At 42.7% G+C, this 139,376-nt stretch overlaps 3 protein-coding genes and 1 long non-coding RNA gene across 7 annotated transcripts; 1 reads left to right on the top strand and 3 right to left on the bottom strand.

The window, feature by feature from the left end:
• Window positions 1-275: 275 nt before the first annotated feature.
• On the bottom strand, window positions 276-49,122 carry LOC112254174 (interleukin-17 receptor D). 2 transcript variants are annotated; one of them, XM_024426468.2, is made up of 15 exons: window positions 48,850-49,122; window positions 20,232-20,321; window positions 16,189-16,255; window positions 15,279-15,404; window positions 8,453-8,571; window positions 8,125-8,245; window positions 7,862-7,906; window positions 7,477-7,628; window positions 6,387-6,452; window positions 6,183-6,237; window positions 5,858-5,968; window positions 4,913-5,097; window positions 4,318-4,477; window positions 3,204-4,070; window positions 276-2,438 (listed from the first exon to the last, which is right to left on the bottom strand). In XM_024426468.2, the coding sequence occupies exons 1-15, from the start codon at window positions 48,967-48,969 to the stop codon at window positions 2,311-2,313; spliced, it is 2,412 nt and encodes an 803-aa protein (XP_024282236.1). In that variant the 5' UTR covers window positions 48,970-49,122; the 3' UTR covers window positions 276-2,310. The 2 variants fall into 2 exon arrangements, with proteins under 2 accessions (XP_024282236.1, XP_024282237.1); XM_024426469.2 differs by lacking the exon at window positions 20,232-20,321.
• Window positions 15,366-20,284, top strand: LOC121846782. The gene is made up of 3 exons (XR_006083715.1): window positions 15,366-15,482; window positions 15,580-15,689; window positions 20,149-20,284. It is a non-coding gene; the product is annotated as an uncharacterized LOC121846782 (long non-coding RNA).
• A 22,522-nt stretch (window positions 49,123-71,644) lies between the features above and the next one.
• LOC112254176 (homeobox protein ANF-1-like) lies at window positions 71,645-77,062 on the bottom strand. The gene is made up of 4 exons (XM_024426472.2): window positions 74,893-77,062; window positions 74,615-74,799; window positions 74,186-74,287; window positions 71,645-72,116 (listed from the first exon to the last, which is right to left on the bottom strand). The coding sequence occupies exons 1-4, from the start codon at window positions 75,029-75,031 to the stop codon at window positions 72,009-72,011; spliced, it is 534 nt and encodes a 177-aa protein (XP_024282240.1). The 5' UTR covers window positions 75,032-77,062; the 3' UTR covers window positions 71,645-72,008.
• Window positions 77,063-77,948: 886 nt separating this feature from the next.
• LOC112254175 (DCC-interacting protein 13-alpha) lies at window positions 77,949-104,954 on the bottom strand. 3 transcript variants are annotated; one of them, XM_024426471.2, is made up of 22 exons: window positions 104,752-104,954; window positions 91,692-91,790; window positions 91,440-91,499; window positions 91,167-91,238; window positions 89,510-89,597; window positions 89,246-89,287; window positions 89,077-89,135; window positions 88,787-88,933; window positions 84,499-84,581; window positions 84,166-84,324; window positions 83,703-83,891; window positions 83,506-83,548; window positions 83,332-83,388; window positions 83,002-83,093; window positions 82,469-82,654; window positions 82,265-82,314; window positions 81,927-82,101; window positions 81,802-81,838; window positions 79,944-80,090; window positions 79,580-79,630; window positions 79,388-79,477; window positions 77,949-79,185 (listed from the first exon to the last, which is right to left on the bottom strand). In XM_024426471.2, exons 1-22 carry the CDS (start codon window positions 104,803-104,805, stop codon window positions 79,030-79,032), a joined length of 2,136 nt encoding a protein of 711 aa, XP_024282239.1. In that variant the 5' UTR covers window positions 104,806-104,954; the 3' UTR covers window positions 77,949-79,029. The 3 variants fall into 3 exon arrangements, with proteins under 3 accessions (XP_024282239.1, XP_024282238.1, XP_042180139.1); XM_024426470.2 differs by having other exon boundaries at window positions 82,265-82,317; XM_042324205.1 differs by lacking the exon at window positions 104,752-104,954 and adding an exon at window positions 101,876-102,208 and having other exon boundaries at window positions 82,265-82,317.
• Window positions 104,955-139,376: the final 34,422 nt, after the last annotated feature.

The following is a 139,376-nucleotide window of genomic DNA, read 5'->3' on the forward strand; positions in this document are numbered from 1 at the left end:
TAGGCACGGCACTCTTTAAGAGCTATTGAAGATTGAAACCCAAAATCATTTTTAAAATATTTGTTTTTAAGTTGTGTTTTGTTCTCCATGCAACCCCGATTCAGAATGTAACATTTTCATAGTCATTGGCATGCTTGTTTCAATTGCTGTTGACGAGAGAAAACCGAATATCCAATATTAAACTACTTTTACCGTGTGTGTGTGTGTGTGTGTGTGTGTGTGTGAGTGAGAGAGCGACCAAGGGGTCTTTTACAGTGAGATACAGTACAGCAGGGTTCCCCAACTGGTGGCCAGTGATTTTATTTGGACCCCCAAGTTCTGAGCAAAACATAATAAATAAAAACATGCTTGTTTTACAGATTTTTTTACAGAGATTTTAAATGTGGAAATCTGTTCAAGTATTCCCACACATAATAGAGACGTGATCGTATTCAAATGTAAGCAAGGTTTGCAGTCAAATGATCTGAAATTATGTTCCGGACCCCCGTATCAGAATCGAGTTGTGTAGAGTGTAACACACTACATTACTCAGCACCAAGTAGGCCTATAGGAAATGTAGTCATTGGTGTGATTTCTAATCCTCTCTCTACAGTAATTTTCTCTTTTGAATAGTAGAGTCTATTCACCATGGGATGGTAATCTACATAATCTTTTTTTAAATGTAGATTAATGGATAATAAACTTCCCATATTGCTACTGAACTTGAGCAGTGCTGACGGACTGCCATAACACCATAAAGTTTATAATAGGCAAACTAACGTGACTTAAATGTAGGGGTTGGTGGGAAGAAAATGTGGGGGTTCAAAAATATTTCTATCCCAACCAATTATTACACCACATTTGACAGTTACTAAAACATGCAATAGGTTACATTGTATTTTAACTACCAGTTTGTATCTTGACCTTGGACTTACGGCGCACTTGGCACGGTGCTACTGGTGAAATCAGTTGCCACTTCAAATGGGCATATCTCAAATATACATCTATGTTGCCATGTAAAGGGTGTAAATGATATTTCAGATTGTGTTCTTGCAATGACATGTTTAGTTACACACTTTGAGCAGGAAAATGGGTTGTGTCTCACCGAGCCATCCTTCTAAATCTCGTCTCCTTGACTTGGTTGTCCGAGGCTTCAATAATGAACAAATTACAATTTCATTTTTTGCTTATTTCCTACATTAGAGTACTATAAAACAGTACAAAGTGTATATATAAAACGTGGAGAAAAAAAAGGATCTAAAAACTATACAAAACTGGAATAAAACTGATTATTTCCAAAAACAAAGTGTTGTCAAAATGACTGGCAGTGGAAAACATTGTTAGAACATACACTGAAGTAGACCCACAAAGATGGGTTTACTTTTTTGCTCTGTAAGAGTTGAATAACAGTATATATCCCAAGTTCCAAATAAAGGCATTTAGTTTATAAAATGAGAATGCCCCTAAAATCAAACCCCTGTCCATTACTGTGAGATAACATTTTCATAACTGCTGGTTTGAAAAATATGATAAAAATGTGAGTACTCCCAACCTATCTGCTCTTTTACACAACAGTTGTCAAAACCTTTTCTATCAGTAAACCAAATTGGTGCGAGAATTACATTTTTTTTTAAACAAGTAAAAGTGCTTTTGACACTCAGTTCCAGCACCTTGTATCCTTGTGTTGGTGTACAATACTTAAAAAAGTTATTTCATATTTCATCATTGACAATAAATTAAAATAAAGTAACAAACAAATGCTCTTTCATTCAAAACATAATTGTCCCTGTATTTAACAAACTACATCGTTGAAGTCACTCATTTGTGTTCAAGCCCAGCACTAACACACCAGATTCGAGTAATCATGGATTTGATTATCAGTAGAGGAGTTGAAGCAGGTGTTTCTGCGCTGGAACAAAAAATGTGTCACCTCTTTGATGCACCAGAGGACCAAGGTTGAGAAACATTGACGTCGGCCATTTGATGAACTGGTAACCTGGTATGGAGTGAGTTTTAAAGGGCAGATCTGGTGTAGTCTGAATTCAACATATTTACACCACTAACAATTACAGGACAGCACTGCAAAACAACCATTGTTAAATAATGCATTGCCTTCACAGTCACACAACCGCTACTTAGAAGGTTCACAAAACAGTGACATCACCCTCGGCGTTCTAAAACGTGACATCATTCCTCCGTGTTTTATCAGCCCACAGAGATTCTGAAGCAGATGACATCACTAGAATCCATGGGCTTGGTCACTGGGCTTGATCCAATGATTCCTTATGAACAGGCCATGCATGTCCAGGTAATGTAATGTTGTTAAGTTCACTACAAGAGAGGAACAGGAAAGAGTCCCAGTCCTTCCGACTGCTCTAGATGGTGGTGGTGCTGCTCAGCTTTACAGATGGAGGGCACGGCGTAGTGCAGAGAGCTGACAGTAGGGGGCTCCTCATCACCTGGAGATGAAGAGATATTCAGCAAATATCAGAGGCACAACAAACACACACTGGACTTCACTAGTGAATAACGTTGGTGTTTAATATGAGGGTTTCAGCATAAAATATCCTTTACATTGTTTTTACACACTTCGATTATTTTACTATGTCAATATGTCTTTGTTTTAAATGTTTTGGTGCCAAACTGGTTGCAGTCAATAGTTGGAAGAGTTGCAGACTTAATTGAAAATGCCATTGTTGATTAGATGCCTTTTTAATTAGACCAATTTCTCTTGAACCATTTGGTCTATCTGCTAGAAACTCATGGACAAACATTTTTATTTATTTTTTTAGAAGTTATTCAAGTATAAATGACCAAAGTTACCATAGATTACCTGTTAATTACAGAAGATTCTGGTAATTTTGGTAAATTAACAGTAGTTTTGCAACCCTAAATGGCACTAATGGTGAAATAGAAACAACCAGTGGTGGAAATGAGTGAGGAGTGGATTAAGAAATATTTTTGATATGATGTCCGTATATGTCTGAAATGATGTCACTGACTCAATCATCTCCGAATCCGATGACTCATTCTTAAATCTGACTCATAGTTCATTATCAGTCCTATTGTACTTAAAATGTGAAAATGTCATACAGCAAAATTTTAGGCATAGGGCTTTAAATCTGAATCATTCTCAATTTGACTTACTTTGACCACTTTTATTATTTTGCAATAAAAATGTCAGAATTTTAGGCATTTTTAGACATAAAACATTTGTCTCTTACCCATTCCGGAAGAAGATGATTCGCTGTCGGCCAGGGAGGAGGAGTCAGCCTGGTCAGGTGACAGGCCCTCCATGAGGGGGATGGACAGCTCAGAAGAGGGCACTGACAAATCATAGATCCCAGAGTCCCGGGGCATTTCTGGGGGACTGGCTGACCCATCTCCAGCCTGGGGAGGTACAACAGAACTCAGAGACCTCAGAGTCAGAGGATCCAAACCAGACGAGGCCCCCGACGTGAACCCAGATTCCCCCTGAGAAAAGATGGAGCTGGAGAGGCTGTTCCCAGGCCCCCTGGGTCGGTCCAGGGAACAGTGGGCCAGGCTGAGGCTGGGAGGGAGAGACGTGAGCAGCACATTCCTCTTCAGAGTACCTTCGCTTTCTGATGGCAACTTAAATAAAACCTCGTTGAGCACCAGCCCAGAGTCAAACTTCTCCATGCGAGGCGACGATGATGACAATGACGCTCCGTCACGCGGTGCCAGAGGAGGGGGTTTCACCTGCCTCTCGAACCAATCAGGCTCCAATGAGATGTGCTGGTGCATGTTGCAGATGGCCACGTACAGAGACCGCCCTGACTTGCTCCGGAAGTAGTTCCTCTTGCTGATGTTGAGCGGCTGCGGCTCGCGTTCCAGTAAACTGAGCTGGCGGGAGTGGAGGCGGCCGAACATCTGAGGGAGCTGATCCATGAGCTTGAACTTGGGAGCCAGGCTCAGCATGGTCGGGACGTCGCCCTCGTGGGAGTAGTCGAAGTAGACGGCCATGAAGCGAGACAGGTCCTGGTCTTTCTGGCGCGCCTCACAGAGCTTCTCCGCAATCATGGCCACTGCGACAATGAAGAGCTCTGCTCCGTTTGCTGCAGCTGCTCCACCTACACCAAAAGAAACAATGGACATATAGTAAATCAGTGACTTTGAGTTTATCCTTGATAGTTTGTTCAAATGCATGTACTTGGCTGTATATGCATTTATTCGACTGAACATAACCAAAAGGACACCTGTTGTAACTTCCGTTGTTAATTCAGTAGATGTCTGACAATGTTTGACACTTTTGGTTTTCATTTGTCAAACAAATTAAATCAAACAATCATCCCTCCTCAAAAAAATATATCTAATCACCTCTGGCTGGTGATTTCCCCCTGCGGCTCTTCTCTATATAGTGCTTGAGGCCTTTGGAGCAGACAGTGATGATGTAGTGAGCCTCATCTATCTGCCGACTCAGCCAGGACATCTGGCCCTCCTTACAGATCTGCAGGTGCTCCCACAGGTCCAGAGTCACCTGAAAAAGAAAAAAAAATAGGAACTGGCGAATGGAATGGGGCGAGGTTAAACTATAATATCACCTGCAGGACTAACCACCACAGAGAGACAGTCAGATTCCAATGGTGTATCATCATCACTATTATAGATTAATAAACCATTTTTGAGTATTTACTGAGCTAAACTCATCTCATCGGGCTGGTGGAAGAGACTATTACTATTATAAAATATATGCTGCTACTACTAATTCTACTATGAAGTCACACACTTCATGGGATCAACCAGCAGGTGGCACAAAGCACACTCCTGATTTACATTTTCCAACCCCATCACATCCAATTCTCTGGCCTGAGCCAACCCTTGGAGCCAACCCTTGGAGCCAACCCTTGGAGCCATAACCTAGCTACAAAGTTGTGTGCTTGAAGGAACATTATTTGGGAAGTTTAGTTCCTACCTCACAGCCACAGAAGTCCTGGAGGAAGAAGGCGAAGCTCTGTACGACTGTGAGGTGTTTGGGGCAGTCCTTAGTGGAGTAGCAGACAAACACCTTAGTCCGGGGCCAGGGTCTGTCTGCATTCAGAGCTGTGGTGTGAGACGATGACTCAGCACTCTCCTCATCCAGATGGGAGTAGATATTCTCTGCACAGATCAAGTTACAACACAATATACAGTATTAATACAATATGAAGACAAAGGTGAAGGGAAATGCATTGGCCTATTCTACTAAACGCCTACTAATGTTTGTAAATGTTGGTTACGGATTTTTTTTAAAGGTAGATTCAGTAAACAGACCGAATGTAGACTGAGGGACTTTTTACAAACCTAAGTCATTGGTAAATCTAAGTGCTGGCGGTAAGTAGCATTATAGGTCCGGGGGTGTGTCAGATTGGTTTTTGTTGCGATTCTAACAGCCGGTATTATGAGCTGGGTTTGATGAATAAATTGTAGGTGTGACGAGGGCTTGGCCAATCAAGGCATTTCATGGCTTAATACTGCATGCATTTGTCTCTAGTTCTGTAGGATTTGACAGTATTTGCATTGTCATCAACTTCAATCGGCTGGGGGCACGGAGTATTGTCAGAATCCACGCCATAACCAACCGCGTTACCGCTAAGACCAGACTTAAGTTGGTCTTAAATATCCCCACCAGTGTATACTGAAATTGGCACTTTGGCGCATGTTTTTAAGGACACACCTCAAATATTGCCACCCTAACCCACCTCAGCGGAAGTGACTGGTAAGACAAGACAGGTAAATTACCAATCCTGGTGCTAGGGTTTGAAAATAGACAGCTTTAACAGGTCAAAAAATTGCATCTGACAATTGCACTGGCTTAATACCACCTGCAAAAAGAGCCCTGAGCGTGAAATGTTTCATTATTATGAATGACGAAAAGTACCTTGTTGTTTCTTCCGGCACATTACAGTGAAGAGTGTAGCGAAGGCAGACATGATGACTAGAGGGACAGTGATGGCCATGGCTCTGATAGGCCCTGCCCACGGGGAGTGGACTGAGACAGACGACAGAAAGACATTTAAATAACAAGCAAATACATTTCCAATGAACTATGAATGTGATTTTTACTCAGCAAAGTGAACATAAAACACCCAGAAGAGTTTGGCAATGCCCCAGTCATCTAGGCTTATGTAATGTAATGTGAGTTTAGTAAGAGGGTGTCAGTCTAGAGGCAATACTGTGATGTTAGCTAGTAGCAGGCAGCTCACCTTGGCTTACGTGGTACTGGGCCTGTCTTCTGGTAGTGTTGGTGTCATCTCTCAGCTGAAGGACAAATTACATATATGGAAGGAAATATGTGTGTCAGCTGAGATGGCTTCAGTGGGTTTCCATCAGGTCTGTGTCCACAATAGCACCTCATTATTTCCTGTAGTGCGCTACTTTTAACCAGCGCCGTGAGAATCATGCTTTACCTCAATCGCATAGGTTCCTGGTATCACATCTTGAAGAACGCATGTCGTTATGGGCAGATTAAACTCCTTTGCAAAAATAGAGTAGAACGGTGCATTATTGTCATGCCGTTTCTGTAGTGATACAATGTCCAGAGCTGAGGAGTCTCATGCATTTCTGACTGAGGGTTTGGAATACTGACATCATAATAGTTAATTTTTTTCACCTCTTAACCAATCATATGGTTGAGGACCTAATCAGGTCCTGTTACTTAAACACAGTATGTGAGAGAGAGGGGACCTGAATAAGAGCTACAGCTAGCTAGGGGGGAGCTTTGGCTTTTATCATTGTTCGAAAGACAGAATAAGTAGGGCAGGGCCGCTAGAAGACTTGACCGTAGGAGGAAGAGGGGAGATATGATTTCTCTCCACAGCTAAAACAACGCATCCTGGATACAAAGTGCTGTCTGTTCTGGCAACATGTGTGAGAGAGAAGAGACTCTTCTCTCCTCCAGCCCTGAATAATGAAGTTATGTTCTGCTGGGAATATCTTCAGTAACTCAGTGAGTGATCAAACTCGTCCTTTCAAATGTGATTTGCTTTTGCCAGCCAGATGGACAGGGTTTGCACCTTCACTTTTCAAAATGTTCAATTTCAACAGGTAAACCTAAACAAGCACAGGTCAAGTATTGAAATGATTTAAATAGTATTTAAAACCGTGGTCTACCTCAGAGTGATTCTGATTGTCACTGACTGACTGTGAAAGTAGGAGAGTCTATGGTGTGTCCCAGGAGGTTATAGGACGTCAGAGAGAGGCCCAGGCGGTAGGGGCCCGGTAGATAGAGGCCGAGGACAAGACACGTCAGCATACCATAACCGTACAACATCCATCCTCAATGTCTGGGAAAGACATTAGAAGCCGCTCAGGGTCCATATTACAAAAAGAATGTCTCAGAGTGGGAGTGCTTATCTCGGATTTTACCTTGACCGTATTAGATAATAATGAATGAGATATGGACTTTGGGGCAGATAGGCACTGGATAGATCGGCACTCTTAGCGAAGCCTCACCAGTAAAAACGACGTGGCCAACTCATAATGTAATCATGCTCTTACCGGTTTGCAGCGTTTAAGCCTGAATGGTCCCTCCTGTCGTAGTTTGTAGTACAGGTAGTAGATGGTGAAGCCGAAGGTGGAGGGGGCGTGGTCGAAGACAACATAGAGGTTGGAGCCCAGCTGGGAGATGTTGAGAGTCTTGGGCTTCCAGACTGGTCACAACCACCAGACAGAGACAGAGACAGAGAGAGATTAATCCATGTATAGGAGCATTATAGGAATTTCTGTTAGTTTCATCCATAATCAGTAGCGGACACGCAACTCAATTACAAAACAATTAGGATATAATATTACTATGTTACACAATATATTACATTTTAACACAATGCTGTTATGAGAGAAATTACAGTATTAGCAAACAGATATGGGAAACTTGATTACTTACATGGTTTGCAGACCAGGTTGTCTGGACCCAGTAGAACTTCACAGGCTGAAAACAAAGACAACAGGAGTCTTCGACAACCGTTATAATACTATTACTGTTAGCTACAACGTTATCAATAGGGCCAAGAGATTTCCTCCTGATCAGGTCAAGAAAAACTCCTGTCCTGGCTGTATTGACATTCCAAGTTGGTGGTCGTGACTTAGCGCTGAGCTCGAGATCTAGCCTACAAATAGGGCCTGCAGTTCGAGCTGTATTCCACTTACAGTTTGTGCGCAGGAAGGATGGGGGGAAGAAGCTGTCGTTCATGACGGTGGGGAAGGGAACAACACGGACCATGTAATCGGTCTCATAGGCCAGGCCAGGGAAGGGCTGTGAGCTCATCTTCTGTCAGGGAATAACAGCGCATACTTCTGGGTAAAAATCAGCCAGCACTCACAAATTAAGTATTGCTTCGATGTATTATCAGCAGTCAAAATGGATGCGTTTCGGTCATCAAGTCTTTGAACGGCTACGGCACCCAAACACATAACTTGGTAAGACTTGAGCTAAGCTCATTCGCAAACCTGTTTAGCAGAGTGCGGTGTGACTTACCACAGTCTTGTAGGAGAAGTTGAGCGGTCGTGGGTCTTTGAGGATCATGTGTTGACACCGTTTGCCCTCTGGGTTCTTATCCTCTAGGTATACTCTGAAGCCCTTCACATGCTCAATACCTGGACAGAACAACACACACACACACACAGACGTTCAATACCTGAATAGAAACATGCACATTCAAAATCGGTGACAAAAATGCACCCATGTCAGATGACAGCATTACACCACCACACCCGTGACACTATCCCCCCCACGTATCACATACAGGAGTTCCTCGATGAAAAGTTGAGTCATACAGCAGTATAGCGTGCGGTATGCTGTGGCACTTTATGTATTTACCGTTAATGCTTGTTCACACCACCAGAGGGTACAGTTGAGCGCATCTACCACACCATTTGACCGCTGCAATTAGATTATGTATTCCCTTTTCTCCTCCACGAAAAGAAAGCCGATCCTGGCCTTTAAGATTTACTTCTGATATTTCAGCTGAATATTATGGTGTTTCCCTAACATGAATGAATTTGTGTTTCTAGAACAAAATGCATTTTACAACGTGCCTATGTAGGCCTGCAGCTCACTGTACCTAAAAACATCTGTACATACAAGTCCATCAAAAATAGAAAATGGGCAGAATACTATATAAAATATTTGTATGGTCAAAGGCTGACAAAAGTCATTTCAATTTAAATGTGACTCATTCAATTCCCCGTTCCATTCTGGTGTCGATATGGCTATAGTCCCACTAACATTCCGTTATGTAATAAAAATTTCACGCGTGTGGTTTTCTGCCTTTATTACTTAAAAAAGTATTTCTGATATTTCAGCTTAATTCATATTATGGTGTTTCTATTCCAATAAAAGCACCAATGCATTTTAGACGGCCTATAGCTTACTAGGCGAGAACAGGGACAATAGTAACAGTGCATTCGGAAAGTATTCAGAACCCTTCACTTTTCCCACATTTGGTTACATTACAGCCTTATTCTAAAATTGATTAAATCGTTTAAAATTCTCAATCTACACACAATAACCCCATAATGAAAGTAAAAACAGGTTTTTAGAAATGTAGAAAAATGGAAATATCACATTTATATAAGTACTCAGACCCCTTCACTCAGTACTTTGTTGAAGCACATTTGGCAGCGATTACAGCCTCGAGTCTTCTTGGGTATGACGCTACAATCTTGGCACACCTGTATTTGGGCAGTTTCTCCCATTCTTCTCTGCAGATCCTCTGTCAGGTTGGATGGGGAGAGTCGTTACAGCTATTTTCAAGTGTCTCCAGAGATGCTCGATGGGTTCAAGTCCGGGCTCTGGCTGGGTGACTCAAGGACATTCAGAGACTAGTCCCGAAGCCACTTCTGCGTTGTCTTGGCTGTGTGCTAAGGGTCGTTGTGCTACTGGAAGATGAACCTTCGCCCCAGTCGGAGGTCCTGAGCAGAGTTTCATCAAGGATCTCTCTGTACGTTGGTCCATTCATCTTTTCCTCGGTCCTGACTAGTCTCTCAGTCCCTGTCACTGAAAAACATCCCCACAGCATGATAATGCCACCACCATGCTTCACCGTAGGGATAGTTCCAGGTTTCCTCCAGACGTGTCGCTTGGCATTTAAGCCAAAGAGTTCAATTTGGTTTTCTTCAGACCAGAGAATCTTGTTTCTCATGGTCTGAAAGTCCTTTAGGTAACTTTTGGCGAACTCCAAGCGGGCTGTCATGTGCCTTTTACTGAGGAGTGGCTTTCGTCTGCCCACTACCATAAAGGCCTGATTGGTGGAGTGCTGCAGAGATGGGAGTACCTTCCAGAAGGACAACTATCTCCACAGAGCAACTCTGGAGCCCTGTCAGATTGACCATTGGTCAATTGGTTCTTGGTCTCCTCTCTGACCAAGGACCTTCTCCCCTGAATGCGCAGTTTGGCCGGGCGGCCAGCTCTAGAAAGTCTTGGTGGTTCCAAACTTCTTCCATTTAAGAATGATGGAAGCCAGTGTTCTTTGGGACCTTCAACGCTGCAGAAACGTTTTGGTACCCTTTCCTAGATCTGTGCCTTGACACAATCTTGTCTCGGAGCTCTACAGACAATTCCTTCGACCTCATGGCTTGGTGGCTGCTCTGACATGCACTGTCAACTGTGGGACCTTATATAGTGCCTTTCCAAATCACGTCCAATCAATTGAATTTACCACAGGTGGACTCCAATCAAGTTGTAGAAATATCAAGGATGATCAATGGAAACAGGATGCACCTGAGCTCAATTGAGTCTCATAGCAAAGGGTCTGAATACAAATGTAAATAAGCTATTTCAGTTTTTTTTTAAAGCAATTTTAGAATAAGGCTGTAACGTAACATAATGTGGGAAAAGGGAAGGGGTCTGAAAACTGAATGCACTGTAGTTTCGTCTTCATCTTTCATGACTCAATAAGTAGATCTTACATGCAATTCTTTTTGACTGCCTACCAAGCATTGTGTAATTGGATTTAACCTTATAGCACCAAGTTAAAAAGGTAATTGCACAGAGAACTTCCATATTTTCCTTTTTTTTGTTATATCATAAATTGATTATTTTCAAAAAATCTGACATATTGAGTGCCAAAAGTATTGGGACAATTACATTTTTTGTTGTTGTTTTGGCTCAGTGTGCCAGCACTGACTTTGAAATGATTATGAGGTTAAACTGCAAACTGTCAGCTTTAATTTGAAGGTATTTTCATCGACATCGAGAGAACCATATAGAAATTTTTGTAAATAGTACCCCCAACAGTAGGGGACCAAAAGTATTGGGGAAAATGCACTTGTGTGTCTTAAAGTAGGAACACGTTTTGATTACGAGGGGTTATGATTTGTGTGATTCATTCCGTACCATCCATAATCATGGTAGCATCCATATTAATGTCAAAGTGTTGAGCAACATATATTCATATATACAAAAAAAGTGGCTCCAAAATGAGACAAAACATTATTTACCATTCAATTATTTTGGGCACAAAATAATCTGTGTGCAAGCTTGATGTAATTATGAATATGCGACCAAATACTAAACTTATGACTACTTTAACATACAGTTGAAGTCGGAAATTCACATACACATTAGCCAAATACATTTAAACTCAGTTTCACAATTCCTGACATTTAATCCTAGTAAAAATTCCCTGTATTAGGTCAGTTAGGATCACCACTTTATTTTAATGTGAAATGTCAGAATAGTAGAGAGAATGATTTATTTAATCTTTTATTTCTTTCATCACATTCCCAGTGGGTCAGAAGTCTACATACACTCAATTCGTACATGGTAGCATTGCCTTTAAATTGTTTAACTTGAGTCAAACGTTTCAGGTAGCCTTCCACAAGCTTCCCACAATTGTTGGGTTAATTTTGGCCCATTCCTCCTGACAGAGGAGGGGTGGCAGGGTAGCCTAGTGGTTAGAGTGTTGGACTAGTAACCGGAAGGTCTGCCCCTGAACAAAGCAGTTAACCCACTGTTCCTAGGCTGTCATTGAAAATAAGAATATTTTCTTAACTGACTTGCCTAGTTAAATAAAAAGGTAAAATATAAAAGAGCTCATGTAATGGAGTCAGAATTGTAGGCATCCTTGCTCGCACATGCTTTTTCAGTTCTGCCCACACATTTTCTATAGGATTGAGGTCAGGGCTTTGAGATGGCCACTCCAATACCTTGACTTTGTTGTCCTTAAGCCATTTTGCCACTACTTTGGAAGTATGCTTGGGGTCATTACCCATTTGCGACCAAAGCTTTAACTTCCTGACTGATGTCGCTTCAATATATCCACATAATTTTCCTCCCTCATGATGCCATCTATTTTGTGAAGTGCACCAGTCCTTCGTGCAGCAAAGCACCCCCACAACATGATGCTGCCACCACCTGTGGGTCACGGTTGGGATGGTGTTCTTTGGCTTGCAAGCCTCCCTCTTTTTCCTCCAACCATAAGGATGGTCATTATGACCAAACACTTCATTTTTTGTTTCATCAGACCAAAGGACATTTCTTCAAAAAGTACAATCTTTATCTCCATGGCCAGGTGCAAACCGTAGTCTGGCTTTTTTTAATGGCGGTTTTTGAGCAGTGGCTTCTTTCTTGCTGAGCGGCCTTTCAGGTTGTCGATATAGGACTCGTTTTACTGTGGATATAGATACTTTTGTACCGGTTTCCTCCAGCATCTTCATAAGGTCCTTTGCTGTTGTTCTGGGATTGATTTGCACTTTTCACACCAAAGCACATTAATCTCTATGAGGCAGAATACGTCTCCTTCCTGAGCAGTATGATGGCTGCGTGGTCCCATGGTGTTTATACTTGCGTACTATTGTTTGTACAGATGAACATGGTGCCTTCAGGCGTTTGGAAATTGCTCCCAAGGAGGAACCAGACTTGGAGGTCAACAAATGTTTTTTTCTAAGGTCTTGGCTGATTTCTTTTGATTTTCCCATGATGTCAAGCAAAGAGGCACTGAGTTTGAAGGTAGGCCTTGAAATACATCCACAGGTATACCTCCAATTCACTCAAATTATGTCAATTAGCCTATCAGAAGCTTCTAAAGCCATGACAATTTTCCAAGCTGTTTAAAGGCACCATCAAATTGGTGAATGTAAACTTCTGACCCACTGGAATTGTAATACAGTGAGTTATAAGTGAAATAATCTGTCTGTAAACAATTGTTGGAAAAATTACTTGAATCATGCACAAAGTACATGTCCTAACCGAGTTGTCAAAAATATAGTCATAACAAGAAATTTGTGGAGTGGTTGAAATAACGAGATTTAATGACTCCAACATAAGTGTATGTAAACTTCCGACTTCAACTCTGTCATATATATATATATATATATATATATATATATATATATACACCAATACTTTTGGTCCCCTAAAATGGAGGGACTATGTACAAAAAGTGCTGTAATTTCTAAACAGTACACCCGATATGAATGAAAATACCCTAAAATGAAAGCTGACAGGCTGCACTTCAGCCTCAGGCATTGTATCATTACAGAGCCAAAACAACAACAAAAAATGTTGTCACTGGCCCAATACTAGGAGCTCACTGTATCTCACATGTAAAGGACCATCTAAAAAGAGCAACTATGTGAATAACACATTTTTTAACCCAAAAATGTCAGATAAAACCCAAGGTCACAATATGTTACCGTTAGCAACTGTACTTTAACTTCTAGGGTAACTTCCATAAAGCACAAACAATATTAACTGGGGGCCAAAACAATGAATAAAAACATTGTGAAAACATGACCAAAGTACAAATTTTGTGAGGAAAATGTAAATCCTAATCATGAAGCGGATGTTGTTTGTGAAGTTAGTAGGAGTCCACACACATTAGCTAGTCACACACACACACTTGAGGTAAGGGCATAGTATCAAACATGTTTTTATGAGAGACCATAATTTGAGCTGGCAGGAGAAAGAGGCTGTGCCCTGGCAGAGGACCACACCTGGGTTCAAAGACCATTTTAAATCTTTCAAATACTGTGTGTTTGTTTTAGCCTTTCTGGAGTACCAGGTGGGCAGGATTTGCACTTTTAGGACTTCTCCATTTATTCATAGCAACAGGCAAGCTCAAGCAAGCACAGCTAAGCATTTGAAATGTATTTTTAATAGTATTTGAACCCAGGTATGCAGAGGACAAGAGAGAGGGTGTCTGCGTGCCAAGGAAGTATTCCCGTGCCCTTCAAAGTGTGCCAGCGCACCTCCCACGTTAATTACATTTCTTCCTTATCAGTCCGAGGCATCAGCAGAGGCAGAAAACACACATTCCCTGTGGCTTCTATTACCACTGTGGGGAGCGGAGGCTGTGTGTGTACGCTTAGAAGCTGAAAGAGCCTCCTCTTTGTGGTGGTGGTAACTCTACACTTCCTCTACTCCGTCCTTTACCTCTTCTACCGCCAAACAGATACCATCACCACGTCAGACACAGAGGAGAGAGAAAAAAACTGGAAGGAAAAAGCTGTCAGACAGGTTGGGCTGTCTTCTGGAGTGTTTTTTTCCCCCCCTAGCGTCGGTAGCTTCAGCTTTCTAACTACTTGATTCAAAGTAGGAAAGATCCCCCCTTCTTTTCCTACTTCTTTCTTTAACCCTCTACCTGAGCAGTGGTGCCCCTGTCCTAGGGATTAACCCCTGGAGAATAACAGGCTACATTGTCATGAGGATCAGCCATGGCTTCAGCAGTGCCTCAGTTGACAGAAGAAGAGGAAGCCTCCCTTTCAGTCTTGCTCTCTCTGTCACACACCCGCACATATAGCATGCCAACAGAGACACTTAAGACACACACACAGTGCTTGCGCGCTTGCACACACACACACACACACACACACACACACACACACACACACACACACAGTGCTTGCGCGCTTGCACACACACAAACATATCATATCAAAAACACAGCACAGCACGGGGCTTTGAAGATGAGCCTTTTCTTTACCCTCCTATTCTCTCCTGTTCTCGAACCTCTTACCTCTACAAATGACTCTCCATGGTCTGAGATACTGAAGATAAACATAAACGACTCCTGTGTGCAACCAGGTGTAGGAAGCACACGTGTCTTCCCGCACACATACAGAGGGCTTTAAAATGTTAGTGTCTCCCAGATGTAATATGATCTACCCAAAACAATCTTGGTGGAAACATTTCAAAGTAGGTCAACCACTAACTTCTGGATACAGATTTCCGCACACTATGAGTGACTGCTCAACTCTAACCTCAGACACTGGATTCGATTTTGCCCGTTGATCTCTAGTCTGTATAATGACTATTTTATCATATGGAAGAATTTAAAATGCGTAGGGCATATGGTTCATACCTAGAGGGCTGGTCATCCAGTGGACCACCACAGCAGCCTGGCTGTCACAGGAGAGGTGGCTGAATGTCATATTGTTCACCCCATGGATGGCATGCTTCCCCAATGGACTCCAGTTCACAGAGCAGTCTGGCGGAGGAGAACAGAGGAGGAGACGACAAGAAAGAGGATATCAGAGTTAGAGTATGCTAATGACGGAGAGGAGAGGTGTTTGATTTTTTTTAAAGTCAAAACAACCTTAGTCACAATTAAATTTGTTTACAGTGTTGAGTCCTAAAATTAGACTCCCTCTTCTACCACACAGAGAATCACCCCCAAATCACACCTTAAAGAGAAGAAAGAGGATGGATCACAGTGCGTGGTTAAGATGGGAAGCTCAGAACAGGGCTCCCCTGGATGAAGACTAATGGACAGGTGAGTGGGTGAGATTCTCTCTGAGCCAAGCCTGGGGACAAGAATGTGCAGCCATGTAAGGAGCTGTCCCCTCCTCTCCCATCTCTTTTGACTATGATCCCTATGTCCTCTCAGGTATAGGAAGAGGAGCAGTGGGCTGTGTCACACACACCCCCTGGCTCCGAGCTGCAGTCGATTGTGATGCTAAACCAGAGAGAAGCTGTTCACTCTGACAGTCATGGATAATAGCAGCTGACTGCTGGGGTGGTGGGGGGGGAAATCAGGATTTGTTACAGGAGAGAAAACGTTGACTTCGAGATATTAACTTCTTGTTGGTGGAGGGTCTGAGACAGAATTGGCAACTTAAGGTGGTAAAAGGTCAACTTTAGTATGGAATGGAAAGGGCAGGCAGTTTTCATGCAAGGCCATGTGAAATAGTGAACACATTGAGAGTGATAGAGCGAGAGAGAGAGAGAGAGAGAGAGAGAGAGAGAGAGAGAGAGAAAAAGAAAGGACTCACTGTCTGTTCGGAATGTGACTCCTCGCTTCCGACCATTCCCGTCAGAACTTGACTGGACCTGGAGCCCCTGCAAGAAAGAAAGATGGTGAAACCACAAGGACAACTGGCAGACAGTAATACACATCAATACAACCACCTCATGTTGCCGATGCTCAGACAGACAGGCTGCGGCCTCACAGGAATGCGAAGAAAATCAGCCTGAACAATAATCCATAGAATTACGTACTTAACATGAAATATTGGATCAGTACACAATAACCCAGCAGTTGGAATACTGTTGTATTGCCAGCCAAACTGAAAGTAAGAGGGGCAATTCCACGATAACAGAATTACGGCGAGGTCCCTAGATTTTTCACTTTAAAATGTACTCCAAAGAAAAACTTCAGGTCACTTGAGTGACCCCAGTTCTCTTAAATTATGAGTGAGTCATCTTACAGCGGGATTCACCAGAATCTCCTAAATAGCTTGAAGAACCAAAATCATACACGTCTGTCGGAGACAGGTCGAGTGTCGAATGAGGAAGCCCCTCCCTTCATACTAAAAGAGCTATTCGCCTGCCCTCTGATCATCGAGCAAACCAAACGTCCTCACACTCTTGTAAGTAGGGGAACGTGGTGAGATGTCTCCCTCATAATAATCAGAGAATCAGGGTTATGCAAGGAACCTTAAGTTCTCTTTCAATTTTGTGTTTCAACATCTCACGGTGGGATATATGGCCAACTCTCGGATCGCACACGAGCTCGAAGCCAGGTAGTTCCAGCGTATCAACCCTCAGAGGCTCGACATGGAGGACCGTAGGCTCCAACAAAAGGTGCAGTGATGTCTAGTCGGTAGAACCTCGAAAGTAACAGGGGATGCCCAACAAGACGGATCGCAAATACCCTGTAAGGAGATGACCTTGAACAGAGCCATACCCCTTGTGGAGTGAGCCCATAGGCCCTGCGGAGGCAGTAAGCCCTTGCCATTATAGGGCCAATATATTATCTTTCACAATGCAATGTGACAATTGTTGACGAGAAAGGGAGGTGCCGGGGCCAAAGAGTTGGACACACTTGTGCAAAGCTCTCATCCTATCCAAGTATATGCGCAATGAGCGTACTGGACATAGAAAAGGCGGCAGGGTGGAACGCCACAAGCGCCAAGGCGAGACGATTGTAATTGCTGCTAACCTTAGGCATAAAGGCGGGGTTGGGCAAATATGTAACCTTGGAAAAGCCCTGGGCAAACTGTAGGCACGAATGGTGAACTAACCGTGCTCATTCACTCACTTTGTGGATGTAAGGATGACCAGCAGAGCGTCTTAAAAATGGAGAGATGCTTCATCTCCACGCATTCCAGCAGCTCAAAAAAAAGCCAGCTGTGAAATAGCCTCAAGCACAATTGACAAATCCCATGACGGGACTAAATGCTTGGGAACTGAACGTAAGCAACATGCCCCAATCATGAAACAACATAACGGGGGAGGGGTGTCCCACCGTGTTCTTTCCAAAGCTTACAAGCTTACATGACAGGCCGAGATAGACCTTAACAGTGAAGAAAGCCTTCCCTCTGTCCTGCAGGAAGCATGCAACCTTGCATACAGAGCATTGGTAAGGAATGATCCCCTTTTCAGTCACACAACTTGTCAAAATGAATCACTTATTTCCGTACAATGAGCATGTAGGAGGGGCCTTAGCACTCTGGATAGTCTATGATCCCGAGAGGCAAGCCTCTCGCAACCAGATTTAACCTCTCAAGGGCCAGGCCCAAGGTTTCCAGGTGAGGTTGGATTTTTAAATTTTTTTAAATAAATAAATAGCTTTGTTCACTTGGGTCAGCAGAGCCCTCTAACAGAAGTTGCCAAGGCTCACCGTATAGCAGGAGAATCATCTCTGCTATCCAGAGCTTGCCTTGCCATCGATGGGCTACCAAGATGAGAGATGAGCCTTCTTCCCTCACTCTGGCCAGAGTGGGGAGTACGAGGCTGAGGAAAAGCGAAGTAAAATCCTCAGCCAAAGGTGTGCTAGAGCGTCCACCCCCAGTGGTGCATCTCCCGCTAGCGCAAAGAACAACGAGCAGTGCATGTTTTGTTGAGACGCAAAGAGAGCCGTTTCGCCACTTAGGGAAGGAGTCTCCAGTCCGCTTGATGGGGATTCCCTCCGGACAATAAGTCCGCTCCTATGTTCAGTATGCCCAAAACATGAGTCGCATGTAGAGACAGTAGGTGTGCTCTGCTCAGCAGAATAATCCTGATGGATAGTCTGTAAGCACAGGAAGTGAGTGCTACCCTGGCTGTTGATGTACTCCACTACAGTCCTATTGTCCATTCTGATCAAGACGTGATTTTTTTCATTGAAAGAAGCACCGTCAGCAATTCAAGGTCATTTATGTGAGCCACATGGAGAGGAGGCCCATACGCTGTTTTTTTGCATTTCCCTGATGACCTGCGCCCCAGCCCGTGAGTGACACATCTGTCGTCACCACTACCCCTAAGGGAATGCCAGGAACGAAGATAGAGGGACTTTTCCAGTGACTAAGAGTTGAAAGACATGTGGAAGTCACCCCTCTGGTGATTGAAAGTGATGCCTTATACACAAATGTTGGGCAAAACACCCAACGCTGGTGAATGATGGCTGACAAGAGGTAAGTTTGATAGTTTTCCAGTAGAGAAACTAGCTAACCAACTAGCTAGATAATCAACTATGGATTTCAATATTGAAATTGAAGTAGCTATTTGTTCTTCTGTTATTAAAACCAGGCTATTGATAAGGGCAAGCGAGGTTAATGTTAGCCATCTAGCCATGTGGTTTAACCAAAGCCAATGTGGTTTCGTTTTCTATACAACTCTGGTTTAACTAAGAGCATTGTACCTAAGTCGAGGAGCTTTAGTAGAGGAGGAGGATTTGCATGACTGGGTGGCAGAAGAGAGGTAGGTTGAGAACAGACAGGGAAGAGGTCAGTGACTGAGAAAGGGGAGCCAACAGACGTCAGGCTCGGAATCAAATGATAGCGGTTTACAATGTTGGCTAACCGCATACAATTTGAAGTTGTTCTCTGCTCAGCTGACAGAGACAAGTGTCCATTCTGTTCCAAGTAGGATACCTTGGCCTTCCTCTATACACAGCACTCTGGGGACTTCCTGTAGGTAACCAGGTCATCCACCAATCATCCCGTAACTTAATCATTAGTGATACTGGGTGTTCCTCCAATTTCTTTGATGCTGTATGAAGACATTGTGCACAGGATTTGTCACGTAGAGAGGATGACCAGCTTCTGTCTATTGGTTAGAAAGATGCTTCTATACTATATGGTGGGACATTGTGTCTGTAAAAATGTATCTTGTATAATAACCATCATATCGAAGTAAACTTGGGAGTCATGTGATGAAAAGTGTGGTCCTCCCATTTACGACTCTGGAAACCATGCAGTTCATTAGGCTACAGATGATTTATTTAAAGGTGAAAACAAATAAAAAATAAATTATTTCACTGGATGGTGAAAGTGCTCAGTATGAGTTTGATGCTCCTTTCGAATAAATGTCAAAAGGTCTTATTCTGCTGACATGATGATCGATGATTTGATGCCGTTTGACAAATACAAATATTATCCATAATAATCTCATAATAACCGACCCGCTGTGCCTACCCCGCACTGTAGGCCTTTCTGCAAGCTGTTGGCTCGAGGGCACGTGCCAACACCAGAGTAGGCACAGGCAACAGTTTGTAACAAAACTATCGTTCAAGTTGACAATGACAGCTTCTACCTCATTGCCCTGAGAGGACGCCAGGTTTGGACCATTGAATCGCCAAGTCTTCTTATGCCTTGCATAAACAACTTAGCACATACTGTATCGCTCAACCTTCCTCAAACTCCAGTGCCCGACATTTGTTTACCTTTTTACCTATGTCTAAGGATTTTAAAATTGAGAATTCAACTCCACACTAAACCTAATTCCATATCCTGTATTGTTGTGCACTATAGATGATGCCCCGCTGTAAGAACCTGGAGATATTCACTGGTTCTGAGGGAGGTGACATGGACATGAAACAGTGCCAGGGACACACCTTCCAGCACTTCCTCTGTCTGGACAGCAACCAGGGTGTGGTCAAGACATCTGCTGCAACTCCATCCTTAGTGTGCAGGCTCTGCTGCACCTGGGGGTAAAAAGGTATGGCAACACACTCCCAACAGTCATGTATGCTTAAACATACTTGTATGCTCATTTGTGTTTCTGGGGGCAAAATATATATATATATATATATATATTTTAAAAAATGTAATGTAAAGAGTTATTTTTTATATATATTTTTTAAAGGCAGTAGGGATGTTCTCTGTTGATAAATCTGTGAATTGGACCATTTTCAAGTCCTGCAAAGCATTCTAAATGTAACGAGTACTTTTTGGGTGTCAATGACAATCTATGGAGTAAAAAGTGCATTATTTTCTTAAGGAATGTAGTGCAGTAAAAGTAGTTAAAAATAAATAGTATTTCAAGGACAGCTTTTTTCCATCTACGTAACATTGCAAAAATCAGAAACTTTCTGTCCAAAAATGATGCAGAAAAATTAATCCATGCTTTTGTCACTTCTAGGTTAGACTACTGCAATGCTCTACTTTCCGGCTACCCGGATAAAGCACTAAATAAACTTCAGTTAGTACTAAATACGGCTGCTCGAATTCTGACTAGAACCAAAAAATTTGATCATATTACTCCAGTGCAAGCCTCTCTACACTGGCTTCCTGTCAAAGCAAGGGCTGATTTCAAGGTTTTACTGCTAACCTACAAAGCATTACATGGGCTTGCTCCTACCTATCTCTCTGATTTGGTCCTGCCGTACATACCTACACGTACGCTACGGTCACAAGACGCAGGCCTCCTAATTGTCCCTAGAATTTCTAAGCAAACAGCTGGAGGCAGGGCTTTCTCCTATAGAGCTCCATTTTTATGGAACGGTCTGCCTACCCATGTCAGAGACGCAAACTCGGTCTCAACCTTTAAGTCCTTACTGAAGACTTATCTCTTCAGTGGGTCATATGATTGAGTGTAGTCTGGCCCAGGAGTGGGAAGGTGAACGGAAAGGCTCTGGAGCAACGAACCGCCCTTGCTGTCTCTGCCTGGCCGGTTCCCCTCTTCCCACTGGGATTCTCTGCCTCTAACCCTATTACAGGGGCTGAGTCACTGGCTTACTGGGGCTCTCTCTTGCCGTCCCTGGAAGGGGTGCGTCACCTGAGTGGGTTGATTCACTGATGTGGTCATCCTGTCTGGGATGGCGCCCCCTTGGGTTGTGCCGTGGCGGAGATCTTTGTGGGCTATACTCAGCCTTGTCTCAGGATGGTAAGTTGGTGGTTGAAGATATCCCTCTAGTGGTGTGGGGGCTGTGCTTTGGCAAAGTGGGTGGGGTTATATCCTTCCTGTTTGGCCCTGTCTGGGGTGTCCTCGGATGGGGCCACAGTGTTTCCTGACCCCTCCTGTCTCAGCCTCCAGTATTTATGCTGCACTAGTTAATGTGTCGGGGGCTAGGGTCAGTTTGTTATATCTGGAGTACCTCTCCTGTCCTATTCGGTGTCCTGTGTGAATCTAAGTGTGCGTTCTCTAATTCTCTCTTTCTCTCTCTCTCTCTCTCTCGCTCTCTCTCGGAGGACCTGAGCCCTAGGACCATGCCCCAGGACTACCTGACATGATGACTCCTTGCTGTCCCCAGTCCACCTGGCCGTGCTGCTGCTCCAGTTTCAGCTGTTCTGCCTTATTATTATACGACCATGCTGGTCATTTATGAACATTTGAACATCTTGGCCATGTTCTGTTATAATCTCCACCCGGCACAGCCAGAAGAGGACTGGCCACCCCACATAGCCTGGTTCCTCTCTAGGTTTCTTCCTAGGTTTTGGCCTTTCTAGGGAGTTTTTCCTAGCCACCGTGCTTCTACACCTGCATTGCTTGCTGTTTGGGGTTTTAGGCTGGGTTTCTGTACAGCACTTTGAGATATCAGCTGATGTACAAAGGGCTATATAAATAAATTTGATTCGATTTGATTTTCCTAAATAAGTTAAATTCACTTCGTGTTTTGTTTCCTTGCCATGCTACTAAAGAGTCCTGACCCTACTGTATAGCTGACTGACAGTCTGGATAGCTGGCTGGCACTGGCAGTATATCAAAGATCTTATCGTTTTAGAAAAGGATGCCCTTATCGCTGAGACAGAATGCCACACAATTAACCCCAACTAGGGAAATAGATTTATACAAAGCCTGGGAAACAATAACAGACCATTCAGACTAGAGTTCGACTGATTAAATCGGAATGGCCGATTAATTAGGGCCGATTTCAAGTTTTCATAACAATCTGAATTTTTGGGCGGAGATTTGACGATAAAAATTTAAAAAAATTATATACACCTTTATTTAACTAGGCAAGTCAGTTAAATAACTGTTCAGGGGCAGAACGACATATTTTCACCTTCTCAGCTCGGGGGATCCAGTCTTGCAACCTTACAGTTAACTAGTCCAACGCAATAACGACCTGCCTCTCTCTCGTTGCACTCCACAAGGAGACTGCCTGTTACGCGAATGCAGTAAGCCAAGGTAAGTTGCTAGCTAGCATTAAACTTCTTATAAAAAACAATCATAATCACTAGTTAACTACACATGGTTTATGTTATTACTAGATATTATCTAGCGTGTCCTGCATTGCATATAATCTGACTGAGCATACAAGTATCTAAGTATCTGACTGAGCGGTGGTAGGCAGAAGCAGGCGCGTAAACATTCATTCAAACAGCACTTCCGTGCGTTTTGCCAGCAGCTCTTCGTTCAAGCCTATCAACTCCCGAGATGAGGCTAGTGTAACCAAAGTGAAATGGCTAGCTAGTTAGCGCGCGCTAATAGCGTTTCAAACGTCACTCACTCTGAGCCTTCTAGTAGTTGTTCCCCTTGCTCTGCATGGGTAACACTGCTTCGATGGTGACTGTTGTCGTTATGTTGCTGGTTCGAGCCCAGGGAGGAGCGAGGAGAGGGACGGAAGCTATACTGTTACACTGGCAATACTAAAGTGCCTATAAGAACATCCAATAGTCAAAGGTTAATGAAATACAAATGCTATAGCGGGAAATAGTCCTATAATAACTACAACCTAAAACTTCTTACCTGGGAATATTGAAGACACATGTTAAAAGGAACCACCAGCTTTCATATGTTCTCATGTTCTGAGCAAGGAACTGAAACGTTAGCTTTCTTACATAGCACATATTGCACTTGTACTTTCTTCTCCAACACTTTGTTTTTGCATTATTTAAACCAAATTGAACATGTTTCATTATTTCTTTGAGGCTAAATTGATTATTATATTAAGTTAAAAGTGTTCATGCAGTATTGTTGTAATTGTCATGATTACAAATAAATATATTTTTAATATATATATATATATTTTTTAAATAATTAAAAATAAAAAAAATTAAATAAAAAAAATCTGCAGATTAAATCGGTATCTGCTTTTTTGGTCATCCAATAATCGGTATCTGCTTTTTTGGTCCTCCAATAGTCGGTATCGGCGTTGAAAAATCAAAATCGGTCGACCTCTAATTCAGACCATAGTAAGCCTTGTTACTGTGAGGCCTATGGTAGTTAAATGGAATTAAGTAAATACATGTAACGGAGCAGAATTTGCATCAGTTCATTTATTTACTTATCAAATTTACAAAACCCTGAGTCCTACCTTCAGATCCCCATGTGGAACTTGAGTTTTTGCAAAAATGTTCCATTGACGTCAATGCATGATTTAAGCACGTCTTGAACTTGCCTGTTCCTCTCCTCCTCTCAGGATGTGTATGGAGGCCCCCAACTAGTTCAAACCTTTCTCCCACCAACATACACACGCTCCCAATCAACACACACATGGTAACATCAACATACACACAAACTCCCACCTCTCCCTGCCCCTACCCACAGATGTGGGCTCCCGAGTGGTGCAGCGATCTTATGCACTGCATCTCAGTGCAAGAGGTGTCACTACAGTCCCTGGTTCAAATCCAGGCTGTATCACATCCGGCCGTGATTGGGAGTCCCATAGAGCGGTGCACAATTGGCCCAGCATCGTCCGGTGTAGGCAGTCATTGTAAATAAGAATTTGTTCTCAACTGACTTGCCTAGTTAAATAAATTAAACATTTGTGTGTGTTTGGAGTGAAGCAGAAAGAGGGAGACCGGCTAGAGACTAGACCACCATGGCTGAACAGGAGAAGCCATTAACTGTAGTATCCACCTTCCACCACCATCCGTATCACTTCCATGTGTTCTTAACCCAACCATAACCTATTCATCAATAGATTTCCCAAAGGTCAGGAGAGGCTCCATCCTCTTAAACATGTTTTTCCACATTTCAACACTTCTTTCTCCCAGTCTCTCCATCCAACACTTTCAGCTAAAGACTGACCTCAGTCTTTTACGAGGAGCTGAAGATTACGATTTGAAGCAAATTATCCTGAATTATTCTAATCCAATATACTGTATATCCCAATAGAGAACTCAAGTACTGTGCGTGTCAGATACCGTGTGCGTTTTAACCCGTCACTTGTGGTCAGGATGTGCTAGAAAAGGGCCACTCTGCTGAGGAATTCTTCTGGAAGCGAGCTCTGCCTACTCTGGGCAGTAAGGTTGCTGACCAAGACACCTTCACCTGGAGAGGAAACTAGAGTTGTTGACCAATTTGAAGCCTTTATTTTTGTTATTTTCTGTTATTTTGTTAACGAAGTATGGGTAGTTCTGTTCCGACCAATCTGAAGTGCATTATGCGACAGTACATAAGCCATGTAAAACCCTCAGGCTTGCAGGGCATTTGTTGAAGCGTGACCCTTCCATCGTGATGAATTTAACAATTGAACAAGCCCAAATCAAACGAAAAGCTTCCTTCTTTTTTTTTTACGTGTGCGAACGAGCGTGTACACGCTGGAATTAGAATGCATGGTAGTAAATGAGAAAATAGACAGGCCGTGAGTGTTGATGAGTGTCAAATTTGAAAGTAAGTATATTCTCACGGCTATGCAACGCAGGAAAAAATACGAGGATAAATTGCCAGAAAATAGACTTTGTGTACTGTGACATCTGGAATTATGACATGTTTAGTTAAAGTGTCTATTTAGTGTTGATGATGATATTATTAATGCCAGTGCCAATAATATATATTTGAAGACAGTAACGTTATGCCTACCGGTGTTTAGTCGATCACAGGCATATAGCCTAGGCAGGCTATGGGCTGGGAAACTAAAGGAACTCCAATTTCAAGAGAGAATACTCTTAGTAGAAAGAACGAGACTAGCTAAATTCTTTATATACTGTTTTAGAGCAGACCGGTAGGGTGGCTCCTGTAGGACGTAAGGGGAGTCAAAAAGGAACACACAATAATTCACACGAACTACATAGCGAACATAACAAATACAACTGTTTATTATGGGTGCTGGTGAGAATTACATTGGCATACGCTACACAGTGTATGTGAATTGATGTTCTCTGCTCTCGCCTGCAAATTTTTACTTGGTTGACAGCGTATATATCTGTGTGATTTGGGCTTCACTCCTCTGAATTCAATCTTCAGAGCAAAGACCTGACATTTTATTGTGAGTCAAATGAATGTTGCTCATGGCTTTTTCAGTTTTAAAAGGCACATTTTCGGCGGTAGCTACAAGGCTAACTACTAACTAACAAAATGTTTACTACCACAGAGAGGAAGGCGGTAGCTCCCTAATTTCTCATTTAGCAGGGGAATGAAGTGGTGCCTTGGGGTTTTACTTATGGGCTCCTGGGCCTGCCGTCCTGGGGTTTAACACCCTGCTCTCAGCAGGAGGCTGGAGGTCACACACAAACAGATGCAGCAACACACATGACAAACACACAGTTGCATGCAATGAACCCTTGCCACCCGCCTCACCTGTATCCAATCAGCAGACTAACAGCCCCCTGAACACAGCATCACACCTGATACAGGCCGAGAGGTAGGTGTGTGTGTCTACGACACCCTCCCTCTCCCCTCTCTACATGTTGGCCATTTACAGCCCCCATATATAGGCCTTGGTTCCTGCGGCTAGATGATGTTGGTTTGGTCCTCCCTGCCTGCCTGCCTTCCTGGGGGATAGGGGGAGATGGGCACTCCCCAACCTCCTGTCAAATGTATGTCCATATTCGACATATTTCTCTCAAATTACAAAGATGAAGAATTCAAAAACAAACCCAATTTTGATAAACTCCCATATCTACTGGGTGAAATACCACAGTGTGCCATCACAGCAGCAAGATTTGTGACCTGTTACCACAAGAAAAAGGGCAACCAGTGAAGAACAAACACCATTGTAAATACAACCCATATTTACGTTTATTCCGGCGCCGACAGAGATGGCCGCCTCGCTTCGCATTCCTAGGAAACTGCCGTTTTTTTATTTTACGTGTTATTTCTTACATTGGTACCCCAGGTCATCTTAGGTTTCATTACATAAAGTCGAGAAGAACTACTGAACATAAGAGCAGCGTCAACTCACCATCAGTACGACCAAGAATATGACTTTCCCGGAGCGGATCCTGTGTTCTGCCTTTCACCCAGGACAACGGAATGGATCCCAGCCGGCGACCCAAAAAAACGACTTCGTAAAAGAGGGAAACGAAGCAGTCTTCTGGTCAGACTCCGGAGACGGGCACATCGTGCACCACTCCCTAGCATACTTCTCGCCAATGTCCAGTCTCTGGACAACAAGGTTAATGAAATCCGAGCAAGGGTAGCATTCCAGAGGGACATCAGAGACTAACGTTCTTTGCTTCACGGAAAAATGGCTCACTCGAGAGACGCTATCGGAGTCGGTGCAGCCAGCTGGTTTCTCCACACATCGTGCCGACAGAAACAAACATCTTTCTGGTAAAAAGAGGGGCGGGGCATATGCTTTATGGTTAACGAGACGTGGTGTGGTCACAACAACATACAGGAACGCAAGTCCTTCTGTTCACCTGATTTAGAATTCCCCAGAATCAAATGTCGACCGCATTATCTACCAAGGGAATTCTCTTCGATTATAATCACAGCCGTATATATTCCCCCCCAAGCAGACACATCGATGGCTCTGAACAAACTTTATTTGACTCTTTGCAAACTGGAATCCACATATCCTGAGGCTACATTCAATGCAGCTGGGGATTTTAACAAGGCTAATCTGAAAACAAGACTCCCTAAATTGTATCAGCATATCGATTGTGCAACCAGGGCTGGTAAAACCTTGGATTATTGCTATTCTAACTTCCGCGACGCATATAAGGCCCTCCCCCGCCCTCCTTTCGGAAAAGCTGACCACGACTCCATTTTGTTGCTCCCTGCCTACAGACAGAAGCTAAAACAAGAAGCTCCCGCGCTGAGGTCTGTTCAACGCTGGTCCGACCAATCTGATTCCACGCTCCAAGACTGCTTCCATCACGTGGACTGGGATGTGTTTCGTATTGCGTCAAACATTGACGAATACGCTAATTCGGTGAGCGAGTTCATTAGAACGTGCGTTGAAGATGTCGTTCCCATAACAACAATTAAAACATTCCCAAACCAGAAACTGTGGATTGATGGCAGCATTCGCGTGAAACTGAAAGCACGAACCACTGCTTTTAATCAGGGCAAGGTGACCGGAAACATGACCGAATACAAACAGTGTAGCTATTCCCTCCGCAAGGCAATCAAACAAGCTAAGCGTCAGTATAGAGACAAAGTAGAATCGCAATTCAACGGCTCAGACACAAGAGGTATGTGGCAGGGTCTACAGTCAATCACGGATTACAAAAAGAAAACCAGCCCAGTCACAGACCAGGATGTCTTGCTCCCAGGCAGACTAAATAACTTTTTGGCTCGCTTTGAGGACAATACAGTGCCACTGACATGGCCCGCAACCAAAACATGCGGACTCTCCTTCACTGTAGCCGAGGTGAGTAAAACATTTAAACGTGATAACCCTCGCAAGGCTGCAGGCCCAGACGGCATCCCCAGCCGCGCCCTCAGAGCATGCGCAGACCAGCTGGCTGGTGTGTTTACGGACATATTCAATCAATCCTTATCCCAGTCTGCTGTTCCCACAAAATCAGGAGGCTGAAGAAATTCGGCTTGTCACCAAAAGCATACAAACTTCTACAGATGCACAGATGCATGCTCCGCCCACAACCGTAAGGCTCTCCAGAGGGTAGTGAGGTCTACACAACGCATCACCGGGGGCAAACTACCTGCCCTCCAGGACACCTACACCACCCGATGTCACAGGAAGGCCATAAAGATCATCAAGGACAACAACCACCCGAGCCACTGCCTGTTCACCCCGCTATCATCCAGAAGGCGAGGTCAGTACAGGTGCATCAAAGCTGGGACCGAGAGACTGAAAAACAGCTTCTATCTCAAGGCCATCAGACTGTTAAACAGCCACCACTAACATTGAGTGCCTGCTGCCAACACACTGACTCAACTCCAGCCACTTTAATAATGGGAATTGATGTAAAATATATCACTAGCAACTTTAAAACAATGCTACTTAATATAATGGTTTACATAACCTACATTATTTCTCATATGTATACGTATATACTGTACTCTATCATCTACTGCATCTTTATGTAATACATGTATCACTAGCCACTTTAAACTATGCCACTTTGTTTACATACTCATCTCATATGTATATACTGTACTCGATACCATCTACTGTATCTTGCCTATGTTGCTCTGTACCATCACTCATTGATATATCTTTATGTACATATTCTTTATCCCCTTACACTTGTGTATAAGGTAGTAGTTTTGGAATTGTTAGTTAGATTACTCGTTGGTTATTACTGCATTGTCGGAACTAGAAGCACAAGCATTTCGCTACACTCGCATTAACATCTGCTAACCATGTGTATGTGACAAATAAATTTGATTTGATTTTTTATTTATTTATTTACCCTTTTGTACTTGCACATCATTACAACACTGTGAATATGAAAGACATATGAAATGTCTTTATTCTTTTGGAACTGTGTGAGTGTAATGGTCACTTCACTTGCTTTGGCAATGTTGACATATGTAACCCATGCCAATAAAGCCCTTGAATTGAATTGAGAGAGGGAGGGGAGACTCCAGGCACTCCTTACTTCCTTCTGATGTTCCCTCTCCTCTCCTTCTTTACCCCTGTGTGTCAAATGGCCTCAAGAGTCAACTGGCATCTTAAAACTTCAAATGAACAGCTCAGGGTGAGAGGGAGTGGGGTGGTGGTGTGGTGCAATTAACTGGCTGTATCCCATGTGGCAGACCAGCGGGGTCCCATGTTGTTGGCCGAGCGTGAGGTAGATGGAGGGGAGGGTCAGGCCCCGGTCACACTGCTCCCTGAATATTATAGGGCTGTAGAGGACACAGGGGGGCTGGGCCGGACCGGACTAATAACATACCATACTCTCTGGAGCTGGGAGGGGAGGAAAGGGGTTTAATTAGTTGTGGATCAACTGGTAATGCGGGCCCACAATTCCAACTAAAATCAATATAAATTTAAAATATAGATTTCGATTCATATAGTGCTTTTTCAACAGGTTGTCAACGTGCTTTAGAGGACTCCTAACTATTACGGAATGAGTTCCAAGATCAAAGAGAGACAAACCAGGAAGTTGTGGTTGAACACAATAGGAATAAAGACAAAGGCACTTATGCTACACCCAACCTGCACCACTATACAGACAACATGTGGGCAGCAGTAGCTTTGTAGCCAGGACAGGGTATGATCATAAGGAGTGCGCAAAATCTCAGTGGGGACTTGTCTGAATACAGCTCTGCAGCAGCAGGTAGACAGTAGGTGAGGGCTGCTATCTACGGGCCAGACTTGGGTTCAAATACTTTCACGTTTGTAATTAGCCTGTCTCCAGTTCTCAATCAAGCACAGCTAAAGTATTTGGAATGATTTCAAATACAATATGAACCCAGGTCTGCTATGGGCGTCCTCCTCTCTAGCTGCCGGAACCAGACTTATCAAAACCAGGTGTTCCTTCCTGCTCCTCTCTCCAGAATAACAATAATTATATCATCTGAGAGACAGCCGCTTCTCACGCACACACGCACGCCAGCCTTCTGCCCCGAGCCCAGCAAAACCCTTCAAGATGCTTGTTCGGTTAAGGAAACATGTGCGTCTCTCACCCTGTTAGGATATCGTTAAACACAGGCCTCTATGCTAAATCCACTCACAAGGACAGATGTTTAGGTTGGTCAAAATTATAATGTAGTTAAAAGCAAAAAGAGAACATTATTTATATCGGTTGGTCACAGTTGTGCAAAGTGTTCAGAAGAGCCAAGAGGATTAAAGAAAACATATTTTTCTTTCCCGGCGTAATATCCTCACAACACGTGTAATTAATTGAAGAGAACACAGCAGAACTGAGCAGATCCAGCATTATTACAGGTGGATATGGTTCCCTTTCAAAATCACCCATTAGCAGCTGAACATATGGAGACAACTCCACACAAACTAACTGAGAAATCTGTAAAAAAAAAAAAAAATTAAAAAGAAATAAAAGGCAACTATTTCTTTGATCTCCTGCCTATGCTCTGCCCCCATCCATTTCTTCTCCAGAACATCAGAGACTTAAAAAAAATAAAAATACACGTTTTTTGAAGAAACATGTACACCATCATCTCTCATTTGGTAAATAGACTGCACGCCTCGTTGAGAGAAATCCCAAACACTGATTAATTACACTTAAATTACAGCTTCACCCTTGGGAGGAGGGAGGGAGAGATGAAGGGGAGGAGCAGTGGTGGAAAAAGTACACAATCGTCATTGAGTAAAAGTAAAAGATACCTTACTAGAAAATGACTAGTAAAAGTGAAAGTCACCCAGTAAAATACAACTTGAATAGGTCTAAAAGTATTTTGTTTTAAATATCATTTAATTGCTAAAAAGTACATTTAATTGCTAAAATATACTTAAGTATCAAAAGTAAATCATTTAAAATTCCTTATATTAAGCAAAACAGACAGCACCATTTTTTTTTTACAGATAGCCAGAGGCACACTCCAACACTTACACATAATTTACAAATTAAGATTTTGTGTTTAGTGAGTCCGCCAGATCAGAGGAAGTAGGGATGACCAGGGATATTCTCTTGTTAAGTGTGTAAATTATAAAATGTTCCTGTCCTGCTGAACATTCATAATGTAAAGAGTGTACTTTTGGGTGTCAGGGAAAATGTATGTAGTAAAAAGTACATTATTTTCTGAAGGAATGTAGTGGAGTAAAATGAAAAGTTGGGACAATAAACAGTAAAGTACAGATAAAATACTTTAGTACTTAGGTATTTTTACTTAATTACTTTACGCCACTGGGGAGTAGGGAAAGGGGGGGGAGAGGGAGGAGGCGAGGGAGAGGGTGGAGGGGGGCATAGGAGGGCAGGAAGAAGAGGTAGGGAGGAAAAGGGGAGGGGGGGCAACTAATCTTACTGCCTGGAGGGAAGGAAAGAAAGACTTGCTCTTAATTAAAACCAGTAACATTTGTTGGTTGTGTCTTGTAAACTACAAATCACCCCACTTTTGAAAAGGGACAGGCAGACCTTGTTTGTGTGAGCAATGTTAAATCAGAAATCAAATGGACAGCACAAATAGGAAATAAAAGAAAATTAAACCCATCTGAAGTAGGGGGAAAACAGCGCCACTGGCCCGCCCCACCACCATTGTTTTTGGTGCAGAGTTTAGGAACTTCGAGCAGTATGACATTGCACACGCGATACAAGAGCACAATGTCGTCCAAGGGGTGGAATTTATTATTATTTTTTTTTTTAACTGTTCACAGTACCTTCGTTGTTGATGCAATACCGCAAATGGACGTGGCCGTTTCAACCAGTTTCAACCTTTTACTAAAAGTATGATATATTTTGGCTTGAAGTCGTAAATCTGAAGTAGGAACTTTGTGGAAATACGTGTCAATGACGTGTAAGTGTTTTTTGACTTACGTGTTAGTTATAGGGCTGGCTTTAGTTCATTTGGAACCACCTACGTACAAACATGTTAGCGCTAACACGTGTGGGCATTGTCACTAGTTACTGCATTGTCACTAGTTACCACAGCATCAAAGTCAAATTGGCTATATAGTACAAATTCATGACCAAAAATGGGCTTTTTGACTGCTGGGAGATGTTGGATGGGCTGATGCTGGTGAAATGGTGGTGATACAGCAAGAGTTTACCTAGCTAGCGAGTAAGTAGCAGCTGCTCGCTAACTATACAAGTTTGGCTGGCTGGCGAGCTATAGTACTATCACCACCATAGTGGTGTAAACATACGCAATGCTGGTCTTCAAAACAGGCAGGGTTTCTCTACAGAAATACACCTAGCTTGCTGGCCAATGTGATACAAAATGCTTCAAAGTAATAACCAAAACGTGCAAACTACAGTTCAGGTACACACTGAGGATGTATGCAAGTCATTAAAACGTGCTAACCCTCGCAAGGCTGCCGGCCCAAACTGCATCCCTAGCCGTGCCCTCAGAGCATGTGCAGACCAGCTGGCTGGTGTTCAGACATTATTCAAATCTCTGTAGGTCAGGCCTCTATACCCACCTGCTCCAAGATGTCCACGATCATCCCTGTGCCAAGAAAGGGAAAGTAACTGAACTGGATGACTACCAACCAGTAGTACTACCTTCAGTCATCAAGAAGTGCTTTAAGAGGCTAGTCAAAAGACCATATCACCTCCTCGCTTCCCGACACACTCAACCCTCTCCAACTCGCCTATCGCCCTGAAAGCTCTATGGACGACACAACCGCCATTACACTGCACAATGCTCTTACAAACCCGGACAAAAAGACTGCATATGTGAGGATGCTGTTCAGACTACAGCTCAGCCTTCAATACCATAGTGCTCTATAAACTCATGGCCCTGGGTCTGAACTCCTTCCTATGAAGCTAGGTCCTGGACCACATGGTGAAGATAGGCAACATTACCTGACACAGATTATCAAAATGGCGCCCCACGAGGGTGCATACTCAGTCCCCTCCTGTATGTATGTAAGGTTGAACTCAGAAGTTTACATGCACTTAGGTTGGAGTCATTAAAACTCGTTTTTCAAACATTCCACAAATTTCTTATTATTAACAAACTATAGTTTTGGCTAGTCAGTTAGGACATCTACTTTGTGCATGACAAGTAATTTTTCCAACAATGGTTTACAGACAGATTATTTCCAAAATTATTTTCAGAACATGTAATGGCTTTAGAAGCTTCTGATAGGCTAACTTACATAATTTGAGTCAATTGGAGGTGTACCTGTGGATGTATTTCAAGGCCTACCTTCAAATTCAGTGCCTCTTTACTTTTGATTTTCCCATGATGTCAAGCAATCAGCCAAGACATCACATCATTAAAAAAATGTAGACCTCCACAAGTCTGGTTCATCCTTGGGAGCAAACGCCTGAAGGCACCACGTTCATCTGTACAAACAATAGTACGCAAGTATAAACACCATGGGACCACGCAGCGGTCATACCGCTCAGGAAGGAGACGCATTCTGTCTCCTAGAGATGAAGGTACTTTGGTGTGAAAAGTGCAAATCAATCCCAGAATAACAGCAAAGGACCTTGTGAAGATGCTGGTGGAAACAGGAATAAAAGTATCTATATCCACAGTAAAACGAGTCCTATATCGACATAACCTGAAAGGCCACTCGGTAAGGAAGAAGCCACTGCTCCAAAACTGTCATAAAAAAGCCAGACTACGGTTTGCAACTGCACATGGGGACAAAGATCGTACTTTTTAGAGAAATGTCCTCTGGTCTGATGACACAAAAATATAACTGTTTGGCCATGATGACCATTATGTTTGGAGGAAAAAGGGGGAAGCTTGCAAGCTGAAGAACACCATCCCAACCGTGAAGCACAGGGGTGGCAGCATCATGTTGTGGGGGTGCTTTGCTACAGGTGGGACTAGTGCACTTCACAAAATAGATGACATCATGAGGACGGAAAATGTAGATATATTGAAGCAACATCTCAAGACATAATTCAGGAAGTTAAAGCTTTGTCGCAAATGGGTCTACCAAATGGACAATGACCCCAAGCATACTTCCAAAGCAGTGGCAAAATGGCTTAAGGACAACAAAGTCAAGGTATTGGAGTGGCCATTACAAATTTGTGGGCAGCACTGAAAGTGTGTGCGAGCAAGGAGGCCTACAAACCTGACTTAGTTACACCATTACTGTCAGGAGAAATGGGCCAAAATTCACTCAACTTATTGTGGGAAGCTTGTGGAAAGCTACCCGAAACATTTGACCCAAGTTAAACAATTTAAAAGGCAATGCTACCAAATACACTCAATGAGTATGTAAACTCCTGACCCACTGGGAATGTGATGAAATAAATAAAAGCTGAAATAATTAATTTTACCTACTATTATTCTGACATTTCACATTCTTAAAATAAAAAAGGTGGTGATCCTAACTGACCTAAAACAGATATTTTTACTAGGATTAAATGTCAGGAATTGTGAAAAACTGAGTTTAAATTCAACTGTATGTTAGGAAGAATACCTATACAGATGTCTGTCTGCATGGGTGTGTGAGGACGAGTCTACTTCTTAAGAATGTGTGGCTGGATGTTGGACAGCGTACTAACCACAAACCATATCTGGTTTATGTTTTGAATCTGTAGTTAGGGATCTTACCATATATAAAAATAAATCTTACATTTTGGCTATTGTCCTTTCCATGTGCACCCTATGCTTTGCTCTTTGTCATCTTGACATCTGGTTCTGGCATTTGTAGGTTGGACTTTGCAAAGGAAGGAATGTTCAATCTCAGGCCAATTTCCTCCTCACCGTTCTCAATGAGAACCCCCTTGTCTGCCATGAGCCCATCACCTCTCTTAAGGTAGCCACATTGAAGCGGACTTTGCAGTAACTCTGATATTACACCGTTTAAATATTTCTCTGTCAGAAATGGATCCTGGTGGATGCAAATGTAACTGAGTCATGTGGATCACATTATCAGAGGCGTCGGTGTGTTGGTAGACTTGTAGTTGTAATAAGTTTGATGTTGCAGTAGCAGTGAGCTTGGTTACTCCATCTGCAACTTTGTGCAATCTACACTGAACAAAAATAAAACGCAACATGTGAAAGTGTTGGTCCCATGTTTCATGAGCTGAAATGAATTCCAGAAATGTGTTTACATCCCTGTTAGTGAGCACTTCTCCTTTGCCAAGATATGCCAAATGTGGATGGAGTATCTAGAAGATGATTAAACAGCACAATTATTTACACCTTGTACTGGGGACAATAAAAGGACACTTTTTTAAACCTTTTTTTACCTTTATTTAACTAGGCAAGTCAGTTAAGAACAAATTCTTATTTTCAATGACGGCCTAGGAACAGTGGGTTAACTGCCTGTTCAGGGGCAGAACGATTTCAATTGACTGATTTACTTATATGAAATTGTTGACTTTATATTTTCGTTCAGTATATTTTCCATAAACAAAAATGTTGTTTCAGCTGTTTCAAGCTGGTGTAAAAAAATAATAATAATAAAATTAAAAAATTAAAAAATTAGGAATGGGATGAATAGCACACAGAACATACCTAACGCTTCTTAGACTTGCTTTCAAGTAAAATGATAGACCAAACTTACATTTCTATGTGAATTTGGTCAGGTCGCCCAAAAAGTCACATATTGCCACTGAGTCTCTGCGACTGTCAAGGTCTGTTGTCATGGTTACCGGACTGCCACAGCAACCAGACCAAATCCTCGTGACAAGATGCAGGAGTTCTAAAATTCTCAGATGGGTTATTCTACTTTTATTTAGTCACATTGTGGAGCTATTTTCTGTAAGCTCTCCATTACCTAAATAATGTTGTGGGTGTATTTTCCTGTAATAATTCATTTTTAAAAAGCAGCTGAAGATGTCAGCTATACTCTTGTACTTATTTTAACTGGCTATCCAGCTAGCTAGGAACGAACCAAAACATTTAGAAAATTGCTTTTAGTGTCCTAGCTTGTTAGGTTGACATTTACTGAAATCATTTTTTTTAACTGAGTAGTTTACTGGTATTAAAATAGCATACTTTCTATCTGGAGTTCCGGGCTGCTGATGTCATGCAGAGGTTGACGTTCTGTATTTATACACTGCTCAAAAAAATAAAGCGAACACTAAAATAACACATCCTAGTTCTGAATGAATGAAATATTCTTATTAAATACTTTTTTCTTTACATAGTTGAATGTCCTGACAACAAATCACACAAAAATGATCAATGGAAATCAAATTTATCAACCCCTGGAGGTCTGGATTTGGAGTCACACTCAAAATTAAAGTGGAAAACCACACTACAGGCTGATCCAACTTTGATGTAATGTCCTTAAAACAAGTCAAAATTAGGCTCAGTAGTGTGTGTGTGGCCTCCACGTGCCTGTATGACCTCCCTACAACACCTGGGCATGCTCCTGATGAGGTGGCGGATGGTCTCCTGAGGGACCTACTCCCAGACCTGGACTAAAGCATCCGCCAACTCCTGGACAGTCTGTGGTGCAGCGTGGCGTTGGTGGATGGAGCGAGACATGATGTTCCAGATGTGCTCAATTGGATTCAGGTCTGGGGAACGGGCGGGCCAGTCCATAGCATCAATGCCTTCCTCTTGCAGGAACTGCTGACACACTCCAGCCACATGAGGTCTAGCATTGTCTTGCATTAGGAGGAACCCAGGAGGAACCCAGGGCCAACCGCACCAGCATATGGTCTCACAAGGGGTCTGAGAATCTCATCTCGGTACCTAATGGCAGTCAGGCTACTTCTGGCGAGCACATGGAGGGCTGTGCGGCCCCCCAAAGTAATGCCACCCCACACCATGACTGACCCACCGCCAAACCGGTCATGCTGGAGGATGTTGCAGGCAGCAGAACGTTCTCCACGGCATCTCCAGACTCTGTCACATCTGTCACATGCTCAGTGTGAACCTGCTTTCATCTGTGAAGAGCACAGGGTGCCAGTGGCGAATTTGCCAATCTTGGTGTTCTCTGGCAAATGCCAAACGTCCTGCACGGTGTTGGGCTGTAAGCACAAGCCCCACCTGTGGACGTCGGGCCCTCATGGAGTCTGTTTCTGACCGTTTGAGCAGACACATGCACATTTGTGGCCTGCTGGAGGTCATTTTGCAGGGCTCTGGCAGTTCTCCTCCTGCTCCTCCTTGCACAAAGACGGGTGTAGCGGTACTGCTGCTGGGTTGTTGCCCTCCTACGGCCTCCTCCACGTCTCTTGATGTATTGGCCTGTCTCCTGGTAGCGCCTCCATGTTCTGGACACTACACTGACAGACACAGCAAACCTTCTTGCCACAGCTCGCATTGATGTTCCATCCTGGATGAGCTGCACTACCTGAGCCACTTGTGTGGGTTGTAGACTCCATCTCATACTACCACTAGAGGGAAAGCACTACCAACATTCAAAAGTGACCAAAACATCAGCCAGGAAGCATAGGAACTGAGAAGTGGTCTGTGGTCCCCACCTGCAGAACCACTCCTTTATTGGGGGTGACTTGCTAATTGCCTATAATTTCCACCTGTTGTCTATTCCACTTGCACAACAGCATGTGAAATTTATTGTCAATCAGTGTTGCTTCCTAAGTGGACAGTTTGATTTCACAGAAGTGTGATTGACTTGGAGTTACATCGTGTTGTTTAAGTGTTCCCTTTATTTTTTTGAGCAATGTACTTTTTTTAAACTACAATGACGAGTGAGGTCAGACGACAGTAGATTGTTCATGATGTCTGTAGACAATTGTCATAGCAACATGTTGATAGACAAACTGTAAACCAGCCTTTACATGTGCCCCACCGTTTCACAATTTTCTGTTCACTTGTAGCAGAGAAAGGATTTCTGCCTGCAGCCCATAGACGCCATGAGGATTTTTTGCAAAAAGTGTCTGAGGTCCAAGTCATTGTTTACGGTTGCAATTCTCTGATTGGACAATCACCGTTCGGTGGCGGAGTTTAACGAAGGGTCAATTGGGTACTTTTTCCGTCACTGGTCTGAGTCAGTCGTTAAATAACGATCGTTTTCAAGATCAACTTTAGTAACATTGGTTTTGGGAAACTCAGAATCTAACGTTGCTCCTACAAAAAGTTCTATCGAACGTAGCCTTAAGACACTTTTGGGAAACCAGGCCCTGATTGTTCTGCTCAGATAATGATGTTCTTAGCTAGCCAGCTCCCAGAGGGACTAAGTCCAAGGCTGAATTGGACTGATGAAAGATAAACGAACAAACCCAAAACGCTAGACCCCTTCTCTGTTTGTCCAACAAATCACCAGGAACAGCAAAACAACAACGGAGAACACATGCAGCAGCCACATCTACTTACTTTCACACTTGGATTGTTTAAATAATGGAAGGTTCAACAGTGTTTATTTATCCGTGAGGCAGTATAAATAGTCATAGTAGATTATGCCTGAGAGATTGTTGGCCTGAAGGTCCTTTTTATAGAGAGTTAAATCAGAGCTTCACTGTAGCAGATGTGATTCTGTTGGCTTGACATCAGAAGGTTGACGACAGATCCAAATTGTAGATGCTTTCAGTACCAAAAGTAATTCCTAATAAAAATCCTTCCACCCCTGACCCTCTCTACAAATGTTGGGATGTGTGTTTTGTTCTATTTTATATCCCAGCCGCTGTCCCCGCAGGAGGCCTTTTGGTAGGCCATCATTGAAATAAGACATTTGTTCTTAACTGACTTGCCTAAGTTAAATAAACAAATAAAACATACAATCCTTATTCCAGCCCCTACCATAGATGCCCATGCTGGTTTCAGTCCTTCCTCTAACCCTCCCCTGGCTATATGGTTTTATTTCAGCCCTATCCCAATGCTACTTATCTATGGTTTTGCCGTGGTTCTTCCCCTAACTCCAGTCCCATCCTCCAACAGGGCAGGGCTGGACTAATCAGAGTTCTCCCTCCCTGAGCTGCTCTCCAGTACCTATCCACCATGCGGTTCTCATTACCCCAACATATGGCTCCCATTTCACATTCCCAACCTTTTTTCCTGGGACAATTACCTTTGTGTCCTTTATCAAGCTCTATTACCGCTAATTAATCACTCGTTCTTTACTCCCCTCCTTTTCCCTTCTCTCACGGCTGTGTGTGTGTGTGTGCAAGCAAATGTGTGTGTACGTGCATGAATGGATGTATGCTCCAGGGGTGGTATATGCTTCACTGGCGTCCCAGTTCCATCTCTCTAGGGGTCTGGTTCAAGAAACCACTCCGTAGACCCATGTCAAAACCCAATACGTTCTTCACACTGACAGACTAGCATTAAAGAGAATGTCATGGATGTCTTAAACCGCCACATTCATATGCAGAGATGATAAATAAAAATTCTCCACTTGGCATTTCATCCACACAACGATGTAAGAACCACATAAGGTTGCTGGCACCTTAATTGGGGAGGACGGGCTGGTGGAAATGGCTGGAATGGTATCAAATACGTCAAAACATATGGTTTCCATGTGTTTGAAGACATTCCATTTGCTCCGTTAATATTAATGAGCCATCCTCCCCTATGCAGCCTCGACTGGTAAGAACATGAATAGGCATGCGTCACATGAAATCCAGACTGAATTCGGGATATGGAGGTTGAATAAGTTAAGTCGTCTTAAAGATGGAATCCGTATTTGGGGAAAACGGCACCACTGTTTGCCCCACACCTATGTTAATGTTTTTTGAAATACATAGAGGTCCAAGGGGAATTTTTTATTTTTAAGTCTTTGTTGTTATAATATCCCAAACGGATGTGGCAGTGTCTGTTCTCCATTGGAACCTAGCATTAATATTCCAATAGAAGAAAAATGCATGGTCATTTAGTTGTTTCATTCCATTCCAAAATCATTGGCATTAATATGGAGTTGGTCCCCCCTTTGCTGCTATAAAAGCCTCCACTCTTCTGCAAAGGCTTTCCACTAGATGTTAGAACATTGCTGGGATGTCCTTCCATTCATTAGTGAGGTCGGGCACTAATGTTAGGCGATTAGGCCTGGCTCTCAGTCCGCGTTCCAATTCAACCCAAAGGTGTTCGATGTGGTTGAGGTCAGGACTCTGTGCAGGCCAGTCAAGTTCTTCCACACTGATCGACAAACCATTTCTGTATGGACCTTGCTTTGTGCACGGGGGCATTGTCATGCTGAAACAGGAAAGGGCCTTCCCCAAACTGTTGCCACAAAGATGGAAGCACAGAATCGTCTAGAATGTAATAGTAGGCTGTAGCGTTAAGTTTTCCCTTCACTGGAACTAAGGGGCCTAACCCGAACCGTGAAAAACAGCCCCAGACCATTATTCCTCCTCCACCAAACTTAACACTATGCATTCGGGCAGGTAGCATTCTATTGGCATCTGCCAAACCCAGATTTGTCTGTTGGACTGCCAGATGGTGAAGCGTGATTCATTACTCCAGAGAACGCGTTTCCACTGCTCCAGTGTCAGCGAGCTTTATGGAGCATAACTGTTGAGTAGTTATGACAGTCACTGTGCTCCTCTATGGCAGTGGTTGAAGCACTCATTCTGATATGACATCACGCTCTACTCTGATATTCTATTTGTAGGACGCATAGGGATGCATTCTGTGCTCAGTCATTCATTTTGATATGAGAAACACCATTATTCATTGTTAAGAGTATTGGAACGTCACACCCCCAACTTACGTTTTTGTGCAGCTGCCTACCTGTGCTACTGTGCTACGTAATACAGAAACCAAGCTTATAAATGTACTCCCTTGCTTCCTCCAATGCTTATAAGTGTTCCGTGGGTTATTAGACAGAAGTGAAGTAAGCGGAGGCAACAGAGTTCTGAGGAAAGCGGATGGTACTGTTACTTGCCAACTTAGAAGCTAACCTAGCTAACTAACGTGAACTGTCTCAGGTCAGGTAGCAATCATTAAGAACTTTGTGTATGCTATTGAAACATGCAACTATAATTTGCTTCGGATCAACTATAAAAATCCCAGCATTATTTCGAATACAGGTTGCTTACCTCGAGTTGCACTCAAATGTGATGCTCAATTAAAGATGCTTCAAATACAGCAGTTCTGCAACACCACTCCCTTCTTCCCAGATTCTCTAACGTTGCTATGGCAATCAAGCTGTTTTTAACCATCCTTGTAACTGTCACTTCTGCGAGGAGATTGTTTTCTAAACTGAAAAAAGGTCTACCTAAGAAGCAGCCTCTCGGTCTGATATGCGCTTTTGAACATGAGTGAGCTCCACTTACTGCGCTGGCGTCGTCTTAGCCTTGACCAAGGAATTTGATTACCGATATCCCCTTAAATGCAATCAGTTAAATTATTTATTTTTCAAGGCCTGATTCACTTTGATCAGTTGCATTCTTAAAACCCAAGAAACAAATACTTAGCTTCTGAGTACATGCGGAAATTAAAAAAGTTTATAACTGGCTGTGGCGTTGTCCGGTATGCCAGTGTCCCTACAAAGTGTACTTTTGACTAGAGGCATATAGGCCCTGATAAAAAGTAGTGCATTAAATATAGGGAATTGGATGCATTTTGGGACACAAGCCCTTTTGTTTCCGGCCTGCATGCCTGACCCTCTGAAACATTACCATATGCTATGACATTACTGAGCAAGAACTCACTGGATAATTTTTGTAAACACGGCCTGTTTTTAACCTGCGGAGGGGCCAAGTTTCTCACAAAAGGCAAAAACAGGTGCTTAGACACGGAGGAATGATCACACACACACACACACACAAATGTGGGCCTCCTTGGTATCCGCAAGAGACAAATCTCCGTGGCAGTGAAGAATGCCCCAACTACCCTCAGGAGGGGGGATGCCAAGTGCAAGTGAACACATGCGTTTTAACACTCATGATTTTACCAGACAGTCCTATCCTTCCATGAAAGCTTGACTTCTTTGTCAGGCTTCTCTGCTAAGCTGATGGCTTTTACAGCTTTGAAACCACACACAGTCTCTTCTCTCCCCTCCTCTCCATGTTAGATGGATTTAGGGAGCTTCTGCACAGTTGACCTTAGCAGTCACACCACACGTGCCTGTGGAGGACGGTTGCTAACCCCATGTCCTGACCAACAGACAGGGCCAGAGCATAGTGCGCTAAATAGGAAATAGGGTGCCATTTGGGACATAGCCCAGCAGACAGGGACAGAGAGGCAGAGCTTACCCCCTGGTATTCACAGTGGACAGGGGCAGAGAGTGGCTGACCCCCTGGTCCATGTAGCAAACAAGGGCAGAGCAAGGCTGACTCCTCTGCTTCACCCAGCAGACAGGGGGAGAGAGTAGCTGACCCCCATGTCTTACCCAGCAGACATGGGCAGAGCAGGGCTGACCTGACCCCCAGCTGCTCAAATGTGACACAATAGCTGTGTTTAGTCAATTAGGATGCCATTCAATTAGAGGTCGACCGATTAATCGGAATGGCCGATTAATTAGGGCCGATTTCAAGGTTTCATGACAATCGGAAATCGGTCATTTTGGACACCGATTTTGCAGATTTTTTTACACCTTAATTTAACTAGGCAAGTCAGTTAAGAACACATTCTTATTTTCAATGACGGCCTAGGAACGGTGGGTTAACTGCCTTGTTCAGGGGCAGAACGACAGATTTACCTTGTCAGCGCAGGGATTCAATCTTGCAACCTTACGGTTAACTAGTCCAACGCTCTAACCACCTGCCTCACGAGGAGCCCGCCTGTTACACGAAGGCAGTAAGAAGCCAAGGTAAGTTGGTAGCTAGCATTAAACTTCGTATAAAAAACAATCACTAGTTATAACTACACATGGTTGATGATATTACTAGTTTATCTAGCGTGTCCTGCGTTGCATATAATCGATGTAGTGCGCATTCACGAAAAAGGACTGTGGTTACTCCAACATGTACCTAACCATAAACACAAATGCCTTTCTTAAAATCAATACACAGAAGTACATATTTTTAAACCTGCATATTTAGCTAAAAGAAATCCAGGTTAGCAGGCAATGCCCCAACTACCCTCAGGTGAAGTTGTGCCACTTCTCTTGCGTTCATTGTCATGGTATATGCAACAGTTTGGGCTGCCTGGCTCATTGCGAACTAATTTGCCAGAATTGTACGTAATTATGACATAACATCGAAGGTTGTGAAATGTAAAAGTAATATTTAGACTTATGGATGCCACCCGTTTGAAATACGGAACCGTTCCTTATTTTATCTGAAAGAATAAAAGTTTTGTTTGAGATGATAGTTTCCGGATTCGACCACATTAATGACCTAAGGCTCGTATTTCTGTGTTATGTTGTTATAATTAGGTCTATGATTTGATAGAGCAGTCTGACTGAGCGATGTTAGGCACCAGCAGGCTCGAAAGCATTCATTCAAACAGCACTTTAGTGCATTTTTTACCAGAAGCTCTTCGCAATGCTTCAAGCATTGCGCTGTTTATGACTTCAAGCCTATCAACTCCCGAGATTAGGCTGGTGTAACCGATGTGAAATGGCTAGCTAGTTAGCAGGGTGCGCGCTAATAGCGTTTCAAACTTCACTCACTCGGAGCCTTCTAGTAGTTGTTCCCCTTGTTCTGCATGGGTAGCGCTGCTTCGAGGGTGGCTGTTGTTGATGTGTTCTAGTTCGAGCCCAGGTAGTGGCGAGGAGAGGGAGGGAAGCTATACTGTTACACTGGCAATACTAAAGTGCCTATAAGAACATCCAATAGTCAAAGATATGAAATACAAATCGTATAGAGAGAAATAGTCCTATAATTCCAATAATAACTACAACCTAGAACATCTTACCTGGGAAGACTCATGTTAAAAGGAACCACCAGCTTTCATATGTTCTCATGTTCTGAGCAAGGAACTTAAACATTAGCTTTCTTACATGACACATATTGCACTTTTACTTTCTTCTCCAACACTTTGTTTTTGCATTATTTAAACCAAATTGAACATGTTTCATTATTTCTGAGGCTAAATTGATTTTATTGATGTATTATATTAAGTGTTATAGAGGCCATATATACACACACACAATATATATACACACACATATGTGTGTGTGTGCTGGAAGTGAGTGAAAGCTCGGGTGAGAGGGGTGAGTGTGGTGGAGGTACCTGTACCAGACGGGGAGATAGGCCAGACGGTGAACAGATCGCCAGGTAGAATCCTAGAAGTGCAGCAGGGAATGGGAGTAGGTGTCCCACCCACTTGGGAGAAGCTTTTATTTCTGGAGGCAGATTTGTTGAAACTGCCAGTGAATGGTCTTTGAACAGCAGGAAGGGGCTTCAGAGGACACTTCAAAGAGTCACACTTGTTGGGCCCAAATACCATTTACTTCACACCGTAGTGCTAATTGAATTTGTATCTGGCTCAGTTCCAGGTTAGAATGGTGTCCTCAGGTCTCTGCTGTTTGCTGACTAGAGCATCCTCCGTATAGCTTGCAAAAATAAAAACTTGGAAGCAGTAATTTATCTGGTTAAATTTGTCAAAATTAGGTTGTAGGTTTGGAGCTTTGATCTGGAGCGAAGGCCATGCTGTGGGGTGTAGCATCCTGCATATGTACCTGCCGAAAAATCCAAGTTTCTCTCACTCCAAATCTATCCTTTTATAAAACAAAACATGTTGAAAAATGTGAGTGCCCACATTAAGCTGTGTGAGGGGGGGGGGGTGAAATAATGATTAAGACAGGGCGAAATAGAAACTAATGTGCATACACACGTTTGTCTCTTCCATAATCAAATAAATGCATAAATTATATTTACTTGTTCAACTCCATGGAAGAAAAACAACTAAAATTGTGGATATTGAGCGACCAAACCAACACAACATAAAGTGCAGTAACACTTCCCACGGCAACACAAGGTAACAAACTACTATATTGAGCACCCTAACCTCTATGGCTGCCCACATTATATGGTGGTAGTCATAAAATAACTACTGAGGAGTAACAATGAACACCGGAATGTACCTTGTGTTTCTTTAGCATTTAAAGGGAGCACTGTGTAATCTCACTTTGGGGGTCTGAGCCGTTGTGTCACAGTAGTCATAATTAAAATACTGGTCAGTCGTATTGAAACACAGGCGAGTACCTTGTATCGTAACTTCATAGAGATGTCTGACTCTGGAGCTTTTGAAGAGACCACTGTATAATCTCATTCTGGGCTCTGAGCTTTTGGCAGGAAGCAGGAAGTGCCCCGGGTAGCAGATCACTGATGAGGTAAAGAGGAAAGATTGGATAATTGGTGGTAATGACTTCAGTCTGTCAGACTCATACAGTCACTGTATCTGAATACCCATACTAGCGTACTACATACTTAAACTGCATACTAATTCGGCATTTGATCTAGTAGAAGTCACTGGTCTTTCCCGACTTGGGTGTTTGACTACAGCTGATAATCAGATACATTTACGCGCTGTACCAAAATGAAAGAATGGCGGGACTCAATGCAATCGCGCATTAGATGACACATTCAGAGTACTATTTTCCACATACTATAAAACATTTTTTCGCATAGTATTTAAAACGCTAATATGGGTATTCGGACACGGCCAGTCATTGAAAGTGCGTGGGTGTGTGTGTGTGCACGCGGCTGCGGACGTTTGTACAAAATCTAATTAGATAAACAATTCCACACAAAAGCAAAACTTATTTCTAACTCTGAACATTTCATTATTTATTCATGTCTTGCACAGGTTCATTCATAAAGCTAGCTTCTGACCAGCCCATCAACAATGCAGTGCACCCTGGTAGGGTGGACAGACACACTGGACTTTTAATTCACTTTTAACATACCTCCCGTTTACCAGGGCCAAGCAGCCATTCTTCCCTAGGAGCAGGATTCCCTCCCTGTCAAAGGCAGGCAGCCATGCATCTGAAAGGCCCAGGCCTCCTCATTGAGAAAAGCTCCAGGGCAATGGCTCTGTCCCGATTCAGAGCTAGCCAACCAGGAACTTTCCCACAGAACAGACACAAAACTGCCTCCAAGGATACGAGTTGGTTGGGTGGTTTTCAATGCTCCCTCAAGGAGGTGGAGAGGAATAACTCTAAACCTTGTTACCACAATGCACACACACAGGTGCGAGCATGGCGCACACACAGTTTCCATGTGTAACTCTGTGTCGCACTGCTTTACTTTATATTGGCCAGGTCACAGTTTTAAATGAGAACTTACTCTCAACTGGCCTACCTGGTTAAACAAAAGGTTAAATTTAAAAAATAAACAGAACACATTTCAGCATGAAAACACACTCTCCCTCTTACAAACTCTCTCTCCCTCCACACACCATCAACACTGAAGCAAATGCACCTCCCACCCCGACATCAATCATCTGCAGCCAGATGTTACAGACATAAGAAAAGAGAGAACAAGAGGGGGTTATTTCTTTTGAGAGTTTGTGATTAACAAAGACAAAGTGAAGGAAACATGTGTCCCACATGTGCAGTCAAGCCAGGGCTGGTAAGAGATCCCAAGGCCACCACAATAAAAGACTTGGCCAGGCCACTGTTTGTGTACGTCTGGAGACATTGTAAAACATTGTCTTTTTTCTTTCCATCCCTTTGACACTGTAAATCAAGGCATGACTAGGAATAATAGGGACATTGACAATGGGTGCAAAACACACTAATGTAGGGTTACACTCCGGGAATTCACAATTCGGTCTTTTCTCATACATCAGACACAAATTGACATCCTGTTTTATGGTTTTGTCTTTTGGAGTCTATTCACAACAAGGAACCGAAAACAGAGTCGTATTGTGATTAGTGCTATTGCTGCTATCAATGTTATTGTTGCCTCTGATCGCATGGCTGTCCACATAATAGGAAGTACAGCAGACCATTGAAACAATTGGGCAGCAGCCTTCCAAATTACAATCAGAACATTTATTTTATGCCAACAAAATACACATTGTGTGTGGACCGTGTACTCTTCAAAATAGACTAATGCATTTCCCTTATTTAATTTAGTTCAGAGAAACGTTACAGTATGTGTTGAGTTCTCTGCTATGTTTTTAAACATTTTAACCAGCCCATAGAGGTACGACAGGGACCCTCTTCAAACAACTATCTCGTTGTCCCATGTAGTATGGCGGGACTTTGTGGTTGTAAGCACAAAAGGAAACCAAAGGGGTGATTTCACCTGGCCTACGTCCCAAATGGAACCTTATTCCCTTTATAGTGCACTACTTTCTCTGTGTCAAAAGTTGGGTACTATATAGGGAATAGGATGCCATTTGGGACACATGACCTGTTATATATAAATGTGTTGATTGCATTTTTCCTCCAGACTTCCGCTGAAACCTAGGATGCAATTCCCAGATATATCCATTATGAAAAAGTTAGATTCTTCAACTGTCCATCACTTGCAAATGAATATGTTTCATAGTTTGGCTGACATTACAGAATGACAGTTTGTGCAGTCGGTGAGAAAGTTCTAAAAAGCATTTTTTAACATGACATTTTTGTTAAATTGAATTTGTGGAATTTCTTTCCTTCAAAATGCATTTCAGCCAATCAGTTGTATTGTGATAGCCCTATTTAGTAAAATACCAAGTCCATATCATGGCAAGAACAGCTCAAATAAGCAAAGAGGAAACGACCGTGCATCATTGCTTTAAGACATGAAGGTCAGTCAATCCAGAAAATTAAGGACTTTGAATGTTTCTTGGCACTTTTTGAATTATTAGTATTTATTTATTTTTACACAGAAATAGGCATAATGATTATTCTCTAATCATTATTCTTCATGCCCCCTCTAAAATAATAGGTCCCTAACACCCCTTGTGCCATGTCTACTGTCACAACATTATCATGACAATTGGCAGTGAAATGGGACTGTACTAAGGTCAACACCTTTTTGGAGACAGTGGATCAGAGACACACACACACCACTTCTCACCTGCAACAGTTTCACCTTATACAACTAATAGCCATTTCCAACTGTCCACAACTAGTTAGATTCGTTTTTCCCCTTTCCATGTTTTTGTAGGTGTAAAGTACTTCTGTGAAAACACTTTAAAGTACTACTTAAGTAGTATCTGTACTTGACTTCACTACATTTCCTAAAGAAAATAATGTCCTTTTTACACCATTCATTTTCCCTGACACCCAAATTACTCTTATTTTGAATGATTAGCAGGACAAGAAAATGGTCAAATTCACACATTTATTAAGAGAACATCCTTGGTCATCCCTAGCGCCTCTGACCTGGAGGACTCACTAAACATAAATACTTCGTTCGGAAATTGTCTGCGCGTTGTAGTGTGCCCCTGCCTATCCATAAATTAAAAACAAGTTCCTTACTTTTACTCAAGTAAGACAATTGGGTACTTTTCCCACCACTGGTAACATGGTTGTATGTAAATCCTTCGTGGGTTTATTGGATAGACTATTATTATAAAATATCACTGTAAACTAGACTGGGAAAAAAGGTAAAGTAGAATATACATATCTTTGAACCAAAGCTTTGACTTCATGAAGTGTTCACTTCATTTGTTTAAAAAAAACTTCCGCCCAAAATGTTTTGGGATAAATAGCGATAATTCCTATCATTTCCACAACTAGGTTTAAAGAAAATGTCCAAACTGAGCATGAGAAGAACTCAGCAATCTACGAGACTTGGAACTTAACGCGCGCTCATGACACGACGTTTATCTGCAGCTTTTTCAGAAATTCCTGATTTTAACAATTTAAAAAACATTTTTACCTTATTGTTGCATTTGTCCGAGTTTCCTTTATTGGTGCCTGGTGCCTGGGAGGCGGAGTAGTAGTTCGAAAACAGGAATACAATTGTGGCTAGATGAAATAGTCTCGCTCGCGCAGCCATACCCTCTCTAGTCCATGCAGACTACTGTGGAGCTCGATCCGTCCCAGAATGTCTCTGTGATGCTGGTCTAATGTTCCCCCCCAAAGTAGGGCTGTGGCTTGTAGTAGCCTACCTACAGCTCTTGAAGTTGGTTGGCATAAAGTTAGTATATTTGGTCACTTTCTATCTGCCCACCGCAAATATGTGAGCCTGTTCTTTCAAATCAAATCAAATCAAATTTATTTATATAGCCCTTCGTACATCAGCTGATATCTCAAAGTGCTGTACAGAAACCCAGCCTAAAACCCCAAACAGCAAGCAATGCAGGTGTAGAAGCACGGTGGCTAGGAAAAACTCCCTAGAAAGGCCAAAACCTAGGAAGAAACCTAGAGAGGAACCAGGCTATGTGGGGTGGCCAGTCCTCTTCTGGCTGTGCCGGGTGGAGATTATAACAGAACATGGCCAAGATGTTCAAATGTTCATAAATGACCAGCATGGTCGAATAATAATAAGGCAGAACAGTTGAAACTGGAGCAGCAGCACAGTCAGGTGGAAGTTGAAACTGGAGCAGCAGCATGGCCAGGTGGACTGGGGACAGCAAGGAGTCATCATGTCAGGTAGTCCTGGGGCATGGTCCTAGGGCTCAGGTCAGTTGAAACTGGAACAGCAGCATGGCCAGGTGGGCTGGGGACAGCAAGGAGTCATCATGTCAGGTAGTCCTGGAGCTCAGGTCCTAGGGCTCGGGTCCTCCGAGAGAGAGAAAGAAAGAGAGAAGGAGAGAATTAGAGAACGCACACTTAGATTCACACAGGACACCGAATAGGACAGGAGAAGTACTCCAGATATAACAAACTGACCCCAGCCCCCGACACATAAACTACTGCAGCATAAATACTGGAGGCTGAGACAGGAGGGGTCAGGAGACACTGTGGCCCCATCCGAGGTCACCCCGGACAGGGCCAAACAGGAAGGATATAACCCCACCCACTTTGCCAAAGCACAGCCCCCACACCACTAGAGGGATATCTTCAACCACCAACTTACCATCCTGAGACAAGGCTGAGTATAGCCCACAAAGATCTCCGCCACGGCACAACCCAAGGGGGGCGCCAACCCAGACAGGATGACCACAACAGTGAATCAACCCACTCAGGTGACGCACCCCCTCCAGGGACGGCATGAGAGAGCCCCAGTAAGCCAGTGACCCAGCCCCTGTAATAGGGTTAGAGGCAGAGAATCCCAGTGGAAAGAGGGGAACCGGCCAGGCAGAGACAGCAAGGGCGGTTCGTTGCTCCAGAGCCTTTCCGTTCACCTTCCCACTCCTGGGCCAGACTACACTCAATCATATGACCCACTGAAGAGATGAGTCTTCAGTAAAGACTTAAAGGTTGAGACCGAGTTTGCGTCTCTGACATGGGTAGGCAGACCGTTCCATAAAAATGGAGCTCTATAGGAGAAAGCCCTGCCTCCAGCTGTTTGCTTAGAAATTCTAGGGACAATTAGGAGGCCTGCGTCTTGTGACCGTAGCGTACGTGTAGGTATGTACGGCAGGACCAAATCAGAGAGATAGGTAGGAGCAAGCCCATGTAATGCTTTGTAGGTTAGCAGTAAAACCTTGAAATCAGCCCTTGCTTTGACAGGAAGCCAGTGTAGAGAGGCTAGCACTGGAGTAATATGATCAAATTTTTTGGTTCTAGTCAGGATTCTAGCAGCCGTATTTAGCACTAACTGAAGTTTATTTAGTGCTTTATCCGGGTAGCCGGAAAATAGAGCATTGCAGTAGTCTAACCTAGAAGTGACAAAAGCATGGATTAATTTTTCTGCATCATTTTTGGACAGAAAGTTTCTGATTTTTGCAATGTTACGTAGATGGAAAAAAGATGTCCTTGAAATGGTCTTGATATGTTCTTCAAAAGAGAGATCAGGGTCCAGAGTAACGCCGAGGTCCTTCACAGTTTTATTTGAGACGACTGTACAACCATTAAGATTAATTGTCAGATTCAACAGAATATCTCTTTGTTTCTTGGGACCTAGAACAAGCATCTCTGTTTTGTCCGAGTTTAATAGTAGAAAGTTTGCAGCCATCCACTTCCTTATGTCTGAAACACATGCTTCTAGCGAGGGCAATTTTGGGGCTTCACCATGTTTCATTGAAATGTACAGCTGTGTGTCATCCGCATAGCAGTGAAAGTTTACATTATGTTTTCGAATAACATCCCCAAGAGGTAAAATATATAGTGAGAACAATAGTGGTCCTAAAACGGAACCTTGAGGAACACCGAAATTTACAGTTGATTTGTCAGAGGACAAACCATTCACAGAGACAAACTGATATCTTTCCGACAGATAAGATCTAAACCAGGCCAGAACTTGTCCGTGTAGACCAATTTGGGTTTCCAATCTCTCCAAAAGAATGTGGTGATCGATGGTATCAAAAGCGGCACTAAGGTCTAGGAGCACGAGGACAGATGCAGAGCCTCGGTCCGATGCCATTAAAATGTCATTTACCACCTTCACAAGTGCCGTCTCAGTGCTATGATGGGGTCTAAAACCAGACTGAAGCATTTCGTATACATTGTTTGTCTTCAGGAAGGCAGTGAGTTGCTGAGCAACAGCCTTCTCTAAAATTTTTGAGAGGAATGGAAGATTCGATATAGGCCGATAGTTTTTATATTTTCTGGGTCAAGGTTTGGCTTTTTCAAGAGAGGCTTTATTACTGCCACTTTTAGTGAGTTTGGTACACATCCAGTGGATAGAGAGCCGTTTATTATGTTCAACATAGGAGGGCCAAGCACAGGAAGCAGCTCTTTCAGTAGTTTAGTTGGAATAGGGTCCAGTATGCAGCTTGAAGGTTTAGAGGCCATGATTATTTTCATCATTGTGTCAAGAGATATAGTACTAAAACACTTGAGCGTCTCTCTTGATCCTAGGTCCTGGCAGAGTTGTGCAGACTCAGGACAACTGAGGTTTGGAGGAATACGCAGGTTTAAAGAAGAGTCCGTAATTTGCTTTCTAATAATCATAATCTTTTCCTCAAAGAAGTTCATGAATTTATCACTGCTAAAGTGAAAGTCATCCTCTCTTGGGGAATGCTGCTTTTTAGTTAGCTTTGCGACAGTATCAAAAAGGAATTTCGGATTGTTCTTATTTTCCTCAATTAAGTTAGAAAAATAGGATGATCGAGCAGCAGTAAGGGCTCTTCGGTACTGCACGGTACTGTCTTTCCAAGCTAGTCGGAAGACTTCCAGTTTGGTGTGGCGCCATTTCCGTTCCAATTTTCTGGAAGCTTGCTTCAGAGCTCGGGTATTTTCTGTGTACCAGGGAGCTAGTTTCTTTCACTCTGGAATTGTACAAATTAAGTGACCATTTTGAATTTTTTTTAAACAATCTCATCAGATTTGTCTTGGAAATCTCCAATAAAGTTCCTAAATTGTCCCCACCTGCTCCTCAGGTATACGCCCCCTTTCAACCTGTAATATGTCTTGAAGCATCCCAAGGCTGTTGACTTATGCGAATACAGAGAACATTTGACAATTGACTCCTATGGGTTGAAAACCTTACATTTTCAAGTTTCCATAAGGGCTACCGGTATCTGTAGCCTACATTTGACATTATTTACATATTACAAAACAACAACCAACAGACCGCAAGATGGCTCTATTATTCCTTTTACCAAAGCTGTGTTGGAATACTCATACTTACCGCACTAACCATACTATTTGTGACGTGATTTGAGTATATAGTATGCTTATTGGTCATTAAAAATATTGATGGGAGACTCTATTGCAGAGGAGTGTAAATGCTTTTAAAAATGTTGTATTGTATTGTTGTATGTTATAATTATGTAATGTATTGATTGTTGCTGCCTTCTTGGCCAGGTCTCCCTTGAAAAAAAGACTCTGTGCTTTTCCTTGTTAAATTTCAGAGCACTCTAGCGCCCCGTTGAATATGGCCAGTGTCAGTAAACGTGTGGGGAAAAAAGTGTAATAAATTCTTGCACATTTACAGTCACCAACGCTCTGGATAACATGAAACCAGCCTAACCAGCTCTGCTACGGCAAGTAAAATGGTCAGAGTGAGGTGTTCTCTCAATTGTGTCTGGAAGTAGCTAGCCAACGTTAGGCAGTTGGCTTGGATGCTTGACTGCTGTTGAACGCTCAGATCAACCCTACTCCTCGCCCAGAGTCCAGTGTGCGCTCTGAACTCTCCAAGAGCGAAACGCTCTGAATCTACAATCTGATAACGCTCTGGAACACCCAGAGCACACTCTGGGACTGCAGATTGAATTTACGAACACACCCGAAATCGTAAAATGTTTACCTAGTTAATGTCACAGAATTATTCCAACCACATAGTGTGGAAAAACATACAAAACACAGGAAAGTCGGTGGAAAAAACTGGGAAAATATGCATACTGTCTTAATAAAACACAATTTACCACCACCATGCTAGGGTGGCTAATGCTACGCTATTTCCTGATGTTGCCCAACATGTTCAGCCAGGGGTAAACTACAAAAGCAGTGGCGTAGGCAGACATCCATTCAAATGTAGGCCAAAATGGGCACCCAAATCATCATTAATTTATAAAAGCCTACCTTATATCCTACTATACCCATCTAACATGTGATTTAGCTTTACAGACCAAATAGTCTTGTAGGCCAAAGTAAAGTCATGACTCTTGCATTCAACATGTGACTCACAGGGACCTACACATAATAAACCATACAGCGCCTTCAGAAAGTTCTCAGACCTCTTTGACTTTTTCCACATTTTGTTAAGTTACAGACTTATTCTAAAATTGATTAAATTGTTGTCTTTTCTCATCAGTCTACACACAATATCCCAATGACAAAGCAAAAAACAAATATATATATATTAGCAAATGTATAAAAAAAACCAAATGTCACATTTACATAAGCAAAATCAAATCAAATCAAATGTTATTTGTCACATGCGGTGAATACAACCTTACAGTGAAATGCTTTACATGCCATTAACCAACCATGCAGTTTAAAGAAAATACCTAAAAAAGTAAGAAATAATATCAACAAATAATTAAAGAGCAGCAGTAAAATCACAATAGCGAGGCAACAGTAAAAACAGGGGATACCGGTAAAGAGTGAATGTGCCGGGGCACCGGTTAGTTGAGGTAATTGAGGTAATATGTCTGGATTATCATTTGATTAGATGTTCAGGAGTCTTATGGCTTGGGGGTAGAAGCTGTTTATAAGCCTATTGGACTTAACTTGGCATTCTAGTACTGCAGAGAGAACAGTCGGTAGTAGAGAGAACAGTCTACGACTAGGGTGGCTGGAGTCTTTAACAATTTTTAGGGCCTTCCTCTGACACCGCCTGGTATAGAGGTCCTGGATGGCAGGAAGCTTGGCCCCGGTGATGTACTGGGCCGTACGCACTACAACTACACTCTATAGTGCCTTGCAGTCAGAGGCTGAGCAGTTGCCATACCGGGGAGTGATGCAACCAGTCAGGTTGCTGTTGATGGTGCAGCTGTAGAACATTTTGAGGATCTGAGGACCCATGTCAAATCTTTTTTTCTCTCCTGAGGGGGAATAGGTTTTGTCGTGCCCTCTTCTCAACTATCTTGGTGTGCTTGGACCATGTTAGTTTGTTGGTGATGTGGATGGCAAGGAACTTGAAACTCTCAATCTGCTCCACTACAGCCCCGTTGATGACAATGGGGGCCTGCTCAGTCCTCCTTTCCTGTAGTCCACAATTGTCTTGATCACATTAAGGGAGAGGTTGTTGACCTTGCACCACACTGTCAGGTCTCTGACCTCCTCCCTATAGGCTGTCTTGTTGTTGTCGGTGATCAGGCCTACCACTGTTGTGTCATCGGCAAACTTAATGATTGTGTTGAAGTCGTGCCTGGCCGTGCAGTCATGAGTGAACAGGGAATGCAGGAGGGGACTGAGCAATGACCCCTGAGGGGCCCCGTGTTGAGGATCAGCGTGGCGGATGTGTTGTTACCTACCCTTACCACCTGGGGCGGCCTGTCAGGAAGTCCAGGATCCAGTTGCAGAGGGAGGTGTTTAGTCCCAGGGTCCTAAGCTTAGTGATGAGCTTTGAGGGCACTATAGTGTTGAACGCTGCACTGTTGTCAATGAATAGCATTCTCACATAGGTGTTAATTTTGCCCAGGTGGGAAAGGGCAGTGTGGAATGCAATAGAGATTGCATAATCTGTGGATCTGTTGGGGCGTTATGCAAATTAGAGTGGGTCTAGGGTTTCTGCGATAATGATGTTGATGTGAGCCATGACCAGCCTTTCAAAGCATTTCATGGCTGCAGATGTGAGTGCTACAGGTCGGTGTCTCAGCCTCCAGTATTTATGCTGCAGTAGTTAATGTGTCGGAGGGCTAGGGTCAGTTTGTTATATCTGGAGTACCTCTCCTGTCCTATTTGGTGTCCTGTGTGAATCTAAGTGTGCTCTCTCTAATTCTCTCTTTCTTTCTCTCTCTCGGAGGACCTGAGCCCTAGGACCATGCCCCAGGACTACCTGACATGATGACTCCTTGCTGTCCCCAGTCCACCTGACCGTGCTGCTGCTCCAGTTTCAACTGTTCTGCCTTATTATTATACGACCATGCTGGTCATTTATGAACATTTGAACATCTTGGCCATGTTCTGTTATAATCTCCACCCGGCACAGCCAGAAGAGGACTGGCCACCCCACATAGCCTGGTTCCTCTCATTAGGTGACTTTTGGCAAACTCCAAGCGGGCTGTCATGTGCCTTTTACTGAGGGTTGGCTTCATTCGGCCACTCTACCATAAACACCTGATTGGTGGAGTGCTGCAGAGATGGTTGTTCTTCTGGAAGGTTCTCCACAAAGGATCTCTAGAGCTCCGTCAGAGTGACCAACAGATTCTTGCTCACCTCCCTGACCAAGGCCCTTCTCCCCCGATTGCTCAGTTTTGAAGGATGCATTGCTGTGTACAATTCAAGGCAATCTCTTTAGGCAACAACATTTTCCCTCACACCGTCAAGACACCAATGATGATAAAGGATAAACCTACAGTACCAGTCAAGAGTTTGTCCTTGGGTACCAAAACATTTCTGCAGCATTGAAGGTCCCCAAGAACACAATGTCCTCCATCATTCTCAAATGGAAGAAGTTTGAAACCACCAAGACTCTTTCTGGAGCTGTGCAGTCATGGTTGTTCTTCTGGAAGGTTCTCCACAAAGGATCTCTAGAGCTCCGTCAGAGTGACCAACAGATTCTTGCTCACCTCCCTGACCAAGGCCCTTCTCCCCTTCTCCCCCGATTGCTCAGTTTCTTCAAGTGCAGTCCCAAAAACCATCAAGCGCTATGATGAAACTGGCTTGAATGAGGCCAGCCACAGGAAAGGAAGACCCAGAGTTACCTCTGCTGTAGAGGACAAGTTCATTAGAGTTACCAGCCTGAGAAATTGCAGCCCAAATAAATGCTTTACAGAGTTCAAGAAATAGACACATTTCAACATCAACTGTTCAGAGGTGACTGCTTGAGTCAGGCCTTCATGGTCGAATTGCTTCAAAGAAACCACTACTAAAGGACGCCAATAAGAAGAAGAGACTTGCTTGGGCCAAGAAACACAAGCAATGGACATTAGACTGGTGGAAATTTGTCCTTTGGTCTGATGAGTCCAAATTTGAGATTTTTGGTTCCAACTGTCGTGTCTTTGTGAGACACAGAGTAGGTGAACGGATGATCTCTGCATGTGTGGTTCCCACCATGAAGCATGGAGGAGGTGTGATGGTGTGGGGGTGCTTTGCTGGTGACACTGTCTGTGATTTATTTGGAATTCAATGTATACTTAACCAGCATGGCTACCACAGCATTTTGCAGAGATACGCCATCCCATCTGGTTTGCACTTAGTGGGACTATTTGTTTTTCGATCGGGCAATGACCCAACACACCTCCAGGCTGTGTAAGGGCTTTTTGACCAAGAAGGAGAGTGATAGAGTGCTGCATCAGATGACGTGGCCTCCGCAATCACCCAACCTCAATCCAATCGAGATGGTTTGGGTTGATTTGAACCGCAGAGTGAAGGAAAACAGCCAACAAGGTTTCAGCATATGTGGGACCTCCTTAAAGACTGTTGGAAAAGCACTCCATGGTTGAGAGAATGCCAAGAGTTTGCTAAGCTGTCATCAAGGCAAAGGGTGGTTACTTTGAAGAAACTCAAATCTAAAATATATTTTGATTTGTTTAACACTTTTTTGGTTACTACATGATTCCATTTGTGTTATTTCATAGTTTTGATGTCTTCACTAAAATTATACAATGTAGAAAATAGTACAAATAGAGAAAAACCCTTGAATGAGTAGGTGTCCAAACTCTTGACTGGTACTGTAGGTTTATCCTTTATCATCATTGGTGTCTTGACGGTGTGAGGGAAAATGTTGTTGCCTAAAGAGATTGCCTTGAATTGTACACAGCATTTCCTCTCACTCTATCTTGGTTCATGCAGGTGACTCTGACCTCCTCCTCAGACCAATTGGCAGTACCCCCAGAACATTGCTCTGGGATCCAAAAGGAGTATCTCAGTTTCAAGGTCCTAAGTTTGAGAGAAGAAGCCTCGTCAGTTAAATCTAATCAAATCAAATTTTATTTGTCACATGCGCTGAATACAACAGTGAAATTCTTACTTACAAGCCCTTAACCAACAATGCTGTTAAGAAAAATATCACCAAAAAAAGTAACAAATAAAAGTAACAAATAATTCAAGACCATCAGTAAAATAACAATAGCGAGGCTATATCAAGGGGGTACCGGTACAGAGTCAATGTGCGGGGGGGGCACAGGTTAGTCGAGGTAATGGAGGTAATATGTACATGTAGGTAGAGTTATTAAAGTGACTGTGCAAAGATAACAGAGAGTGGCAGCAGAGTAAATGGGGGGGCAATGCAAATAGTCTGGGTAGCCATTTGATTAGATGTTCAGGAGTCTTATGGCTTGGGGATAGAAGCTATTTAGAAGCCTCTTGGACCTAGACTTGGCGCTCCGGTCCCGTTTGCCGTGCAGTAATGAATAATGTAAATCATGCTTATATGACTTGTTTGTGTAGCGGTATACAAGGATTGAAAGGCCCTTTTGAGAGTTTTCATCAAGCTTGGATTGAGTTTGTGAACCTCTCCGGCCGTGTTAATAAAGATTGATCATATACATTGAGTTTGAGTCCTTAGCGGGAATTTCTACAACAACGGATTTGTCTAAAATCGTGTTCCATAAAAACATTATTTTTATGTTCCTACGTTTATGGGAGTGTAAGTCGTCATTATAACACTATTTTCTGTATGTTTGTTTACTCCATGTATAACTCTGTGTTGTTGTTTGTGTCGCACTGCTTTGCTTTATCTTGGCCAGGTCGCAGTTGTAAATGAGAACTTGTTCTCAACTAGCCTACCTGGTTAAATAAAGGTAAAATAAAAAATAAAATAAAAAATAAAAAACATACAGTATATTAAGCATTAATCAGTTAAATTTGAACTTGAACCCTGGATCGAGCTGTCAGGGAGTTTTTTGTATAGAGATCTAAGAAATGCAGTGCAACTATGTACATAACATTTTGTGTCTTGTGTTACTGGGTGAAGACAGTTGTCATGGGGACACAAATCCAAAACAATAAATGTCATTGCAAAATTGAATGCTTCTAAATGAAAGAGTCAACTTACCTTAATACTTAAACCCTAAATCGATAGTCATTAATGTGGTTTGTCTATAATTATGCATAATATTTGTTGGATTAGCATTTGGTGTCCAGCTGATTTAGCTATGCCTTGATATTTTCACATCATCTGGTCAAGGAATGTCACGTTCTGACCTTAGTTCTTGTGTGTTTTCCTTGTTTTAGTGTTGGTCAGGATGTGAGCCGGGTGGGCATTCTATGTTGTGTGTCTAGTGTGTCTATTTCTATGTTTGGCCTGATATGGTTCTCAATTAGAGGCAGGTGTTAGTCATTGTCTCTGATTGGGAACCATATTTAGGTAGCCTGTTTTGTGTTGGGTTTTGTGGGTGGTTGTTTCCTTTCTTTGTGTTTTCTGCACCAGTTAGGACTGTTTCCATTTTGCCACGTTTATTGTTTTGTATTCTGTTCATGTTTAGTTTTCTTATTAAAAAACATGAACTCTAACCACGCTGCGTTTTGGTCCGCCTCTCCTTCCCAGGAAGAAAGCCTTTACAGAACCACTCACCACAACAGGACCAAGCGGTGTGGTGACAGGCAGCGGCAGCAGGAGCAGCGCAAGGAGGAATGGACATGGGATGATGTTTTGGATGGTAAGGGTTGTTACACATGGGAGGAGATCCTGGTGGGAAAGGATCGCCTCCCATGGGAACAGGTGGAGGTGGCTAGGAGAGCAGAGGCAGCCGGAGAGAGGAGCCGGCGATAGGAGGGAACATGACTGGCAAGGAAGCCCGAGAGTCAGCCCCAAAAATGTATTGGGGGGAGGAACACAGGAAGTGTGGCGAAGCCAGGTAGGAGACCTGCGCCAACTTCTTGTGCTTACCGGAGGGCGAGAGAGACCGGGCAGGCACCGTGTTATGCTGTGGAGCGCACCGTGTCCCCAGTGCGGGTGCATAGCCCGGTGCGGTACATACCAGCTCCTCGTATCGGTCGGGCTAGAGTGGGCAATCGAGCCAGATGTCATGAAGCCGGCTCTACGCATCTGGTCTCCAGTGCGTCTTCTTGGGCCGGCGTACATGGCACCAGCCTTACGCATGGTGTCCCCGGTTCGCCTGCACAGCCCAGTGCGGGCTATTCCACCTCGCCGCACTGGCAGGGCGACCGGGAGCATTCAACCAGGTAAGGTTGGGCAGGCTTGGTCCTCAAGAGCTCCAGTGCGCCTGCACGGTCCGGTCTATCCAGTACCACCTCCACGCACCAGCCCTCCGGTGGCAGCTCCCCGCACTCGAACTGAGGTGCGTGTCCTCGGCCCAGTACCATCAGTGCCGGCACCACGCACCAGGCCTACAGTGCGCCTCGCCTGTCCAGCGCTGCCAGAGCCTTCCTCCTCTCCAGTGCTAGCAGAGACTCCCGCCTGTCCAGAACTGCTAGAGTCTCCCGCCTGTCCAGAGCTGCTAGAGTCTCCCGCCTGTCCAGAGCTGCTCCCGCCTGTCCAGAGCTGCTAGTCTCCCGCCTGTCCAGAGCTGCTAGAGTCTCCCGCCTGTTCAGAGCTGCTAGAGTCTCCCGCCTGTCCAGAGATGCTAGAGTCTCCCGCCTGTCCAGAGCTGCTAGTCTCCTGCCTGTCCAGAGCTGCTAGAGTCTCCCGCCTGTCCAGAGTTGCTAGAGTCTCCCATCTGTCAAGAGCTGCTAGAGTCTCCCGTCTGTCATGAGCCGCCAGAGCCGCCAGTTAGCATGGAGCCGCCAGAGCCCCCAGTATGCGAGGAGCCGCAGGAGCCGCCAGTCTGCGAGGAGCCGCCAGAGCCGCCAGTCTGCGAGGCCGCCAGAGCCGCCAGTCTGCAAGGAGCCGCCAGAGCCGCCAGTCTGCAAGGGGCCGCCAGAGCCGCCAGTCTGCAAGGAGCCCCCAGAGCCACCAGGATCTGTCAGAGCCGCCAGTCAGCCAGGATCTGCCAGAGCCGCCAGTCAGCCAGGATCTGCCAGAGCCGTCAGTCAGCCAGGAGCTGCCAGAGCCGTCAGTCAGCCAGGAGCTGCCAGAGCCGTCAGTCAGCCAGGAGCTGCCAGAGCCGTCAGTCAGCCAGGAGCTGCCAGAGCCGTCAGTCAGCCAGGAGCTGCCAGAGCCGTCAGTCAGCCAGGAGCTGCCAGAGCCGTCAACCACCCTGAGCTATCTCTCAGTCCTGAGCTACCCTTCAGGCCTGAGCTACCCTTCAGGCCTGAGCTACCCCTCGGTCCTGAGCTACCCCTCGGTCCTGAGCTACCCATCAGTCCTGAGCTACCTCAGTCCCGAGCTGCCCCTCAGTCCGGAGCTGCCCCTCAGTCCAGTGGGGCCCTTTGTTAGGGTTCCTAGGCCAAGGTCGGCGGTGAGGGTCGCCACTCAAAGGACTCTAAGGAGGTGGACTAAGACTATGATGGGGGGGGGTACTGTCACGTTCTGACCTTAGTTATTTTGTGTTTGCCTTGTTTTAGTGTTGCTGCGTGTCTAGTGTGTCTATTTCTATGTTTGGCCTGATATGGCTCTCAATCAGAGGCAGGTGTTAGTCATTGTCTCTGATTGGGAACCATATTTAGGTAGCCTGTTTTGTGTTGGGTTTTGTGGGTGGTTGTTTCCTGTCTTTGTGTTTTCTGCACCAGTTAGGACTGTTTCGGTTTTGCCACATTTATTGTTTTGTATTCTGTTCATGTTTAGTTTTCTTATTAAAAAACATGAACTCTAACCACGCTGCGTTTTGGTCCGCCTCTCCTTCCCAGGAAGAAAGCCGTTACAAGGAAGGAATTTTCCAAACGACATTCAAGTGGTGAGCAGCTGTTGTGATAGAGAATGCGATGCAACAACAGCCCAAGTGCAGGGAAAAAAGGTGTTCGCAAGGAATGTTCAGAATATTTTAGTGTCTCATTCCTTAGTAGGATCTAATTGATGTTGATCCTCTGTTGTCTGCTTGATAAATTATTCTGGATATAATGACAACAAATGACATAGCCTAGTGGCTTATTCACAATTTGATCTGGTATATAACATAACAAATACATTTTGTTTTCCATGATACACCTGCAATTTTAAGCAATACACGGAACTTGATGTAGCCTACTTGATGTAGCCCACTCCAGGACCTTGAAATGCTTCTTACGAAGACACTCCTTCGTTGCCGGGCGGTGTGTTTGGGATCATTGTCATGCTGAAAGACCCAGCCACGTTTCATCTTCAATGCCCTTGCTGATGGAAGGAGGTTTTCACTCAAAATCGGACGATACATGGCCCCATTCATTCTTTCCTTTACACTGATCAGTCGTCCTGGTCCCTTTGCAGAAAAACAGCCCCAAAGCATGATGTTTCCACCCCCATGCTTCACAGTAGGTATGGTGTTCTTTGGATGCAAATCAGCATTATTTGTCCTCCAAACACGACGAGTTGAGTTTTTACCAAAAAGTTATATTTTGGTTTCATCTGACCATATTTTTTATCCCTGGATTTTTATCCCCGGATTCCCACCGCAAACGGAACATCTTCAGCTGGATCTTTACAACTAGCTACCTAGCTAACCGCAACCCCGGATGATTACTCCTGGCTAGCGTTTCCACCCACTTAGCTTGAAGCTAGCCCGGCCAGAGCCCTTGTGCTACCACCGTAGCATACTCCTGGGCTACAATATCCGGACGCACGACCGGTCTATCGATGTCACCGCATGAAGAGGAATAAACAGACTCACCCCATCGCGACATCCCCCAAAGGCTAACTCTCTAGCCCTTGCTATCTCCTTGCTTGCTAATTCGGCCTGCTAACTGCTAACTTGTTTAGCCCCGGTCCGCTAACTGCTACCTTGTTTAGCCCCGGCCTACTAACTGTTAGCTTGTTAGCACAGGCCTGCTAACCGTCTGAATCGCCACGTCCCAAACACTCACTGGACCCATATTTACTTTCTATCTCTTTCGATTTTTAATTTGTTTATACCTTCCGGTAACCTGCCTCACCCAATGTGATACGGAATCGCTATTATTTTAAATTTTTAGAACACACTCAAGAACCTCCAGAAGCTAACCAGCTAACTAGCTACAAGCTATTTAGTCATTGTTCGTTTTTTTAACCTGGATAACACTCGCCAGTCCAGCTTCCCTGCCCCATCCACCGCTGCCCCCTGGACACTGATCACTTGGCTACATAGCTGATGCATGCTGGACTGTCCATTAATCACGGTACTCCATTCTGCTTGTTTATGTTTTATCTGTCGGCCCCAGCCGCACTCAGGCTCTGTGTGTAGTTAATCCGACTCTCCCTCTGCCTAGTTAACGCCATTTTACCTGCTGTTGTTGTGCTAGCTGATTAGCTGTTGTTGTCTCACCTACTGTTTTAGCTAGCTCTCCCAATTCAACACCTGTGATTACTGTATGCCTTGCTGTATGTCTCTCTCAAATGTCAATATGCCTTGTATACTGTTGTTCAGGTTAGTTATCATTGTTTTAGTTCACAAAGGAGCCCCTAGTTCCACTCTTCATACCCCTGATACCTCCTTTGTCCCACCTCCCACACATGCGGTGACCTCACCCATTACAACCAGCATGTCCAGAGATACAACCTCTCTCATCATCACCGAGTGCCTGGGCTCACCTCCGCTGTACCCGCACCCCACCATACCCCTGTCTGCGCATTATGCCCTGAATATATTCTACCATGCCCAGAAACCTGCTCCTCTTATTCTCTGTCCCCAACGCTCTAGGCGACCAGTTTTGATAGCCTTTAGCCACACCCTCATACTACTCCTTCTCTGTTCCGCGGGTGATGTGGAGGTAAACCCAGGCCCTGCATGTCCCCAGGCACCCTCATTTGTTGACTTCTGTGATCGAAAAAGCATTGGTTTCATGCATGTCAACATCAGAAGCCTCCTCCCTAAGTTTGTTTTACTCACTGCTTTAGCACACTCTGCTAACCCTGATGTCCTTGCCGTGTCTGAATCCTGGCTCAGGAAGGCCACCAAAAATTCTGAGATTTCCATACCCAACTATAACATCTTCCGTCAAGATAGAACTGCCAAAGGGGGAGGAGTTGCAGTCTACTGCAGAGATTGCCTGCAAAGTAATGTCATACTTTCCAGGTCCATACCCAAACAGTTCGAACTACTAATTTTGAAAATTACTCTCTCCAGAAACAAGTCTCTCACTGTTGCCGCCTGCTACCGACCCCCCTCAGCTCCCAGCTGTGCCCTGGACACCATTTGTGAATTGATCGCCCCCCCATCTAGCTTCAGAGTTTGTTCTGTTAGGTGACCTAAACTGGGATATGCTTAACACCCCGGCAGTCCTACAATCTAAGCTAGATGCCCTCAATCTCACACAAATCATCAAGGAACCCACCAGGTACAACCCTAACTCTGTAAACAAGGGCACCCTCATAGACGTCATCCTGACCAACTGGCCCTCCAAATACACCTCCGCTGTCTTCAACCAGGATCTCAGCGATCACTGCCTCATTGCCTGTATCCGCTACGGAGCCGCAGTCAAACGACCACCCCTCATCACTGTCAAACGCTCCCTAAAACACTTCTGTGAGCAGGCCTTTCTAATCGACCTGGCCCGGGTATCCTGGAAGGACATTGACCTCATCCCGTCAGTTGAGGATGCCTGGTCATTCTTTAAAAGTAACTTCCTCACCATTTTAGATAGGCATGCTCCGTTCAAAAAATGCAGAACTAAGAACAGATACAGCCCTTGGTTCACTCCAGACCTGACTGCCCTCGACCAGCACAAAAACATCCTGTGGCGGACTGCAATAGCATCGAATAGTCCCCGCGATATGCAACTGTTCAGGGAAGTCAGGAACCAATACACGCAGTCAGTCAGGAAAGCTAAGGCCAGCTTCTTCAGGCAGAAGTTTGCATCCTGTAGCTCCAACTCCAAAAGTTCTGGGACACTGTGAAGTCCATGGAGAACAAGAGCACCTCCTCCCAGCTGCCCACTGCACTGAGGCTAGGTAACACGGTCACCACCGATAAATCCATGATTATCGAAAACTTCAACAAGCATTTCTCAACGGCTGGCCATGCCTTCCGCCTGGCTACTCCAACCTCGGCCAACAGCCCCGCCCCCCCGCAGCTACTCGCCCAAGCCTCTCCAGGTTCTCCTTTACCCAAATCCAGCAGATGTTCTGAAAGAGCTGCAAAACCTGGACCCGTACAAATCAGCTGGGCTTGACAATCTGGACCCTCTATTTCTGAAACTATCCACCGCCATTGTCGCAACCCCTATTACCAGCCTGTTCAACCTCTCTTTCATATCGTCTGAGATCCCCAAGGATTGGAAAGCTGCCGCAGTCATCCCCCTCTTCAAAGGGGGAGACACCCTGGACCCAAACTGTTACAGACCTATATCCATCCTGCCCTGCCTATCTAAGGTCTTCGAAAGCCAAGTCAACAAACAGGTCACTGACCATCTCGAATCCCACCGTACCTTCTCCGCTGTGCAATCTGGTTTCCGAGCCGGTCACGGGTGCACCTCAGCCACGCTCAAGGTACTAAACGATATCATAACCGCCATCGATAAAAGACAGTACTGTGCAGCCGTCTTCATCGACCTTGCCAAGGCTTTCAACTCTGTCAATCACCATATTCTTATCGGCAGACTCAGTAGCCTCGGTTTTTCGGATGACTGCCTTGCCTGGTTCACCAATTACTTTGCAGACAGAGTTCAGTGTGTCAAATCGGAGGGCATGCTGTCCGGTCCTCTGGCAGTCTCTATGGGGGTGCCACAGGGTTCAATTCTCGGGCCGACTCTTTTCTCTGTATATATCAATGATGTTGCTCTTGCTGCGGGCGATTCCCTGATCCACCTCTACGCAGATGACACCATTCTATATACTTCCGGCCCGTCCTTGGACACTGTGCTATCTAACCTCCAAACGAGCTTCAATGCCATACAACACTCCTTCCGTGGCCTCCAACTGCTCTTAAACGCTAGTAAAACCAAATGCATGCTTTTCAACCGTTCGCTGCCTGCACCCGCACGCCTGACCAGCATCACCACCCTGGATGGTTCCGACCTTGAATATGTGGACATCTACAAGTACCTAGGTGTCTGGCTAGACTGTAAACTCTCCTTCCAGACTCATATCAAACATCTCCAATCGAAAATCAAATCAAGAGTCGGCTTTCTATTCCGCAACAAAGCCTCCTTCACTCACGCCGCCAAACTTACCCTAGTAAAACTGACTATCCTACCGATCCTCGACTTTGGCGATGTCATCTACAAAATTGCTTCCAACACTCTACTCAGCAAACTGGATGCAGTTTATCACAGTGCCATCCGTTTTGTCACTAAAGCACCTTATACCACCCACCACTGCGACTTGTATGCTCTAGTCGGCTGGCCCTCGCTACATATTCGTCGCCAGACCCACTGGCTCCAGGTCATCTACAAGTCCATGCTAGGTAAAGCTCCGCCTTATCTCAGTTCACTGGTCACGATGGCAACACCCATCCGTAGCACGCGCTCCAGCAGGTGTATCTCACTGATCATCCCTAAAGCCAACACCTCATTTGGCCGCCTTTCGTTCCAGTACTCTGCTGCCTGTGACTGGAACGAATTGCAAAAATCGCTGAAGTTGGAGACTTTTATCTCCCTCACCAACTTCAAACATCTGCTATCTGAGCAGCTAACCGATCGCTGCAGCTGTACATAGTCTATTGGTAAATAGCCCACCCATTTTCACCTACCTCATCCCCATACTGTTTTTATTTATTTACTTTTCTGCTCTTTTGCACACCAATATCTCTACCTGTACATGTCCATCTGATCATTTATCACTCCAGTGTTAATCTGCAAAATTGTAATTATTCGCCTACCTCCTCATGCCTTTTGCACACAATGTATATAGACTCCCCCTTTTTTTCTACTGTGTTATTGACTTATTCATTGTTTACTCCATGTGTAACTCTGTGTTGTCTGTTCACACTGCTATGCTTTATCTTGGCCAGGTCGCAGTTGCAAATGAGAACTTGTTCTCAACTAGCCTACCTGGTTAAATAAAGGTGAAATAAAAAAAAAATAAAAAAAAAAAATATGACATACTCCCAATCTTCTTCTGGATCATCCAAATGCTCTCTAGCAAACTTCAGACGGGCCTGGACATGTACTGGCTTAAGCAGGGGGACACGTCTGGCACTGCAGGATTTGAGTCCCTGGCGGCGTAGTGTGTTACTGATGGTAGGCTTTGTTACTTTGGTCCCAGCTCTCTGCAGGTCATTCACTAGGTCCCCCCATGTGGTTCTGGGATTTTTGCTCACCGTTCTTGTGATCATTTTGACCCCACGGGGTGAGATCTTGCATGGAGCCCCAGATCGAGGGAGATTATCAGTGGTCTTGTATGTCTTCCATTTCCTAATAATTGCTCTCACAGTTAATTTCTTCAAACCAAGCTGCTTACCTATTGCAGATTCAGTCTTCCCAGCCTGGTACTGGTCTACAATTTTGTTTCTGGTGTCCTTTGACAGCTCTTTGGTCTTGGCCATAGTGGAGTTTGGAGTGTGACTGTTTGAGGTTGTGGACAGGTGTATTTTATACTGATAACAAGTTCAAACAGGTGCCATTAATACAGGTAACGAGTGGAGGACAGAGGAGCCTCTTAAAGAAGAAGTTACAGGTCTGTGAGAGCCAGAAATCTTGCTTGTTTGTAGGTGACCAAATACTTATTTTCCACCACAATTTGCAAATAAATTCATTAAAAATCCTACAATGTGATTTTCTGGATTTTTTTCTTCTCATTTTGTCTGTCATAGTTGAAGTGTACCTATGATGAATATTACGGGCCTCATCTGTGAGAACTTATGGGAGAACTTGCACAATTGGTGTCTGACTAAACAACTTTTTTACCCCACTGTATAAGCAGATACATTTCACCACAAAAATGCACCTTTATAATAAAAGCATTACATGCATAATTGCATTTGCACTCACTTTTGATAATGATGTTTTCATCTAATGGAAAACGTTAGCGCATTGCTGCTTATGTGATGAAATAGCCTCACAGTTTATCAACATTTTAAGCTAAACGTTCTGATCTGTTGTGTCAGCCACATTGCATAAAAAGTTTTTTTAATGCTAGTTGTTGTATTAATTCAGGATCTATCGCATCCCACAACTGTCCCGGATTGTTTGGAATATTTATTTTTTGCACAGAACCTTCAACAGCTCTGGTAGACATTCCCCCTGGTGTAGTTACACGTGTGTGTGTTTATGAGGCCGGTTGAACGTACTGCCAGCATGCCAATTGCACGCTCCCTTTTATTGTCCCCAGCACAAGGTGCACCTGTGTAATGATCATGCTGTTTAACCAGCTTCTTGATATGCCACTACTGTCAGGTGGAGGGATTATCTTGGCAAAGGAGAAATGCTCCCGAACAGGGATGTAAACAAAGGTGTGCACAACATTTGACAGAAATACGTTTTTTTTGTGCGTCTGGAAAATTGCTGGGATCTTTTATTTCACATCAGGAAACGTGGGATCAACACTTTACATGTTGCGCTTATATTTTTGTTTAGTATAATTATCCTTGATTTAATTTTTTAATCCGTTTTGTGAGAGATGTGCCCACTTTCGTTTGTTTCCCTCCGTGTCAATTGAAGGGTGTAGCGCTACTCTGTTGCAGTAAAACCATGTGCAGTTATTATGAGGATAACAACATCTAATGTTGGTCTATTGGGTATTGCCAGTCATCATATTTGTGACTCGAGTCTGATTCGAGTCCAAGTCATGTGACTCGAGTCCACACCTCTGCTAGAGGAAGGTGCGGTCTGCACAATGCATCACCGGGGGCAAACTACCTGCCCTCCAGGACACCTACAGCACCTGATGTGACAGGAAGGCCAAAAAGAACATCATCAAGGACAACAACCACCCGAGCCACTGCCTGTTCACCCCGCTACCATCCAGAAGGCGAGGTCAGTACAGGTGCATCAAAGCGGGGACCGAGAGACTGAAAAACAGCTTCTATCTCAAGGCCATCAGACTGTTATACAGCCATCACTAACATTGAGTGGCTGCTGCCAACATACAGATTTGAAATTATTGGCCACTTTAACAAGTGGATCACTAGTCACTTTAATAATGACACTTTAATAATGTTTACATATCTTGCATTACTCATCTCATGTGTATATACTGTACTCTATACCATCTATTGCATCTTGCCTATGCCGCTAGGTCATCCATATATTTATGTGTTCATATTTTTATTCCATCCCTTTACTTAGATTTGTGTGTATTAGGTAGTTGTTGGGAAATTGTTAGATTACTTGTTAGATATTACTGCACTGTCGGAACTAGAAGCACAAGCCCTTCGCTACACTCACATTAACATCTGCTAACCATGTGTATGTGACCAATAAAATTTGATTTGACATAGTGACTCTTTCCACTTTGTCTTATTGTAGCACACTGGGTGATGGAGAATGATGTAGTATTTACAGGCGCATCCATATATGATTTTGTTTCAACTTCAAACATAAATGTATGCCAACAAAAAGGAGGACCAAGGCACTCTTCAAATAATTAATTAAAATGCCTTTATCAGTATGGCATGTTCAATAGAAACAAGTTTTTTTTTTTTTTAAACCGACGCGTTACGGCTGCATGACCTTCGTCAGGGAGTACGGTTTCTCTTTTAAAAAGAAACTTTGTTTCTATTGAACATGCCATACTAATAAAGGCATTTTAATTAATTATGTGAAGAGTGCCTTGGTCCTCCTTTCTTTTTGATGACCAATTTACTCCTTTTACCAAAGAGCACCTTCTGTCTACCAAAATGTACTGTTGTGTACCTTAGTAGCGCTTCCCTTCCTCCTCTTTCTACTATAAATGTATGCCAAATTGATACATTTGAGGTAAAACTAAAAATTCTAGTGTAATTGTATTAACACATGACAAAAAAAATGTAAAGTAAAGTGAATATTGCATTTTGAAAAACTATACTTGAATTGAATATGTATCAATTTAAAAAGTGTTATTGGTTGCAGGGAAGAGTTTTGAAACATGAACCATTTTGATCTGTTTTGATTTCTGTGCATAGAGTTGTGAAAATGTACCAGATACTTGTGAGAATTGCACCAAAGTGAGAGAAAAAAGTGAAGAGTATGGCACTAGCAACACCAGAGTTGTGGATTTGATTCCCAATGAGTTCATATATGAAAATGTGTGGACTCACGGTTGTACTTTTGATAAAAGCGGGTTCTACATAATGGCATATATTATGGTATGACAGTACTGTATTGACTAATGCAATTTGAGTAAGCAGTGTGAACCCCCCCCACACTATCAAAAAGACCCCAACAACTTCATTGTGGATACATTTTTAATGTATTGGGGATGCATTTGTTATATACAGTAAATCTCTGTCAATATCAGATTTGTTTTACTTACTGTGAAGTAAAATCAAAATAGGCATCATAATAGTACATACAATAGTTCGTATTTTTATACTTTGCAAACATACATCTTCATTATGTAGTTCTCATAATCTGTAGTAGACAACTCAGTCGGTAAATGGTTAAGCAATTATCAATTAAAGGGACAGTTTGGGATTTTTACAATGAAGCCCTTTATCTACTTCTCTAGTGTCAGAAACTTGTGGATACCATTTTTGTGTCTCTGTGTGTAGTTTGAAGGAAGTTGCTAAATATCATTAGTGCAATGACTGTAAGTCTAAGGTAGTATGCTAGTTGCCTCTCAAAACGACCTCCAACTTCCTTCATAGTGGATGCTGAGACATAGAAACGGTGGCACTCCTGCTGGCCAAGGTTCTCTGATTTCTACAGACATAAGATGGTAGAAGATCAAAGTGGGAATTGACTCAGAACCTAATGGGAAAGTGATGCATGTGGGACAGTATCTGTGCAGTTACACCAATCACACATTTCAGGTGATCTGGTGTCTCCATTGAACAGTTAATAAAATCACCTCCGGACCATTTACATTGACCTCCCCTCCATTTTGTTTACTGCTGCTACTCGCTGTTTATCATCTATGCAGTCACTTCACCCACACCTACATGTACAAATTACTTCACTAACCTGTACCCCGGCACACTGACTCGGTACCGGTATATAGCCTCGTTATTGTTATTCTTATTGTGTTACTTATTATTTTAGTCTACTCTGTAAATATTTTCTTAACTATTCTTGAACTGCACTGTTGGGTTAAGGGCTTGTAAGTAAGCATTTCACGGTAAAGTCTACACTTGTTGTATTTGGCGCATGTGACAAATAAATTTTGATTTGAAGTCACGAAACAAATAGCCTCTCTACTGCTGCATGAACGCTGAGCATTGGAAACATTATCACACAGGATTCCAGTAGCCTACATGTGGGCAAAAAACAGAATCACTCACTCTTTCTGTGGGAAATTATATTTTATTAGTGTAGAATAGACCCAGAGAGTCAGAGTAGGGGGCAAAGGACTCGACAGAGAGAGGGGAGGAGAGAGACAGACAGAAAGAATCGTTTGATATTCTTTAGCACCCTCATGTGTTAAGGCATTGAAACTGCAGCCATACCATGTTAGTAGAGTAGTGGGTTAATCAAGAGGTTGCCTATTGGTTTGAGTTGTAAACTTAAATTCCCTGTTCCTTATCTTTATTTTACTGCATGACACCACAAGTAGAGGTTTATGGGCCTACTTCTTTAGTCAGAAAAGAGAGGTGCGGATGCCTGCCAGAGCATAAATGCAATTATCTGAAATTATCTTAAATATACTTTTTTCTTTTCTTTTCTCAAAGCTTTCTCTACGATCTAAACCTTTATACCTTCTCCTTCCTGTTGCCTGCAGGGCAGGCTTCCTCACTGCTACTCTTTTGTCTCTCACTCCCCTAAACTTAATTGCCTTGCTGAGGCGCTATTGAAGGAGACAAATTGGTTCCTACCGGGGTGTTTCTCGAACAATAAGGAGAGCTTAACTCTGGATGTTCTGGGAACACCCACAACCTGCAGCTGCTTGCAAACTAAATAATTTAATAATCTAAACTTTCAGAAATGTATTTTGTTGTTGGAGAAGATAAACATTCTTGCCAATATAGCTCAATAAACACCGTACCCACAAATGTATTTGACAATGGTCTTATCTGTTTATAAAAACGAACATACCCTAGAACAGGGTTTCCCAAACTCGGTGCACATTTTGTTTACTTTTTTGCCCTAGCACTACACAGCTGATTCATATAATCAACTCATCAAGCTTGGATTATTCGAAGCAGCTGTGTAGGGTTAGGAGCGCTAGGGAAAAAAGCTAAACGTGCACACCTCGGGGACTCAAGGATCGAGTTTGGGAAACACTGCCCTGGAAAAATGTACATTTACATCATAGAATATATTAAATATATATATAGAGAGAGAGGGAGAAAGAGAGCGTGATGAGCTTAATTAAGGTAATTAAGGCCCCTATAAGGTCTGTGTTTATCATAAGGACTATTCCTCTTCTTTGTCCTTGAGATCTGCGAAGGCTTTTTTCACCATGAGGAACTGTGACTCTCTGTGAGAACGTTTCAGCTTGGCCCTGCGGTTCTGAAACCAGATCTGTGGAGAACGGAACAGTGTCAGAGATTTTAAGAACAGCCTTTATGGTGTAAATTTTATCAACAAAAAAATAGCTTTAGTTTTAGAGTAGATGCCTGTCTAGTAGGTTATTGCTGTAAGTACTCAGGCATATTTCTTTTTTTACATGTTACATTGTAATTAACAGATTTTTTATTTCATGTTTGTTACAAGAAGAAAGAGTCCATATTCTGTGTAATAACAAGAACTACTGAAAGCTGTTACAATGCAATTATAATTAAATAATCAAAGTAGAATCCCAAAACAATTAAGTTAGGCCTTGCAAAGTTGATTTACTGTTAAACAAATTTACATACATTTATATTTTGTAAAGTGAGGCGATCAAGCGAATAGTTTTTTAATATAAATATAATTGCATATATACATACACACTACCTTTCAAAAATGTAGTGTCACTTAGAAATGTCCTTGTTTCATTAAAATAACATGAAATTGATCAGAAATACAGTGTAGACATTGTTAATGTTGTAAATGACTATTGTATCTGGAAACGGCTGCTTTTTTATGGAATATCTACATAGGCGTACAGAGGCCCATTATCAGCAACCATCACTCCTGTAATCCAATGGCACGTTGTGTTAGCTAATCCAAGTTGATCATATTAAAAGGCTAATTGATCATTAGAAAACCCTTTTGCAACTATGTTAGCACAGCTGAAAACTGTTGTTCTGATTAAAGAAGCAATACAACTGGCCATCTTTAGACAAGTTGAGTATCTGGAGCATCAGCATTTGTGGGTTCGATTACAGGCTCAAAATCGCCAGAAACAAAGAACTTTCTTCTGAAACTCATCAGTCTATTCTTGTTCTAAGAAATCAATGCTATTTCATGCAAGAAATTGCCAAGAAACTGAGGCTCTCGTACAATGCTGTGTACTACTCCCTTCACAGAACAGCACAAACTGGCTCTAACCAGAATAGAAAGAGAAGTGGGAGGCCACGGTACACAACTGAGCAAGGGGAGGGTCTAGTTTGAGAAACAGACGCCTCACAAGTCCTCAACTAGCAGCTTCTTTAAATAGTACCCTCAAAACACCAGTCTCAAACGGCAACAGTGAAGAGGCAACTCCGGGATGCTGGCTTTCTAGGAAAGGTTCCTCTGTCCAGTTAAAAAAATTAAAAAATTAAAAATGCTTTAACCTTTATTTAACTAGGCAAGTCAGTTAAGAACAAATTCTTATTTACAATGATGGCCTACTGGGGAACAGTGGGTTAACTGCCTTATTCAGGGGTGCTGTTTGCTGTTGTTCTGGGATTGATTTGCACTTTTCGCACCAAAATACATTCATCTCTAGGAGACAGAACGCGTCTCCTTCCTGAGCGGTATGACGGCTGTGTGGTCCCATGGTGTTTATACTTGCGTACTATTGTTTGTACAGATGAACGTGGTACCTTCAGGCGTTTGGAAATTGCTCCCAAGGATGAACCAGACTTGTGGAGGTCTACAATTATTTTTCTGAGGTCTTGGCTGATTTCTTTTGATTTTCCCATGATGCCAAGCAAAGAGGCACTGAGGTTGAATGTAGGTCTTGAAATACATCCACAGGTACACCTCCAATTGACTCAAATGATGTCAATTAGCATATCAGAAGCTTCTAAAGCCATGACATCACTTTCTGGAATTTTCCAAGCTGTTTAAAGGCACAGTCAACTTTGTGTATGTAAACTTCTGTCTGACCCACTGGAATTGTGATACAGTGAATTATAAGTGAAATAATCTGTCTGTAAACAATTGTTGGAAAAATGACTTGTGTCATGCACAAAATAGATGTCCTAACCAACTTGCCAAAACTATAGTTTGTTAACAAGAAATTTGTGGAGTGGTTAAAAAGCGAGTTTTAATGACTTCAACCTAAGTGTATGTAAACTTCCGACTTCAACTGTATATAAATTAACATGAATCAAATTAATTGTTCAAACTTGTATTTGATTTATTTTTCATATTGAACAGTAAATTAACTTTGTTTAGGCCTCAGGGTAAAAACATGCCGATTTTAAATGTAATTTCGAAACAGCTAATTTTAGGCCTACCTGTATTCTATCTTCCTCCAGATGTAACCTTTGTGCCAGTTCATCTCTGATGTCAATACCCGGATATGAGTTGATGAGAAACACACTCTCCAAGACTTCAATCTGCTCCCCAAGAAGAAATCATATCAATAAATCATATCAATCAAATTGTATTTCCATGAAAACATCTGTCACAAATTGATACACATTTAACACAAATGTATATACTGATAAATGTAAAATACTGATAACTGTAACCCTGCAGCAAAATCCCACAGTTATGACATCATACAAACAAAATGTTGGTAAAATAAAACACTTTAACTGCCCTTCAGCCGATATATAGGCTATCTACAATAAATATGTTATTAAATGTTTTGTTACTGATGCACCACGATGGAGGCATGTGAACACTGCGCATATCTGTGCATGAAACACATATTTTTTTACCTGTGTGCTACTGAATGCCGTCCGCGGCCTGCGCCCAATGTACCAGTTTAATGTTCTCCTGTAGGACTCCGTAAAGTGTCGTTTACAGTTGAGCTTCTGTTCTTCTACTGTCCCCTTTATCTCTGCGGAAGGCTCCGATGGTCTATTGACTATGGTGTGACTTCTCTGTTGCGTTGGTTCCAATTCTGAAAAACACCAGACAAAACCTAATATAACTCCACAGACAATGACATACGTTATTATCAGAATTTACTTGAGAGAAATAAATAGTGTTTTACCTGTCCAAGGTCGATACAGCTTCACAGACACATTTTGTAGGCCTGGCCTGTCCAAATTCAACCCAAGGATGCGGTCTATGGTGAAAACTGGCTTTGCGTCAACCAGCCTGATCTGGCAACTAACGGTAGGTGCAGCCATACTGTCAACCAACTCTCTTCTGAAAAGTTACTGGCCTCTGAATGCTGGCTGCTCAGGTGACGATTTAAACGAATCAGGGATTTTCATACGTCACTAATTAAAATCAGAGGTTCTAAAAAGTTTAGCATGTGAATCGAATACCCCCCACCACTGGGCGCGATGAGTCGCAGGTTACCCGATTCAGATTAGGGGGTTGTAAATAGATTTAGGCATAAATGTGTTATCTCTCAAGGACAGTGGATTCGTCAAACGTAATATTAGAACTGAAACAAAAAAGCAATGCCATCCTTTTCTTCAAAACTACCAAGGTAGAAAATCAAACCCATTCCCACATGTCGCCAAACCTGGGCACTATTTTAGATAGGCCTTACTGTGCTGCAGGCATTATTATGCGGGACCAGTCAAGTATCACATAATTCCAATCCTAATAATAATCCTCTAATACTATTAGGTTTAATCCTGATGAATATTCTCTCATCCTGCCGTTGTGATGCATATAGGACGGTGAATTATGTTGGGGACAAACAAAAGCCGTCAAAGCGGCAGGTTGGCGTGTTGCTGGAAAATCGTGTGTAACATTTGTTCCTCCTCGAATCGACCTATTCAAAAGCAGATTAGTGCTCGCTCGCCTTAACGAACAGAACAACGGGAGCTTTAAACAAATAGCTCACTTGTTTACTTTTCGCTCTGAATGGAACGGAGAGGATTTGGACACAAGGGACGTCAATGTGCACGGGCGCGCCCAGTCTTTTTGTTTTGAAAGAAGAGCCATACTTAATAGGCTACTCTAAGAAAGAATATGGCTTATTTGCAGCCTATAGGCGCCACGCACGCACGCACGCACGCACACACACACACACACACACACACACACACACACACACACACACACACACACACACACACACACACACACACACACACACCACTTTGAACCAGGAGCGATAAAACACAACCCTAATCCTTGAATTAGTGTATATTTATTGTTGAAAAGCTATTTTAGGACACTGAAACAGTAATCACTGAAATATGTACATTAAATAGGTGCATATCCCCCACTGCATAAAGTACTAAAGTGCAGTCCCCCATATTAACATCTAGGTAACCCAGTTTACCACTCCCAAAACCTTTCCCCAAAATGGAAATAATAAATATTCTCAACCCTTCTGGGATATCACTTCTATTTATATAAACCGAATCAATTTCACTTTGTTGATATGGTAGTTGTATTCTCTATGAGCTGATAAAATTTGCAGCCAGAGCTCAGAACAAATTTACATCTGAGCAATGGGTAAAGGTCGGCGAACACCTCTGGAAACACCTCTGGAAATATGTCCTATACATAGCATACATACGTAGTGTGCTTCTTTATACATATTATCTGAGAAACATACAAACCATTCCAATACATTACAGATTAACGTACTTAACGGGTTAAAAAAAAACAACACCTTAAAGCCACAGCCCTAATTTAGCACTTTGTAATACAGTATTGTTCTTGCTTCAACCTGGCAGATGAATACATTGACACTCCAGGAAGAAGGTATAGCAATAAGTTGATTCATTTATGAGCATACCACTATTGGTGTTAGGGGTACAAGATCAACATCATCATCTTGAAACCAAAACACACTCCAAACAAAACATGGTTCATTCAAATGGTAGTAATAATGTTATGGAGAAAAAAATAACTGACAAGGATGTATGTGACAATTATTTATCTTCATGATAGGATCCAAAGCACATGCAAACCTGTTAGCTAACGGCGAGAGGCTGAGTGTAGACAAGGTCCTGAGGCAGCAAAGCATCCCCAAACCATCACACCACCGCAGAGAACCAGGGTTCTTACTGTGGAATGCAGTGTTAGGTTTCCACCAGGCATAACGGGACCAATGCCGTCCAAAAAGTCATACTTTTGACTCATCTGTCCATAAATCATCATTCAAAGAGTCTTGATGATCATCCAGGTGCTTCCAGGTGCTTTTTTGGCAAACTTGAGTCAACCTTTTGGATGAGATGGGTCCTATTATGCCTGGCGAAAACCAAACACTGCATTTCACAGTAAGAACCTCATACCAACGATCATGCATGGTGGTGGCAGTGTGATGGTTTGGGGATGCTTTGCTGCCTCAGGACCTAGACGACTTTCTTCAATAGAAGGAACCATGAATTCTGCTGGAGAATGTCAAGACCATCCGTCTGTGAGCTGAAGCGCAGCTGTGTCATTCAGCAAGACAATGATCCAAAACAAGTCTACATGAACATGGATAAAAAGCAATACATTTGAAGTTTTGGAATGGCCTAGTCAAAGTCCAGACCTAATCCCAATTGAGATGTTGTGGCAGGACTTGAAACGAGCAGTTCATGCATGAAAACCCACAAATGTTGCTGAGTTAAAGCAGTTCTGCAGGCAAGAGTGGGCCAACATTCCTCCACAGCGATGTGAGAGACTGATCAACAACTACAGGAAGCATTTGGTTGCAGTCATTGCAGCTAAAAGGTGGCACAACCAGTTACTGAGTGTAAGGGGGAAATCACTTTTTCACACAGGGGAATTGGGTGTTGCATAACTTTGTTAATTAAATCAATAAAATAAGTATGACTTTTTTGTGTTATTTGTAAACTCAGGTTCCCTTTATCTAATATTAGGTTTTGGTTGAAGATCTGATAACATTCAGTATCAAAAATATGCAAAAACAGAAAAAAATCATACAGGGGGCAAGTACTTTTTCACAGCTGTAGATTATAAACTGGGTGCTTCGAGCTCTGAATTCTGATTGGCTGACAGCCATGGTATATCAGACCGCATACCGCGGGTTTGACAAAACATGTTTTACTACTATAATTATATCGGTAAATAGTTTATAATAGCAATAAGGCACCTTGGGGGTATACGGCCAATACACCACGACTAAGGGCTGTATCCAGGCACTTGGTGTTGCATCGTGCATAAGAACAGCCCTTAGCCATGGTATATTGGCCATATACCACACCCCTTCGGGCCTTATTGCTTAATTAGACAATACGTATACTGTTTACGCAAACAATACAGAAATCTATTATTACAGTATTAACATGTGCAATGTCTTCCCTCCATATTAGTACACTCTATAATCTCTAACTTTTAGGAAGCCATAGTATTCAGTCAGAACTGCACCTGAATTTCCAATTAAACAAAACCAGAAAAGCATTATTTTTCTTCCATATTATCTGACAGTATACTTCTATATAATTGCGAGTATAAAATACATGATCATTTACACAAGGTGGAGAATGACCCAGAAGGATTCTTTTGATTGTTCAGTCACACAGTTCTTTTTCTACTCTTCTTTTCTTAGCTTGTGGGGTCTTGTTTTTCTAGTTTTTATGTTATGAAGTATTTTATTTTGCCCTTTATTGATCAAGTTTATCTGCACTCTGAATCCTGTTCCTTCATTGACCAACAGTAGGAGCCAGAGGTGAAACCAGAGAGGCTGTATTTGTGCAGGCCCAAGGTTGAGGAGCCAAGGTGGGCGTCTGGAGAGGAACCAAGTCCACCTCTAACTGTCTGTTTTCATGGGATACTACTTTGTGGTAACACATAGTCAAGCCTGTCCCTTGTAGCCTGGGTGCGAGTCTGTTTCTGCTCTCTTGCCAACTCCTTCTGGAATTGTCATGCAATTGTTTGGTTCGACAATGACAATGGAGTAGGCAAAAGCACAAACAGATCTGGGACAAGGCTATGTCTCTCGTGGGTGTTTCCTCTAAACAGCACATTGGGGGGGGGGTCTATCCAGCAGAGGATCAAAGCCAGCAGTTGCATCGCTGATGATTTGCGTAAAAGTTGAACTTTGGCTCAACTTGGTGAAATTGTCCCCAATGGTTGCATCTCTCATGGTCTCCTCAAGTCACCTCTTCAAGTTGCCTCCCTCCATTGAAAATGACTGACTTCCAGTGGTTTGGTCATCCAAAGTAGTATTCAGTGAAAGCCAACAGTAACATCTCTCGGTTCCATTCTGTTAGGCCTCTGACTCACCCTTCTCCCGCCCCTCCACTCCTGCATCGCTGTCCTCTGATTGGCTGTTGCTCAGCACCAGGAACTGTCCGTCAGTGCCAGCGGCAAGGGGGGTGGGGCGACTGAAGGCGGCAATCAAACGGCTCTGTTCCTCTAGGTCCTGTGGGTTCATGAAAATTCATTGATTAATCAAATCAATTAATCAAATCATTCCGTTTACTGTAACATCATTGAACACAGAATGTAATACAGCTGTGATTACAGACAAGAAACCGGCCAAGATAGGCGTTGATTTATGAGTCAACGAGAATAGGATACTATATTGTGATTTTGATAATTGATTTTGAGAATTTCTGGGACACCTTTTCAATCTGTTTCTGTTTACTCAGCTCCTCCTGCTGTTTCTCCTTGGCCCTGTCCTGCTCCTTCTTCTTCTCCGTGGCTTTGCGATCCTGAGTCAGCAAAAAAAAAAAATGAAAACAGTGAGCATCGACGGTTCATCTTAACAAATGAATTCCACTAGAACAGAGAGCTCGACTTCTCACATTTCTTACCATCTCTGAGTGGAACGCTATCTGTTTGGCCAGCCCCACACTGTCACAGATCTGAAAGGAGGACAACACAACATACACTCGGAGATAACGAGAAATGACCATGGGTAACAGTAGACACACATGCAAATGTCTTCATTTTGCCACAACACGGAAACTATAAGCTGTTTTAACTGATAGTGCCATTACTACATAGACACAATATGCTTATTCCTAGCCAGGACTTGTTCCTGATCATAAAAAGACATTGGCATGTGTGGTTGAACAGGAAAATGTGGTGTAACTATGCCCTAGTTACAGCCCTAAACTACTGGCTCTACCTACATATCATGGAATAAGAAAGGCTACACAGCAGAGCAGAATCTACCTTTTCCCCATCATTGTTGGACTCAAAGATGTAGCAGACAATGATTGGTCGTCCGTCCACCCTGCCTTCTGCAGTCTGCAGAACAAATCCAAACAGACGCTTGTTCTCCTGGTGGGCAGCACACAACACCACGCTGGAGAGAGGGAACTGGGGTAGGGAGAGAGAGGGGGGGGAGGCAGCAGGGAGAGGGGCAGAGAGAGAAAGAAATCAAGAAGTCACGTGAAACATCAAGTCTCGACAACCTCATGTATCTTGACAGTGATATTACATACAGTTGAAGTTGGAAGTTTACATACACCTTAGCCAAATACATTTAAACTCAGTTTCACAATTCCTGACATTTAATCCTAGTAACAAATCCCTGTCTTAGGTCAGTTAAGATCACCACTTTATTTTAAAATGTGAAATGTCAGAATAATAGCGGAGATAATTATTTATTTCAGCTTTTATTTCCTTCATCACATTCCCAGTGGGTCAGAAGTTTACATACACTCAATTAGTATTTGGTAGCATTGCCTTTAAATTGTTTAACTTGGGTCAAACGTTTCGGGTAGCCTTCCACAAGCTTCCCACAATAAGTTGGGTGAATTTTGGCCCATTCCTCCTGACAGAGCTGGTGTAACTAAGTCAGGTTTGTAGGCCTCCTTGCTCACACACGCGTGTTCATTTCTGCCCACAAATTTTCTATAGGATTGAGGTCAGGGCTTTGTGATGGCCACTCCAATACCTTGACTTTGTTCGCCTTTGGAAGTATGCTTGGGGTCATTGTCCGTTTGGAAGACCCATTTGCGACCAAGCTTCGACTTCCTGACTGATGTCTTGAGATGTTGCTTCAATATATCCACATAATTTTCTTTCCTCATGATGCCATCTATTTTGTGAAGTGCACCAGTCCCTCCTGCAACAAAGCACCCCCACAATATGATGCTGCCACCCCCGTGCTTCACGGTTGGGATGGTGTTCTTCGGCTTGCAAGCCTCCCTCTTTTTCCTCCAAACATAACAATGGATATTATAGCCAAACTGTTTTATTTTTGTTTCATCAGACCAGAGGACATTTCCCCAAAAAGTATGATCTTTGACCCCGTGTGCAGTTGCAAACTGTAGCCTGGCGTCTTTATCGCGGTTTTAGAGCAGTGGCTTCTTCCTTTCTGAGCGGCCTTTCAGGTTATGTCGATATAGGACTCATTTTACTGTAGATATAGATACTTTTGTGCCTGTTTCCTCCAGCATCTTCACAAGGTCCTTTGCTGTTGTTCTGGGATTGATTTGCACTTTTCGTACCAAAGTATGTTCATCTCTAGGAGACAGAACGCGTCTCCTTCCTGAGTGGTATGACGGCTGTGTGGTCCCATGGTGTTTATACTTGCGTAATATTGTTTGTACAGATGAACGTGGTACCTTCAGGCGTTTGGAAATTGCTCCCAAGGATAAACCAGACTGGTGGAGGTCTTGGCTGATTTCTTTAGATTTCCCCATGGTGTCAAGCAAAGAGGCACTGAGTTTGAAGGTAGGCCTTGAAATACATCCACGGATACACCACCAATTGACTCAAATTATGTCAATTAGCCTATCAGAAGCTTCTAAAGCTATGACATAATTTCCTTGAATTTTCCAAGCTGTTTAAAGGCACAGTCAACTTAGTGTATGTAAACTTCTGACCCACTGGAATTGGGATACAGTGAATTATAAGTGAAATAATCGGTCTGTAAACAATTGTTGGAAATATTCCTAACCGACTTGCCAAAACTATAGTTTGTTAAGAAGAAATTTGTGGAGTGGTTGAAAAACGAGTTTTAATGACTCCAACCTAAGTGTTTGTAAACTTCAACTGTACAATCAATCAGTCACATGCCTACCCTCAGCCGTGTGACTTGTGTCTGAGGATCGATTAGCCTGAAAACAAAAACAACACACAGGATAAGTCTGTGAATTGAATGAATTTCCATGCCTGTATAATAAGGCCAAAGAGCTTGTGTCTCACTTGAGGCATTCGCAGGTGACCAGCAGGTGAGACTCTGTCATCCTGAAGATGTTGTGTATGGCTCTGGCTGCTAGGATCTGTCTCATGGTCTCATAGATGACGTCAGAGCTGTCCGCATTCTGCACCTCCATACAGCCCAGGAAACGCGCAAAGAACAGCTGGTGCAGGATAGAGCCTGGATGGACACATATTGTCAATTTTCTTTTCTTATTCACAGAAATTCATCTTTCACTTTTAACCTGAGAGAGAAACACACACACACACACACACACACACACACACACACACACACACACACACACACACACACACACACACACACACACACACACACCTACCTTCACTCTCCTCAGCTGGTGTGCCTCCGGATTCACCAAAAGGATTGGTCCTTCTTTCAAAAAAGGGGGAGCAAAGAAACACACCCACATCTTAAGAACGTGACTGGCACAGTGTAGTAGACTCAGAACTATTTTCCATTCAACACATACCATGGGCTAGTCCTGCCCCTATACACCGTTAAGGAAACCCTGGGTAGTACTGACCTTCCCAGTCCGGCAGCCTTCGCCTGTCCTGCGTCCTCCTCGCTGACTGGAGAGATGATGTCAAACTGGATGGGCGTGTTTGGAGCCACCAGTGCGTCCAAGGAGAGGACGGAGAGGGCCGGGGAGGCCGTCTCAGAGCCTGCCGAGCTCACACTGCTGGCCCGCGCTGCCAGTGGCCGCCCTTGTCTACATGGGACGGATAGATGTAGAGACGGATGGACGAGACCCAGGGAACAGAAAAGAGATGGAGGTTAGAGAGATGGAAACGAGGGATGCTAGCCTCATTGAACATTAGAAAAAAGGTGTACTCAAGAAACCTTTCACTACAGTAGGGTCAGGAGTTTTTCCAGACCATGTGACTAAACCAGGAAAAACACTTGTCTCTGAGTTACAGAGTGAGCTAGGCTAGGCTAGTTATAGGCTGTAATGTGTATAAACAAGCCTAGAGGTTTTCGTAGTCAGATCAAGGAAAAACTCCAGGCCCAAATAATGAAGTCTATGATTGTGTGAGGAGAGACGGTTTAGAAACCCACGTGCTCGGCCGCAAACTCTCATGCCTCTGCTGGAAGGAGGGAGATGGTGTCACAGCCTCAAGAGCTGATTGGTTCACTCTGGCTGCGATTTCCTGCCAATAGAAAGAGGGCATTTCAGCAAAGGGGAAATGCGCTTGGCAACAGAGAGAAAGAGGGCAGATGAGATTCACACTAACCACATCCCATCCCAGACATCCAGCACTGGCTAGGTGAATGTCACACCATGGACACACACAGGGGTGTTGGAGCATTGCTCTATCTATGATAATATCAACTAAATATAAAGATGATGCAAGCACATGCTTTTCCAGAGCATAGCAAGATACTCACCTCTGGGTTCTCACTGAGATATATCCTCTTTGAGATGTTGTTAATCGTTGCAATCCACTGAGGGAGGAAAGAGGAGCACAGGACAGTGTTATTAAGAGATACCACAGCTACATTATACATTTATACAATACATAAACACATCCACAATACATTTCATTAAAACTACTGTCGCACCTCTTCACAATCCTTCCTGCTCTCTGCCTGCAAGATGGCCACTCTGAAACAAAGACCGAGCGCATCAGTAACGTCTGTGGAAATTCACATTTTCTTTTGTGACTAAGTTAGAAATCTTCAGGTAACAACAACACTTTATAAAGCGGTTATCGCTAGTTTAAAAAAAAAAAAAAAAGCTTTAATATGCAGTCAATTACTTCTTGCCGTCGAAGGATGTGATCTGGAAGCAGAAGCGTCGGTCCTCACAGTCCACGGCCATGACGGAGCAGTTGTCTATATCCATGACAAGACCACCCGCCACGTCCCCCCGCGCCTGGCTCATCAGGTTCCCTCCCTGGGTGAAGAAGTACTGCCGCTCCCAGGATGAAGACACTAAGCCCGTTTTACTTAGGAAACACATTTAGGAGTAAAAACATGGTAGAAACATATTGTCGTTCCGATTAAGGCATTTTGGACTGTATTCACTTTCACTAGAAATGAATAAAAGCATCAGTTTAAAAACAAGCAGGAGCTGCCCTACTGTTGCTTCAAATAGAAACGAGCAGACTTTTTATTTGATTTACTAACCCAGGGGTTTATTTAAAATATATGTTGGTCTTGAACTACAGTGTTGCAGGACTGAGGAAGGTCAGTTTGTTTGGCTAGGCAGTCATTTCTTACTTGCGAGTGTTGAGGTAGCCGGCCTTGCGTGTGAGGTTGCGGTTGACAGGAACCAGGCTGGGGTCAGGGTCAGGCATGTAGAGGAGGTCATTGGCCTGCTCCATATCCTGGATGGTCTGTTGCATCACATCCACCTCCCCGGCCATCTCCCTGCGGACACTGGACACAACCAAACACATTACACGCCCGGCCTTACATTTTTTTTAAGCATTATGACAATTCCACTTGGCCTCATAGAGGGCAAGATGGAGCTACCACCATTGCTGAAGACTATCCAATCTTTTCAGATCTCTACAAATCTCAAGGGGTTGGGGGATAGGAGATGAAGCTTACTTCTGAACACTGGTTCCTATGTCGGTGAGGAAGTCTTCCCACTGCTGGGTCAGGTTCTCTGATCCCAGCTTGAAGAAGCTGATCTGGAATATACAGAGAGACAGACATGCTGGTCAGAATATATGCTCCAGCAGGGAGAGAGAGAAAGAAATACAGAGAGCGAGCGAGAGAGAGAAAGAAATACAGAGAGAAAGAAATGCGAGAACGAGCGAGAGAGAGAAAGAAATGCAGAGAGCGAGCGAGAGAGAGAAAGAAATGCAGAGAGCGAGCGAGAGAGAGAAAGAAATGCAGAGAGCGAGCGAGAGAGAGAAAGAAATACAGAGAGCGAGCGAGAGAGAGAAAGAAATACAGAGAGCGAGCGAGAGAGAGAAAGAAATACAGAGAGCAGAGAGCGAGCGAGAGAGAGAAAGAAATACAGAGAGCGAGCGAGAGAGAGAAAGAAATACAGAGAGCGAGAGAGAGAGAAAGAAATACAGAGAGAGAGAAAGAACGAGAGAGCGAGAGAGAGAAAAGAAATACAGAGAGAGCGAGAGAGAGAAAAAGAAATACAGAGAGCAGAGAGAGAGAAAGAAATACAGAGAGAGAGAAAGAAATACAGAGAGAAAGAAATAGCGAGAGAGAGAAAGAAATAGAGAGCAGAGAGAGAAAGAAATACAGAGAGCGAGCGAGAGAGAGAAAGAGAGAGAGAGAAGAGAGAAAGAAATACAGAGAGCGAGCGAGAGAGAGAAAGAAATACAGAGAGCGAGCGAGAGAGAGAAAGAAATAGAAGCGAGCGAGAGAGAGAAAGAAATAGAGAGCGAGAGAGAGAGAGAAATACAGAGAGCAGAGAGAGCGAGAGAGAGAAAGAAATAGAGCGAGCAGAGAGAAAATACAGAGAGCGAGAGAGAAAGAGAGAGCGAGAGAGAGAAAGAACGACAGAGAGCGAAAGAGCGAGAGAGAGAAAGAAATACAGAGAGCGAGCGAGAGAGAGAAAGAAATAGACAGAGAGCGAAATAGCGAGAGAGAGAAAAAGAAATACAGAGAGCGAGCGAGAGAGAGAAAGAAATACAGAGAGAGAAAGAAATACAGAGAGCGAGAGAGAAAGAAATACAGAAATGCAGAGAGAAAGAAATAGAGAGAGAGAGAGAAAAGAAATAGACAGAGAGCAGAGAGCGAGAGAGAGAAAGAAAGACAGAGAGCGAGCGAGAGAGAGAAAGAAATACAGAGAGCAGAGAGCGAGAGCGAGAGAGAGAAAGAAATACAGAGAGCGAGCGAGAGAGAGAAAGAAATACAGACAGCGAGAGCGAGAAAGAAATAGAGAGCGAGAGAAAGAAATACAGAGAGAGAGCGAGCGAGAGAGAGAAAAGAAATACAGAGAGCGAGCGAGAGAGAGAAAAGAAATGCAGAGAGAGAAAAGAAATACAGAGCGAGAGAGAGAAAGAAATACAGAGAGCGAGAGAGAGAAAGAAATACAGAGAGCGAGCAGAGAGAGAAAGAAATACAGAGAGCGAGAGAGAGAAAGAAATACAGAGAGCGAGAGAGAGAAAGAAATACAGAGAGCGAGAGAGAGAAAGAAATACAGAGAGCGAGAGAGAAAGAAATACAGAGAGCGAGCGAGAGAGAGAAAGAAATACAGAGAGCGAGCGAGAGAGAGAAAGAAATACAGAGAGCGAGCGAGAGAGAGAAAGAAATACAGAGAGCGAGCGAGAGAGAGAAAGAAAGACAGAGAGCGAGCGAGAGAGAGAAAGAAATACAGAGAGCGAGCGAGAGAGAGAAAGAAATACAGAGAGCGAGCGAGAGAGAGAAAGAAATACAGAGAGAGAAAGAAATACAGAGCGAGAGAGAAAAAGAAATAGAGAGCGAGCAGAGAGAGAAAGAAATACAGAGAGCGAGCAGAGAGAGAGAGAGAAAAGAAATACAGAGAGCGAGAGAGAAAGAAATACAGAGAGCGAGAGAGAGAAAGAAATACAGAGAGCAGAGAGAGAGAAAGAAATAGAGAGCGAGCGAGCGAGAGAGAAAGAAATAAGAGAGCAGAGAGAGAAAAGAAATACAGAGAGCGAGAGAGAGAAAGAAATAGAGAGAAAGAAATACAGAGAGAAAGAAAGAAATAGAATAGCAGAGAGAAAGAAATACAGAGAGCGAGAGAGAGAGAAAGAAATACAGAGAGCGAGAGAGAGAAAGAAATACAGAGAGCGAGAGAGAGAGAAAGAAATACAGAGAGCGAGCGAGAAATAGAGAGAGCGAGAGAGAGAAAGAAATACAGAGAGAGAGAAGAAGCGAGCAGAGAGAAATACGAGAGAGAGAGAGAAAGAAATACAGAGAGCGAGAGAGAGAAAAGAAATACAGAGAGCGAGCGAGAGAGAGAAAGAAAGAAATACAGAGAGCGAGAGAGAGAAAGAAATACAGAGAGAGAGAGAAGAAAGAAATACAGAGAGCGAGAGAGAAAAGAAATACAGAGAGCGAGAGAGAGAGAAAGAAATACAGAGAGAAAGAAAAAGAAATACAGAGAGAGCGAGAGAGAGAAAGAAATACAGAGAGAGAGAGAAAGAAATACAGAGAGCGAGCGAGAGAGAGAAAGAAATAGCAGAGAGAAAGAAATACAGAGAGAGAGAGAAAGAAATACAGAGAGCGAGAGAGAGAAAGAAATACAGAGAGCGAGAGAGAGAAAGAAATACAGAGAGCGAGAGAGAGAAAGAAATACAGAGAGCGAGAGAGAGAAAGAAATACAGAGCGAGCGAGAGAGAGAAAGAAATAGAGAGAGAGAGAGAGAAAGAAATACAGAGAGCGAGAGAGAGAAAGAAATACAGAGAGCGAGAGAGAGAAAGAAATACAGAGAGCGAGAGAGAGAAAGAAATACAGAGAGCGAGAGAGAGAAAGAAATACAGAGAGCGAGAGAGAGAAAGAAATACAGAGAGAGAAAGAAATAGAGAGAGCTAGAGAGAGAGAAAGAAATACAGAGCTAGCGAGAGAAAGAAAAGAAATACAGAGAGCGAGCGAGAGAGAGAAAGAAATACAGAGAGCGAGCGAGAGAGAGAAAGAAATACAGAGAGCGAGAGAGAAAGAAATAGAGAGAGCGAGAAAGAAATACAGAGCGAAGAGAAAAGAAATACAGAGAGCGAGCGAGAGAGAAAAGAAATACAGAGAGCGAGAGAGAGAAAGAAATAGAGAGAGCGAGAGAGAGAAAGAAATAGAGAGAGCGAGAGAGAGAAAGAAATAGAGAGAGCAGAGAGAGAAAGAAATAGAGAGAGAGAGAAGAAAGAAATACAGAGAGCGAGAGAGAGAAAGAAAGAAAGAGAGAGAAAGAAATAGAGAGAGCGAGAGAGAGAAAGAAATACAGAGCGAGCGAGAGAGAGAAAGAAATACAGAGAGCGAGAGAGAGAAGAAAGAAATACAGAGAGCGAGCGAGAGAGAGAAAGAAATACAGAGAGCGAGAAAGAGAGAGAGAAAGAAATAGAGAGAGCGAGAGAGAGAAAAGAAATAGAGAGAGCGAGAGAGAGAAAGAAATACAGAGCTAGCGAGAGAAAAAGAAATACAGAGCGAGCGAGAGAGAAAGAAATAGAGAGAGAAAGAGAAAGAAATACAGAGCGAGAGAGAGAAAGAAATAGAGAGAGAGAGAGAAAGAAATAGAGAGAGCGAGCGAGAGAGAAAGAAATAGAGAGAGCAGAGAGAGAAAGAAATAGAGAGAGCGAGAGAGAGAAAGAAATACAGAGAGCGAGAGAGAGAAAGAAATACAGAGAGAGAGAAAAGAAATAGAGAGAGCGAGAGAGAGAAAGAAATAGAGAGAGCGAGAGAGAGAAAGAAATACAGAGCTAGAGCGAGCGAGAGAGAGAAAGAAATACAGAGAGCGAGAGAGAGAAAGAAATACAGAGAGAGAAAGAAATAGAGAGAGCGAGAGAGAAAAGAAATACAGAGCTAGCGAGAGAGAGAAGAAATAGAGAGAGCGAGAGAGAGAAAGAAATAGAGAGAGAGAAAGAAATAGAGAAAGAAAGAGAAAGAAATACAGAGCTAGAGAGAGAGAGAAAAAGAAATACAGAGCTAGCGAGAGAGAAAGAAATACAGAGCAGAGAGCGAGAGAGAAAGAAATACAGAGCAGAGCGAGAGAAAAGAAATACAGAGCTAGAGCGAGAGAGAAATACAGAGAGCGAGAGAGAGAAAGAAATACAGAGCGAGAGAGAGAGAGAAATACAGAGAGCGAGAGAGAAAGAAATACAGCGAGCGAGAGAGAGAAAGAAATACAGAGCGAGAGAGAGAAAGAAATACAGCGAGCGAGAGAGAGAGAGAGGAGAGAGAGAAAGTAAGGCTGATGTACCTGTGCTTGCATGTATCCCAGCAGTGGCTCCAGGAGGGACATCTTCTTCTTGTACTGCAGCGTGTTGAGGGCTGTGAAGTAGTGCATCATGGTCTGGTGCTGCTTCTTCCTGGAGGTGTACACATCCTCCATCACCTCGCCCTTCACCTGGAGAGAAGACGCGCACACACACACACATACACAACAAACGCACGCAGACATACACACGGAAGCGCGCACACAAATGTCAGGTTTTATTTGGCGAGGAAGTTATTGATACAACAACGTCACGTTATATTAAGAAACCTTACCTTCTCATTGTCCCTCCTTTTAGAGAGACGGCTGTATCTGTTGATGGCCATGTCGTGATCTGTCGACAGAAAATGTGTTATTACATTTACAACATGGGCTTTGTAACAAGACATCATGCCAACATCACAACATTACATTTTCATGTTTTACTGAATAGTTCTCACTCACCATCGCTGGCAATCTGGAACACTTCCTTCAGGGTCAGGATCTCTGTAGGGGAGAGAGAGAGAGGTTAACGTCCATTTCAAACGGCTCACATTCTGCCACTACCAAGCACAGCCACCCTCGAACGACATGCCCTTGACCAGGCCTCCGATCCCCAGTCCCACCTCTTCACCAGTCATCCCTCTAATCTGTCTCCATCTCTCGTTAATGTACATGATCTCTGTATAAACAATACAACATGAGAATGGAACTCTTTTAGAGTCCTACCTTTTAAGTCCCTCTCCTTAAACTGAGTGATGGGAAACATCATGGCATCAGCCAGCTGAGTGGACAGCACTGCATGACAGGAACTCAGCTGTGGGAGAGAAGACAGGTTAGTTACGTTACTGAATCTCCTCAGGGAAATGTGTCTTGTGTTCCTCATCAGACAGGTGGAGAGGAGAGGTGGGGGAGGTTAGAGAGATGGAAGAGAGAGAAGGAAGGAAGAAAGATGGAAGGGATATGGAAAAAACAGAGTGAAGGAAGGGATGGCTTGAAGTGAAGAGTGAGGGAGTAGCCTGTGTGGAGTGAATGATTGGAGAGGTTACGACAGAGAGAAGGAAAGGAGAAAAAAAAAGAGAGAGGTTAAGACAGACAGGAGGAAAGGAGAACAGAAAGGGAGAGGTTAAGACAGACAGAAGGAAAGGAAAACAGAAAGGGAGAGGTTAAGACAGACAGAAGGAAAGGAGAACAGAAAGGGAGAGGTTAAGACAGACAGAAGGAAAGGAGAACAGAAAGGGAGAGGTTAAGACAGACAGAAGGAAAGGAGAACAGAAAGGGAGAGGTTAAGACAGACAGAAGGTAAGGAGAACAAAAAGGGAGAGGTTAAGACAGACAGAAGGAAGGAAAGGAAAACAGAAAGGGAGAGGTTAAGACAGACAGAAGGAAAGGAAAACAGAAAGGGAGAGGTTAAGACATACAGAAGGTAAGGAGAACAGAAAGGGAGAGGTTAAGACAGACAGAAGGAAAGGAAAACAGAAAGGGAGAGGTTAAGACAGACAGAAGGAAAGGAGAACAGAAAGGGAGAGGTTAAGACAGACAGAAGGAAAGGAAAACAGAAAGGGAGAGGTTAAGACAGACAGAAGGAAAGGAGAACAGAAAGGGAGAGGTTAAGACAGACAGAAGGAAAGGAGAACAGAAAGGGAGAGGTTAAGACAGACAGAAGGAAAGGAAAACAGAAAGGGAGAGGTTAAGACAGACAGAAGGAAAGGAGAACAGAAAGGGAGAGGTTAAGACAGACAGAAGGAAAGGAAAACAGAAAGGGAGAGGTTAAGACAGACAGAAGGAAAGGAGAACAGAAAGGGAGAGGTTAAGACAGACAGAAGGAAAGGAGAACAGAAAGGGAGAGGTTAAGACAGACAGAAGGAAAGGAAAACAGAAAGGGAGAGGTTAAGACAGACAGAAGGAAAGGAAAACAGAAAGGGAGAGGTTAAGACAGACAGAAGGAAAGGAGAACAGAAAGGGAGAGGTTAAGACAGACAGAAGGAAAGGAGAACAGAAAGGGAGAGGTTAAGATGGATGGAATGGAGGAAGCAATAGAAGAAAGAAAGAAAGAAAGAGAAAGGAAGGGAGCGGTTAAAGTGTGAGTGTTTACAGTGTGGTGTAACTAATGAAGGTTAAGACACAGAGAGAAAGAAAGAAGAAAGAAAGAAGGAAGAAAAGGAAAGGAGAGAAGAAAAAGGTTAAGATGAAGAGAACAGAGAAAAGAAGAGTAGAGGAGAGGTGAATGTGCAAAGTGGGAGAGTGTGTATAGTGTGGTGTAATTAAGGAAATGTAGAGATGAAAAAGGTTAAGACGGTGTAATCCTATTTGAGCAGCAGCGTGCCACAGTGAGGAGGATGAGTTAATGAGGGCAGAGCAGTGGACCCGCTGCGTGTGTTCTCACCTCGTCTATGACTTTGGCAAACTGCTGCAGAGTGGAGCTCATGACCTCGTCATCGCAGCAAAGAGGGAAACGCTGCAAAGACAGCCCAGTCAGCCCTAAACCATTTTACATTCGCGGATTCAGCCATTTATCAGACGCTCTCATCTGGAGGGACATAGTCAGCGCATTCAACTAATGTTCAAACCGTAAGGGTTTCTTGGAAGATGCATGAAAAAGAAATACATACATACTGTACATCATTCCAGCATGTTGACACTGAGAACATAGGCCTACCTGTTTCTCATACCCCTTCAGAAGTTTGGAGGTGAGATGGGTGGCAGCACTCAACTCATTCTGAAAAAAAAAGAGTCATGTCCATTTCATCTAACTAGCTGTAGGAATAATATAAAGAAAAGGTGTGTGTGTGTGTGTGTGTGTGTGTGTGTGTGAGTGAGAGTATTGAGTGTGTGCATGCTTGCATTTTTGCTTGTTTTTAAAAGCCCGGACACTAACTGGCATGAGTATATCCCAGAGGTCATTGCTCACCTGTGCATCGTAGATTCTGTGCATGGCCTGGAAGAGCTGCTGGGAGTATTTCGATATGGCAGCTGCATCCTCCTCAAACACGCCGAGCAGGGAGCGCGTCTGGCAACAGAGAAACACACTGGATGAAGGAAGCACTCAACTCAGGAAACATTCAGGTTAGGTTTACCTGAAGTAGGTAGCTTAGATGGCACACTTATGTCACCCTTGTGCAAGGCTAATCTGGTCCCAGATCTGTAGCTTTAGCCAACCCCTCTGACTATAGCCACCGATGGAGGCTCCTCAGTGGAATGGAAGGTCCATCCGACTCATAAAAATTGAAATAATGACCATAAAATGTTGAATCCTTTTTAAATTCAATTATACTAAATACTACATAACTGATTAAAGACACTGTTTCGCAATGAAGTTCTACAGTAGCCTCAACAGCACCCTCCTCTGGGTACATTGACTTCAATACAAAACCTAGGAGGCTCATGGTTCACACCTTCTTCCACGGACTTAGAGTAAATATGACGACGTGTTCCAACCTATCAGATCTCTTGCAGTATGAACTAACATCTCGCCCATCCAAACAAAGGATCAGAGAATGAACGTAGTACCGAAAGCATAAGCTACAGCTAGCTAGCACTGCAGTGCATAAAATGTGGTGAGTAGTTGACTCAAAGAGAGGAAGGCAATAGTTGAACAGTTTTGAACAAATTATTTTCTTAAAAAATTGAGAAGCAGCAGAGAAGAGAGATATTTAATTGTATTTTTTCTTCTTCTTAGTTTACCTTTCACTTACTTCGCTAAAGCAGCTAATTTAGCATACTCAACCTGGCTCAAACAGAGAGGAATGCTATTTATGTTAGCTAGCTGGCTAAGGCTATCCAACAACGCAACTCTTCCAAGTCAAGGTAAGCTTTTGGTTTTATTAATTTATTGACACCGGGGACCACCAGTGTAATGTAACTGTTAAACTGCTTGCTGTACACTGTACTGCGTGATTGTACACATGGATTAGATTGTGGGTTTACTACTGCGTTAGTTCTAGTTTGTTGACTACAAAGTCAATATGGTAACAACGATGTAGGCTGATTAGCGGTTATGGTATGAAGGTTTGGCTTGGAGAGGTTTGTGCGCCTGGTCACAGACAGCTGTTGTGTTATGTTGTGAAGTCCACAAGTGAAGGGAAAAGAAGAGAGGAGAGTGTGTAGATGCACGAAGGAATTATATAACGAGAAAAGTTATGCTTTATGTGACTGCTATGAAAGTGAACTGTGTGCGTGTGTGATCAGGGGGATGTATTCATTCTGCCGATTCTGTTGCAAAACGTTTCTTAAAAAGATGCAAACGGAATGAAACAAGTACAAAAATTCCCAAACAGGTCCATAATAGATGAAGACTAAATATGTTACAACTTCCCCCGGTCTCCCCTAATAATAGTAAATGCGCAACTTTCAAATAATTTCCCCCATTCTTCCCTACCAGCGAATGAAGGAAAGTTTGAGAATATGTTTCAATGAAAGTAAAAGGACAGTAATGTCACAAGTAAAGTAGGATGCCCAGGTTTCAATAGATAAACTGAAATGTCTTTTCTCAATCGTGTACAAGCATTTTTCAGAACAATGTTGTAGATTTTCAAAACAGAGTCCACAAGACACAGAAGTCTGTGGCCTTTTGTAAAACAGTAAATGCGTTTTTAAAATGTAGTTGTCTTCTCAAAACACAAATTTCGCAAAATACATACAGTACCAGTCAAAAGTTTGGACACACCTACTCAAACAAATGATAGTCCCACTAAGCGCAAACCAGATGGGATGGTTTAATTGCTGAGGAATGCTGTGGTAGCCATGCTGGTTTACGCTTATAGGGACTATCATTTGTTTTTCAACAGGACAATGACCCAACACACCTCCAGGCTGTGTAAGGCCTATTTGACCAAGAAGGAGAGTGATGAAGAGCGCACGATAAAACCTATTCCCCCTCAGGAGACTGAAAAGATTTGGCATGGGTCCTCAGATCCTCAAAAGGTTCTACAGCTGCACCATCGAGAGCATCCTGACTTTTTGCATCACTGTCTGGTATGGCAACCACTTGGCCTCCAACCGCAAGGCACTACAGGGGGTAGTGCGTATGGCCCAGTACAACACTGGCGCAAAGCTTCCTGCCATCCAGGACCTCTATACCAGGCGGTGTCAGAGGAAGGCCCTAAGAATTGTCAGACTCCAGCCACCCTAGTCATAGACTGTTCTCTCTGCTACCGCATGGCAAGGGGTACCGGAGCGCCAAGTCTAGGTCCAAGAGGCTTCTAAACAGTTTTTTTACTTCCAAGCCATAAGACTAATGAAAATCTAATGAAATGGCTACGCAGACTGTTTGCATTGCTCCCTCTTCCCCTTTTACACCGCTTCTACTCTGTTGTTATCATATATGCATAGTCACTTTAATAACTCTACCTACATGTATATACAGTTGAAGTCGGAAGTTTACATACACGTTAGAAGAAATACATTTCAACTCAGTTTCACAATTCCTGACATTTAATCCTAGTAAAAATGCCCTGTTTTAAGGCAGTTAGGATCACCACTTAATCACCACATACACTCAATTGGTATTTGGTATCATTGCCTTTAAATTGTTGAACTTGAGTCAAACGTTTCAGGTAGCCTTCCACAAGCTTCCCACAATTGTTGGGTGAATTTTGGCCCATTCCTCCTGCCAGCTCGTGTAACGGAGTCAGAATTGTAGGCCTCCTGCTCACACACGCTTTTTCAGTTCTGCCCACACATTTTCTATAGGATTGAGGTCAGGGCTTTGTGATGGCTACTCCAATACCTTGACTTTGTTATCCTTAAGCCATTTTGCCACTACTTTGGAAGTATGTTTGGGGTCATTGTCCATTTGGAAGACCCATTTGCGACCAAGCTTTAACTTCCTGACTGATGTCTTGAGATGTTGCTTCAATATATCCACATAATTTCCCTCCCTCATGATGCCATCTATTTTGTGAAGTGCACCAGTCCTTCGTGCAGCAAAGCACCCCCACAACATGATGCTGCCACCACCTGTGGGTCACGGTTGTGATGGTCTTTGTCCTCATGTGCAGATGCAAACCGTAGTCTGGCTTTTTTTTATGGCGGTTTTGGAGCAGTGGCTTCTTTCTTGCTGAGCGGCCTTTCAGGTTATGTCGATATAGGACTCGTTTTACTGTGGATATAGATACTTTCGTACCTGTTTCCTCCAGCATCTTCACAAGGTCCTTTGCTGTTGTTCTGGGATTGATTTCCACTTTTTGCACCAAAATACATAAATCTCTAGGAGACAGAACGTGTTTCCTTCCTGAGTGGTATGACGGCTGTGTGGTCAAAGTAGATGTCCTAACCGAATTGCCAAAACTATAGTTTGTTAAGAAGAAATTTGTGGAGTGGTTGAAAAACTAGTTTTAAAGACTACAGCCTAAGTGTATGTAAACTTCCAACTTCAACTGTATTACCTCAACTAACCGGTGCCCCCACACATTGACTCTGTACCGGTACCCCCCTGTATATGGTCTCACTATTGTTATTTTACTGCTGCTCTTTAATTACTTGTTGCTTTCATTTTTTATTCTGATTGTTTTTTAACTGCACTGTTGGTTAGGGGCTCGTAAGTAAGCATTTCACTCTAAGGTCTACATTGGTTGTATTCGGCGCATGTGACTAATAAAAATTGATTTGATGAAGTACAACATCAGATGACCTAGCCTCCACAATCCCCCGACCTCAACCCAATTAAGATGGTTTGGGATGAGTTGAACTGCAGAGTGAAGGAAAACAGCCAACAAGTCCTCAGCATATGTGGGAACTTTCCAGGTGAAGCTAGTTGAGAGAATGCCAAGCGTGTGCAAAGCTGTCATCAAGGCAAAGGGTGGCTACTTTGAAGAAAGTCAAATCTAAAATATATGTTGATTTGTTTAACACTTTTTTGGGTTACTACATGACTCATATGTGTTATTTCATAGTTTTGACATCTTCACTATTATTCTACAATGTAGAAAAACCCTTGAATGGGTAGGTTTGTCCAAACTTTTGACTGGCACTGTACAATCATTAAAAATGACAGTGACTTCAGAAAGTATTCACAGCCCTTGACTTTTGTTGTGTTACAACCTGAATTTAAAATGTATTAATTTGCAAATACCCCCTAATGTCAAATTGGAAAGAAGTACTCAACCCCTTTGTTATGGCAAGCCTAAATAAGTTCAGGAGTAAAAATGTGCTTAACAAGTCACATAATAAGTTGCATGGACTCTCTCTGTGTGCAATAATAGTGTTTAACATTATTTTTTAATAACTACCTCATCGCTGTATCCCACATATATGGTGCATTTCGGGAAGTATTCAGACTCTTGGACTTTTTCCACATTTCAAATCAAATCAAATGTATTTGTCACATACACATGGTTAGCAGATGTTAATGCGAGTGTAGCGAAATGCTTGTGCTTCTAGTTCCAACAATGCAGTAATAACCAACGAGTAATCTAACCTAACAATTCCAAAACTACTACCTTATACACACAAGTGTAAAGGGATAAAGAATATGTACATAAAGATATGAATGAGTGATGGTACAGAACGTCATATGTAAGATGCAGTAGATGGTATTGAGTACAGTATATACACTCACGTTACAGGGGCGGCAGGTACAGTGCCTTGCGAAAGTATTCGGCCCCCTTGAACTTTGCGACCTTTTGCCACATTTCAGGCTTCAAACATAAAGATATAAAACTGTATTTTTTTGTGAAGAATCAACAACAAGTGGGACACAATCATGAAGTGGAACGACATTTATTGGATATTTCAAAGTTTTTTAACAAATCAAAAACTGAAAAATTGGGCGTGCAAAATTATTCAGCCCCTTTACTTTCAGTGCAGCAACGTCTCTCCAGAAGTTCAGTGAGGATCTCTGAATGATCCAATGTTGACCTAAATGACTAATGATGATAAATACAATCCACCTGTGTGTAATCAAGTCTCCGTATAAATGCACCTGCACTGTGATAGTCTCAGAGGTCCGTTAAAAGCGCAGAGAGCATCATGAAGAACAAGGAACACACCAGGCAGGTCCGAGATACTGTTGTGAAGAAGTTTAAAGCCAGATTTGGATACAAAAAGATTTCCCAAGCTTTAAACATCCCAAGGAGCACTGTGCAAGCGATAATATTGAAATGGAAGGAGTATCAGACCACTGCAAATCTTCCAAGACCTGGCCGTCCCTCTAAACCTTCAGCTCATACAAGGAGAAGACTGATCAGAGATGCAGCCAAGAGGCCCATGATCACTCTGGATGAACTGCAGGATGAACTGAACTTTTTGGCAACAATGCAAAACGGTATGTTTGGCGTAAAAGCAACACAGCTCATCACCCTGAACACACCATTCCCACTGTCAAACATGGTGGTGGCAGCATCATGGTTTGGGCCTGCTTTTCTTCAGCAGGGACAGGGAAGATGGTTAAAATTGATGGGAAGATGGATGGAGCCAAATACAGGACCATTCTGGAAGAAAACCTGATGGAGTCTGCAAAAGACCTGAGACTGGGACGGAGATTTGTCTTCCAACAAGACAATGATCCAAAACATAAAGCAAAATCTACAATGGAATGGTTCAAAAATAAACATATCCAGGTGTTAGAATGGCCAAGTCAAAGTCCAGACCTGAATCCAATCGAGAATCTGTGGAAAAAACTGAAAACTGCTGTTCACAAATGCTCTCCATCCAACCTCACTGAGCTCAAGCTGTTTTGCAAGGAGGGATGGGAAAAAATTTCAGTCTCTCGATGTGCAAAACTGATAGAGACATACCCCAAGCGACTTACAGCTGTAATCGCAGCAAAAGGTGGCGCTACAAAGTATTAACTTAAGGGGGCTGAATAATTTTGCACGCCCAATTTTTCAGTTTTTGATTTGTTAAAAAAGTTTGAAATATCCAATAAATGTCGTTCCACTTCATGATTGTGTCCCACTTGTTGTTGATTCTTCACAAAAAAATACAGTTTTATATCTTTATGTTTGAAGCCTGAAATGTGGCAAAAGGTCGCAAAGTTCAAGGGGGCCGAATACTTTCGCAAGGCACTGTAGCCTAGTGATTAGAGCGTTGGACCAGTGGCCAAAAGACTGCTAGATCGAATCCTCAAGCCGACAAGGTAAAACATCTGTCGTTCTGCCCCTGAACAAGGCAGTTAACCCACTGTTCCTAAGCCGCCGTTGTAAATAAGAATTTGTTCTTAACTGATAATCCGCTTGGAGTTTGCCAAAAGGCACCTAAAGGACTCACACCATGAGAAACAAGACTCTCTGGTCTGATAAAACCAAGATTGAACTCTTTGGCTTAAATGCCAAGCGACACGTCTGGAGGAAACCTGGCACCATCCCTACGGTGAAGCATTGTGGTGGCAGCATCATGCTGTGGGGATATTTTTCAGCGGCAGGGACTGGGAGACTAGTCCGGATCGAGGGAAAGATAAACAGAGCAAAGTACAGAGAGATACTTGTTGAAAACCTGCTCCGAAGCACTAAGGATCTCAGGCTGGGGCAAAGGTTCACCTTCCAACAGGACAACGACCCTAAGCAGACAGCCAAAAACACAGGAGTGTCTTCGGCACAAGTCTCTGAATGTCCTTGAGTGGCCCAGCCAGAGCCTAGACTTGAACCCAATCGAACATCTGTGCAGCAACGCTCCCCATCCATCCTGACAGATAGAAAAATGGGAGAAACTCCCCAAATAAATGTGTGCCAAGCTTGTAGCGTCATACCCAAGAAGACTTGAGGCTGTAATCACTGCCAAAGGTTCTTCAACAAAGTACTGAGTGAAGGGTCTGAATATATTTCCAAACCTGTTTTTGCTTTGTCATTATGGGGTACTGTGTGTATATTGATGAGAGAAAAAAACGATTTAATCAATTTTAGAGTAAGGCTGTAACGTAACAAAATGTGGAAAAAGTCAAGAGGTCTGAATACTTTCCAAATTCACTGTACAGGCCTCAATCCACACCAAAGCAATATTATAATTGGAAAGTCACAATGTTGGTTAAGACGATTTAGGACTAACCCAAAGTCACTTAGAAGTAACCCAACTTCATTCTCTGCAATATAAAATTAAACAATCACCATTGCCTAGCTCGTTGCCTATATTGTACATGGTGGGACACTGATGGGGAGGGGGGGGGGTTTAGACTTTTGTGCACTAGTATTTACTGATTGCTGGAAACAGTGAAGACAATTGCACACATTTCTCTTCTGATCAAAACAATGTCTTAAGATTCTGTGAACAAAACAGTTACCAGTGAATTTTGTATTCATGGATGATATTGGTTTTTAAAGGTTGGCAAAAGGGGATCTAAGATATTCAACAGGCACAAAGGCTAAAAAAATATCATAAGTTATATAAATGTATTTGAGCACTTGCTCATTGCTGTTTCAACAGATCAGAAAATGCTTGTACGTGATTGCGAAAAATGTATGTGTCATGAAAGGAGTGTGGATGTTTGACCCGACCAAGGAGTTTCATATACTGACTGAACGGGAGCTGGTAATTATATACACTGCTCAAAAAAAATAAAGGGAACACTTAAACAACACAATGTAACTCCAAGTCAATCACACTTCTGTGAAATCAAACTGTCCACTTAGGAAGCAACACTGATTGACAATAAATTGCACATGCTGTTGTGCAAGTGGAATAGACAACAGGTGGAAATTATAGGCAATTAGCAAGACACCCCCAATAAAGGAGTGGTTCTGCAGGTGCTGACCACAGACCACTTCTCAGTTCCTATGCTTCCTGGCTGATGTTTTGGTCACTTTTGAATGCTGGCGGTGCTTTCACTCTAGTGGTAGCATGAGACGGAGTCTACAACCCACACAAGTGGCTCAGGTAGTGCAGCTCATCCAGGATGGCACATCAATGCGAGCTGTGGCAAGAAGGTTTGCTGTGTCTGTCAGCGTAGTGTCCAGAGCATGGAGGCGCTACCAGGAGACAGGCCAGTACATCAGGAGACGTGGAGGAGGCCGTAGGAGGGCAACAACCAGGCAGCAGGACCGCTACCTCCGCCTGTGCGGAGGAGGAGCAGGAGGAGAACTGCCAGAGCCCAGCAAAATGACCTCCAGCAGGCCACAAATGTGCATGTGTCTGCTCAAACGGTCAGAAACAGACTCCATGAGGGTGGTATGAGGGCCCGGCGTCCACAGGTGGGGGTTGTGCTTACAGCCCAACACCGTGCAGGACGTTTGGCATTTGCCAGAGAACACCAAGATTGGCAAATTCACCACTGGCCCCCTGTGCTCTTCACAGATGAAAGCAGGTTCACACTGAGCACATGTGACAGACGTGACAGAGTCTGGAGACGCTGTGGAGAACGTTCTGCTACCTGCAACATCCTCCAGCATGACCGGTTTGGCGGTGGGTCAGTCATGGTGTGGGGTGGCATTTCTTTCTTCCATGTGCTCGCCAGAGGTAGCCTGACTGCCATTAGGTACCGAGATGAGATCCTCAGACCCCTTGTGAGACCATATGCTGATGCGGTTGGCCCTGGGTTCCTCCTAATGCAAGACAATGCTAGACCTCATGTGGCTGGAGTGTGTCAGCAGTTCCTGCAAGAGGAAGGCATTGATGCTATGGACTGGCCCGCCCGTTCCCCAGACCTGAATCCAATTGAGCACATCTGGGACATCATGTCTCGCTCCATCCACCAATGCCACGTTGCACCACAGACTGTCCAGGAGTTGGCGGATGCTTTAGTCCAGGTCTGGGAGGATATCCCTCAGGAGACCATCCGTCACCTCATCAGGAGCATGCCCAGGCATTGTAGGGAGGTCATACAGGCACGTGGAGGCCACACACACTACTGATCCTCATTTTGACTTGTTTTAAGGACATTACATCAAAGTTGGATCAGCCTGTAGTGTGGTTTTCCACTTTAATTTTGAGTGTGACTACAAATCCAGACCTCCATGGGTTGATAAATTTGATTTCCATTGATAATTTTTGTGTGATTTTGTTGTCAGCACATTCAACTATGTAAAGAAAAAAGTATTTAATAAGAATATTTCATTCATTCAGATCTAGGATGTGTTATTTTAGTGTTCCCTTTATTTTTTTGAGCAGTGTATTTTTTACTCCTCTGGTCTTGCCTGAGTCCTCTGAGACAAGACCGAGACACTCAATATGTGGTCTTGAGTCCAGACTTGAGAACGGTCTCGAGCACGACAACACTGAGTAGTAGTTTAAAGGATAATAAATATTTATAATTGTGGTGCACTTTATTGTTATCGCATTAATTCAGGCAATTTATCGCAATATGGACCAACTCTAGTATAGTATAGCGCCTCAACCATAGAAATAGAATGACTAGAATGGAATGTATTCTATTTCTATGGCCTATTTCCATTGACACTGCTGTTCAGAGCCAGACTGTTCTGCAACAGACAGGAAAGACTGACGAATATCCTACAACTGTATTGTACATGTTTTGTTGGATCCTCTAGGTAGCTAGCTACATACAGTACAGTAGCTGATAGGGATTGGATGACATATCAAATGCTTAGAAAATTAAAATGCATAATCAATTCATAATTCTTAAACAAAATTGACATCAGTAAAATCACTATAGGTCTACCATTGGTAAGTCTACCACTACTTGTTACTTCTGTAAGGGAGAGACATTAGAAAATATATTAAAGATGTGGGTTTTTGGTAACAGAATTACAAGGCAACATATCTTACAGAAGGTAAACAATTTCTTCTACACTATAGATAAGTGTTGATATTAGTTGGTAGGGGTCTTTACGTCAACATGATTGTGTTTCGATTCATTTGATTCCCTTTAAAACTTGTTCTGGTAGATGTTGTCTAAGAACCCCTTTCCATCTGTTCATCGAGAAAATGAAACCATGAACTTATGCCATATTTTTAAGATGGAAAATTGTCCAAAAATATATCATTGACTTCATTTACCAAAAACATAGTCTTCGCTTTCATTTAACCCCCAATTTGATATGCTCCTAAGAACTTTACATGTTGGTGCTCACGCGTCCTTTTCGATGGAAATGCCCTTAGGCTAAAACATTTTGTTTCATGTAATAAAGTTTATTTTAAAATGGAGTACACTGTTAATAACATGTATTAAATCATGGTAAACAATGTCGTTAAAATAAATTGACTCACCCACACAATTATACCTGGATGCACGTGTCAGCTTTGAAACATGGTTTTCTTTGTTTGGACTAGGCTCATGTGGCTTCTACCTGAGTACATGGCACCTGGTAATATACTGCAATTCACACCTATGTAGATGTTGATCATTAGCTCAAATCTCAGTGGTCGGACCCTCTTTTTGGCCCAAACATTCCTTTGTTCTTAGAGCTGCGTGAGCTAGGCGGTGGAGACCAAATACAGCGCTGCACATTAGTTCCTCACGGAGTGAACTTTTGCTGCGCTCACATGGATCATACTGGGGTTACAGATGAGGAAAAAAAGACCTAAATCTGCCGTTGGCACCCAGTCAAATTAGGCCGAAGGTTGCCTTGATAAATCTGGTTCATTCTCTTAAATGAAATACAATGACTGTTATTGCATTAGCTGGGGGTGTTGTTTGAAATGTCCGATACAACATACGTTGGTGACGTAGCTTTCAACCCACTGCATACCCCTTACAAAATAACATTTTCATGTGCAGGGTGTGCTATTAGCATGCTAACACCCACTAAGGCAGACTGGTAGAATAACTAGCATAGCTAGCCATCGCTAGAATTCACTGGTTGAAGTTAAAGTAACTTGAGTGTAATGGAGTTGACTGGTGACATGAATATACAGTACAAGTCAAAAGTTTGGACACACCTACTCATTTAAGGGTATTTCTTTATTTGTACTATTTTCTACATTGAAGAATCATTTGTGATGACATCAAAACTATGAAATAACAATATGAAATCATGTAGTAACCAAAAAAGTGTAAAACAAATCTAAATATATTTTAGATTCTCATCTCAAACCATCTCAATTGGGTTGAGGTTGGGTGAGTGTGGAGGCCAGGTCATCTGATGCAGCACTCCATCACCCTGCTTTTTGGTCAAATAGCCCTTACACAGCATGGAGGTGTGTTGGGTCATTGTCCTGTTGAAAAACAAATTATAGTCCCACTAAGCGCAAACCAGAAGGGATGGCGTATTCTTGCAGAATGCTGTGGTAGCCATGCTGGTTAATCACAATCAGTGTCACCGGCAAAGCATCCCCACACCATCACACCTCCTCCATGCTTCACGTTGGGAACCACACATGCAGAGATCATCCGTTCACCTAATCTGCGTCTCACAAAAACAGGGAGGTTGGAACCAAAAAATCTCAAATTTGGACTCATCAGACCAAAGGACAGATTTCCACCAGTCTAAGTCTCTTGTTATTATTGGTGTCCTTTGGTAGTGGTTTCTTTGAAAAACTTTGACCATGAAGGCCTGATTCACAGTCTCCTCTGAAAAGTTGATGTTGGGATGTGTCTGTTACTTGAACTCTGTGAAGAATTTATTTGGGCTGCAATTTCTGAGGCTGGTAACTCTAATGAACTTATCCTCTGCAGCAGAGGTAACTCTGGGTCTTCCTTTCCTGTGGCAGTCCTCATGAGAGACAGTTTCATCATAGCGCTTGATGGTTTTTGGGACTGCACTAGAAGAAACTTTCAAAGTTCTTGAAATTTTCCAGATTGACTGACCTTCATGTCTTAAAGTAATGATGGAATGTAATTTCTCTTTGCTTTTTTTGAGCTGTTCTTGCCATAATATGAACTTGTTTTTTTTTACCAAATAGGGCTATCTTCTGTATACCACCCCTACCTTGTCACAACACAACTGATTGTCTCAAATGCATTAAGAAGGAAAGAAATTCCACAAATGAACAAGGCACACCTGTTAATTTAAATGCATTCCAGGTGACTACCTTATGAAGCTGGTTGAGAGAATGCCAAGAGTTTGCAAAGTTGTCATAGAGGCAAAGGGTGGCTACTTTGAAGGATCTCAAATATATTTTTTATTTGTTTAACACGTTTTTGGTTAATACATGATTCCATATGTGTTATTTCATAGTTTTGTCTTCACTATTATTTTACAATGTAGAAAATAGAAAAATAAAGAAAAACCCTTGAATAGGTAGGTATGTCCAAACGTTTGACTGGTACTGTATATCAATGGAACGAAGGTATACCCAAACTCGCTTCAGCCCATCTTAAATGAAAAAGGGGAAATAAGGTACTAGACTGAGGGACTTGAAAATCCCCAAAACATTCCTTACCCCAGGATACTTCAACTGGTGTCTTTCCAGGTTAATAAAAAAGGAGCGCTCTGTTGCAGCATAAATCTGATCGTTTACTTGTCCCGTCAATAAATCTACCAGATTTACGCAGCAACAGAGTGTGCTCCTTTTCTTTATTCTCCCGGGTTATCACCAGTTGAAGTATCCTGGGGTAAGGAATGTTTGCGCATGTGCCAGGTGAAATGTCAACCTCAGTACATGCGCTCCAAAAAGTCGGGTAAATAATAGTGTCTTGTGGATATTTAAAAAAACATGTCGACCAGCTGAAGGACCAACCACACAGACAACAACATGCGGTAGAGTATGTTCAAACGTAATTTCATTAAACATTCTGTGCTTTGTTATTTGGCAACCTCGTCCCTAGGCAGGAGAAAGTGGTGCACCCTGCCAGAGACTAACAGTAGCCAGCCAGATAGAGTAAGGATGGTCACGTAACCTGGCAGTAGTTCATTTATGTGTTCATCAACACAAGGGTGTGATGTGTTTCACTAGAAAACCATTAGCGTGCATACTTTTAGCAGGTGGTGCAAAGGCCGATATTAATAATGTTGCATAAATAGATAATACCATTGACAGCTGGCAAATATGACGAGGCCAGTTATCACTTTTTGAGCCATTTGACAACTCTTGATGCTTGCTCGAGCGAGTTAGCAGGGCTAGCTTTTGCTGCGCTTTTGCACGGCACAAAGACGAGAGATATAAAGCTAGCAGGCTACAGAGCATAGCGTGAAATATATTACCTGCGGACTGTCCTCGAATGTCTCCTCTATCGGTAATTTATCTATTCCAGGCATGGCTATAGCTAGCTATTTCAATTCGTATCAATATGAACTGTAATATGTCAATAAGAAACAAAAGAGCTGACAATCACTCCCACTGAATTTTTTTCCCTTTACAGATAGATCCACAACACCCCAAACAGCTCCTCCCACATGCGGATATGGGACACACTTGGAGCGGTAGTCACTAGTTACCTCATTCACGAAGTCATAATTATGGCTAAACCACAGAGTTTCTAAACCCAGAGGCGCGACATCGCGATACTTCCGGGAACTTGCGAAACAGACCATGCCGTGGTTTGAGAAGTCAATATGAGAAGTGAAAAAAGATTCCGTAGTTGTTCATTTTCTTGAAATCTAAAGGCACAACCTACATTCGAGCCAATGTCTTATGTATTTGAACATGATATTACTTCAACCTCGTGAAAGTGACAAACTGACACTTTTAGATTTGTCAAAAAACAACTTTAAATCGAAGGAGTGCCCTTGATTTGACAGCCTGCACATGAACAATTTGGCGAGAAACTACCATTAAATCCATGCCTGCATTCCAAACACTTAAAAAATACACCCTATCCCCTCAGCCCTCAAATTAAGTGGACACTTCTGATGACGTATCATGACTTCGGACGAGTATACACTTGCAGGGCAAGGGAGGAAGGAATGATTTTTAAATGCCTGGAAATTCGTAACTCGTTCATCCCGGGATGATTGTGTTTTCAGCCACCGGTAGGTTGTGGTTGCTTTATATGCGCTACAGTCAATTTTGATTGCATGTCTACTTATATAAACTATATCATTATTAATATACACCTACTGTATGATAGCTAGCAAATTAACTAACTAATGTTAGCCTGCTTAAGTGGAACTTCTGAAGAAGGAAAATGTTTTTATTTCAAAAATGTCCAAAAGCTAACCAAACAAAAACAATTTCTTTTATGAGATGTGTTTGTGCCATCATGTGCATTAGCAGCACAATTTGTAACCTTTTTACATTTATTTTGACTTACTCTTGACTTCTCCATATTACCGTTGAGGTTTTAAGTTTATGCTGACTTTTCTTACTGGATGTACAATCATCGCAAATGGAATTATGGGGAACATAATTGTACACTTGCAAACTCAATCAAGAATGAGGGCTGAGGGGCTTACGTTGCGAACTTCCCTTGTTTGGCTAATAGTATGGACCGACGTCCAAGATGGTGACAGAGATTCCGCCAAGGGCATCAGCGAGATTAAGTGGACGAGGGTGTCTTTTATGAGTTTGAAATGCAGCCCATGTCAAACAATAAGCGGTTTGTAAAGAGCATGAATGAGTGTGTACATGCTAGAATTCTTCTTCGCTGAGGTTTAACGGAGGTTGGCATACAATAAATTCCCTTCTAGGAACCTCCCTCCTACACACTGCTGCCATATGCCCATAAACTTGACACCTGTAACAATGTAATGTATTCGGTACAAAATCTTGTACAGGATTACTTACAGTTGAAGTCAGAAGTTTACATACACCTTATCCAAATACATTTAAACTCAGTCTTTTACAATTCCTGACATTTAATCCTTGTAAACATTCCCTGTCTTAGGTCAGTTAGGATCACTGCTTTATTTTAAGAATGTGAAATGTCAGAATAATTAGTAGAGTGATATTATTTCAGCTTTTATTTCTTTCATCACATTCCCAGTGTGTCAGAAGTTTACCAGGTCAGGTCTTCATAGCAGATTTTGAAAAGGCATTTGATAAAGTACAACTAGAATGTATATATAAATGCATGGACTACTTTAATTTTGGTGAATCTTATACAAAGGGTTAAAGTTATGTACAGCAACCCCAGATGTAAAATAGTAAATAATGGTTACTTCTCAGAAAGTATTGAGCTTTTAAGAGGAGTAAAACAAGGCTGTCCATTGTCTCCATGTCTATTTATTATGGCCATTGAAATGCTAGCTATTAAAATTAGATTAATCAATAAATCCAGGGGGATAAAAACAAATGTGTCAATGTATGCCGATGACTATTTTTTTCTTAAATCCACAATCTGGATCCCTGCACAGTCTCATTGAAGATCTTGATCACTTTTCTAGACTCTCTGGATTAAAACCTAATTATTACAAGTGTACCATATTACATATTGTATCGTAAAAAAAAGTGTTTACACTACCTTGTAATTTACCAACAAAATGGGTGGATGGTGAAGTAGACATACTTGGTATTCACATCTTCAAAAATATAAATCAACTTACCATAATTCATTTCAATAGAAAGTTAGCAAAAATAGATAAGATTCTGCAACCATGGAGAGGTAAATACTTGTCTATTTATGGAAAAATCAGATTGATGAACTCTGGTCCTATCACAGATTACTTACTTACTAATGGCAATGCCTACTCCGGATGACTCGTTTTTTAAATCATATGAGCAAAAAATATTTCATTTTATTTGGAATGCTAAGCCAGACAAAATTAAACATGTTTGTTTATACAATGAATATGAGTTTGGGGGGATACAATTATTAAATATTAAAGCTTTAAACCTCTCACTAAAAGTTTCACTCATACATAAGTTATACTTAAACCCCAAATGGTTCTCTAGCAGATTATTAAGAAAGGCTTATCCTTTGTTCAAAAATTGCCTTTTTGCCTTCTTACAGATTACAACTTCTCATTTCCGACAAAAATAAATGGGTTGCAAAATAAATGGGAGGAGATTTTCGATGTACCAATTCCATGGCACATGGTTTATGAACTGGTACAAAAAAACTACACTTGATTCATCACTTAGAGTTTTTCAATTAAAATTATTATATACAATTCTTGCCACCAACAGAGTGCTTATATATGGGGCATACAACAATCTCATCTCTGTAGATTTTGTTGCGAAAAGACAGAATCAATAGATAATTTATTCTGGTATTGCCCCTCGTCAGAAGTTTACATACACCTTAACCAAATACATTTAAACTCAGTTTTTCACAATTCCTGACATTTAATCCTAGTAAAAATTCCCTGTTTTAGGTCAGTTAGGATCACCACTTTATTTTAAGAATGTGAAATGTCAGATTAATAGTTGAGAATTATTTATTTCAGCTTTTATTTCTTTCATCACATTCCCAGTGGGTCAGAAGTTTACATACACTCAATTAGTATTTGGTAGCATTGCCTTTAAATTGTTTAACTTGTATCAAACGTTTCAGCTAACCATCCACAAGCTTCCCACAATAAGTTGGGTGAATTTTGGCCCTCCTGACAGCTGGTGCAACTGAGTCAGGTTAGTAAGCCTCCTTGCTTGAACACGCCTTTTCAGTTCTGCCAACAAGTTTTGTATGGGATTGAGGTCAAGGGCTTTGTGATGGCCACTCCAATACCTTGACTTTGTTGTCCTTAAGCCATTTTGCCACAATTTTCTAAGTGTGCTTGGGGTCATTATCCATTTGGAAGACCCATTTGTGACCAAGCTTCAACTTCCTGACTGATGTCTTGAGATGTTGCTTCAATATATCCACAAAATTTTCTTTCTTCATGGTGCCATCTATTTTGTGAAGTGCACCAGTCTCTCCTGCAGCAAAGCACCCCCACAACATGATGCTGCAACCCCCGTGCTTCACGGTTGGGATGGTGTTCTTCGGCTTGTAAGCCTCCCCCTTTTTCCTCCAAACATAACAATGGTCATTATGGCCAAACTGTTCTATTTTTGTTTCATCAGACCAGAGGACATTTCTCCAAAAAGTATGATCTTTGTCTCCATGTGCAGTTGCAAACCGTAGTCTGGCTTTTTTATGGTGGTTTTGGAGCAGTGGCTTCTTCCTTTCTGAGTGGCCTTTCAGGTTACGTCGATATAGGACCCGTTTTACTGATAATATAGATACTTTTGTACATGTTTCCTCCAGCGTCTTCACATGGTCCTTTGCTGTTGTTCTGGGATTAAGTTTAACTTTTCGCACCAAAGTACATTCATCTCTAGGAGACAGAATGCGTCTCCTTCCTGAGCGGTATGACGGCTGCGTGGTCCCATGGTGTTTATACTTGCGTACTATTGTTTGTACAGATGAACGTGGTACCTTTGGGCATTTCGAAATTGCTCCGACAGATGAACCAGACTTGTGGAGGTCTACATTTTTTTTCTGAGGTCTTGGCTGTTTTCTTCTGATTTTCCCATGATGCCAAGCAAAGAGGCACTGAGTTTTGAAGGTAGGCCTTGAAATACATCCACAGGTACACCTCCAATTGACTCAAATTATGTCAATTAGCCTATCAGAAGATTCTAAAGCCATGACATCACTTTCTGGAATTTTCCAAGCTGTTTAAAGGCACGGTCAACTTAGTGTATGTAAATTCTGACCCACTGGAATTGTGATACAGTGAAATTATCTGTCTGTAAACAATTGTTGGAAAAATTACTTGTGTCATTCACAAAGTAGATGTCCTAACCAACTTGCCAAAACTATAGTTTGTTAACAAGAAATTTGTGGAGTGGTTGAAAAACAAGTTTTAATGACTTCAACCTAAGTGCATGTAAACCTCCGACTTCAACTGTAGCTTGTCTCTGGTCACAGGTTCAGGAATAGTAAAAAAAAAATCACAACATGCACATAAAATTAACCTTACAAATAGCAGTGTTGGGTGATTTTGAAAGCCATAGGCAGTCAATAAATAATATAATAATACTTGTGGGAAAGGTTTTTATCGTTAGCTCACAATTTGTGGATAATATATGATAGGTTCAAAAATGGTCTAAAACATAGCAGCACAATTAAAAATATATGGCACATGGAAACCAAACGAGGGTGGTCTATGGTGATAGTTGGGATGGGCTAAGATTGGCTGAAAGTTGGGATTAAAGAGTTTGTTTGGTATTGTATTATTGTTATGTGACTGCTTTATATAAAATTACCATGTATATGTTACAAAAAAGCTGTAAAAACTAAGATATTTGTCCTCCGAGGAGGAGGGGGGGTGGTGGAGGGGTTAATAAAAAATAAAATAGAGAAAAAATAACCAAAATATTAAAAACACAGTGTGCCTTAGAAAACAGTGGACTCCCGTTTGATTTCAGTTTACTGCGATCAGAATATCCTCTGGTGGTGATGAATCGGTAGTAATTTCAAATTATATATATATATTTCCATCAACCGTATGCTCACCTTTCTTGAAACGGGGTACACTGTATCATATCCAACCAATTTCAACCTGATTGGATATCGTCGTCTCATTTAACTATCACATCAATTTAACTAAGAAGTAAAAATTGACAGACTTACCTTTTCAGGTGGATCTTTGTGAATTATATCCAAATTCATTGGTCTCTACAAATAAGACAATTTAAACTTTTCCAAATTAACCTAGATCCCACAATATGCTTTCAGGTTAATTAAAGATTAACTCCAAAATAGCATATACAGGTTTGATTTATCATTAACATTGATTAATCAATTAAATTTGCTTTAGCGAGATCATTGAGTCCAACTCCCACTTCACTGATCTAGTATTGACGGAAGTCCCGCCTTCACGGGAATCCCATGTGGTTTCAGCCATCAGGGAAAAGTGACCCCTGCTGGTAAAGATTAAAAACAAAATGTTCCATTGAGGTCCAACGTTGTCTCACATTTGTAAGAAGTGGTTAATCTTCTGATATCCAGCCAATCTCCACTGATTGGATAGCGTTGTATCATTCCCCTTAACTAAGAAGTCAATTGCCGAACAAATCTTTTCAGGTGACCATAATATCCAAATGGATTTCTTTTTGTCTATGAGACAATCTAAACGTTCCTACATTAACCTAGATCCCACAGCACTGCCTTCAGGTTAATTAAAGTGGAATTCCCAAATAGTCTATACAGGTTTGATTTATCTGCACTACCTGGTTCGAATCCAGGCTGCATCACATATGGCCGTGATTGGGAGTCCCATAGGACGGTGCACAATTGGCCCAGCGTCGTCCGGGTTTCGCTAGGGTAGGCTGTCATTGTAAATAAACATTTGTTCTTCACTGACTTGCCTAGTTAAATAAAGGGTCAATCGATTTTTTTTAATGTGCGCTTAGAGTATGTAAGTGCACATTGTGGTCCCATTGTGGTCCACAACGGCGATCACCAACCAGGACATCCCCTGGCCACTCTTGTGGTGGTTTGCGGGGGGAGACTGCTATGCTGATCCACAAACCAGGACATTTCTTATGGTGGGTTGCAACTTGCAGGATCCTTCCAAGTTGAATCCACCAGAGGGGGACTGTCATGACTCTACTGTGAGGATTCGTAGGATCAGGTTGCAGTGGGTCAGCTCTACCGCGCCCTCTCTCTCCTGCAGAGGGGGAGAGGGATGAAGTTGGCCCGGTTTTATGACTTAACAACCAGATCATAAATACCTGCCTTGATCTCTGCAGTATTGAAAATGGAATGTCTGAGTGTTACAACAGAGAGACACTTGGCCAAAACTTTAACATCAAAAGTTTGGACATTGAAACAATATTTCTAATGTAAATAATGTGGGAAATGTTTGGTGGGGCTCGAAACAATAATCATGTCAAATCAAATCAAATCATCAAATCAAATCAAATTTTATTTGTCACATACACATGGTTAGCAGATGTTAATGCGAGTGTAGCGAAATGCTTGTGCTTCTAGTTCCGACAATGCAGTAATAACGAGCAAGTAATCTAACTAACAATTCCAAAAAAAACTACTGTCTTATACACAGTGTAAGGGGATAAAGAATATGTACATAAGGATATATGAATGAGTGATGGTACAGAGCAGCATAGGCAAGATACAGTAGATGATATCGAGTACAGTATATACATATGAGATAAGTATGTAAACCAAGTGGCATAGTTAAAGTGGCTAGTGATACATGTATTACATAAGGATGCAGTCGATGATATAGAGTACAGTATCAACGTATGCATATGAGATGAACAATGTAGGGTAAGTAACATTATATAAGGTAGCATTGTTTAAAGTGGCTAGTGATATATTTACATCATTTCCCATCAATTCCCATGATTAAAGTGGCTGGAGTAGAGTCAGTGTCATTGACAGTGTGTTGGCAGTAGCCACTCAATGTTAGTGGTGGCTGTTTAACAGTCTGATGGCCTTGAGATAGAAGCTGTTTTTCAGTCTCTCGGTCCCAGCTTTGATGCACCTGTACTGACCTCGCCTTCTGGATGACAGCGGGGTGAACAGGCAGTGGCTCGGGTGGTTGATGTCCTTGATGATCTTTATGGCCTTCCTGTAGCATCGGGTGGTGTAGGTGTCCTGGAGGGCAGGTAGTTTGCCCCCGGTGATGCATTGTGCAGACCTCACTACCCTCTGGAGAGCCTTACGGTTGAGGGCGGTGCAGTTGCCATACCAGGCGGTGATACAGCCCGCCAGGATGCTCTCGATTGTGCATCTGTAGAAGTTTGTGAGTGCTTTTGGTGACAAGCCGAATTTCTTCAGCCTCCTGAGGTTGAAGAGGCGCTGCTGCGCCTTCCTCACGATGCTGTCTGTGTGAGTGGACCAATTCAGTTTGTCTGTGATGTGTATGCCGAGGAACTTAAAACTTGCTACCCTCTCCACTACTGTTCCATCGATGTGGATGGGGGTGTTCCCTCTGCTGTTTCCTGAAGTCCACAATCATCTCCTTAGTTTTGTTGACGTTGAGTGTGAGGTTATTTTCCTGACACCACACTCCGAGGGCCCTCACCTCCTCCCTGTAGGCCGTCTCGTCGTTGTTGGTAATCAAGCCTACCACTGTTGTGTCGTCCGCAAACTTGATGATTGAGTTGGAGGCGTGCATGGCCATGCAGTCGTGGGTGAACAGGGAGTACAGGAGGGGGCTCAGAACGCACCCTTGTGGGGCCCCAGTGTTGAGGATCAGCGGGGAGGAGATGTTGTTGCCTACCCTCACCACCTGGGGGCGGCCCGTCAGGAAGTCCAGTACCCAGTTGCACAGGGCGGGGTCGAGACCCAGGGTCTCGAGCTTGATGACGAGCTTGGAGGGTACTATGGTGTTGAATGCCGAGCTGTAGTCAATGAACAGCATTCTCACATAGGTATTCCTCTTGTCCAGATGGGTTAGGGCAGTGTGCAGTGTGGTTGAGATTGCATCGTCTGTGGACCTATTTGGGCGGTAAGCAAATTGGAGTGGGTCAAGGGTGTCAGGTAGGGTGGAGGTGATATGGTCCTTGACTAGTCTCTCAAAGCACTTCATGATGACGGATGTGAGTGCTACGGAGCGGTAGTCGTTTAGCTCAGTTACCTTAGCTTTCTTGGGAACAGGAACAATGGTGGCCCTCTTGAAGCATGTGGGAACAGCAGACTGGTATAGGGATTGGTTGAATATGTCCGTAAACACACCGGCCAGCTGGTCTGCGCATGCTCTGAGGGCGCGGCTGGGGATGCCGTCTGGGCCTGCAGCCTTGCGAGGGTTAACACGTTTAAATGTCTTACTCACTTCGGCTGCAGTGAAGGAGAGACCGCATGATTCCGTTGCAGGCCGTGTCAGTGGCACTGTATTGTCCTCAAAGCGGGCAAAAAGTTATTTAGTCTGCCTGGGAGCAAGACATCCTGGTCCGTGACTGGGCTGGGTTTCTTCCTGTAGTCCGTGATTGACTGTAGACCCTGCCACATACCTCTTGTGTCTGAGCCGTTGAATTGAGATTCTACTTTGTCTCTGTACTGGCGCTTAGCTTGTTTGATAGCCTTGCGGAGGGAATAGCTGCACTGTTTGTATTCAGTCATGTTACCAGACACCTTGCCCTGATTAAAAGCAGTGGTTCGTGCCTTCAGTTTCACACGAATGCTGCCATCAATCCACGGTTTCTGGTTAGGGAATGTTTTAATCGTTGCTATGGGAACGACATCTTCAACTAATGAACTCGCACACCGTATCAGCGTATTCGTCAATGTTGTTGTCTGACGCAATACGAAACATCTCCCAGTCCACGTGATGGAAGCAGTCTTGGAGTGTGGAGTCAGCTTGGTCGGACCAGCGTTGGACAGACCTCAGCGTGGGAGCTTCTTGTTTTAGTTTCTGTCTGTAGGCAGGGATCAACAAAATGGAGTCGTGGTCAGCTTTTCCGAAAGGGGGCGGGGCAGGGCCTTATATGCGTCGCGGAAGTTAGAGTAACAATGATCCAGGGTCTTTCCACCCCTGGTTGCGCAATCAATATGCTGATAAAATTTAGGGAGTCTTGTTTTCAGATTAGCCTTGTTAAAATCCCCAGCTACAATGAATGCAGCCTCCGGATAAATCGTTTCCAGTTTGCAGAGAGTTAAATAAAGTTCGTTCAGAGCCATCGATGTGTCTGCTTGGGGGGATATATACGGCTGTGATTATAATCGAAGAGAATTCTCTTGGTAGGTAATGCGGTCTACATTTGATTGTGAGGAATTCTAAATCAGGTGAACAGAAGGATTTGAGTTCCTGTATGTTTCCTTCATCACACCATGTCACGTTGGCCATAAGGCATACGCCCCCGCCCCGTCTTCTTACCAGAGAGATGTTTGTTTCTGTCGGCGCGATGCGTGGAGAAACCCGCTGGCTGCACCGCTTCGGATTGCGTCTCTCCAGTTAGCCATGTTTCCGTGAAGCAGAGAACGTTACAGTCTCTGATGTCCCTCTGGAATGCTACCCTTGCTCGGATTTCATCAACCTTGTTGTCAAGAGACTGGACATTGGCAAGAAGAATGCTGGGGAGTGGTGCACGATGTGCCCGTCTCCAGAGTCTGACCAGAAGACCGCTTCGTTTCCCTCTTTTTCTGAGTCGTTTTTTTTTTTGGTCGCTGCATGTGATCCACTCGGTTACACTGGTTGTAAGGCAGAACACAGGATCCGCATCGCGAAAAACATATTCTTGGTCGTACTGATGGTGAGTTGACGCTGATCTTATATTCAGTAGTTCTTCTCGGGTGTATGTAAAGAAACCTAAGATGACCTGGGGTACTAGTGTAAGAAATAACACGTAAAAAAACAAAAAACTGCATAGTTTCCTAGGAACGCGAAGCGAGGCGGCCATCTCTGTCGGCGCCGGAAGTACAAGTACCGGAAGTGTCAAATAAGTCATTAAGGACGGTGTAACCAAATAACGGTAACTCTACAAATGTCTATATCCCAGTTATTAGATTTATATCTAAATGTTGTGGAATTTATATGATTAAATATTAAACTATTGGTGAGAAGATTAAATGTGATTTTAGCCTTCTAGATGAGAATAGTTTTTCATGTCAGTAACCAAGCTCACGCAAGCACAAAGGAGGGAACACCCCTTTTGCCAGAGTGCTTATAAAGGACTCCTAAAGAATTAACATATTAGACCAGTGGTTCTCAATCCTGGTCCTGGGGATCCAAAACTGGTGCATATTTGTGTTTTTGCTCTAGCACTACACACCTGATTCAAATTATCAAAGCCATTTGATGAGTTGATCATTTGAATCAGCTGTGTAGTACTAGGGCAAAAACAAAAATGTGCACCCCTTTGGGTCCCAAGGACCAGGATTGAGAACCAGTGTATGAGACCGAAACATGCCGGGTTGCTGCCGGTGTGGACAGCGGTCTTAGCTGTACCCTGAATAATCAACCATTTAGACCAGAGAACGTGAGGATCATCCACAGGTTGGAATCTCTACAGACCAGACAGCGCTGAGAAATGGTTTAAAAATAAAGATCAGTATAAACCATGGTTTAAGACTACAATACCAGAAAATGGTTAAACCCTTTGAAACTCTCTCGAAGAAGACTACACAGGGACATTCAGTCTGCAGCTGTTTATGCACTTTTAGCCTAGATAACTCAGCCTGAAGATGAGAGACAAAGAACAATTTCCTCTCACCACTATACGTATCTATTATAATCAAACAGAGTGGAGCACAAGGCCTGCTGAACACCGCGTGGTACACTTCTGGAGACCTGTTCTGACAGACACTCCAAGACCAAGAAGCTATGACTAGAAATGACTAGACATGGTGACCTCTGGTGGACAACCAGAGACTTACACAACCAGAGACTTTCTGTCAAACTATTCGTCACAGACTGATCAGGCGATTTCACCAGAGAGAGACTATAAAGACATACAAGCATAAATATGTACATTGCATTTCTAAATACGAATGAGCGGTTGTTAGGGTGTGAAATATCCATATTTACGATGAGCATATTATTCAACTGTATGTGCGAAAGTTGAATTCCTTTGTCTCTCCTTCTCCCGCTCTTTCTTTCCCCACCCCTTTGAATTGTGTACCAAGCCGTCATATCAGGTTAGTCCACTAGGGACTTTTCATTGCATTGTTAGTAATCAACATATAATGTATCCTGTGTGTGTGTTTATGTAATTCTATGTGATTTAGTTAGTTAGTAAATAAATAATTAAGCCAATTTGTGTATCACTGATTCATCATGGAGACTAGGGTTTGTGCAGATTTATAGGATATTTTGACGTTCAGAATGAGACGGAAATAGGAGCAAATGATTGATGGCTGACGGATAGTATATTGACATATTCTGATATTTTTGAGTTCATTCGGGAAATGGTAACTCATTAAATACATATTCCCATGGTGCCCCAGATGACTTTCATAGCAGCCACATTGTATAATTCCTTCTTGCCTTCATGTGCTCTCCTCTCACCTTTTCCCTTTCCTTGAGGACTTCAGTCAACATATACTGAACAGAAATAAACACAACATGTAAAGTGTTGGTCCCATTTTTAATGACCTGAAATAAATTATCCCAGAAATGTTCCATGTGCACAAAAAGCTTTTCTTTCAAATTTGTTTATATCCCTGTTAGTGAGCATTTCTCCTTTGCCTGGTTAATCCATCTACCTGACAGGTGTGGCATATCAAAAAGATGATTAAACATGATCATTACACAAAGGCCCCTCTAAAATGTGCAGTTTTGTCACACAGATGCCACAGATGTCAAGTTTTGAGGGAGCATGCAATTGGCTTGCTGAATGCAGGAATGTCCACCAGAGCTGTTGCCAGAGAATTGAATGTTAATTTCTCTACCATAAGCAAACTCCAATGTAATTTTAGAGAATTTGGCAGTATGTCCAACCGGCCTCACAACCGTAGACGACGTGCAACCACGCCAGCCCAGGACCTCCACATCCGTCTTCTTCACCTGCAGGATCTCTGAGACCAGCCACCTGGACAGCTGATGAAACTGAGGTGTATATCTGTCTGTGTTAAAGCCCTTTTGTGGGGGAAAACAACTTCTGATTGGCTGGGCTGCTCCCCTGCCCAGTCATGTGAAATCCATAGATTAGGACCTAAAGAATTTATGTCAATTGACTGATTTCGTTATATGAACTGTAACTCAGAAAAATTGTTGAAATTGTTCCATGTTGAATTTATATTTTTGTTCAGTATAGCTACTACAACTAACACATTAGTGAACCTGCTACAATCATGCAGTACAGTGTAAAGTCAGCAGCAAGCAGTTTAGCAGTCAAGCCAGCGGGCCACGGTGGCAATAAATTAATAAAACTTACCTTCACATGGAAGAGTTCCAGTGTTAGATTGCCAGCTAGCTAACATAGCATCCCTCTCTGAGCCGTGTTAACTAGCTAGCTAAGTAAATGGGGAAAAATACACCTAAATATAGCTATAGTTCTCTCTCTCTCTCTCTCTTGTCTTCATTTTTAATGAATGCCTTTTTAAAAAACTGTTCAACTCTTGTCTTTCCCTGACTTTGAGTCAACTACTCACCACATTTTATGCACTGCAGTGCTAGCTAGCTGTAGCATATGCTTTCAGTACTAGATTAATTCTCTGATTCATTCTATTGGTTGGACAACATGTCAGTTCATGCTGCAAGAGTTCTGATAGGTTGGAGGACGTCCTCTATAAATTGTTCTAATTACTGTGTAAGTCTTCTATGGAAGGGGGTGACAAGCATGCTCCTCCAGGTTTTGTATTGCCTATGTACCCAGAAGAGAACGAAAACTAGCTGTCCTCCGGCTACACCATGGTGCTACCCTACAGAGTGCTGGTGAGGCTAATGTAGACCTTCATTGTAGAACAGTGTGTTTTAATAAATTATTTAGTGACATGAAAATATATTTAGTATAGTTTTATCTAAAAATGATAACTTTAATGTTTCACTATGTTTATTTTTATGAAATTCACTGAGAAGGATGGTCCTCCCCTTCCTCCTCTGAGGAGCCTCCACTTTTAGCGACAGAGAAGACCTCATCAAGACTATTAATTCCTGTAGGAAGATCCTGCACGTAATCTCTAGTTGACACTGTCAGCAGCGCGATCAGCGCGACTGTTCACCAGCGCGATCAGAGACCTGTACCCAATCCATGAAGAATCCATGTGATGTATTGAAATGAATTGAAGTGTGAAACTTCTTCCCGACCCCTTTCTCTGTCTTATCTAGCCACTGATTACACTTTAGCTAGCTAGTTAGCAGGGCAGTAGATCAAAAAAATATTTTGTATTACTTAGCCTAGATACTGTAATTGTTTGTACAGTATGTTGACTTTGGTGTTCATTTCAAAACTTGTGGCATTTTTCAAAAGGGAGAAGACCTCTATAACTCTCTATAACTCTGTCCATGTGGAAAAGTGCAGCTATAGTGAGGGGCAACTTACTGGTTTGGTCAGGGCCAGCATGAGGGATAAAGTTTCTCCTGTGTCAGTGAGTGTAGCTACTTTGAGCATCTTAGCAATACAATGTATACAACGTTCGACAAGGGCATTTTCAGTGGAATGGCATGGATCCTTGAATTTGAGCCAGAACAACCGCTACCCTCCCTGTCATTCCTGTCTGTTAAAAATCAAGGGCACCTAGCTGGTATGGCGCTGTTGGTGGAGCAGCATGAGGCTATTCGACAGGCAACTGTTGGACAGCGCACCAACCCCAACTGGCACACCATGAGGAGAGTGAGGTTGACACGCAGCCATTATGGAGCAGTCGCTAGGGCCAAGCAAGTTACTCTGTAGCTGCTAAAATGGTTCCTCAGATCCAGGTGCGCAACTTTGTTTTAGAACTGGTGGGACATAACCTCCCTCAGAATTATTTGGTCATCTAAAGCTCATTTTCGCTGTTTCTTCACAATCTGATATGGAGGTTAGCTTTTTGGGGGGTTTATCATAATTGTGCGTCTATAAAATGCAAAAAAAGGAAACTCACCCTCAATGTCAACTGCATTTATTTTCAGCAAACTTAACATGTGTAAATATTTGTATGAACATAACAACTGAGACATAAACTGAACAAGTTCCACAAACATGTGACTAACAGAAATGTAATAATGTGTCCCTGAACAAAAGGGGGGGGGGGTTCAAAATCAAAAGTAACAGTCAATATCTGGTGCGGCCACCAGCTGCATTAAGTACTGCAGTGCATCTCCTCTTCATGGACTGCTCCAGATTTGCCAGTTCTTGCTGTGAGATGTTACCCCACTCTTCCACCAAGGCACCTGCAAGTTCCCAGACATTTCTGGGGGGAATGGCCCTAGCCCTGACCCTCCGGTCCAGACGTGCTCAATGGGACTGAGATGCGGGCTCTTCACTGGCCATGGCATAACACTGACATCCCTGTCTTGCAGGAAATCACGCACAGAACGAGCAGTTTGGCCGGTGGCATTGTCATGCTGGAGGGTCATGTCAGGGAGGAGGATGTCTTCCCTGCAACGCACGGCATTGAGATTGCCTGCAATGACAACAAGCTCAGTCCGATGATGCTGTGACACACTGCCCCAGACCATGACGGAGCCTCCACCTCCACATCGATCCCGCTCCAGAGTACAGGCCTTGGTAAAACGCTCATTCCTTTGATGATAAACGCAAATCCGACCACCACCCCTGGTGAAACAAAAGCGCGACTCGTCAGTGAAGAGCACTTTTTGCCAGTCCTGTCTGGTCCATCGACGGTGGGTTTGTGCCAATTGGTGACGTTGTTGCCAGGTGAGGACCTGCCTCACAACAGGTCTACAAGCCCTCAGTCCAGCCTCTCTCAGCCTATTGCGGACAGTCTGAGCACTGATGGAGGGATTGTGCGTTCCTGGTGTAACTCGGGCAGTTGTTGCCATCCTGTACCTATCCCACAGGTGTGATGTTCGGATGTACCGATTCTGTGCAGGGGTTGTTACACATGGTCTGCCACTGCGAGGACGATCAGCTGTCCGTCCTGTCTCCCTGTCTTAGGCATCTCACAGTACGGACATTGCAATGTATTGCCCTGGCCACATCTGCAGTCCTCATGCCTCCTTGCATCATGCCTAAGGCACAATCACGCAGATGAGCAGGTACCCTGGGCATCTTTCTTTTGGTAGTTTTCAGAGTCAGTAGAAAGGCCTCTTTAGTGTCCTAAGATTTTATAACTGACCTTAATTGCCTACGGTCTGTAAGCTGTTTGTGTCTTAACGACCGTTCCACAGGTGCATGTTCATTTATTGTTTATGGTTCATTTAAAAAAATAAATATATATGTACCTTTTATTTAAACAGGCAAGTCAGTTAAGAACAAATTCTTGTTTTCAATGACAGCCTAGGAACAGTGGGTTAACTATCTTGTTCAGGGGCAGAACGACATATTTTACCTTGTCAGCTCGGGGATTCAATCTTGCAACCATTCGGTTACTAGTCCAACGCTCTAACCACTAGTCTACCTGCCGCCCCATGCTTGTTCATTGAACAAGCTTGTTCATTGAACAAGCATGGGAAACAGTGTTTAAACCCTTTACAATGAAGATCTGTGAAGTTATTTGGATTTTTACGAATTATCTTTTGAAAGACAGGCTCCTGAAAAAAATAGTTTATTTATTTGTGCATCTGTAACTTTCTCACTCATCATTATTCACTATTCATTCAGGATGATCTGTAATCGTGAAGGCCATCCACATTAATGTAGAAGTGGTTAGAAACATTATTTTCTTATTTACAATAAAAGTGACTCCAAAATGGCACAATACATTATTTAACATTATTTTGTGCCCAATAGAAATTAATCTGAAATAACCAAAACAAACAAAAAATGCAGCCAACAAATGTGTTGAGTAACAAGCTTGATGTAGTCATTGCGTGCTATAAATGTGGGACCAAATACTTAACTTTTTACTACTTTAATACACATACTAGTAAATTTGTCTCAATATTTTTGGTCCTAAAATAAGGGGACTATGTACAAAAAGTGCTGTAATTTCTAAATGGTTCACCTGATATGGATGAAGATACCATCAGCACTTTAACTTCATTGATTTCAAATCCAAACTTAGGGAGTACAGAGCCAACAGAAAAAAAATGCTTCACTGTCCCAATAATTACGGAGGGCCTGATAGTACTGTAGAGCTCTTTTACTTGCACACAATATAGCTGGCCTCTAGGGGTTCACTGCTCTGCAACACCCCAACCCAACACATCCCACTCAGCTTTAGGATCTTAGTGAAACATTTATTATTGTTTGTTTCAGGTGTGTTAGGCCGAGGCCAGAGTGACAACCAACAGTTTGGCAGACCCCCAGGGCCAGGACTGAGCAGCCTACCAGCTAGGGATTGCCTAAACAAGTCTCCCCTGACCGTGGGCATGTTTTCGATACAGACTCCTTATAAGGCATCCAGACCTTATGAAAGTTGCACAGTATACCCTTAATTTGTAGTAAATGAAATCTAGTGACACATGGAGAATAAGAACACCTCCTCCCAGCTGCCCACTGCACTGAAGATAGGAAACACTGTCACCACTGATAAATCCACCATAATTGAGAATTTCAATAAGCATTTTTCTACGGCTGGCCATGCTTTCCACCTGGCTACTCCTACCCCGGTCAACAGCACTGCACCCCCAACAGCAACTCGCCCAAGCCTTCCCCATTTCTCCTTCTCCTAAATCAATTCAGCTGATGTTCTGAAAGAGCTGCAAAATCTGGACCCCTACAAATCAGCCGGGCTAGACAATCTGGACCCTTTCTTTCTCAAATTATCTGCCCGAAATTGTTGCCACCCCTATTACTAGCCTGTTCAACCTCTCTTTCGTGTCGTCTGAGATTCCCAAAGATTGGAAAGCAGCTGCGGTCATCTCCCTCTTCAAAGGGGGGGACACTCTTGACCCAAACTGCTACAGACCTATATCTATCCTACCATGCCTTTCTAAGGTCTTCGAAAGCCAAGTCAACAAACAGATTACCGACCATTTCGAATCTCACCATACCTTCTCTGCTATGCAATCTGGTTTCAGAGCTGGTCATGGGTGCACCTCAGCCACGTTCAAGGTCCTAAACGATATCTTAACCGCCATCGATAAGAAGCATTACTGTGCAGCCGTATTCATTGATCTGGCCAAGGCTTTCGACTCTGTCAATCACCACATCCTCATCGGCAGACTCGACAGCCTTGGTTTCTCAAATGATTGCCTCGCCTGGTTCACCAACTCCTTCTCTGATAGAGTTCAGTGTGTCAAATCGGAGGGTCTGCTGTCCGGACCTCTGGCAGTCTCTATGGGGGTGCCACGGGGTTCAATTCTTGGACCGACTCTCTTCTCTGTATACATCAATGAGGTCGCTCTTGCTGCTGGTGAGTCTCTGATCCACCTGTACGCAGACGACACCATTCTGTATACTTCCGGCCCTTCTCTGGACACTGTGTTAACAACCCTCCAGGCAAGCTTCAAATGCCATACAACTCTCCTTCCGTGGCCTCCAATTGCTCTTAAATACAAGTAAAACTAAATGCATGCTCTTCAACCGATCGCTACCTGCACCTACCCGCCTGTCCAACATCACTACTCTGGACGGCTCTGACTTAGAATACGTGGACAACTACAAATACTTAGGTGTCTGGTTAGACTGTAAACTCTCCTTCCAGACCCATATCAAACATCTCCAATCCAAAGTTAAATCTAGAATTGGCTTCCTATTTCGCAACAAAGCATCCTTCACTCATGCTGCCAAACATACCCTTGTAAAACTGACCATCCTACCAATCCTCGACTTTGGCGATGTCATTTACAAAATAGCCTCCAATACCCTACTCAACAAATTGGATGCAGTCTATCACAGTGCAATCCGTTTTGTCACCAAAGCCCCATATACTACCCACCATTGCGACCTGTACGCTCTCGTTGGCTGGCCCTCGCTACATACTCGTTGCCAAACCCACTGGCTCCATGTCATCTACAAGACCCTGCTAGGTAAAGTCCCCCCTTATCTCAGCTCGCTGGTCACCATAGCATCTCCCACCTGTAGCACACGCTCCAGCAGGTATATCTCTCTAGTCACCCCCAAAACCAATTCTTTCTTTGGCCGCCTCTCCTTCCAGTTCTCTGCTGCCAATGACTGGAACGAACTACAAAAATCTCTGAAACTGGAAACACTTATCTCCCTCACTAGCTTTAAGCACCAACTGTCAGAGCAGCTCACAGATTACTGCACCTGTACATAGCCCACCTATAATTTAGCCCAAACAACTACCTCTTTCCCAACTGTATTTAATTTATTTATTTATTTTGCTCCTTTGCACCCCATTATTTTTATTTCTACTTTGCACATTCTTCCATTGCAAAACGACCATTCCAGTGTTTTACTTGCTATATTGTATTTACTTTGCCACCATGGCCTTTTTTGCCTTTACCTCCCTTCTCACCTCATTTGCTCACATTGTATATAGACTTGTTTATACTGTATTATTGACTGTATGTTTGTTTTACTCCATGTGTAACTCTGTGTCGTTGTATCTGTCGAACTGCTTTGCTTTATCTTGGCCAGGTCGCAATTGTGAATGAGAACTTGTTCTCAACTTGCCTACCTGGTTAAATAAAGGTAAAATAAATAAATAAAATAAACATAACATGACATTTCTGACATTCATTGTGACATTGTGGGAGGATAACCAATCTTCCAATTAATGGCAATGCATTTCTTAGACACTATAAATGCTAGGTGACAGTTTCTTCTGATAACAGTCTCCAGTATCAACATTTCCAAGCAAACAAAAACCCTAACCCTAACCCTATAACAGGAAGAAGGGAGAATCTGTATACACGCTGAGATAAAATAACATACTCTTTCCCAGAATTTGGTTAGCCTTTACAAGAGCATAACATATTTAAATACAGTCCATTTGGAAAGTATTCAGACCCCTTGACTTTTTCCACATTTTGACACGTTACAGCCTTACTGTACAATTGATTAAATGTTTATTTCCCCTCATCAACCTAAACACAATACCCCATAATGCAAATGTAAAAAAAAAAAGTTATTGAAAATAAAACACTGAAATATGACATTTACATAAGTATTCAGACCCTTTACTCAGTACTTTGTTGAAGCACATTTGGCAGCGATTACAGCCTCGAGTCTTCTTGGGTATGACGCTACAAGATTGGCACACCTGTATTTGGGGAGTTTTTCCCATTGTTCTCTGCAGATCCTCTCAAGCTCTGTCAGGTTGGATGGGAAGCATCGCTGCACAGTTATTTTCAAGTCTCTCCAGAGATATTCAATCGGGTTCAACTCTGGGCTCTGGCTGGGCCATTCAAGGACATTCAGAGACTTGTCCCAAAGCCACTCCTGTGTTGTCTTGGCTGTGTGCTTGGTGTCATTGTCCTGTTGGAAGGTGAACCGTCGCCCCAGCCTGAGGTCCTGAGCATTCTGGAGCAAGTTTCATCAAGGACCTCTCTGTACTGTCATCTTTCCCTCGATCCTGACTAGTCTCCCAGACCCTGCCGCTGAAAAACATCCCCACAGCATGATGCTGCCACAACTATGCTTCACCGTAGGGATGGTGCCAGGTTTCCTCCAGATGTGACGCTTGGCATACAGGCCAAAGAGTTTGATCTTGGTTTCATTGGACCAGAGAATCTTGTTTCTTGTTTTAGCAAATTCCAAGCGTGCTGTCATGTGCCTTTTTACGAAGGAGTGGCTTCCGTCTGGCCACTCTACCATAAAGGCCTGATTGTTGGAGTGCTGCAGAGATGGATGTCCTTCTGGAAGATTCTCCCATCGCCACAGATTAATTCTGGAGCTCCTTCAGTGTGACCATTAGGTTCTTGGTCACCTTCCTGACCAAGGCCTTGCTACCCCGATTGCTCAGTTTGGCCGCGCAGCCAGCCAGCTCTAGGAAGAGTCATGGTTGTTCCAAACTTCTTCTATTTAAGAATGGTGGAGGCCACTGTGTTCTTGGGACCTTCTGTTTTGGTGTCCCTTCTCCAGATCTGTTCCTCGACACATTCCTGTCTCGGAGCGCTACGGATAATTCTTTTGACCTCATGGCTTGTTTTTTGCTCTGACATGCACTGTCAACTGTGGGATCTTATATAGACAGGTGTGTGCCGTCTATATAAGGTGGACTCCAATCAAGTTGTAGAAACATCAAGGATGATCAATGGAAACAGGATGTACCTGAGCTCAATTTAGAGTCTCATTGCAAAGGTTCTGAATACTTATGTAAATAAGGTATTTCTGTTTTTAATTTTTAATACATTTTGCAAACATTTATAAAATCCTGTTTTAACTTCGTCATTACGGGGTATTGTGTGCAGATTGAGGAGGAACAATATTTATTTAATCAATTTTAGAATAAGGCAAACGTAATACAATGTGGAAAAAGTAAAAGGGTCTGAATACTTTCCAAATGCACTGTATGTCCCCTTTTGTGTTTTACACCTCCAGCAGAGGAATTACATTTCTGAGTGCTTGATATTCAGTTTCATAGTCAAATAGTACGTTCTATGAATGGTATTAAACTACAGTCATTTATGGCTGAGATTATATGAACATGGCTAGGCATTCAAACATATCTGTATCCATTCATCATCATCAGTAGTGTCTCCCAGTTCTTCCTCACATTTTTGTTTGACATGTTTTGTGTCATTGGGAAAAGCCTCTATCAACCCTTTATACAATTTGGAAATCAACTTGAGGTTTGTCAGTCTGCCTTAAAATAGTTTCAAACTGTGAAGATTCTGGCTTGTCCAGTGTTTGCTGCACAGAGAGAGATATGGCCATGGGAATCGTGTCCAATATGTTCCCATACAGTGGTTGTCACTAGTTACCATAGCCACAATGTCATAAACCCTGCCTATTTCTAAAATGTATCTATTTAAAATTTCATTTTAAACCTAACATGCTGAGTACACCGACCACACGAGTGCACCATCGAGCTCATGTTGATTTTGTCCATCCACACCAGACGGGTCGAAACACATAAAACGTTCATGGACATTTAGCTAGCAAGCTCGCAGTTGCTAGCTAATTTGTCCTGCAATATAAACATTGGGTTGTTATTTTACCTGAAATATACAAGGTCCTTGTTTTTGCTGGATCTTTGTCGAATATCGATCCATTTTGTCACACAAAATGTGTTCTCTACTCCAACAATTAATCTACAAGTAAAAGGGAAAGCAGTCAGTTTCTAGCAATCTCTCCTGGTTCAGTCTTCTTCTTCTGTGGATTTATATGGCTGTTTGCAATCAACTTTAAGGTGCATTACTGCAACCAACTGGACTGGGGTGTGGACCTCATTCATCTTTCAATCAGCCACGTCGGTATATGCTCCTAAAAACCAATGAGGAGATGGGAGATACGGGACTTGCAGCGCTTGTTGACGCGCATGAGCAGTTTGGATGAAATGATTGAATAACATGTATGTGTACATTTATTTTCAATGCTCGCGCACGCAACAGAGCCGGTGTGGTCAGCATGTAACTCTAACCTGAACCACACTGCTAACCTTACGCCTAACCTTAAATTAAGACCAAAAAGCTCATCTTTGTTTTCATAAATTTCGACTTTGTGGCTGTGCTATTTAGTGGAAACCCCAAATGGCCGCCAGGGTGGTAATGGACAAAATCTGCAATGACACTATAGCCAAATATACATCTTTCGACATGCCCTAGCTGTGTGTGAAATGTGATGCTCTATCACAAAGTTCCCCCAACAATTGTGTAGCCTCTAGATTATGGTCAAAAAGACCTTAATATGACCCCCATGAAGATCTTAAAAGTACTTTATGATCAGGATTATTGTCTATAATATCTGTGGGTTTTATTTGGTGGGTAGATAACATTACAAAGTCATTTTGATATTGTTTGGAATGATTTTACCGTATTTCCTTCTAACAGGAAAGCCTGCTATTTTACAGTAAACAAATTGACAAACAAACAGACTTTCAGCACGCTTATAGGGAAGGACATTCAACAAGCACAGCACTTACACAAATTATTGATGATTGGCTGGGAGAAATTGATGCTAAAAAAAATTGGGGGACATTTTTTTTTATTTCAGTGCGGCTTTTGATATTATCGATCATATTCTGCTGCTGGAAAAACAAATGTGTTATGGCTTTACACCCACTGCTTTATTGTGGATAAAGAGTTACCTGTCTAACAGAACACAGAGGGTTTTCTTTAACCATTTGACACATGCAATCACATATTTGTGATCATTGTTGAGTGGTCCCCGCAGCTTACGATCTCAAATATGTGATTGGAACAGTAGCAACAGATCGTATGACACAACAAAGGAGTCTAAACACCATTGTTGTCTGAACAGCATCTAAATATTGTATTGTACTGATGGAAAATAAAGGTCTTTATCTTTATTCCTCAATTTGACCTTTTATTGTGAAAAATAAACACGAACCTCATCATCTAAGCATCACACGGAACACATCCACAGCCCAACTCATTCCATAAACCAGTCTGAATAACAAGTTGCGCTGACAAAAAAACAAAACATAAGTTTGCAACCTAATAACTACACTAGTTTACAATATACCACATATCTGGTGAGCACAAGGGACTAAATGTAAAGGGACTAATGTAATGCCGCATTCAGAACAACTGGAAGCTCGGAAATCTCCGACTTCAGTGATTTCAAAACGACTGTGATCTCTGAAAAAAAATAGATTTGAACGGTAATCCAAATCGGAATTCCAACTCTGGGCTCTTTCTAGAGCTCCAACTTTCCGACCTGAAGATCACTGATGTCATGAATTTACCTTGTATTTTTCAGAGTGCCCAGTTGTTTTGAACCAACATAAGAGGCAAATAAACAAAGTCAAAGATGGCTCCGCCCATTGCCCAGAAAATAGCAATTTAGTTTGGCCACTTTTCAGCATATTACAAATCTAAGGGGGGTCATTTCAGGTGCATGATGGCTGGAAATGAGGGAAGGTATCGTAGGGGGGATATGATGGAGGAAATATTACTATGATGGGGGATTTATCAATTAATGAGAGGCAAACACAGGAGAAGTTTAAAAGCTGAATAAAAATAACACCCCTGGAAATGGACTCCTGGGCTACATTTCTGAAATGAAAAAGAAAAGTATGTATTACTTGATTTCTAATGCATTCTAGCAATTATGTTTTATCATTTGGCCAAATGGTTGTTGGCTAGGGAAAATATGATTTAGATTATTTCAATCAAATAAACATTTTCCCTAGACAACTAACTTTAGCCTAATCTGTAGACTACTGTAGACCGAAGAGTACGATTTGGTTTGTTAATTTACATAGACTTTTCCTAGGAATGTACTGTATAGTTAGTAATACTTGAAGTTTATATATGTAACCACGTTTTGGAAGGAGAGCGATAACTGGTCCACCCATGTAACATTCAGCCTGTAGATGGCGCCAAAATATAAATTTAGATAATCCTGTCTAGCGCCATAGTTTATGATAACCAATTATATCTACAACCTCGCTTTACTCATGCCACAGTCTCTGCACACAATATAGCTGATTACACTCGCACACCATTCAATCTGATCGCACGCACAAACTACCTCACTTTGTTGCTTACAGGACTTTGTCCAACCCCCCTGTTCTCATTATCCTCTGCCTCGACCAGGCTAAAACCTATCCAAGCCATAATACTCACCGCATTTGATGAGAAATCTTCCTTGCTTGGTGATGAGTCAGGCATATGTAGGCTACACGTCCAGTGGTGATAAATGAAACATATTTTTCAAAATGAAGTAAAAGTATTTAGGATGCCAGCCTTTCCCGGCCTTAGCCATGGTCGGCATATGTAATATATGCTCATTCCCTGCTCGCACTTTTTGTTTGCCACCAGTGTACCGCCCTATCTCACACGTGCAGCCCCTCAGACAGGTTAATACCAAAGCCTCTTTCAGATGTTAATACATGTAATATAGATGACAATAATAATTATAAAATGACCAATACTACTGTAGATAGTCACTGCTACTGCTATAGGAAGAATGCTTTATGAAGCCTCAGGAAGCAGACATTGCGGTATTGATACAATGAGGGGTGTAAAGAATAGCAGCAAAATGCAGCAATCAAATCTTGTTCATTCGGTCAGCCCTGACCCTGAGACTGTCAGTTGTTCAGTACCTTTGCCAGTACCTCGTTCAGTACCTCTGCCTGCCCTTGACCTGTCGTTTTGCCTGCCCCCTGTTCTTGTAATAAACTTTTGTTACTTCGACACTGTCTGCATCTGGGTCTTCCCTAAAATGGGCCTACTTTTGTTTTATATGTAATGTAAGTGCCTTAATGTGTTTGGCTCCCAGGAAGAGTAGCTGCTGCCTTGGCATTTTATTAAAATGGCCACCCTGGTTGATTTACAGGCTTCCCAGACTGCCTCAAATCATAAAAATACATGGGTGTACCAAGTTTGATAATTTTATCATAAAATGCATGATCTTAGGTTTATTTGGTTCTTATCTGCTGGACTAGTAGGCCTTTTAATACTCACCTTTTCTCATGGCAGAGAAGGTCTTGACATACTTTGACTGTGGAAGAAAAAGTCACAATCCTAATCTGCACAGATTACCACATGTGGAGAAGTACTGTATTATAACATCTCCGGAAGCACATCAACATGATTTAATCAGGTCATATTTGCACACAAAAAAAGTTTCTGGCTAGGTCTAAAATGCATCTGAAGGTTCATAAGGGTAATGCTTGCTAGACGATTCCTACTCTACTGTAATGCTTAACACTGAACTGCACTGACAGCATGACTGTGTAGCTCAAGACATCACGGGGCCAGCACTAGATATGGCTTGGAAAATGTACCTTAATCTCGGGATGAGAAATGCATTGTACTCCGAATTGTCCCACTATTCCAACTGTTACCCCGGGAAGATTGAACAACTGCTAGTTTTTCTGCCCTTTTTGTCCTCATAGCAAAAGCCACATCAGCCATTTTGAACAACTAAGGATAGTCAGCCAATCAGGCTCTGTGCGGTCTACGCTGTCGCGCTGTGGAAATAAAAAATAAATAATAAATAGAAGTCCTGTGTGGGGAATGGCTTAGTATATGTCAAACTATCCCAAAACTATGCATGCTCGTCTAAAGTACAATAATGAATTGGTAAAGCAGGTCATTGTTGTCAAGGGTGCATTAAGAAAGGCAAAAAGGACACTAGAACATTGTTGTTGTTTCTTTTAATATTTTCTTTCTTTTGTTGGAGCTCTAAAAACAACTGCTGGACCCTGTCTTTTTTATTTATTTATTTTTATTTCACCTTTATTTAACCAGGTAGGCAAGTTGACAACAAGTTCTCATTTACAACTGCGACCTGGCCAAGATAAAGCAAAGCAGTTCTACACATACAACAACACAGAGTTACACATGGAGTAAAACAAACATACAGTCAATAATACAGTAGAAAAACAAGTCTATATACAATGTGAGCAAGTGAGGTGGGATAAGATAAGTCTTCGCAAACATATTGAATTACAATCAATATCACATCGTCATTCGTGTTTAAAATACATTTCAAGGGACAAAAACAGTACATACAATAGCAAATGAATTCACAGTGACAAGTTCATAGCATTGCTATACAGTACCGTATGAAGACCAGCCTGAGTCCTGTTTTTGCAGTATAATGTCAACAATTGTAATACTGTTTACAACTCAGCTCGAGACAACCGAGATGACTGCATTAAAATATAAACAGTAGGCTACAGGCCTATTTCGATCTCTTGAGTTCTATTTTGCTACTTGTAGGCTACTGTCTGTAATTTGTCTCAATATATTTAATGATGTGTAGCCTAACATGCCTACCCGTAAGTGGTAACATCTCTCTAGGAGCTGATCTGTTGTCAGTACACACAAAAAAATGTGGGGTTCAACAAGGGTTCTTCTAAGATCTGCCAAGTTCCTCAAAGAACCTTATGGTTCTTGGCACTGAAAAGTTTCTTTCAAGAAGCACGGGTGGCAGGTAGCCTAGTGGTTAGAGTGTTGGACTAGTAACGGAAGGTTGCAAGTTCAAATCTGTGAGCTGACAAGGGAATAATCTGTCATTCTACCCCTGAGCAAGCCAGGCCTTCATTGAAAATAAGAATTTGTTCTTAACTGACTTGCCTAGTAAAATAAATAAAATATGAGGTGAGATTCATTGAGGAACCTCCTTAGATTGTGCAGGTTCTTGCAGGAACCTAATTGCCCAACTGAAAAATTTGAATTTGAGACAAGGTGCTGTTAAACTGAGGAGATTGTTACATTTTATGATGATCTACCTTTTCATATTTATACAAATGGCTGTGTTGTTTGACACATTCTCCATTTTAAAATTCAATGAATATCAATCAACAAAGAGGTAAGAATAGGCAGTCTGTTATTTCAAGCTTTGATTCAGAGTTTTTACCTGGCAAAGTAATGTTAGGATACATGAGTTATGCTGTTAGAGCTTTTGTACCGAATACACTGCAGTGCTATTGGTGTCACGTTTATGGGCAGCAGTGTGTAGGAGGGAGATTTCAAGATGCGGGAAGTGTGCAGGAGGACATGGGGACAGAGGAATGTGTCGTTTTGGTGGAAAAAGTTGTGTGTTAACTGTAGGGGTGCCCATGTTGCTGGGGATTGGAGGTGTCCGGTGTGAGAGGGGCAGGTTGAGGTGGCCAGGGTCAGAGTAGTGCAGAAGATGTCATATGCTGAGGCAGTGAAGAAAGTAGAGGAGGGTGGATCAAAGGTGAGGGATTCTGAGAGGATCCTTCTGAATAGTAGGTCTGTGCCAGAACAGAGGGTTAGGCCAATGAGTTATATGTTTCAGTAAGGTTGGCTTCTTAGCATTCATAGCAATGGTTATCAACTGTACCGCAGAGATGGAACGTGAGTCACATAAAATAGATGTTGTGGTGGCAGCTTCAGAAAAGTACTTGGGGGAAGAGATTTGACTTCAGAAGAGTAACGGGATGTGTTGAGGGGTAGTGTCCCGTCCTCTCAGGTCACTGGCCTGGGGTAGATTCAGATAGGATTAGTGGAAAGTACTGGAAAAGGTTTGTAGGTTTTAATGAGTGTAGGGTTAGTTGGTAGGGTGATTAAATATTTTTATTTAGTTTTTCCCTTTTCCCATTTTGTATCGCAAAGAGTAATGGATTAATACTATAGTTCAGTTGGGGGTGCTAATGCAACATATTGGATGCCAACCGCTGGTTAAACTCCACCGAAGAAGTGCATGTCAGAGCAGAAACTATACCATGAAGTCCAAGGAACTGTACGTAAGATTTCCGAGATTGTAATGAGCCATATATCTGCCCAAGCGAGGGGAAAAATGTATATTTTAATATATTACAAATAAACTAAAGTATACTTAAATATACAAAAAAATCAAGTAATATACATTGCTTTCAGAAAGTATTCAGACACCTTTACCTTTTCCACATTTTGTTACGTTAGTCTTATTCTAAAATGTGTTATAAATGAAAGAAAATCCTCAGAAATCTACAAACAATACCCCATAATGACAAAGCAAAAACAGTTTTTTATACATTTTTGGAAAAAAAAAAACAGAAATACCTTCTTTACATAAGTATTCAAACCCTTTGCTATGAGACTCGAAATTGAGCTCAGGTGCATCCTGGTTCCATTGTTCATCCTTGAGATGTTTCTACAACTTGATTGGAGTCCACCTGTGGTACATTTAATTGTTTGGACATGATTTTGGAAAGGCTCACACCTGTCTATACAAGGTCCCACAGTTGACAGTGCATGTCAGAGCCAAAACCAAGGCATGAGGTCGAAGGAATTGTGTGTAGAGCCCCGAGACAGGATTGTGTCGAGGCACAGATCTGAGGAAGGGTACCAAAGAATGTCTGCACCATTGAAGATCCCCAAGAACACAGTGGCCTCCATCATCCTTACATGGAAGAAGTTTGGAACCACCAAGACTCTTCCTAGACTCTTCCGGAAGCCACTCCTCAGTAAAAGGCACATGACAGCCCGCTTGGAGTTTGCCAAAAGGGACCTTAAGACTCTCAGACCATGAGAAACAAGATTCTCTGGTCTGATGAAACCAAGATTGAACTCTCTGGCCTGAATGCCAAGCATCACGTCTGGAGGAAACCTGCCAATATCCCTATGGTGAAGCATGCTAGTGGAAGCATCATGGTGTGGGGATGTTCTTCAGCGGCAGGGACTGGGTGACTAGTCAGGATCAAGGCAAAGATGAACGGAGCAAAGTACAGGGAGATCCTTGAAGAAAACCTACTCCAGAGCGCACAGGACCTCAGACTGGGGCGAAGGTTCACCTTCCAACAGGACAACCCTAAGCACACAGCCAAGACGACGCAGGAGTGGCTTCGGGACAAGTCTCTGAATGTCCTTGAGCGGCCCAGCCAGAGCCCGGACTTGAACCTGATCGAACATCTCTGGAGAGACCTGAAAATAGCTGTGAAGCAAGAGCTTGAGAGGATCTGCAGAGAAGAATGAGAGAAACTTCCAAAATACAGGTGTGCCAAGCTTGTAGCGAAAGAGGCCCAAAATCTAAATTATTATTAAAATTATTTTCCATATTTTCCCAGTCGCAGCTAGTTTTATCCAAGTTCCCAGTTGTCTTGAACTCACTGAAGTCTGAAATTTCCCATATCCAAGTTTACAGTTTTTTTGAACGTGACAGAAGTCATCCTGGATTGACAGCATTGCCAATGTTTTCAAACTTTTCTGGCCCATGGCATTACCCCCTTTCACGTGATATCCAATTGGTAGTTACGATCTTGTCTCATTGCTGCAATTTCCCTATGGACTCGGCGAAGGTCGAGAGTCAAGCCGCACTGCTTCTTGATACACTGCTCGCTTAACCCGGAAGCCAGCCGCACCAATGTGTCGGAGGAAACAATGTCGAACTGACGACCAAAGTCCACCAACCGGCCCGCCACAAGGAGTCGCTGAGCACGATGAGACGAGGACATCCCGGCCGGCCAAACCCTCCCCTAACCCGGACGACGCTGGGCCAATTGTGCTGGGCCATGGGTCTCCCGGTCATGGCCGGCTGTGACACAGCCTTGGATCGAACCCAAGGCTGCAGTCGCCCCTCAGCACTCATTGTTGAATTTGCAATTTCAAACTTGTTGTGTGATGTTTATGTCCAATGGCCGATGAGCACCGATATGTTTTATCTCTTTATTTCTCTTCATGTGACAAGGATTTGCCAGTAGATTGTCGACTTGATGCAGTTGACTTGTCTAGCTTGCTAGCTAAGATTTTGAAAGATTCATGTTGGCAGGATCAGTTAAATCAAAGCTAAGTTAGATATAACGGGATTTAATGTCATTTTATCTGTGGCAAATTACCTTGAGCCTTCTTGGATGGGCACTTCCAAGTTCCCAGTTGTCTTGAACTCACTGAAGTCTGATATTTCCCATATCCGTTTCCTTCTTTTTTTTTTACGCAGCAGAAGTCATCCTGGATTGACAGCATTGCCAATGTATTCAAACTTTTCTGGCCCCCTTGAGCCTTCTTGGATGGGCACTTCTAATGTAAGTCTATGGCAGCACCCAAGGGGCTTGAATTTTTTAACTCTACCTGTAGATTTTGCGGTTACGCAGTGTCCCCATGAGTGACAGAACACTGAGCCAATCACAGCGCAACTAGAGAACATTACCAACCCCTGCGCTCCGTATTAACCGCTGGCTGCCTTACCACCACAGAAAGCACTGAGCTAGGCTGAAACATCTGCATTTTGGAGCTGCCTTACTCAAGAAAGCAAAAAAAGAGACCATGTTTGTATGCGGCTTTATAAACTTAATGAGTTGTAAAAAGTGTACATTGTTAGGAAAACTGATATGTGACACTTATTAATGCCAAAATAACATGCAGAACAGAATTAATATTTTTTTAAGCTTATCAGGTGGGCCTCAAAACAGGTTATCCTTGTCTCATCGTGCTCTACCGACTCCTTGTGGCGGGTCGGTCGGTCGATTTCGGTCATGAATAATGCATCGCCACTTCTACTTATACCTCCCCTGCTATAAATACATGGGCCTGGTTTCCCGATAGTGATGGAACTTAGGCTTACCAGTGTTTTAACATGCTTCTTTCCTACAACCTCCGAAGATGTAACATACCTTTCCCAAAACATGCAGAGACAATTAATGGTCGCTAAGTGCATCGTTTGAGCATGTGTCGATACTGATAGGATCTAAAGAAAGGGAGTGCTGCTCTTCAATCAGCTTTCTCCTTACTAGGGAAGTCCAGAGAAGACATATGAATAATTTTAAAAACGATTCCCTCATTACTTTGAGATCACGATCGCAACATAAAAGTTTTATTGAGATCACGAGAATAACAAAAGTACCATGCATCATTCATTTATACAATCATTTTTAAACATTTTTTATTTAACCTTTATTTCAAATCAAATTTATTTATATAGCCCTTCGTACATCAGCTGATATCTCAAAGTGCTGTACAGAAACTCCAAACAGCAAGCAATGCAGGTGTAGAAGCACGGTGGCTAGAAAGAAAAACCTACTCAGGAAGTCCTGAGGCATGGTCCTAGGGCTCAGGTCCTCCAAGAGAGAGAAAGAAAGAGAAAGAAAAAGAGAGAATTAGAGAGAGCACACTTAAATTCACACAGGACACCGAATAGGACAGGAGAAGTACTCCAGATATAACAAACTGACCCTAGCCCCCCGACACATAAACTACTGCAGCATAAATACTGGAGGCTGAGACAGGAGGGGTCAGGAGACACTGTGGCCCCATCCGAGGACACCCCCGGACAGGGCCAAACAGGAAGGATATAACCCCACCCACTTTGCCAAAGCACAGCCCCCACACCACTAGAGGGATATCTTCAACCACCAACTTACCATCCTGAGACAAGGCTGAGTATAGCCCACAAAGATCTCCGCCACGGCACAACCCAGACAGGATGATCACATCAGTGACTCAACCCACTCAGGTGACGCACCCCTCCCAGGGACGGTATGAGAGAGCCCCAGTAAGCCAGTGACTCAGCCCCTGTAATAGGGTTAGAGGCAGAGAATCCCAGTGGAAAGAGGGGAACCGGCCAGGCAGAGGCAGCAAGGGTGGTTCATTGCTCCAGAGCCTTTCCGTTCACCTTCCCACTCCTGGGCCAGACTACACTCAATCATATGACCCACTGAAGAGATGAGTCTTCAGTAAAGACTTAAAGGTTGAGACCGAGTTTGCATCTCTGACATGGGTAGGCAGACCGTTCCATAAAAATGGAGCTCTATAGGAGAAAGCCCTGCCTCCAGCTGTTTGCTTAGAAATTCTAGGGACAATTAGGAGGCCTGCGTCTTGTGACCGTAGCGTACGTGTAGGTATGTACGGCAAGACCAAATCAGAGAGATAGGTAGGAGCAAGCCCATGTAATGCTTTGTAGGTTAGCAGTAAAACCTTGAAATCAGCCCTTGCTTTGACAGGAAGCCAGTGTAGGGAGGCTAGCACTGGAGTAATATGATCAAAATGTTTGGTTCTAGTCAGGATTCTAGCAGCCGTATTTAGCACTAACTGAATTTAATTTTGTGCTTTATCCGGGTAGCCGGAAAGTAGAGCATTGCAGTAGTCTAACCTAGAAGTGACAAAAGCATGGATAGATTTTTCTGCATCATTTTTGGACAGAAAGTTTCTGATTTTTGCAATGTTACGTAGATGGAAAAAAGCTGTCCTTGAAATGGTCTTGATATGTTCTTCAAAAGAGAGATCAGGGTCCAGAGTAACGCCGAGGTCCTTCACAGTTTTATTTGAGACGACTGTACAACCATTAAGATTAATTGTCAGATTCAACAGACAAGTCAGTTAATTATTTACAATGATGGCCTACCCCGGGCAAACCCGGACGACGTATTCCGCCCTATGGGACTCCCAATCACAGCCAGTTGTGATACAGCCTTGAATCAAACCAGGGTCTGTAGTGACACCTCTAGCACTGAGATAGAGTGCCTTAGACCGCTGCGCCACTCGGGAGCCCTAAAATAACTACCTACCTCATCAAGGAGCCATTCGTTAATCGCTATGCGCTCATGAGCCATTTAAGCCCTGAACATGCACTGTCTCCCAGGCTGCCTGCCGTACCCAAGACCACAGCCAATCATATGCAAGGAACAACACAGTAAGTTGGCAAGTCTTATGAGCTAACTAGTTAGCTACTTAGTCTTGCTAGATTATTATCTATGATGGTTGTCAGCTTGCATAACTGATGTGTATAATTATAAGGGACACTTCATGTTTTGTCGATAATATTCACATTTACAATGGGTGACAGGCTGATCAGTTTCAATTTCAGCCTCAGAAGCTGATAAGTCAGGAAGTTGCATTGTAGGCTCTTTCATGTGTAAGGCTCCTTGCAGACAGCCTACAATACAGCACCCTGACAAATCAGCCTCTGAAGCTGCTATTGAATCTGATCAGCCTGTTATGAATAGAGCACACCCACTCTTGATCATATACATAATGCACTGACTGCTAATCTGCCTGCAAGGTGCTTTACCTATAAAAACAGCCTACAAGGCATCATCCTGATTTATTAACCTCTTAGGTTGCTATTGAATCTGATCAAGCTCTGAGGCAATATGTTTAATCTGATCAGCTTGTCAGGAATGAAGCTCACCCACTCTGTAAATATTATCCATAAAACATGACGTGTCCCTTACAATTATACACATATCAGTTATGCAAGCTAACAACCAGAGGGCTAGCTCACAAGACTAGCCGATTGGCTGTGGTCTTGGGGGTGGCATACAGCCTGGGTGGAAGTTGCCTGTCAGGCATTGTTTAGGGCTTAAATGTCCCACCAGCTCTAAACTCAAAGTATTTAGCTGGCTAACTTACATATCTTAGTGTAGCAATCTATATATATATATATATTTGTCCTCTCTGGACTTCCATACTATTCAATATTTCCTTGATTTAAGAATTATTTTACAACTGCTGGAGATATTACTACCTATGGCTGCAAATATTGAGGCAGCTTATTATAACGCTTACCCAATGAAAATGCACGAAATCACCGATTTGGCACATCATTGCCGCACATTAGGCTACATATGTTTAACCACATTTTTATACATCGCTTGCAAAGACATTGGCGACTTTGTATTTGTAGAATTTTGTTCTGAAGTTATCAGCGGCCACATAAAGACAGATAAACTATGTGATTTTATGTTGAGCTGAATCCTTCTGTGTATAAAGTGACGCGGGAGGGCAAAACAAAAAATCTAATGGCACACTTAGCTGTTCTGGGAGTGGTCTGAGGCAGGCGTTAATTATTAGCTATCTCAGTGCCAACAGAAATAGTATTTGAATTCCATAATTTAACATTTGTATTAGGATATTGAATTTGAATGCTATATTTTTGAATAAAAAAAAACTGAATCTATCAGTTTAAACAAATGTATCAATTTATCAATTTCATTGAATATTCAAGTTCAATATTTAGATATTCAGTTTCAATATGGTAGATATTGCATTCATTGTATGAGTATCAAGTTTATAAACCATAATTTCAAGTTGATCAATGTTGGATATATTAAGTTTTCTAATTCAGTTCTCTAAATTCAGATTCAAAACCAGTCAACATCCTTTGCCTGCCAGCAAGGAAAGTAGGAGAACAGAATCACTGTGGTAAACATAAACTTTGCCGGTTTCTTTATTTCTAATTCATTTATTTCAATTGACTGATTTCTTTATATGAACTGTAACTCAGTAAAATCTTTGAAATTGTTGGATGTTGAGTTTATATTTTTCAAATTCAGTATATATTCATGTGGGTCAAATTTTGTGACACTCTTCTAATGCAGCCTGTGATAATCATAGAACAGAAAGCACGTCCATGTTCCAGAGTATATTAGTTTTCAGGAATGGGGTCAATAGCTTATAGCAAAAGTGGTTCAAACACTAGAGCCAAATTCATAAAAAGAATATAAAGTTAACATGCCACATTGGCTTCAAACTGCCAGAAGCTTATGTTTACCACAGAGAGCGTTTGTTTATATCTGTTCTTCTCTAAGTTTCAAGTCTGGAAAAGTACCCGGATGTTGGTTTTGAATCTGAATTTAGAGAACTGAATTTGAAAACTGAATCTGAATGCATCTGAGATGTTTAAATATATGAAACTTTGAAATGATGGTTTGATACAAACAATGAATGCAATATCTACCATAATGAAACCATATTCATTCAATTCAGTTTCAAATCATGAAATACAAGTTCCATTTATTAATTCCATGATTAAATTTGTGCATTAAACATTCAAAAACATTAAATGCAATATCCTAATATACAAATTAAACATAAAATACAAATTGAGTAAATCCTGTCCATCATTACTCAAACACAGCATCACCCAGGGAGTGTTACTATCATCAACTGTTTCCCTGACATTCCAGTTGTCTGGTCACAATGCTGTGGAGAGGATGGATGGGCTGCTGCCCTGCACAGGCTGT

Source organism: Oncorhynchus tshawytscha, linkage group LG07 (assembly GCF_018296145.1).
Source record: "Oncorhynchus tshawytscha isolate Ot180627B linkage group LG07, Otsh_v2.0, whole genome shotgun sequence".
Lineage (NCBI taxonomy): Eukaryota > Metazoa > Chordata > Actinopteri > Salmoniformes > Salmonidae > Oncorhynchus > Oncorhynchus tshawytscha.

Excerpts from the sequence above, each read along its gene's own strand:
- LOC112254174 (XM_024426468.2), bottom strand. The coding sequence starts at position 48,969 with ATGGCTGCGCGAGCGAGACTATTTCATCTAGCCACAATTGTATTCCTG. Across the intron at positions 8,246-8,452 it reads ACTTCTCCTACAAGACTGTG|AAGATGAGCTCACAGCCCTT; the intron begins GTAAGTCACACC and ends ATTCCCTGACAG. Across the intron at positions 2,439-3,203 it reads ATCATCTTCTTCCGGAATGG|GTGATGAGGAGCCCCCTACT; the intron begins GTAAGAGACAAA and ends CTTCATCTCCAG.
- LOC112254176 (XM_024426472.2), bottom strand. The coding sequence starts at position 75,031 with ATGGCTGCACCTACCGTTAGTTGCCAGATCAGGCTGGTTGACGCAAAG. Across the intron at positions 74,800-74,892 it reads GCTGTATCGACCTTGGACAG|AATTGGAACCAACGCAACAG; the intron begins GTAAAACACTAT and ends GGTGTTTTTCAG. Across the intron at positions 72,117-74,185 it reads TGGAGGAAGATAGAATACAG|ATCTGGTTTCAGAACCGCAG; the intron begins GTAGGCCTAAAA and ends CGTTCTCCACAG.
- LOC112254175 (XM_024426470.2), bottom strand. The coding sequence starts at position 104,805 with ATGCCTGGAATAGATAAATTACCGATAGAGGAGACATTCGAGGACAGT. Across the intron at positions 84,582-88,786 it reads TGGGATACATGCAAGCACAG|ATCAGCTTCTTCAAGCTGGG; the intron begins GTACATCAGCCT and ends TGTATATTCCAG. Across the intron at positions 79,631-79,943 it reads CCAACAATGATGGGGAAAAG|ATCTGTGACAGTGTGGGGCT; the intron begins GTAGATTCTGCT and ends TCCTCCTTTCAG.